The sequence below is a fragment of the Dama dama genome, chromosome 9, assembly GCF_033118175.1.
Source record: "Dama dama isolate Ldn47 chromosome 9, ASM3311817v1, whole genome shotgun sequence".
Classification (NCBI taxonomy): domain Eukaryota; kingdom Metazoa; phylum Chordata; class Mammalia; order Artiodactyla; family Cervidae; genus Dama; species Dama dama.
In genome coordinates, this window is record NC_083689.1 from 24,960,893 (window position 1) to 25,104,275 (window position 143,383).

Genomic DNA, 143,383 nt, shown 5'->3' on the forward strand with positions numbered 1-143,383 from the left:
CAGTGGTCATATATGGATGTGAGAGTTGGACTACAAAGAAAGCTGAGTGCCAAAGAATTGATGCCTTTGAACTGTGGTGTTGGAGAAGACTCTTGAGAGTCCCTTGGATTGCAAGGAGATCCAACCAGTCCATCCTAATGGAGATCAGTCCTGGGTGTTCATTGGTAGAACTGATGTTGAAGCTGAAACTCCAATACTTTGGCCAACTGATGCAAAGAGCTGACTCATTGGAAAAGACCCTGATGCTGGGAAAGATTGAGAGCAGGAGGAGAAGGGGACGACAGAGGATGAGATGGTTGGATGGCATCACCGACTCAATGGACATGGGTTTGGGTGGACTCCGGGAGTTGGTGATGGACAGGGAGGCCTGGCGTGCTGCGGTTCATGGGGTCACAAAGAGTCAGACATGACTGAGCGACTGAACTGAACTGAACTGAATTCCCACATTGCAGGCAAATTCTTTGCCAGCTAAGCCACCAGGGAAGCCCTAATTATTCTCAATTTTAGTATGAGGAAAGAGAGGCATAGGTAAGTAAATTGCCTAAAGTTAAAAAGATAGCAAGGGATAGAGTCAGGGTTCTAACGCCGGCAGTTTGCTGTAAGTCCAGCTTCCTTAACCACAGCTTTGCCCAGTTCTTGTAGATAACTACAACATAGCTTGTGAAACACCATGATAGGGAGGAGCAAAGTGAATACACTGACTCAGAAGGGACCAGCAGGATGTCGCTCACCTCAGTGAGTGTTTGCCCTGGAGAGAAGGGAGGGGAACGCCACTTCAGGGACAGGATCAACTGCCTGAAAGTCAGCAGATGGGACAGGGAGGGGCTCCTCTTAAAGTCAGGTGTGCCAAGTCCACATATGGTTTTTGGGCACCTTCAACCAGGACGATTTCCTGAGTCAGAGGGACAGGCTGGGTTGTTCCTCAGGAAACTGTTGGTGGGTGGGAGGGGTATGGAGGGTGGATATGTCTGAGATGAGGCCACTGGAGGAGCAGGAGGCAAGCCTTGCTATATATATTTCCAAAAGAAGAGAGCACAGAGAAAGGCAGAGAGAAGGGAAAGAAAAAGAATTTCAGAGGATTTAGAGATGGATTTGATATAGTCAGTGAAAAGGTCCAGAACCCCCTGAGGCCTCTGGCTTGGGCAAAGGTATTCGTTTTTCCAAGTTTTGTACAGGTTTTGAGCGGTGAGATTAGCAGAAAGAATGTGCATGCATAGGGAGTCGCAGTCCTTTCTGCACAGTGCCCAGATTCCATTAAGACATTTCCCCAAACCCTTGGGGGAAGGAAGGGTGACAGTCGCTTGCTATCTGATGTCCTCACTGTCCAGCTCGGCTTTTCTATTGCATGAGTCCTGAGACTGAACTGCGCATCCTGAGCATTCGTTGCGCAAGAAGCTGAAGGCTGGTCCCTGGCCCGGGAAGGCCGCCCGGCCGGACGCGCGGGTCCGCCCTGGCTAGGACCGGAGCATCAGGTGGGGCCCAGGGTACGGTCATTCGAGGCTGAGGCTCCTCTCCTGCACCCCACGGGTCGCAGGCAGTCCGTCGACACTCTGGCCGGTGGTCCCGATGCACTGCAGGCTCCGGCCGACCGGTTGGAGGCGGCTTGGTGGGGGAGACCCCTAGGGCGCACGCGGCACCCCAATCTCCTCCGCACGGAACGGACTTCCTAGCGCGTGGAAGCCGGGCACTCCCTCCGGGGCTCGGCCTCAGCCTCTCGGGGACACGCGGCAGGCCAGCAGACACCGGCCCCGGCCACCGGGGACTGCCCTCCCGGTCCCCCAACTTGGAGACTACAAGTCCCAGCAATCCCCGTAGCTGGCACCTCCCGCCTCGCAGCGGAGACCCCCGGCCATCCCCGCTGAGGGGCTTGGGCTGCGCTCGTGGCCGGACCGGGCCAAGCGGGGAGGCCGGTCCCGCGGGCGGGGGCGGGGGCGGCTCCGCGGCTTCTCCCGCCGCCGCCGCCAAGGGGAGTTTCCAGGAAGTGGCCATATTGGATCCATTCAGCCGCAGCCGCCCGGACGGAGCGCGTCCCGCAACCGGCTTGTCCCCGTCGCGGCCCGGGTGTAGCCCCGGCTCGCCCGCCCGGTGCGGAGCTCGCCATGGCGGCCACTGACCTGGAGCGCTTCTCGGTGAGGGCCCTGCTGGGCCGCGGCGCGCGCGGGAGGCGCGGGGCGCGGGGAGGGGGCCGCCCTGCTGCTGGCCGGGGGCGCGAGCCGGGCTGTCAGCGCCGCGCGGCCGGGCCTTGACGCCGGGCGGGCCGGGGGACCCTGGAGCGGGCTCTTCGCGGCGCTGGTCCCGGGTCCCGGGGCGTCGGGCGCGGGCGCCTTGTCGGGAGGCTGGCGGGGTCGCCCTCCTTGGGCGAAGAAAAACAGACCCCTTTCGCGAAAAGGAGCAGATAAATACCCGCCTGGTTGTGGCCCGGTGTGACGACAGACTGGGGCCCCGGGAATCAGAGGGAAGATCCAGGATACTCCGGAGCCCCCCTCGCCCTGAGTGTTCTTTGCACGGCTGGGGAGATTCCTGGCCGCGCAGGTGCTGCTGGATGGACACAGTCGGTGACGATGAAGCCCTAGGGATCCTAGGAAGTCCCTCGGATGAGCTCAGGGCAGTTGCAGACTTGGGTCCTGAAGACCTTGGCCTGCTGCTCCTTCCCGCTCCAACCCCCGCCCGCCACCCAAGCGCCAGGATCCAGGGTGCGATTCCAGTGGGTGCCTCAGTGGTCGGATCTGAGGCAGCCGTTCCCCAGGAACTGGAGCGATTCCACATTCAACCCAGTGGATGTTTGTTTGGGCCCCAGACCGGGTATGCCTTCTGCAGGGGTATCATCTCTGGTGGTCCCTGCAGAGGTCTCTTTGGGCTTGAGCCAGCCAATAACCAACTTCCCAAAGGTTTTTATAATCTGTCCCCCCACCCCACTCCCCCCGGGGAGAGAGGCCTTTTGGGGATTGTATCTGCATGTCCCCCAATGTCTAAGGCTGGATTTGGGTGTGTCTGGGAGGTTGAGCTGTGGCAGGGAAGGAAACTGTGTCCTCTTGCCAGCATGTGAGGCCCTGGTCGGTGCTAAGGGGGAGGGAGGAGGGCCCAGGGATGTTGTGGGTAGGGGGTAAATGCTAAATATGTGACTGATAAGGAATTGGTTCTGGGGCTAAATAAGGGATTCAGGACTTATGTAATTAATGCTATAAATATTGTCATCTGAATTTATATATGTAAATTTTCTCTTTAATCTGAAAATACATTGGTTGGTCTATTTTGGAAACATGCGTAACTAAAGCAGGAACTCTTGGTGTCATAATTTTAGACTTGAATGTTTTATGAGGGGGTTGCGAGTCAGAATAAATACAAGAGGAGCAGATTCAGAGGTTGGGCAAATCAGAGATTCACCCCAGCCCTGCACTCTGAACAAGAATTTATGTACCCCAGGAGGGCTGTGCCTGAATCCCAGCAGACCTGCTGGTTAGCTGGAGACCAGCAGACCTATGTGTGTTTGCACATCTCTGCCTGCATGCCTGTGTGCATTTTCTGTGCCCAGCTGACCAGAAAGTTATGTCTGGGGCTTGTCTTTCTGTGGCCAGAGGTTGCTCTAATAGTTGGTCTTGCAGGTGGGAGTGGTATGCGGAGTAACTGGAATCAGACTGCCTGACATGAATCCTAGATTACTACTTGTTGGCTGTGTGACCTTGGGCAACCCCTTGTTTAACCCCTCAGTATTCTCATCTGTATAATGGGATAAAAATACTACCTCCCTCATAAGGTTATAGGAAGGATTTAATGAGAGGGTCCAGATGAGGTACTTAGAACAGTGTCTGGCACATGATGAAGACACAGTAAATGATACATGATACTTAGTACCCATGTGGATGTGAAGACTGGCCCTCTGTGTAAGAAAGTAGCAGAGAATGAATTTGCTCTGTTCTGGGGCACCCTCCCTAGGGGCTCCCACCACTACCCACCCAGAGATTATCCTCAGAGGCTGAGCTGAGGGGTCTAGCTGCCGTGCCAGGCGATGGGCTGGAAAGGCTCTTCCCCTTAGATTCCTGTCTTTGCAAGGATTTCAGGTATTATCAACTTGGTAATAATGACTGAGGCACAGAGAGGGGACCGACTCAAGTAGGGATGTACAGCCTGAGTTCAGGATGGATACCTTCCACGCCCTTCACACTCTGAGCCATCAGCCTCCTGGGAGGACTTGGACATGGTTGAATTTGGGTGGAGACCTTGGGTTGGGTTTGGCCTGAGTCTCGGAGTCTGGACTCCATTCTCCTCTCCTATCTTGTCATCCTGGGAAAATGATTTCTTCCTTTCTCCTGCTGTAAAGTCGGAACAACCCTACTGATACTCTTCAAAGCATTTATGAAGATAATTGCAGTCTGTGACATGTTTGGAGATATGTTTAGCTGTCTTACCAGCTGCAGGTTGAACTGGGTGTTAATCAATGGCCATGAGGTTATAATTTGATTGAGCTGTGGCAGGTTGACACTGTTCCTCAGGCTCGCCTGGTGGTCAGGAGGACATGGGAATTGTCCCAACCTGGAGCTTAGATGAGCATATGGAATGATACTTTTTCTTGGGGGCGGGGGAGTCACATTGCATGAAATGTGTGATTTTAGCTCCCTGACCAGAGATCGAACCCACACCTTCTGCAGTGGAAGCATAAAATCCTAACCACTGGACTGCTAAGGAGGTGCCTGGAATGGTTCTTTGAGGTCAGTGTGTGCTGGGTTCCTATTGTCCACAGGCTGAGCGACCTTTACATTTTGACTGGGCCTTGCTCAATCCTAGATCAGCCCTGAGGTTATGATCAAAATCTCCTAGGATGTTCATGTCTGGGACAGCCCTCTGGGGAGTCTGTTGCCTCTTGCCCTCCTTGGGCAGCCAGATTCCTATCCACTCTTCCTCTGCCCTTCCTCCTTACTGGATCCCAGACTCTTTTTCTGTCCCAGGGGCCATCTCCTGTGCCTCTCCTGTCAGAATCTCATGGGGCAGGGTTCAAACTCCATGGTGGGGGAGGACCGAGGAGGGGCTGGAGAAAATGAAGATCTGAGGGAGAGAGGGAAGAAACGTGTGGCATGGCAGCCTGGAGCCTGGCACTCCTCCCAGCCAGTCACTCCCCTCCCACCCCCATCTCCACTTTATCCCCAGCACCATCTGTCACTTCCGTTGTCACCCCTGTAATCTTGACACTTTCCCAAGAAGCAGGCTATCCAGGGAATGCCTATTCTGTCCCCAAGACAAGAGCTGGTGGGAAGGAATGTAGAAAGCAACCCCTTACTCAAGTGGGGGTGTCACAGAGGGTGTCTCCCTATCCTATAAAAATGGCCAGAGACCTCTCTGCTGAGCTGTTCTGAAGGAGAAGTGAGAACTGAGCAAGGGACATCTGTGCAGCTCTCAGTGCCTGGTGGTGGGGAGGGGTCATACATGAGCACCACCTGCAGAGCTGAAGCCCCACCCCCTTCCCCTGGGAGGGTGGTCCACCCTGCTCTGCCCCCCTCGTCCATGGACATTGTCCCATGCTATGGGTGCTCACTTTAGAAAGGTCTGCCCAGGATCTGCATTGGAATGGACCAGAGCAGGCACACTGATGAGAAGGCGCTGGTGATCCAAGGGAGCACATGACAAGGGATTGGCCAGAGCAGGAGCAAAGAGGGTGGTAAGAGGGAGACCGGCCACAGTGCTAACAATGCGGGAGAACAAATGGAGGCTGGGAACCCAGGGCCCGATATTTATCAAAAGCTTGGATGGCAGGGAGGGTGCTGGGTGCTTTGTGTCCGTCATCTTGATGCCAGCAGCTCGCAGTTGGGTGAGATGCAGACTCTGGGGCCTGAGACCTACCCTCAGCCCCCAAGGACCCCTTGTGATGACAGAGAGGGTGGAGCCCTCTGAGTGTGGAACCCAAAGATGAGCTAGGTGGAGGTATGTATTGGGGGCAATAACCACCACGAAGGTTTCTGTGGCTCTGGTCCAGCTACCAGAAGGAAGCTGCTGCAGGATGACAGAGCAAAGGGCCTGAGGACTGGCTGGCCTCTGTGTGTCCCTTGCAGCCTCTCCGATCTTCCTGCCTCTCTGCTGCCAGGTTGGCTCTCTCTCAGGATCCCCAGTCCCGGCCCCCAAGGCACAGGCTTTGACAGACAACTAGGTATGGAGCTCTGCAGGCAGGAGGGAGACATGTGTGCCTGGGGAAAGGATGCCTCCCAAGGTCGACATGCCCTCATGATAGAGCTGGGGTGTTCTTCACTGGAGCTGTCTGCATCCTCAGGGCTCACGTGAGGAACTGTGGCTGGGAAGAGGTGGTGGACGACAAAGCACGGGGCGTGTGGGCTGTAAGATTCATCGCCCCTGATGGCATTGGGGCAAATTAGATATTCTCCTCCTCAGAACACAGGGCTTGCAGATGGTTCTTGGTCCTTCTCTTGGAAGCTGCATTAGAGGGACAGAACCAGGGGAGGAAGTAGTAAGAGCCTATTTCAGATCACAGGTGCTGGCTTCTTTCTGAAGGCTCTCCTGGGCTTGGGCCACCTGAGGGCTGTGGTTCGAGAGGGCCTGTGGGCCGTGGATCCAAGTCCACTCACCAGATCTGGCTGTGGGGCCTGGGTGTGAATGTGACGCTCTGCCTGGTGCTGGGGTGAATGGTGCAAGCAACAGAGAAGCATAGCCGTGCTGCCCTGAGCCCCTGCTGGCTCACGTCAGTGCTCATGTAGTTCTCTGCTTCTTCCTGGCACCGGCATCCGTCCTGGGGCAGGAGGGGGGCATGGTTACCTTTGCTGCCCGTATTCTTCTTTCCAAAGTTCACTGTGGAACAAAGGCCACCTCCGTCCCACGATGTCTCGACCCCTGTGGTCGTCCCTGCTGCGGGGAAGTCCCCAAGTCCCAAGTGGGAAGGTATGAACGCCTGGGCTTTCAGTGCCTTCCCCATCTGCTCTGTGGTGGGATGGACCATTCCCTCCCACGGGAGGCACAACACCACAAAGTCTAGGGGCATTTTTGTGTCCTGGCTCTGGGGAGGGCTGGGTGGGCCCAGAGGCCGATAACTGGGCTCTTGGCTTCTTGGAAACCTGATTCTGACATGAGAAGTGTGAAACAAACGATCCCAAATTACAGAGTGGCAGTCCTGGCTGGCTGTGTGTAGCAAGAGGGGAGGAACGTGCCCTCAGTGAAACAGGGAAGCAGGGAGACTGAAGTTTTGGGGTCAGGGCACTGGGTGGCTTTGGACTCCTAGGGATAGTTTTGCTTCCAAAGTCCCTTCGCTTCTCAGGCTGGGGGAGAGGATGACTGGCCTTGAGAGAGTGACTGGCAGCCTTCTCCTGGGGCCCAACTGCCATCTTGCCATTCTTACCTCTTCTGCTACTGTGCAGGCACCAAGAAGGCTGATCCTGGCTTGTGTCGTCTCCCCGGGTTTGTTGCCGCCATAGGAGACAGACACCAGAACTTTGGTTCTCTGGTGTCTTCTTGATTGGGGACAGGTATATCTTGCCTCTGTTCTTCCCTCCTGGTCCAGGGTGGCACTATTCTCCCCCTTCCCGCCACCCCCACCCAACACACATCCCTGTGGTTATTTCCCGTCACCTTTGACCTGGGTTTAGAGGCTTGCTATGGAATCCTGGGACTAGAGCCTAAGCCTTTCCTGGGAAAATTCCTAGGATTCCTCTCAGACTCAAGGACAGTTGTGCCGTGACCACGGGTTCTGGCCAGAGGCCTCTGCTCTGGCTATTTAAGGCCCAGGCTGCTGAGAGTGGTGAGAGCCGAGGGGAGGGTGGTTTGTGCCAGAACATGGGTGGAGGAGGTTCCCAATGGCACAGTGACCCTTGGGTCCACTGCACAAGGACTCTGTAGGGCCTCCCAGAGCTGACTGGCGGCCTCCTGGGGCCCAAGTGCCCAAGCCTTCTTCCTGCCTGCCTGTGGGGTGCTCAGGGTGGTGGGAACCTGAGGGGAGAGAAGTGTCCGAAGTCTAATGCACTTGGAGAGAACTCTGTGGAAGGCCTGGAGTGGGGGCTGCTCTTTGCCTAGGATTTAGGAGCCAAATACTTGAATGTTAGAGTGTCACCTCTACTCCCACCCCAACAACTAACCTCATTTGGGAGGTTTGTTCTCAAGGGGCTCTTTTCACCCATAGATTCTCTGGCTATGTTGGTTCAGACATTCAGCAGATTTCCACTTCCTTCTGGATGAAAGCCTGTTTCTGTGTGGGCAAGTGCAAGACATGGTTTTCCCCCAAATCCCACCTCTCTTCTTGGTAAAAGGGGCGGCTCCTTTTGGCTGGTGATTGGGGCTGCTCCAGAAGGCTCAGACAGCATTTCCTGGTCAGGAAAAGGACGTCCTATTTATCCACTGGGCTGCATAACAAAATGCCATTCTCTACTTTGTTCTGGATGACCGGGCATGGAGGAACGCAGTCGGCCTGAGCAGTTATTATTTTGGTTGTTGTCTTTGATGTGCCAAAGAAATGATGACATAGAAGCCCGGAGCCTGGCTCAGGAGCCAGAAGCTTGTTAGTGATTAGAATGGGGATAAAGGCCCTGTGGAGTTTCCCATTGTGTGTGTAGAGCTCAGAGCTGCCAACTCTCTATCCTGGAGCTTTGAGTACAGTTTGAGCCCCCTGAACTGGCCCCCTGGGAGCTGGGTATGTGGAAAGAGTCAGAAGCAGCTAGGTCTGCCTCTCATCAGAGTCCAGGTTAAGTTGTCCAGCCCAAAGGCTCCTCCCACAGAGCCTGTGGTCTCCTTGCCCCAAGGGTGCACCCTGGGTTTTGTTCTTCCAGGTCACCATCTTGCCAGTCCTGGGGTTGCAGACTGTCAGGCCATGGATCCGGTTCAGCCCTCAGACACGTTGAGCTGGGCCCTGATGGTTTTCTCCATTGGCAGTTGTTGCCAACCTTTGAAAACTAGTGGGTTTCCAATAAAAATCTAGATTTCTGGATTCTCTTTAAAAATTGGAAGGTTTGGCAATAGTAGGTCTGCATTCCCACAGTTGGCTGGAGTCACGGAACCATAGCCATCGTGGACTGAGCCCAGCCTCTGCAGTTGCCCACTGCTCCTGCCTTTCCCTGAGGGCCCCCATGCTCAGCCAAGTCACCGGGTCTTCCATCCAGCAGAGAGCGGAGTGATGTGGCTGGAGGGAGGTGTGGCTTGTGCTGTGACACCATCACCACTGAGATTCTGCCTTCACCCTCCTGGGCAGTGTGATCTTGGGAAAATTCCTTCATCTCTTGGTGCTGCAGTTGTCTATTTTGGTACAGTGGGCATAATATACAGCCTACCTCGCAGGGCTGATGTGTGGACTGGGTGAGATCAGAGTCACAGCTGGTCAGCAGTTGATAACTGTTCCGTGTGGTTGTTGTCATTTTTGTTACTATCCTTCACCCACGTACACGACCTGCCAAGACGCCACAGCCATTTGAGTCTAGACTGAATTAGACTGGGCCCCTGAGGTCAAGGATCTGGTGTCTTCGTCTTTGCATTGGCTGCCATTCCAGTACCGGACACCCAGTGGATGTGACCAGCGAGCCTGTGTTTTGTGGCTGAATGAGTGAGTTGGGAGCATAGTAAGAGTAGTGGGCAGTGTAGCTCCGTGTTCTGGCTTGGCTGCTCTCAAATCCCTACTCTACCCTGATTAGTTCTTTAGCGTAGGTGCACCTCAATGTCCTTACCTGTACAACGGGCATGATAATAGTGTCTGCCACTATTGGTGGTTAAGGGTGGCTAAGGGCTGTGTAGGAGGTGGTATAAGTCACTTGGCTTAGCCCATACAGGTGTCCTCGGTGGGGTGTTGGTGTCATCATTTGATGTTCATTCTTCCCTGTGTATGTAACTCCACTTTTTTCTTCCCTGTCTTTACTCTTGCTTTCTCTCTGTTCCTCTGTGTTCACAGTTTCAGTTTGGGGACTGTAGCAGTCAGGATATTTTCAGTTGCATGTAATAGATAGCCCCATTCAGCTAGCTTAAGCAGTGGAGGGGAGATGTGGCTGGGATAGAGGGAAAAGCTGGCGTGGGGCAGATGCCGGCTGTCTCTCCTCTGTGAGGTGCTTGGCTCTGTAGTCCTGGGTGAGTGGGCTTCTGTCTTAGACTGACTCCCCTGATGGTTACAGGATCGTCATGAAGGTTCAGTCAGGGTCGCTTGCCCCTGCCTGTGCCCATCGTGGGATCATGCTGATTGGCTCAGGACTAGTAGGACCCAGCCCTGGAGCTAAGGGCTTCCCTGACAAATTGCAGGTAACCAGTGGGAGATCTGACGTTCCTTCCTGAGCTGTGGTAGCTGGGTCAGAGGTGCTTTGTAGGCTCCTGGCTCCTCCTGGGCTGAGACCCCACACAAGTCAGCAGACACACCTGGGCAGGCACCTTGGAGAGAGTGGTGCACCTTGGGTCACATGTTGTTGATGCCACATGTAGGATCAGGGAAGCTGGCATTAGTCAGAGTCACACCTCAGTAGAGCTGGGAGGTTAGAGCAGTGTCTTGAGACCAGAGAAAAACAACTCTGTCCCCATGAGGACTAGCGGCCATTCTCTCTGTGCGTGTGTGCGCATGCTCTGGGGGTTGATGCTCCAGGGGTCCCTGAGGCTCCTGAGCAGGATCAGTTGCCCCAGGTCTGTGGCCCTTGGATTGACAGAGAGCAGCCTCGGCGACGGCTTGGGGATGGAGACTGCCTTGTACTCCACACACTTCTCCAGAGAGCCCGGCTGCGTGAGGAAGGCAGGTAGGGCTCACTGAACACAGGCAGGCAGACTTGTGTGAGACCCCCGAGTGCTGCGGTTAGACTCGGGGAAACTCAGGAATAGGATAGCTTCTGAATCTTTGCGAGGACTCTGTAACTGGGTGAGTGCGTGTGCGTGTGGCTTCCAGACACAGCCGACTTGGTGGGTTTTGGCGGCAGACTACAGGATGTTGGATTGCATCCTGATTGTGTCACCCTTGGAAGAAGAGGATGAATAAACACATAGCCTTCTCTGCAAGCACAGCACGCCTTAAATTTTGGAGATTTTCAGTCTCGCCCGAAAAGAAAAAAGCTCTAGACTAACAGCTCTGTCCTCTATTTGATCCTCAAGCTGCCATGAGCAGGTGGGACAGAGATGGAATAATGAAGCTCTGTGTAAGGTGGGCAGATGCGCCCGATGCTGTGGCAGTGAAGCCGTGCTCAGTGATTTATAAATGGTAGTGTTGTCTAGCACGTCGGCCATGGTGGTGGGAGGGTGGGAAGAATGGGAACACTGACCTCCCCCAGCCTGCGGCCCACTTTGAGGAGCTCATGGAAGAGTTGAAAGTCACGATGTGTATCACGACAGCTAATAGTGCGAGGAAATGGGGTCACAGCCAAGTGAGGGGTCTGCAGTGGGAGTACTTAGGGGCCAGGTCAGGGCAGGTGCCAGGGAAAAGGTAGTGAGCTCCAGAGCCCAGGGAGGGGGCCAAGTTTGAAAAGTATATCCAGAGATAACCAGCTGTGCAGGAACCGAGCCTGGGAAAAAGGCCTCAGATGGTAAAGACCTGGCATGCCATGCTAGGGAGTTTGGACCTGACCCAGCACATGCTATGCTCCATTTACTGGTTTTGCTGTAGCCACCAGTGAGAGGAAGCTGCCTTTGGGGCCTCTTTGTTGTTATGTTTGCAGCCCTGAGGGGTCTGGACTTGATTGGGAAGGTTGTGACTCAGTTCCCTGGGGATAGGGGACTCCAGCTTTGAGAGCGGAGACTCTGTGGAAGAGGGTCATTGGACAGAAGAGTTTAGGGGTAACTCTGACTTGTTTGACTGGGTAGCACGGCTTCCCCAAAGGGCCATGTGAGGTCTAGGCTGCCCATGTGCACACTTGGGAGTCTTTGATACAGGGATACATCATGACTGAGCTGGGGAAAGGGCTTGGGGAAAGGGCAGGGGGACTTAGTTAATGAAGAGGAGGGGGGTGGGTTTGAGTGTTGAGGGGCTCTGGTTGAGAGGAAAGAATGGTTGGAGGGTTCAGGCTGAGATAACAGGCTGTAGCTGCAGAGAGGCTGAGGGACCGCAGGTGCTCCAGAGACCCCTGTGCTGGAGGGCAGGCAGCCAGGGCCCTTCTGGCTGGTCCTCAGCCTCCTCTGCCCCCTGGGCCTGCACCCACATAAGGGCTGCCACTGTCCTGATCTGTGCCCCTGGGACTGTTTTCAGCCGGGCCTTTCCTCCCCTCTGAAGGTGTGGGCTGGATGGCAGGATGAGACTCAGATCCATCATCCTGTCCTGTCCTTGCTCTGTCTGGCTGGCAGTCAGGGCAGAAGGGCTAGGGGACAGAGGAGGTGTGTTTCTGCCCTACACAGAGCTGCCTGGGGTCTGCCCTCTAGGGGCCAGACCCGGGAATGCTGAGCCTGGGAACCTTCCCTCAGGACAGCATTCCACCCCCCATTCCCAGGGAAGCAGAGAATCCACACAACTTGGAGCCTGACCTTGACCCTGTGCTTAAGGTCATGCTGGGTCTTTTTATAGTGCTGTGGGCCGGCTCAGTGACCCCTGCTCACCCAGGACCTGCTGCCTGCCTCTCTGGGCAGGCCTCCACATTCTCACCCAGAATCCTCTGTCTAAGCAACCAGGACTGGGGCGGGGCTGGGAGGGGGACACGAGCCAGAGCCTGGGAGTCCCTAGAGAGTACCGCTGAGGCCTTGGACTCAGGATGCCCCAGAGACTGCTCCTGAGACCCAGTGGTGGGTCTGAGTGAGTGCTGGCTCCTTTAGCAGGGCTCATGTGTGCATTCCATGCTTGGGTGCATGAGAGGCAAGGGGTGCCCATGGAGGACTGTGAGCCCAACTGATGGGAGAGCCCCCCAACGGTGTGAGTGTGAGCGGGTCAAGCCAGACCTGCCCCGTCTGCGTCCTGCTTCAGCAGGAGAGGGCCACAGGAACATGCACATCCTCAAATCTTGGCCTTTTGAAATCTTTAAGATCTAGGGACCATCTGGGACCTCCTCCCAGGCAGGAAGGCAGGTAAGCCCTTGGGACAGCAGCCTTGGACCTGGGGCCTTCTGCCAGGAGACACCTCCGACTCAGGCATCCCTTGCCAGCCCAGTAGACGCAGAGCCCCACGTAGAGTCATGGGTCCTGAGGCCCATGGGGCTCCCTGTGTGGAAACTTGGCCTGAGTTGGAGCTCCAGTGCACTCACGATGTGTCCTGAGATTTGCTGAGAACTGAGACAAGTTTGAGGGGTGTATTGACTCAGGTTTAGCCTCCCCTCTTCTTAACCCCTCTTCCCCAGCGGGCTCACTGCATCTCTCTTTTCTCTTTGCAGAATGCAGAGCCGGAGCCCAGGAGCCTCTCCCTGGGTGGTCATGTGGGTTTCGATAGCCTCCCTGACCAGCTGGTCAGCAAGTCGGTCACTCAGGGCTTCAGCTTCAACATCCTCTGTGTGGGTGAGTGTCATGCCTGGCCAGGGAACAGCCTCCACTGAGGATGAATGAAGGCTTCCTGGTGGATGAGATGCCGCTGTCCTGACTACGCGTTGAGCTGCAAGGGGACCTCCCAGGCAGAGTGACACTTTGGGGGGTCAGGATGAGGCTTTGGTGTGTGTCTCTGCCAGGGTCAAGGATAGAGTTGGAGCCAGGGCCTGACTCAGTTGCCATGAAGAATAAACAGGATTAGGTACCTGAAAGTGCTTTGTAAACTAAGGATATTTATCACAGTGGTTGGGATCCATTTGTTTGTTTTCAAAACATATATTGTTGTTCTTACCATGTGTCAAGGACACTGGTAAACCAGACTCTCTCTCCATTAAGTTGTCATGTAGTAAAAGCTCCAGTACTCATCTAAACAAATACACCCCCAACAGGGAGGGTCTGGAAGGTTCCATGTGCCCCAGGGCACAAAGAGTTCTGCCAGACCCTCCACAGGTGCTCTGGGAACCCCTTGGAAAGCAACCTCTCCTGAACCTCCTCCCTCCCCATTTAAAGCTTCATGGAGTTGAGGCCACCCATGACAGGTGGGCTGAGTCACTCGTGGCCTTTAGACCTCGGTCCTGTTGGCCCCATGGCCCAGGAGGAATGGCCTGCAGAGCAGGTGACCAGGTCCCATTGAGGCCAGAAGAGGCCAGTGTCCACTGGTGTCTCCCAGCTGCCTGGCTCTGCTTCTTCCGCACTCCCGGCAAAAACATCTTACACAACCCACATAGCCACATCTTATGTCCAAGCCAGCCTTTTGGCTCTTCCTTCCACATGTTATTTCTGAGGCCACTAAGAAGGGATGGTTCTTGGGGTTAGGGACAGTGAGGGATGGAGTGGGAGGCCTGTCTCTCTCTTGTATAGAGACCAAGGGTGCCTGAGCCCCTCCTGGCCTAGCTAGGAGCCAGGACAGCTCCAGTTCCAGTCTGTGACAGTCCCTCTGCCCACTCCCCACTCCCCCAGGGGAGACTGGCATTGGCAAGTCCACACTGATGAACACGCTCTTCAACACGACCTTTGAGACCGAGGAGGCCAGTCACCATGAGGAGTGTGTGCGCCTGCGGCCCCAGACTTACGACCTCCAAGAGAGCAACGTGCAGCTCAAGCTGACCATCGTGGATGCCGTGGGCTTTGGAGATCAGATCAATAAGGATGAGAGGCAAGAGGCAGGAAGGGCGGTGTCTTCCCCGTCCCTCCATTCTGCCGTGGTTCTAACACTCTGCCCTAGTGCTCCGCACTCCTTGCTGCCCCCAGACAAGTAACCAGCCCGCACTCCATGAGGTCCATGGGAGGGCTGCCTGGAGAATATCTAAGGTCCTGAGGACCCCGTGGGGGACCAGGAGAAGGGGTCAGCCACCTGTACCCAGGCAGGAATCCCCAGGTAGAAGCTGTTTGTTCTCACAGAGAGAAGGCTGGTGGGCAGCTTGGCTGGGCTCTGGGCCCTGGGCCGTGGCCCGGCTGTCTGCCTCCCTGTGATGGAGCTGTCTGTAGTTACAGGCCCATAGTCGACTATATCGATGCGCAGTTTGAAAACTACCTGCAGGAGGAGCTGAAGATCCGCCGTTCGCTCTTCGACTACCATGACACGAGGATCCATGTCTGCCTCTACTTCATCACACCCACGGGGCACTCCCTCAAGTCCCTGGATCTGGTGACCATGAAGAAACTGGACAGCAAGGTGTGGCCCCCTTCCAGCTGATTCTGTGGGTGCCCTGTCCTCCACGGAGACGGGGCGCAGTGACTGCATGCGACTGTCCACTGCAGTCCCCAGGGGCTCCGCTGGTTGGGGGCTTGCAGACAGCTCCCTTGGCTTGGTTCTCTCGGTATCTTCTCTTGTGTCTGTCCCTATGGCTCCAGCCAGTCCCCGTTGATCTGACCTCTTCAGAGCTCTATCCTTGCCTCTGGCCCTGGGCACCTTCCCTCCAGTTGAGATGATTCTTATTCTCAGCCTGGTGGCTCCTGGCATCCTCCCCGTGCCCCTAGAGTTACCTCCCCACCTCGCCCCTGTCCCTCTGCCCCTCTAACCTCCACTCCCCAGAGCGTGCCAATTCTCTGTTCTTTTTCTCTCAATTCCTAGTTCCTCTGCTCCCTTTGCTTCCCCTGGCCTTCCTGCTGTGACTTTCCCTTGGGGTCCTCATGAGCACAGCAGAGAGAGGAGAGTTAAGCCCCAGAATTTCAGTAGGAATGAGGAGTGTGTATTAAAAAGGCAACTGCATGGGAATGACAGGAACGATGCGGGGTTGTGGAGGGTGTCCAGCCCCAGGGTCACCTGTCAGCTCTCATGTGACTATGCTCCCCATCTCAGGAGTTAATTTTCACTGTGAACAATGAGATAACTTTGGCCTGGGAGATACTGAGGTCTTCCTGTGGCTACTGCTAATGGGTCATCTAACTTGTGTAGGGGCACAGCCCCTTACTGCCACTCCTATCAGGCCCCATACTGGCTAAGACCTTCAGAACACTCTGGGTCAAAGCTGAGTGTGCCCACAGGACACATCTGGGGCTGGATGGAGGTTGAGCAGAGCAGGGAGGGGCTGTAAGAAGCCCGCAACCAATTGTCACGACCTGTCAGAATGGTCCCACCTGACTGGATTCAGGCTGGGACTCCACTGGGGAGCTTTGGGAACAGCTCCATCTCTTTGACTTCCTGCCCCTCTGCCCAGGGGCGTGTGACCTGAGATGGGCTATCCACAGTCGGGGAGCAACTCACCCCTGACCCTCTCCACAATCCTGGCAGGTGAACATTATTCCCATCATTGCCAAAGCTGACACCATCTCCAAGAGTGAGCTCCACAAGTTCAAGATCAAGATCATGGGTGAGCTGGTCAGCAATGGGGTCCAGATCTACCAGTTTCCCACGGATGACGAAGCTGTTGCTGAGATTAACGCAGTCATGAACGTGAGCATTGGGCAAGGGTCTGAGGGCTCTGGGGTTGGAGGGCTTGGAGCTAGCCCCCTGGCCACTGTCTTTTCCCTGGGTTCTAGCCTTAACTCTCCAGGAAAGATGGCTGGGCACCTGGAGCTGGCCAGTCCTGAATCCTCTGGACAGGGGATGGGAAGAATTGGGTATTGGGCTGGTCCTGGTGCTTCCCCAGGTTTAAGTACCCCAAGGTATGAACCCAAGGCAGGGACCTGAAACCTGCAAGATTGAGCAGGCAGGATGCCCGGACTTGGGAACCTAGAAGAGAGGCCCACAGGTCTTTTGAGGGAGCTTCTTTCTACTGGCTCCCGAGGAGCTCAGGGGCTGAAAGAATACCCTATAACAAGAGGAACAGGGTTGTGGGTTCAGCCCACTCCCTTGTTTGGAGGTCCCAGGATGATTCTCTAAAGGAGAGCCCGAAAGTGAGCATCTGGCCCTGCCTTGTTCAGGTCTGGGCAACCCCTCCCTGGGGCCCAGGGGCAGCGAGGGTGGGTCTGCCCATGGGCCCACGTCTGCTCAGTGCTCACATACGCTTGGGCCCCTTTCCAGGCACACCTGCCCTTTGCCGTGGTGGGCAGCACCGAGGAGGTGAAGGTGGGGAACAAACTGGTGCGAGCGCGGCAGTACCCTTGGGGAGTGGTGCAGGGTGAGTGTGGTGGTGAGAGCACAGCCCTGGCTGGGAGCCTGGCCTCGGCCCCCTGTCCTCTGTCCTCCCCGTGACCATCTGCTGCCTGTCTTCCCTCTGGGGTCGGCCTCTAACACCCACCGCTGCCTGCACCCTGTCCCCTCCGTGCTGGTGGCCGGGTCCCTGTCTGATGCCCGCGTGCCCTCCACTTCCAGTGGAGAACGAGAATCACTGCGACTTCGTGAAGCTCCGGGAGATGTTGATCCGGGTGAACATGGAGGACCTCCGCGAGCAGACACACAGTCGGCACTATGAGCTCTACCGGCGCTGCAAGTTGGAGGAGATGGGCTTCCAGGACAGTGATGGTGACAGCCAGCCTTTCAGGTGACAGCCTGTCTCCCCAGCCACAACCAGACTTGCCATGCCAGCATCTGTTTCTAGGGGCTTGTGAGCCAGGAGTGGGGAGAGGCTGTTGGAACAGTAGCATGAACCCCTGACCCCCATGCGTCCACATGATTCCACGCCTCTGGCTCTGCCCAACCCCATCCCACCATGATCCCCTCCTTGGCCTCTTCTCTCTGGGTCTCCACAGCCTCCAGGAAACATACGAGGCCAAGAGGAAGGAGTTCCTGAGCGAGCTCCAGAGGAAGGAGGAAGAGATGAGGCAGATGTTTGTCAACAAAGTGAAGGAGACGGAGCTGGAACTGAAGGAGAAGGAGAGAGAGGTGCGTGCTGGGCTCGGGGTTGTGTGTGGCCAGGCCAGGCTGGGGAGGGCCCAGGCTCCCTTGGGGCCCACACGGAGCCGGCCTCCCCACCTTCTGCTCCCAGCTCCACGAGAAATTCGAGCACCTCAAGCGGGTGCACCAGGAGGAGAAGCGCAAGGTGGAGGAGAAGCGCCGGGAACTGGAGGAGGAGACCAACGCCTTCAACCGCAGGAAGGCAGCAGTGGAGGCCCTGCAGACTCAGGCCCTGCACGCCACCTCGCAGCAGCCTCTGAGGAAGGACAAGGACAAGAAGAAGTAGGTGGTGGGCTCCCTGCCCCGCGCTGGCTCGCTCTCTCTCGCTCTTACTCATTCTTGCTGGCTCACCATTTTGCTGTCTCCTTTCACTCGCTCTCCCACCTCATTCTTGCTCACCTTTCTTCTTTCAGTGGTGATCTTCACATCTTCAGGCATCAAGAGTTCATGCCCACTCTTGTGTTTGTGCACGAGTGGCTCCTCTCCCCACTCTTCTACCCCACACCCTGTTTTTTCTCTATCTCTTTTTCTCTTTCTCCTGCAGCCCCCTCAAGAGCTGGGTGGAGAAGGCTGGGCCACACGGGCAGGGAGTGGCCCCTGAGAGGGTCCTAGGGTCTCAGGGAAGGTCCATCAGGCCAGGAGATGGTCAGGGCCTGGGAATGTCAGCATTTTCCAGACAGATTCCAAAAGCTCCTGTGGTTTCTGCTTAGACAGCTGTGGTTCCTCCCCCTCAGTCCTGAGGCTGTGGACGTGGGTTCCGTTTCGGCAGGTGGGTGGTGACTGAGGGCAGTGGAGACCTGAGCTCAGCCAGCACTGACCCCCAGACAGTGTGGTCACAGCCTGCTGAAGGAAGGACAGCAGCTCCCTGGAGGAGCTGTGTGAGTCCTGCTGAAGAGAGGAGCTGCCCCTCCAGTAGAGGCGGGAGCTGTTCCTCAGCCTCAGAGCGTAGCCTCAGAGGAGAGAGAGCGATGGGGGAGAGGAGGAGGCTTTTCCCAGCCTCCGGGAGTGCAGTTAACTTTGGCAAGGTGGGGGCTGGTCTAAGTCTCTTCTCCTTGACATAGCCTGTTTCCATGCTCACAGCTGGATCCCAGATGCCCTGGCTCTGGGTGGGGGTGGGGGGGTGCCTCCCTCCCCTGCCCCGCTTCATTCAGTGTCCCCCAGGGCATCTCTCCATGGGGATCCTGTCTGCCCCTGCTTCTCCCTGCCCCTGGTCTGTATCCAGTACCTTCTTTCTCTTGCCAGCCTGGAAACTAAGCAGGTATACGCACCTTGGCCCTCACTCTTATTCTCTTGGAATTCCATTTCCTCCTTGAATGTTTGGGAACGTGTGTGTTCAGGCTGTTCCTTCCTTGGTGGCAGTGGAGCCTCGTGGTTAGGGCCAGGCAGTGCATAGCTAACTCTGGCCCTGGGGTGCTGCTTGTGGCGTTGGCCCTCCCCCTGCCCCCCAGTATTGCGTTCCCTAATGCTGCACACGTGCATGACACATGTACACTGTCTCACTCTCTCTTTTCCCGTGACATACACAGATCCAGACATATCTCCACTAACACACACAGTCTCCGAGACACACAGGCACAGAGGTACAGACACATCGAAGTTTAAAAAGCTTCTCCCTGGGGAAGACCAGGGGCACAGAACCAGCCATTTAGGAACTGGATGCCAATTCTCGTTCCTGAGGCCTGTCTTCTGCTTTGGGACAGACCCTGTAGTTTCCTCCATCCTGCTGACTGCCCTGCCCCCGGCCGTTGGCCCTGCTGCAGCAGATAAGCCCCTGCTGGTCCCCAGCTCCACAGGCCCCTCAACCGTGTACATTTCCCTTCTGCTTTGCATTTGCTTCCGGCCCTGGTGCCTGTCTCGGTCTTGGTGAGCTTGGTGAGCATGCAGGCTCTGTGAATTGCAACCCATGTGGATTTTGAGCTGGTAGCTCAGAAATCTGGTTTCTCCTGGGAAGCGGTGTGCTATCCATGACCCAGTGCTGGCTCCCAAAGAAACTTTGCCTTGCTCCCTGCCAGCTTAGCCCAGGCCATTTTGTTTTTTTATTTGTTTTTCTTTAAAAAAAAAAAAGGGCAGGCAGAGTCCCCTAGGAAGTAAGCTATGGAGAAACCACTCAAAAGCAGCTCAAGGACCTGTGGCCAGGTCAAGGTGTTGAGGGCCAGTGGGGGTGGGGTGCAGGCTGGCTGCAGGGGAACCAGGCCAATTCAGGGTGGGGCTCATCACTGATGTCAGGCCTCCCTGCTTTTTTTCATGTGACGTGGGCCTGGAGAACAGGTCTTTTCTGTTTGCTGGACATTCCAGAAAGCTTCAGTCAGTTTGGCCTCTGGGAGAGAGCCCTCTCCTCCCATGCTGGCCTTGCGGAGGCCAGGAGTGGGGTGGGTGGGCTGGCTGGGAGCACCCCTTCCCTCTGCCCTGGCTGGGATGGGTCAGGAGTACATTTGCAGGGGGGATGTTGTTTTGTGACCATTTAGTTGAATGGCTTTGATTGATTGTACTTATTCTTCAAATTTTAATTCATTTTTACAAAATTAATTCCCAATCAGATCTTGACCCCTCAGCCTGGGATGCCATAAACTGAAGTGAATTCTCTGCTTTGCTCGTCACAAGTGCCAAACTGACTGTCCTTTCCCAGTGTTCATCTTGCTGTCTTTTGCTTCTGTTTGATTTGGTCGTCTGTGTATCTTTTAATGTGTCTGTTTTTGTTCTGTTTGTTTTATTTTTATTTTTCAGTTAACGCACGCACAGACTTACATGTCAAGAGCGGACTTTAGACTTTCATGTGTTAAGTTGCTTGAGTTACACCTTGTGACCCTTCTCCCATATCATGGTGTGAGGACGGACTGGGAGCCGGTACAGACTCCAGTGTTTACAGCCCTGCCTTGTCCCCCACCCCTGCCCCCTGGGCTGCCCAGGCCTGGCGGGCTACCCTCTCTATGCAAACTTGTTAAAGCCATGAATGCTGGAACCCAAAACTGATGAGGTTTATTTTTTTCAGAGCCAGTGGCTGGTCTTCCATTTACAGTGTCACTATTCCTTGACGGAGCAGTTTTGTGCCGCTCTAGCAGAGGCCCCAGCCGGCGATGCTCGGCCTAATTGTTCAGCGTCAAGATGGCAACTCATGCAGTGCCCTAGGTGTGGCCACATGGTGTGGTATACATGCTGCAGAATTCCCCCCACTCCCCTTCATTTTAATTTTTCTAACCTAGAGCTTAATTTCAATAATAACTTTTAAAGCACTTCTAAATTTTTATTTTGGCACGAGCGTAAAGACAAATAATACCCCCTCCCGTTATTTTCGTAAGTAACACAGATTCCCTGATTTTTAAAAACTAAAAATATCTCTAAACCTTTCTTATGTATAAAGTATCCCTATAAAATATAGGGAGAGGTGGGTAATAAACGTCCTGTAATGACAGTGTTTGGGATTTCTTTACGAATGAAAGTGGATCATGAAAAAGGCCACGTTCAGTGTTGTTACTGTGAATGTAAATGGAACAGCAGCCCGAAGCAGTTATCTCTGTGCCCCCCCTCCCCCCTGAGGTGCTACCTGTGAACAGGGACCAACCCCATGTGTGCATGTTAAGTGTTTGACTCTTAATTAACTAAGACCGCCACTACCCCCCCCCTCCCCCCCCAGCCCAACCCTGCATATTCTAAATGCAAAGAGTGCTCAGGGGGAACAGGTTTCTCTCTGGGTCATTCTTTCCTTTTTCCTTGCTAAGTTGCAGGGAAAGAGATGAAGGTGCCTGATGTATGTAAACAATTAAGAAAAAAGCTACCAGCAAAGGAGCTTTTTCCCTTTCAGCTGCATTCTTAAAAGAGAACCTTCTAAGAAAGTACAGCGTTCTATATTCCTGTTGGTTGGCAAGCCACTGAAACTATCAGGGTTGAAAGTATGGCCTGATAATATGGGACATAAAAAATTAATAGATGAAAGGAAGGATCCCACTTAATGCTGATCAAGCACTGTGCTGGGCACAGGCTACCCAGAGTACCGCACAGCTCTGCCCTCAAGGAGCTCAGTCTAGTGCACTCTCTAGTTGGAAGCCTTAGGAAGCTGTGCTGATACATTGTTGGATTGGCGGTTTGTGTTTTTATGTCCTTCATTTTCTTTCCCATTATCGTTTCCCTCTTTCTGCCTTGGCTTGCTTTACTGATTTCCAAGGCTAGAGTTCTGGCTCCCTCCTGACCTTCTCAGATCATGCTCCATTCAGAGAGGGGTGGAGGGTGAGCTGTATGTATCCACTGAGGTATGACCAGGAAAAGGTGGTCTTTTTCGCTTCACCTGGAGCAGAGCAGGTTTTGTTGAGACTCAAAGTGAAAATTCTCCAAAGTTATGCCATGACCACGGGTGGATACAGATTTTTGAGGGGCTCAGACTACTTGAGAAGCCTTCTTAAGAGAACATGAGTATAAAATCAGGTACAGGGCCTTGGAAGAGGCCCTGAGAATTAAGTTTTATTAGCTTTAGAGTAAACCCACTTGTGGTTGTAACTGGTAACTGATGCTTCAGTGTGGGTATCTAAAAAGGTGAATCAGCATATCTAAGGCAGATGTGGACTGCAAGTGACTTAACTCTAGGGTCATTATGTGTCTGAAAGTATATTCAGTTGGATGGAAGTATGACCTTTAAGATAGCCTCTGTCAGCTAGTGTATTTCTGAAGATGAGGCTCAATGACCCAGCAGGCTCGGTTATGTAAGAAATGAGGACTCCTGGCCAATCTGGGGACTCTTAGAGTGGTCAGATCCTGCTGCCCATCTACCCCCACCTGCACATGGGCTGCACCCAGGGCATACTTGGGTGGCCAGAATTGTGGCTGGTTACCTGCCTGCAGGCCCCAGGCTTCCAAGAATCTCGGGGCAGACCTGTTCTTGTTACATTTTCTGGGGTCTGGGCTGCCTCCACAGGACCCTCTGACTTTAGTGAGCCTCACTGCACTTTTCTCTCATGCTGTTTGTGTTTAGAATTTTGTCATTTTTAGCTGAGACCAAATTAATTTTTGGTGCACAAGGTGAGCTTAAAAACTTACCATTCATTGTTTAACAAGCTACCCACCTCATGGAATGTGACCCCTGTCTGCAGGATCTGATTTTCCCCTCATTTTCTGTCTCCGTATCATCTGTTGGCATTGTTAGGGCTGTCAGCGGGATCACTGGCATTTACTATCATGTCTTTCATGAACCAAGTTGATTTGGGGTAGGATCACCATATAATTTATTGCCCAAGCTGAGACTTTTGAGAGTGAAAGGAGATTTTGCCAAGTCAACGAGCATAAGCCATGATTGTCTCAGGCAAACTGGGAGATATGGTCACCCGAATTGTGGGTAACCTGAGTCTAGGTGGTCTGTACTTATGCAGACCGACTCCATACATGTTGTGTATGTCTTTGTGTGGGTTCCCTGTTAAATGGGGCTCCTGTTACTGGATAAGAGGCCCAAGGGAAGTGTGGCTTGCTAGTCTGTTACGTTAACATGCTTTTCTAAAACTGCTTCACTTGTTAATTCATTTATTCCTTCATTCATTGACTGTTTTTGTTCCTTTCCATTCACTTTGTACTCATTTTTTTCATTAAATTTTGCATTTATTTTGAGTTTTTGTGGTGTCTTTTTTGGGCAGTGGCTTTTCTGATTTAATGTTTCCTCTATTAATCTGCTACAGCTGTGGTAAAATACAGCTTGTTTTTTCTGTGAACTTTGTGGGGTTGATCAGCTTCTATAGGAGTTATGTTTTAACTCTTGAATGGGTGTGGGATGGAGGCAAGATAGGAAAGAGAAGTTGCAGCCTGTGGTCAAAGGATCCTTATCAGACAAGACACGAGAGAAGGCAGATCCTGCCCTTGAAAAGTTTACATCCTTGTGGAGGAGGCTTGTCATAGGACAACTAACAGTTGAGTTCTTACTGTGTGCTAGTCATTGTTCTAAAGTGCATTTACATGTATTAATTCCTCTAATCTTCACAATAATCCTATGATTAGGTACCAGTTTCTCCTTTTTATAGGCAAGGCACAGAGAGGTTAAGTAATTACCCAAGGTCACACAGCTCATAACTGGAGCAATTGAGGTTTAAGTATTGCTATCCTGTAGCCTTATTCCTGTGCAGTTTGACAGTGTAGGTTGGTGGACCTAAGAAGGTTTTGCTGAGGTGGGATGCTGTAGTAAGTAGGCAAATATTTGGTTGAGGAAGGGATGGCAATCTCCAGGGCCCATTTGTTGAGGAGCTTTCTCTGTTGGACACTAGGCTAATCTCCGGGAGGACCAAAATGAGGAGATGGAGGACTAAGCCCGGCAGGGAGACTGGCATGCTGGCCTCCCCAGTGAAGGTACAGCACCACTCTGCTCCTGGGCAGGCAGGTGCAGGGAGGCAGAGTCTTCACCAAGCTTTGAAGGATGAAGACTTTCCAGGAAGCCAGGGGAAATAGGGCCACCTTGGTGGAAGGAACTTGGCTCACCCAAACGAGGGAGCCAAGTAATATTTGGACAAGTTTAAGATGTGTCCGTGATACTCATCTACTGTGTTCTTCTCTTAGCCCACCCACCTCTGAGCCCTGTCCCATCTCTGTTTTCGGCAGTCACAGCCCTTTACCAATCTCTATGTGAATGGTGACAAATGGGAGATGGATCATGTCCTTATTTCTCCCTCCACAGTGAACCCCAGTCTCTAATCTGAAGTGGAACAGAAATTCCTAACTGCAGGGAAAAAATGTTAGAGGAGAGTAAGATAGAACTTAGGGCTCCAAGGCAAGCTTGAACAACATAAAAACTTAAAAACAAACAACAAAAACCCCTCACAAGTGGTACTTTGGCAATACGAAAGTTTGCTTCCCCAGAGAAGGTAATACTATTTACAGAAAGATGAAGCAGCAAGGCTGTCCCTTACCCCCATACTGTGGCTCACAGGTCTATCTTCTTCTTTTCCCAAGAGATGGAGAGTTGGTTTAGCTCTGGGGAATGAAGCTTACATCCAGAGCTACTTGGTTCAGGGGAGGGGAGGGGCCCAGGTAATTCTTACCTGTTTTCTGAAGTCAGAGACAGCCTGAGTTGGCGTGGGCCCTCAGGATTAGCCTCTGTTCCACCAATGACAGTGCTGCTTACAGTGGAAGGAAAGAGGCAGGGGAAGCTGAGGCCATGAGCAGCAGGCTGCCCCCCACCACGTTCATTTGTGCTGGACTAGAGGACAGTTAATGATAGGGTTTGAGAGATTGCATTTCACGTGTGTTTGACTCTATCAAATCTCAATGCATGGTATCTAATACATGTAAAATAAGACACAAAGGATTGAAAGGAAGTCAAGTGTATTTGAAAAAAAAGCTCCAACAAGCAAATCTGTCTTAACCAGAGGCAGAGATTTGTGCTGACTACAGTGTAGACACTAATATGGTAGAGCTAGTATTGCACCTCGTAGCAGATCACCCTCTACATTTACAGAAAACTGTTCACTGTGGAAGGACTTCACAGATGACCTCTAAATGTGTGGCCCAGTCATTCACATCCCCAGGACTACTTCCACAGTCCCAGCTGGCGTCACTGTCAGCTGGACTCCACTGCCTAGAGAATGGCTCATAGTGTCACCGCTCCCCAGGGGCAGCTGGCTTCTCCCTCACAGCGTGCTAGTGGTCTCTCCCTCCTCCCTGCAGTAGTGGGAGCTCAGCTTCAGGACCTGCTCATCTAAACCAAAACTCAGGGAGCTGTGCCTTCCCAACACAAGGATCACCTCGAAGTGTCATTATTTAAACACAAAAGTTCCCCTAGTTAAGCCTGTAAACTAAGAGTAACCAAGCAGAAATATGCCTAAAGCTTGATCTGGTTACTGTATATGAAATAAAGCACACTTTATGAATTGAGTTCTTACAAAGAAAAGACTTAGATGCTGGGTAATCAGGGTAAATCCCATTTCTGCAAAGGCAAGCAGAGCACTTGGGACTTGAAGCCTGCACATGTTGTTGGTGCAGGCCTGGGAAGCTGGAAAGACCCGGCCAGTTCTGGCAGGTGGAGCAGCAGAAACTTGTCTGTCAGCACCCGCCTGGCCCTTCTGCCCTGAGCAAGGCCTGCCTCTGACCTCATAGTCCAGCTGTCTTATAGGCTGATACAGCCGTTGATGAGGAAGAAAAAGCAAGCTGCACTATGAGCATTTATTCCCTCTCCCTGGTTTCAGGCCCAGGGTCATGAGGGAGGCAGGAGTCTGAGTTTGATTTATCAGACTACCTTTCCCTTTAGGGACCCTGACCTGTCTTTTTGCCTCCTTGTTTTTTTTTTCCCCCCCCTGAAGAATCAGGAGTGTTTTCTCAGTTGCTCTTTCAAGGCCTTCTTGCTTTCTTGTTGCAGGATCCATACAGCCTAGAATATAGAGGAGTCGAAGTCCAGCTTTGCCATTATGCTATAAAGGGCTCTGGGGTAGGGCACAGATGCTGGCAGGTGAGCCAGAAACTGTCTGTGCAGGAGGACGACTAAAGGCTTGCCAGTTGCTCCTTTACAAGTTCTTTGCAGCGGTTCCACTGCCTTATACCAACCTGTAATTAAAACAGAGTGGTCATCCTTGAGGCAGAACCATTTTACATTCTAAACAATGAGCAACCAAGTGCCAGAATGCTAGCATGGAGCACTTCCAGGAAGTTCCAACCACCCAACGTGAGAACATTAACCCCACCATCTCAGGGACACCCATCTTCAACCTCAGTAAAAACTCATTTTTCTAACTGCATTCCATCTTATGCTGTCCATCCTGAGTGGTTCTGACCTCCCACTACCTACTTCATAGTACCTTGGTGCCTGTCAAGGGTAAAGGGTCTGACATTTACACTCCCCAGTGTTAAGCTCAGTGTTGTTTTCTCCTGAGCTCAGCATGTCCCCACACCCTCTTGACTACCAGGGCTGCCACTGAGATACAGCTTCGCTCATTGTCAGAGAAGCCCACTGCGGTGAAGGGAACGTGTAGCTAATACTCAAGTCCAGAGGATAGGTCGTGTGTGGAAAGCCTAGCCCTTAGGAAGAGTCTTCAGAGTCATCACAGCCAAAGTATCTCCTGGAGCCCATAAGGGCTGAGAAGGGGCAATAGGTACCCTTTTGGGGGCAGAGTGCATCAGCTGAAGGGGCAAAACTGAGAGCCTGGTGTGGGGCAAAGTTGATGTCTACCTGTGCTTTCTTTAGCAGATCAGATATAGGAGTACAGCAGTCGGGCATGAGCCTCTCCAGCTCTAAGGTGATGATGACCAAGGCCAGTGTGGAGCCCTTGAACTGCAGCAGCTGGTGGCCCGCCATACAGTGCTGCAGCTGCCTGGTCAGGGACGCGACGTGGAGGGAAGGATTCCTCTGAGGCATCAGCTCCTTCACGTGGGGCCAGCCCAGGACCACCAGGGCGTGGAACTGGAGACCGTGGTTTTTATGTTAGAACAGAAAACCCCATACTTTTCATAGATCAATGACCAAAAGTGCAAAAAACAGTTTAAATTTTCATCAGGGAACATTAAATGTTGCCCAACCCTTTTCGTTCCCATCCGTGGCCCCAGAAGGGGGTTGAGGCTTAATACCCACTGTGCGGCCAAGCTAAGCTTCAACCCTGGTGAGAAAAAGACAGTCTGCTTTGTGACATGGTCCTTAAGAGCCTAACGTACCCACTTGACAGTGTTTCACTTCTGAAAAACAGAAGCAGACAGTTCAAGATTAAGGTAGCAGAGAAGTTACTTATATGTGCTCAACATGAGAAGAAACGCTGCCGCTTGGCCACAATGGTCAGTTTTTATAACGGTACAGCCCTTCATGATTTAATCGTCACACTTCATAACAGACCAAAACCCCATGACATTTCCATATGACATAATTTTGCCTTACTAACAGAATCCTATCCTTAAGGATGACCATCATTCTCTAACTAAAACAAATACAAACTAACATGACATTTTTAAGTGCCAGATCAATATGGTCTAAAGCCTCAGTAAGGATTGTGTGTAGGTGAATAAAGACAGCTAAGTGAATGTGTGTAAAGTGCAGCAAAAGCAGACAGATTTTTATGTACAGTATTCATAGAATGGAAAGTTAAATATTTTTGCAGTGTGTATTTAAAAGAGAAGCTCACCATAATAGTGCCGTCTAAATATCTTTGTAAAGGTAATGTCCTTTAGAAGCGGGAGTCTGGCGGAACCGTGTTGGATGTAAGATAATATTTTAACTCTGCCGTTATGTCGTGAGCCTTGTGGGTCACGTCACTGTGCTGCATGTGTAAGGACGTGTGCTTTGCCGTCCTATATTGTGAACAGCTGTTCCAAAGGCACAATGAGTCCAGGGTAGGCTCTGGAAGTTCCTCGTACTTACTGTGAACAGAAAGTCCAGCGGTGTCCCGATGTAGAGGTCCCAGTGCAGTTTGTCCAAAATAGCCAGCTCCATCCTGAGGAGCTCATTCGGGGAATAGCCAGAGCCATAATGCTTTATGAAGTCTTTTACGCGTGGAATTAACTGTAAAAAGAAAATAAAAGAGGCCAAAGCCCTACACTATGTCATAGTAGCTTTTGTTTTCTTGTTGCTGGGGACTGGGCATCCATGACCCTAGTAGAGTTGTCTTCCAGTGACCCACCACAGAAAACGCTTCTGAAAGAAAAACCAAACCAGATCTTGGCTATCTGTCAAGTCCCCAGGTAGTTGTGACAGTGTGTAGTAAATGTCACGTGGTCATCTGCTGCCAACAGGTCTTGATCCCCAACTGCACTCCAGCTCCTACTCAAAGGTGCTTTGGAGGCTGGGACTGTGCCATCTCCCACATTCAGCTGCAAGAACTCACTCAAAGCTTTCCAGCTCTGGACTCTACCCATTCCTGGTTCCAATCACTACCATGATTGTTAGTCATAGAGAGAAGTAGGCCTGTGAGCTTCCTGGTCTGCATCAGACAGACTCACTGATAAAACCTCCCAGAACCAGGTAACACCACAGCTGCAAACACATTCCTTTCAGCCTTTATTGAAGGCAGTTCAGTTCTGGAAAAACTATGACTTTTTCCCAGAGAAATTATAAGGCTTGTCTATGAGTGAACATTCAAGTACCAAGTGCATTGAAGACTTGGTCCTACTCTTTTAGATAAACAAAGTATTATATAACTTCTAGGAGTAGTTCTTTTAAAGGTTATTTACTTGGTTCTTAGTTGAACAAAAGCATTTTTGCGGGACACACATTACATTCTAACAAACAGGGTTAAAATAGTTTTTAATCCAAGTTTGGAACTGGACACACCATGCCTTTTTCTGGCCCCTTCGACCCTGAGATCAGCCAAGGGGACCTTGTATTAATGGCAGTGGTTCCACAAAGGGGGAGAGGTTGGAGGGAGGGAAGGAGGGAAGAAGGAAGTGAGGGAGGTTTGGGAAGGATACTGGGAGAGGATCTTCTCCTGAATAGAAGCCATAGCGAAACTGAGAAATTCAAGCAAGCCTGAAGCAATTACGGGGGCTTCTCTTCCACCCACTGCTTGTGGCCCTCATGGCCCTCCTGCCACTCCCAGACGAGGGTCCCAGACTCCCTGAAGACCAGTTTCTTTGACACAGGCAAGTCCTCAAGTCTCAAGCAGCTTTCTTAGATGTAGTTTCTGGGGGATGGCTATTAGGCCATATGGTCTGGGAGGCCACTTTCCTCTGCTTAGTGGGAGGTGGCATCTACCATCAACCAATGAGGCAAGATATATCTGCCAGGAGATCAGGCTTCTGGCTTTGGTGGGCCAGGACAATTCAGCTCTTCTGTTTTCCCATTTGTGGGGTACCAGAATTCCCATGGCCCAGATCGGTACAGAATCCTTCAGGAGGCCTAGGTTTGATCCCTGGGTTGGAAAGATCTCCTGGAGAAGGAAATGGCAGTCCACTCCAGTATCCTTGCCTAGGAAATTCCACAAAGGAGTGTGGCAGGCTATAGTCCATGGGGTCGGACTCAGCGACTAAACCACCACCACCAGCGTCTGACAAGCCTGAGGAACGGACAGCAGAGATCCTGGGAGGTGTGACTTTTCCAAAATGTCCATTCCCAAGATCACAGACCTTTCAGGAAACTTGTGTTTCCAATGTTATACACCCCTATACCTCAAAAGCAGCCATTAATGAGCTTCCAGGGATGCATACCTCCTCTTCTTCGTTAACTTTTGTAGCAAGTCTCAAGGAAGTAATTGTGACACAATGGAGTAAATGCTTTTTTATCTGCAGTATGGAAGAGACACATTTGCAAATATGAGTGCCAGAGACTGACCATAAAGCATCTGTGGGTTTTTTTTTTTTTAAAGAAATCGAGTTTTTTTTTTTTTTTTAATTTTTAAAAAGGACATTGTATTTATTCACAAAGAGTTTAGCCCATTTTTAGATGTGACCAGTGAAAACCTCCTGGTTTCAGAACCACAGATGACTAGTCAATAGCCCTTTGTTAGAAGACTGACTGGAGGTGGGAAATACAGCATCGTCTCAGGGAACACACAGGCCCCTCCTGGCCTCAGGCTGCGAGTACTGGTCCAGACAAGCACACCTGACCTCATAGCACATTGAGAGTCTCAGCTAGGTCCTCTCATGCTCCCCAAGTCCACCACTGATGGCCACACAACACTGAGCCAGACAGGTAAGGTGGTAGGATTTTCCAATTCCAGTTCTATTCTGGGAGTCACTGACTTAATTTATAATGTTGGGTTTGAGCACCTGGGGTGGCAACAGGAAACAAAGGTTAGTTTCCACACCCAACTATCTGTCACCATCCCTCATAACTCCTTTACCTTTACTGAAACAAGGAGGCGGCTGAAGATAGTGAGAGCCAGGCTAAAAGTGTTCTGAGAGAAGTCAAAGATGTTCTCCACTCTCAGGAGCCACAACACAACTTCTCTGAAGGCTTCGCAAATTTCCGCCTGCTGGAAGGAGGAGGTGGGGGATAGCAGGGAAGGTCGTTGGTCTCAGCCCATCAGTGGCTGGACCAGAGGTGTTGTAAGAAGCCCCTTCACCCGAAATAGCGGTCACATAAAAGTGTCTCTCTTGTCCAGATGTTCCCCCATTCAGACCCTCTCCTTCCTGCGCCCGTTTTTTGGGTCTTCAGCTGAATTCCCCAACTCAAACAAGCCCTCTTCCAAAACCCTCTAGTGAAGCACCGTTTCAGTGAGATAAGCGGAGGGGGACGCACCCGGGGAAGGTGCAGGCTCCAGGGTGCGGCTCACCTGGTCGCGGGTACACGTGGAGCCCGGCCTCGTCCCGTGCGCGCGTGAGGGAGGGGGATGACCGTGCTTCCGGGAGGGCCCCGCGAGGGTACCGGTACCTGGAGTTGGCCACCCCGCCACAGACGCGCCTCGCGGCCCTGGGCCTGCGTCAGGTAGGCGAGCAGCCGGCGCTGGTCCAGGAAGCCTCCCCGGGTTTTCTGCATGAGCCTGGGCGGGCTGGGGACTGGGGGCTGCGTAGATGGTGCGGGCGGCGGCCCCCCAGCTGCGGCGGGGTCGGGGCCTGCAGCTGGCCGAGCCCGCATTCCCGCCCGCACGGATCTGGTCCACGAAGGTGCAGGGAGCCGGAGCGCATCGCGCAGGCACGCCTCCGAGAAACTTTTCCGGATCGCGGCGGAGAGAGAGACGTTCCACGGCCGCGAGGGGAGAGAACGGCGAAGGGCCATTTCGCCTTGACTTTCGTCCGAACTCTTACCTGGACGTCGGGAGGATCTCACCTCCGAGGCCGAGTTCTGCGGCACATGCCGCCCTCCGGAAGCCATGGCTGCGTCAGATCCTGGGTCTGGGTCCCGGCTTGGCTCGGCGTTTTCTACCCCAGCGTCAGTGACTTGCAGCTGGGGAGGCCACGAGGCGGGGCGGGGCGGGGCGGGGCGGGCTCAGCTGGCCCACCCCCAACCCCTGGCCCTGGGACTGTCCTGGCGCGCGGGGGCCCGCTCTCCCAGCCCTTAGTTCCCGAAGTGAGGGGCGCGGGCCTGGGACGCGGCGGGAGGGAGAGCGCGCAGGTGGGTGAAGGATCCTCTGTATTCTTACTCCACCCCGCGCCCACCCACTGAGCCCCTCTTCCGCACCTAAAGCCCTAGCCCCAGGCGCAGAGTCCCCAGCCGGGCTGGGGCGGCTGGTGAGCAAGCCGCCCTGGAGGTTATCTATTGAAGGCTGCAATGTGTTAGGCGCTGGAACATAACAGTGAATAGAAGAGACGTGGAACTTGTATTCTAGTTAGGAAAGAGGAAAGCTTGAGTAGAACATATGAAAATCCCAGCAATTCCACTCCTAGATAGATGTCCAACAGAAATGCATATGTGAACCTACATGTTCATAGAAGCACTATTTGTAGTAGCCCTAAACTGGATACAACCCAAATGTCCATCAATAGTTGAATGGGATAAACAAATTGTGGTATAGTCACATGATATAGGGGATACTATACCACATTGAAAAAGAATGAACTGCTGCACTCGATAAGGAAGAATCTTAGAAACATAATATTGAATGTCAGAAGACAGATAAAAAAGGATTTATACTGTATGATTTCACTTATAAAAAGCATAAAGAAGGGATCTATAATGTTAGAGTCAAGATAGTGGTTACCCTTGGGGGATATGTGTGTATGCTACAGAAAACTACAGAACATTACTGAAAGAAATTAAAGAAGATCTAAATAAATGGAGAGACATTCCATGTTTATGGACTGGAAGATTTAAACTATTAAAATACCAATAGTTCCAGAACTGTATATCAATTCAACATAATCCCTGTTAAGTTTCTAGCTGTCTTTTTGATTCCTATAGCGTATCATATACAAAAATAACTGAAAATAGATCATAGATCTAAACTAACAAGGTGTTTTAAAAATTCCTATGAACAACCAAGGAATTCAGAATGACCAAAACTACCTTGAAAAAGCAGATATGTAGGCTTTGTAGTATCTAATTTCAAAACTTACTACAAGCCTATGGTAATCAAGACAATATAGTATTGGATGGACATATAGATTCATGGAATTGAAATGAGAATCTGGAAATCAACCCTCATATTTATGACCAATTGTTATTTGCCCAGGTTGCTACAATAATTCAATGGGGGAAAGAAGATTCTTTTTAGCAAATGGTGATAGGACAGATGAATATTCACGTGCAGAAGAATGAAACTGGATCCCAATAACATATCATATACAAAAATAACTCAAAATAGATCATAGATCTAAAGGTAAGAGCTAAAACTAGAAAACTGTTAAAAAAGAAAATCTTCATGTCTTGAGTTAGCAAGTGGTTTCCTAGATTTGCACCAAATGTACAAGAAAATAAACAACAAAAGAAAATTTTGGACTTGATCAAAATTTAAAACTTTTGTGCTTCAAAGGGCAGCATCCAGTAATTCAAAAGACAACACACATAATAAGAGAAAGCACATGTATATCATAAATCTGAAAAGAGACTTGTATTTAGAATATTTAAAGAATTCTTACAACTTAATAATGAAAAGGGCAAATAATTGATTAGATATGTCTCTGAAGGAGATATTCAGATGGTCAAAAAGCATGTGAAATCATGTTCAACATTACTAATCATCAAGGAAGTACAAATAGAAGCTACAATGTGATGCTATTTTACATCAGCAAGATGGCCATAATAAGCAACTCAAGACAACTGCAGGTGGTGGCGAGGATGTAGAGAAAATTGTAAACCTCATACACTGCTGGTGGGAATGGAAATCCTCTTACATTGCTGGTGGTGCAGCCACTTTGGAAAACAACTTGATAGTTCCTCAAAATGTTAAACATTAGTTACTAAACGATCCATCAATTCCACTTGTAGTATATACCCAAGAGAAATGAAACATGTTCACAAAAACTTATAGCAGCACTATCCATAGTACCAAAAAGTAGAGACAACCCAAATGTTCATCAATTGATAAATAGATAAAAATGTGGTATATTTATACAATAGAACATGATTCAGCCATAAAAAGTAAAGGATTATTGTTATGTGTTACAATAGGGATGATTTGGCTCAGAGGGTAAAGTGTATGCCTGCAATGCAGGAGACCTGGGTTCAATCCCTGGGTTGGGAAGATTCCCTGGAGAAGGAAATGGCAACCCACTCCAGTACTCTTGCCTGGAAAATCCCATGGAAGGAGAAGCCTGGTAGGCTACAGTCCATAGGGTCACAAAGAGTCAGACAAGACTGAGTGACTTCACTTGAAAATATTATTCTACGTGATAGACATCATTTCACAAAAGGTTACATATATATAATTCCATTTATATGATAAGTCCAAAATAGGCAAATCTGTAGATACAGAAAGTAGATTAGTGGTTGCCTAGGGCTGGGATGTTGCAAGGGGGAAGGGGGAGTGATAGCTATAAGTGTTTCTTTTGAGTGTGATGAAAATGTTTAAAATCGATTGTGGTTATGGTCACACAACTCTGTCTATAGTAAGAATCATTGAATTGTATAAATTGGTGAATCTCAATAAAGCAGATATATATTATATCTATCATATATCAGAGAGTGATAAGTACTATGGAGAAATATAAAGTAGGGAGGGAAGATAACAAGGCTGGGACTGAAGATTGGAATTTTGTTTCCTTTTTTAGTTTTTGGCTGTACCGTGTGGCATGTGGGATCTTAGTTCCCTGACCAGGGATGGAACCTGCATCCCCTGCATTGGACCGTGGAGTCCTAACCATTGGACCACAGGGAAAATCTCTGAAGGTTGGCATTTTAAGTAGAGAGATCATTGGTAGGGTTCACTAAGGAGGTGATATATGAACAAAGATATTCTGAAGGCAATGAGGGAGTCAGGCAATATTTAGTGAGGAGCTTTCTAGGCAGGGCCTGGCTTTGGATCTGAGCTTTGTCGCTGCCTATATGTATGACCTTGGACAAGTTACTTAATGGCTCATGCTTCAGTTTTTTAAATATGTGAAATAGTTCCTCATATTTTCTGTTAAAATGACTAATGGTACCTATTTCAAAAGGTTATTATGTGAACTAAATTAATAATTAAAAAGGAATTAAAGCACTTAGAACAGTATGCTCACACTAAGTATTTTTATTAGCTCCTACTGCAAGCATAAAAGGCCTTGTATTCTATCATGAAACCATGCCTGCAAGGTCATGCCTGCAATGAATCAAGGAGGCCAAGTGGAGCTGGTGCGAGAGGGATAGGTTACAATAATGAGTAAGAGGGAAGACTGCAGGAAACAGGGAGAGGGCCTGTGACTTTTATGCTGGGAGATGAGAAATCACTAGCAGGTTATAAATGAAGGCAGTGTTGTTTTAGTTGCTAAGCCATGTCAGAGTTTTTGCAACCCTATGCACTGTAGCCGCCAGGCCTTTCTATCCATGGAATTTCCCAGGCAAGAGTAGGTTGCCATTTCCTTCTCCAGGGGATCTTCCCCACCCAGGGATAGAACCTCCGTCTCCTGTATTGAAAGGCAGATTCTTTACCCTTGAGCCACCAACAGTATCTGACTCATTTTAACACCAGCACTCTGCGTCTTATGTTGAAAGTAGACTAGATGGGCAAGGATGCACTTCAAGGAAATCATAACCTGCAGGTGAGAGATGGTGGTACTCAAAGTGTTCAGATTCTGGTTCTACTTCTGAGATAGAGACGACTAATTCTAGTTCTATAGAAAGATTGGACATTAAGTATGAGAGAGAAAGACTGGTTTTAGTCTGATCAATTGTCAGAATCCAGCTTACATTATTGTGATGGATTTTTTAAATTGTTTATTTTATATTTAACAGGTGTGGCGTAGGTACTAGTAGGCGATAGGAAGTGGGAATCAACGTTTCAATTTTGGACATGATAAACTTGAACTGTCTATTGCACGTCCAACCAGAGCGGTGTTCAGGGGAGAGGATCGGACAGGAAAGAGGATAGATCATTCTTTCTTTCACAAATATTTATTGAAAACCCACCTTGTGCCAGCTTCTATTCTAGGCTCTGGAGGTAATTGTGAGAATGCTGACCAAGTTCCTCAGCTAATGGTGAGACAGGTCATAATCAAGTTGGCAATCAAGCACAATAACGTATGTAAAGTGGCTCTTCTGAGGAAACACAATGTATAATTGCTATTGTTGTTTATAATATTTAGAACACAGCAAGCGCTAGAAGATGGGAGGCGTTGCCAGTCTACGACTGCCTCTTTCCCCATCGGTAGTAGCCAGATATCCCACCTGCAAATCCGGCCAGATATCCAGAGGCAGCGGAATGGCAGCATTGCGCAAGCGCAGCCTCAGTCTGGCTTCCTAGGAGACGGACTCGGAAAGTTCTGGCGCAGGCGTAATACGAGAGGCGGAGGAAGCCTCGAGCCCGGGGATGGGGCGGGGCGAGCCCGGAGTGCGCCTGCGCACAGCGCGCTCTCGCCAGAGGAGCCGCAGTCTTGGGTGCGCCAAGGTGGTGTTTCAGTAGTCTTCTGACCCGCCTCTCCCGTGAACCCGGCGTCGTTGGACTGCACCCCGGGCGGGGACGTCCGCGGGGCACGGGAGGAAGCCGCAATGCCGGTTAGGAGAGTCACTCAGCCGCTGGGGTTCCTCCTCATCTCTGAGGCCTGGCCGGGTGGCGCGGCCGTTACCATGGAGGCGCGGAGCAGGCGGGCGGCCCGGGTGGGGTGGGGCGGGGCCGGGCCAGGCCAGGCCGGCCAAGCGGTGTGGGAGCCAGGCGGGTGGGCCCGGGCATGTGGGGGTCCACCCGACCCTGGGAGGGGCCCGGAGCAGGCTTTGCCACCTTGGTCGCTGCTGCATCCCGAAAGGCCTGGGGTGCTTGACATAAAGGCGCTGTGCCAGAGGATGCGCTCTCGCTCCCAGCCCTGTTCTCTGGGTAGGGCGTCTAGGAGCAGCCGCGGAGAGTTGGCTCTTGGATGCCGGGTGGGTCTCTGCGTCGCGGAGCCAAGCTCTGGAAGGCAGCAGAGCAGGGGTTGTCTGCCCCTGCTCCAGGCTCCTGACTCGAGCTGTCATTCCTCTCGTGGCGCTCTAGCTTACAGTGCAGAATGTGATCCGTAGGTGTCTTTGTGTGTGAGGGGGGCGAGTGGTGGGTGATGGTATGCTTGTAGGATTTCAGAGATTATTATCGTGTAACTTAATAAGGAGACGTCGTAAGTCCAGTACAGAGTCATGGGGAGCATTTCAGCTGTGGCCGGTTATTTACGTGCGGGGGTGAGTGGTGGGTGGTCGTATGTTCGTCTTGTAGGATTTCACAGATAATTATCGTTCACTTAATAAGCAGGCGTCGTAAGTCCGTTATAGGGTCATGGAGAACACCTGAGCAGTGGCCGGTTGCGAGGCCCTGGGTAATTTATCTTTCTGGGTTCTTCTTTCCTGCATAATTAAACTTTTCCTCATGGGGGAATCAGGATGAAATAAGATAATGCGCAGGAGGCTTGAAGGACAGTGCTTGACTTTTAGCATTAAATGCTTAGTATTTGTTCCTTGTTGCTTTCTATTTAATTATCAATTTATTCAACAATTTATTACTGGGCACCAGCCACACTGGTGGCTCAGTGGTAAAGAATCCCCCTGGTAATACAGGAGAAGCTGGTTTGGTCCCTGGTTGGGGAGGTTCCCCTACAGAAGGAAATGACAACTCACCCCAGTATTCTTGCCTGGAAAATCCCATGGACAGAAGAGTCTGGCAGTTACAGTCCATGGGGACGCAAGTTAGCTACCAAACAGCAACTACATACTAGGCACTGGAGATACAATATTGAGCAAAACCAGCCAGGTTCTTGAACTTGGGAAGAGAAAAGCTTGCTGTGTAGAGCAGAAGTGAAAACCACACATATTTACAGTGATAGAATACTTAGCTAAGTGAAGTGGATAGGTGGCATACAATAGATAGAAGTAGACTCTGGTGAATTGTTTAAATGTTGCCATGTAGGAATGCTGGCTTACAAATGTCAGATATGTATTTTTTTCAGAGAGTCTAGAGATTGTTATTTTAATGAAATTTCTAATTTTTAAATTTTAGTAACTAACTTAAAAGATTTTTAGATAATAGGAGCCAAACAAAAGACTTTTGTGGGCTGAATTTAGTCCCTTGACTGAGTACCTGTTTGGAACTTCTCATTTTAGATACAGACATGGACTTTAATAGAATAAGAACCCCCCCCCCCCCCCCCGCAAAAAAAAATAAATAAATAAAATTGTAACCAATGCAGAAGAAAGAATGGTGCTATCAGGACCTATATTAGGTCAACTCTAGTCAGGGAAGTCTTCCCAGGTGAAGGAGCTATTGAGCTGATCTCTACAAGGTAATTGAAGAGGGTGGAGTATGTTTTAGGCATAAGAAGCAGCACCTGGAAAGGAGTGTGGTGAGCGGAAGCATGAAGACAAGAAAAGGCCTAAAAGAAAGCCAGTGTGGCTATGACTAAGAAAGTCAAGCAGAGTAACTTGTGAAATAAAGCTGGAGAAGTGGACATGGGCCAGAACCAGATCTTACAGACCACTGTAAGGATTTTGACTTTTATCCTAAAATCTGTGGGAAACTATTGCAGAGAGTTCTGAGTAGGGGAGTGACATAATTAGATTTGTGTTGAAACCGACTGCCACCGTAGAGAACAGAAGACCATAGGGGAACCTAATTAGATGCAATAGTACAGTTGTAGGTGGTGGTGTTTAGTTGCTAAGTCATGTTCAACTCCTTGCCACCCAATGGACTGGAGCCTCCCAGGCTCCTCTTGACCTTGGCATTTCCCAGGCAGGAGTACTGGAGTGGGTTGTCATTTTCTTCTCCAGGGGAAGTTCCCAACTCAGGGATTGAACCTGAGACTCCTGAATTGCCAGGCAGATTGTTTATCGCTGAGCCACCAGGGAAGCCCAGCAGTACAGTTAGGAGCCTCTTAGAATTCGGGACAAGATGATAACCTGGAATAAGGTGGTGAAAGTAGAGATGGAAAGAAGTGTGTTGAATTGACACCGTCTATTCCTTGTGAATGACAGTGGCTCATGTTTGTTTCTCTGATGCTTAGAAGAGTATCTGAAAGAGTAGGAATTTAATATCTGTTCAACTAAACTGTTAAACTGGATAATAATTGGATTATATATAATAATTGGATTGAATTTTAATATAGATGCTTAATCATAGAATTTCAGAATTTGAAACTTTACGTATACAAATGTTCATAAGGGTAGAGTCATTTAAAAATTTTTTCCAAAACATTTTTTCTCTGCCATTAGGCTTTTTTTTCCTGTCTTTCACTAATATAGAAAAAGTAGACCTTATGTGGATATATTATTTGATTAATTTCTTTTTTTTTTTTTTTTTTTTACTAATGCATTGTAGAAAATTGAAAGTCTCAGAGGGCACAGAGGACCTACTACTGGATTCTTGATTAAAGTTATTAACCACATTCACATTTGTTTTTCTATAGGCAGGAAACTCAGAGGAAGTCAGGGACTTTGTGCAGAAGGACAGGTCGCTTATAGATTCTAATTTTTCTGCCTGAATAGCATTAACTATAAATGTAAATTAAATTACCTCTTCCATTATTTGTATTTATAAAAGAAACTTTTTATACCTTTTAATAAGTTTTTCTATGTATCTGTAAGGTCTTTAATTACATTCAACAAGTAATTATGGAGTGTTTAACGTGTGCAAGGCACTGAGGTGGCAAAGTAGCCTTTTCAGGTTTTAAATTTAATCTGTTGAAGGTAAAAGTAAATGTTCTTTTCATTATTTGTAAATATTTTCTCCACCAGATCAATAAATCAGAGAAGCCGGAAAGCTGCGATAACGTGAAGGTGGTGGTTAGGTGCCGGCCCCTCAATGAGAGAGAGAAATCTATGTGCTACAAACAGGCTGTCAGTGTGGATGAGATGAGGGGAACTATCACTGTGCACAAGACTGATTCTTCGAATGAACCTCCAAAGACATTTACTTTTGATACTGTTTTTGGACCAGAGAGTAAACAACTAGATGTTTATAACTTAACTGCCAGACCTATTATTGATTCTGTTCTCGAAGGTTACAATGGTGAGTACTTCAGTTTACTTTTAAACAACTTTTTATCAAGTTATTAATAATACCCAGTGAATTCACCCACTGTAATTGTATAGTTGAATTGTACAGTTTGAGTTGTAGCAAATACATACAGTTGTGAAACCATTAGTTTTATCATCCCCATAAGTTCTTCTGTGTCTGTTTGCAGTCCTACCCCCAGCAACCATGGACCTGCTTTCTGTCTAGTTTTGCCTTTCTTTAGAATTTCGTATAAATCAGGTTATACACTATTTTGCCTTTATCTGTTTTCTTTGAGTTGTTCAGTTGTGTTCGACTCTTTACCACCTCGTGGACTGCAGCATGCCAGGCTTCCGTGTCCTTCACTATCTCATCAAGTATGCTCAAACTCATGTCCATTGAGTTGGTGATATCATCCAACCATTGTGACTCAGACAGTGAAGAATCTGCCTGCAGTGCAGGAGACACGGGTTTGATCCCTGGGTTGGGAAGATTCTTTGGAAAAGAATTCTCCTGTATTCTTACCTGGAGAATTTCATGGACTGAGGAGCCTGGTGGGCTACAGTACATGGGTCCGAAAGAGTCAGACATTAGTGAGCGACTAACACTTTCTTTGATTTAGTGTAATATTTTTGAGGGTCATCCATGTTGTAGCATATATCAGTAGTTCCTTTTTTTTTTTTTTCCACTAGTTCCTTTTTATTGTTAAGTTTTATTCTATTATATGAAAATACCACCTTTTATGATCTTTGGGGATTTGAATGATTCTAGTTTTTTGGCTATTAAAAATGATGCTGTTAGGAACATTGTTTTGTTAAGTCTTTCTGCAGATAAGTTTCAAAATTTGTCTTGGATAGATACCTAGGAGCGAAATTGCTGTGTCTTGTGGTTTATGTATGTTTATCTTTTGAAGAAACTGCAAAACAGTTTTTTACAGTGTTGACTGTATTTCTTTTTTCCCAACAGCATGGTATGAAAGTTCTAGTTTCTTTATGTTCTCACCAACTCTTAAACTATCATTCTTCTTAATTATAGCTGTTCTAGAGGATATGTAGTGATATCTCATTGTATTTCCCTAATGATTAACAACATTAAACATCTGTGTACTTATTGGTCATTTATGTATCTTCTTGGTAAAATATCTCTTAAAATATTTTACCCATTTTAAACTTTGGTTGCCTGTGTTCTTATTATTCAATCATGCTCTTTATATATTAGATTCATATTCATGATCAGATACATGATTTGAAAATATTTCTCCCAGTCTGTGGCTTGTCTTTTCATTTTCCTAGTGACGTTTTTTGAAAAGTTTTATATTTTGTTGAAGTCTAGCTATCAGTTTTTCTTTTATCATATGCTTTTGGTGACATAGCTCAGAAATTTTTTCAAACCCAGGACCAGAAAGATTTTCTCCTGTGTTTTTATCTAGAAGTTGTAAACATTTAGATCTTACATTTCTTAAAAATAATTTCGTTTATTTTTTTGGCTGTGCTGGGTCTTCATTGCTACAGGGCTTTTCTCTAGTTGTGGCGAGCCAGGGCTGCTCTCGAGTTGCAGTGTGCAGGCTTCTCATTGCAGTGGCCTACTGACAAGGGTCAGTAGATGTGGCACATGGGCTTGGTTGCTCCACAGCATGTGGGATTCCTGGACCGGGGATTGAACCTGTGTCTCCTGCATTGGCAGGCAGATTCTTCACCACTGAGCCACTGGGAAAGCCCTCTGGCCCATTTTAATTTTTATATATGATGTGAAGTTAGGATTTGAGTTTTGTTTTTTTTTCTTCCTTTCTCTATCTCACTCCCTTTTTTCCTTATCTTGCTTGTGGATATCTAGTTCTGGCATTATTTATTGTGAAGACTACTCTTTCTCTATTGAATAACTTGGTGCTTTTGTCAAAATTCAACTGACCACAAATAGGTGGGCTTATTTCTGGATTGTCTGTTCTATTCCATGTCTGTCTTGTTTTAATTATTATAGCTTTGTAAAATGTTTTGAAATTAGGTAGTGTATGTTTTCTTATTTTGTTACTCGATCAAAGTTGTTTTAACTTTTCTAGGTCCTTTGCATTTTTGTGTAAGTTTTAGGAACACGTTGTCAATTTACATATACAACCTCCTAGGATTTTGGTAGGGATTGGGTTGAATTACTATTCTGACAGTATTGAATCTTCCAATACATGAACATGATATATCTATTTATATCTTAATTTCTCTCATCATTATTTTGTAGTTTTTAATTGCAGATCTTGTACTACTTTTGGTAAACTTTCTTAAGTATTTTTTGATGCTTATTGTGAACAGAATTGCTGTCATAATTTTCTTTGGGCAATTGCACATTGTTAATGTATAGAAATGTAATTGATTATTTTAGACTTTTTAAATTGAGATAAAATTTAAATAACATGAGTAAGTGGTAAAGCGTTAGTCATTTCAGTCATGTTTGACTCTTTGCGACCCCATGGACTGTATCCCATCAGATTCCTCTGTCCATGGAATTCTCCAGGGAAGAATACTGGATGGAGTGGGTTGCTGTTCCCTCTTCCAGAGGATCTTCATGACCTAGGGATCGAACCTGGCAGGTCTCCTGCATTGCAGGCAGATCCTCTACTGTCTAAGCCACCAGGGAAGCCTAATAAGTTCACTATTTTAACCATTTTACACTGTACAAATTAGGGTGTTTTAGTACCTTCATATATGCAACCATATATCTGTTTCTAGAACACTTCCATCACCCCTCAAAGAAACTCTGTACCCATTAGCAGTTACTGCCAATTCTCTCTCTCCTGCCCTGGCAATCACTTACTTTGTGTGTATGAGTTTGCCTTTTCTGGGCATTTCTAACATATAGAGTCATATACCATTTATTCTGGTGTGTCTGGCTTCTTAACATGATTTTAAAAATTTATTTACTCACTTAGCTTTTGGCTGCACTGGGTCTTCACTGCTGCTCTTGGTCTGTCTCTAGCTGCAGTGGGTGCTGTTGCAGAGCCTGGGCTCTAGGGCGCGGGTGTTTAGTTGCCCCATGGTGTGTGGAATCTCCCCAGTCCAGGGATTGAGCCTGTGTCCCTGGTATTGGCAGGCAAATTCTTAACAGCTGGACCATCAGGGGAGTCCTAGCATGATGTTTTTGACGTTCATCCATGTTGTTGTATATATCCATACTTCATTCTTTTTTAATGGCCAAATGATGTTCCGTTGTCTGGATGTACTATATAGTTTATTCATCAGTTGATGAACATTTGGGTTGTTTCCATTTCTTGGCTTTTATGAATAATGTTGCTATGAACATTGTTGTACAAGTTTTTATGTGAACATAAATCTTCAGTTTTCTTAGGTACCTAGGAATATAACTGCTGAGTCAAAATGCTACCTGCCTTCATGTTGATGTTTGGCAGAAACCAACAAAATTCTGTAAAGCAATTATCCTTCAATTAAAAAATAAAACAAAACAAAACAAAAAAAAGGGTAACTGGGTAACTGCCAGTCTGTTTTCCACAATGGCTATACCATTTTTACATTCCTACCAGCAATATGTGAAATTTCCAATGTCCGCATAACTTTGCCAAAACTTGTTATTTGTCTTTTTGATTATAGACAATGTAGTGGGTGTGATCTCTCATGTGGGAGCTCATGTTTTGCAACTGATTTTTGTATATTTTGTATACTGCAACCTTGCTAAACTTATTATTCCTAGTAGGCTTTTTTTGGGGGAAGGTAATCTCCCTAGGATTGTCTACACACAAGAACTCATCTGAAAATAATGACAGGACAGCTTCTTTCTTTCCAGTCTTTTTGTTACCTGAATTGCCCTGTGTAGAATAGAAATGGTAAGGGGGGACATTTTTGTATTGTTCCTAATCTTAGGGAGAAAGCATTCATACTTTTACCAGTGTGAAGTTCTCTGTAGATTTTTCATAGACACTCTTTACCAGATTGAGTGAGTTCCTGTTTGTTCTTTCTTTGCTGAGAGTTCTTTTCAGGAGTGTATATCAGATTTTGCCAAATGCAGTTTTTTGCACTTACATTATTTCTAAAAGTTTTTTAACATGGTCCATTACATTGATTGATTTTTAAATGTGAAATCAGCCATGCCCCTTGGTCGTGGGGTATTATCCTCTTGTATAATGTTAGATTTGATTAGCTAAAATGCTGTGTAACATTTTTGCAACTGTGGCCATGAGGGATGTAAATAATGTGGTTTTCTTGTAATGTCTTTGTCTGGTTTTGGTGTCAGAATAATGCTAGTTTCAAAGAAAGAGTTGAGAAGAATTCCCTCCTTTTTAATTATCTGGAAGAATTTGCCTAGGATTAGTATTATATCTTCTTTAAGTGTTTGGTAGGATTCACCAGTGAAGTCTACTAGGCCTGGAATTTTTTTCATGGAAAGGTTTTTAGCTACACATTGAATTTCTTTGATGGATAGAGGAATATTCAGGTTATTTTTTGTTTTTTTTTTTAGTGAGCTTTGACAGTTTGTCTTTAATGGAATTTGTCTGTTTCATCTAAGTTATGGTCTTTATTGGAGGAAAGTTGTGTGTGTCAATCCTCTATCCTTATGTTAGAATGTAGAGATGTAACCTTTTTCATTCCTGATATTGGTAATGTGTGTTCTCTTTTTCTCCTGATTAATCAGGCAAGAGGTTTATCAGTTTTATTGATCTTTTCTAATTTTCTCAGAGAACCAATTTTTGGTTTTACTAATTTTTCTTATTTTTATGATTTTCAATTTCATTGATTTCTTCTTTGATCTCTTTTTATTCTGTTACTTACTTCATCTTCTTTTTCTACTTTGTTAAGGTAGAAGCCAAGGTCATCATTTTGAGACCTTTCTTCCTTTATAATAGAGGAATTTAATGCTCTAAATTACCCCCTAAGTACTGCTTTAGTGACATCATACAGATTTTGACATAGTGTGTTTTCATTTTATGCAGTGCAAAATACTTTCTATTTTCCCTCTTGATTTCTGGGTTATTTAGACATGTCTTGGTTTCCAAATGTTTTGACATCTTTCTGTTACTGATTTCTAATGTAATTCCATTTTAGTTAAGAGAAGATACTCTATGTAACTTGCATCTTTTGTTTTATGACCCAGAATGTGGTTTATTATTATTCAGTGTTTTGTGTATATCTGAAAAGGATGTATATTTTTGCTGTTGTTGGAATTTTTATAAATGTCAATTAGGTCAATTTGTTTGGTAGTGTTCAAATCTTCTGTGTACTTAATTATTTTCTACTTGGTCTGTTATTGAGAAGGGGGTATTGAATTCTTTTATTCTTGTATTTCCCTATGTCATTAAATCTGTCAGTTTTTGCTTCATATATTTTGAAACTCTCTGAGTAGCTGCATAAATGCTTAGGGGTGTTAAGTTCTCTTGATGAACCTCTTTTTCAGTATTAAATGATTTTCTTCATCCTTGGTAATATTCTTTGCTCCAATATCTACTTTGTCTGATATTATTATAAACATTCTAGCTTTCTTTTGATTGGAATTAATGTGGTATATCTTTTTCCATCCTTTTGCTTTTAACCTATATGTGTTTTTATATTGAAAGTTCATTTCTAGTAGGTAGTTGTCCTGGAGGTCACTAAGATCACCCCAGGTTTATTGATTGCTAGGAGGATTCATGGGACTCAGCATATGGTTATACTTACGGCTTTGGTTACTAGAACAAAAAGGATACTGAAAAAAAGAATCAGCAAAGGGAAAAGGTGCATATTGTGAAGTCTGGAGGAAATCAGGTACAGACTTGTAAGAGTTGTCTCCTAGTGGACCCTCAGGATACACTTAATTCTCTTTGCATTGATTGTGAGAGTACTTGTGAATGTTGTCTGTCAGAAAGCTCTGCGGAGAGACAATGCCCAAGGTTTTTGTTGGAGGCTGCTCATGGAGGCACCCTCAGCTTGGTACATGCAAAGATCCCAGACTCTCATAAGTAAAGCAGATGTTTAGTATAAACCACCATGTTTATACAAACAGTTTGGGCATAGTGTTATTCTTAATAGTCAGGGGTTGGTGGGAACCCTTCCTAAATCTGAATTCCCAGATATCAGCCAAAGGCCAATTTTGAAAGCGGGACTTTGAAAGTATAGCTTTCTCAGGTCTGCTAAGTTAGCTGTTTTCTGCGCAGCAGCATGTGACTGGTCTTGGGTTTTAGTCCAGTCTTATCTCTGCTTCTTAATTAGGGTATTGAGACAGTTTCTATTTATTGTAATTACTTGCTTAGGTGTAAATCTGTCATCTTGCTGTTTGTTTTCTGTTTGTCCCATTTGTTCTTTGTTCCCTTTTTCTCTTTTTATGCTCTCTTTAAAATTAATCTAGTGTTTTTCTTATTCCATTCTATCTTTGTCGGTTTATAGCAGTGTATCTTTGTTGCATTTTAGTGGTTGCTTTAGGGTTTATAATATAAATATTAAATATATTATGGTTTTACAAGTGCTATTGTACCACTTTATGGATAGTATAAAAACTAACGCTATACTTCCATTTCTCTCCTCCTAAGCTTTGTGCCATTGTTGTCATACATTTTACTTGTGCATGTTATAAACTCCAAACCATATTGTTATTATTTTTGTTTAAACCATCAGTTATATTTTAAAGAAAAAAATTGTGTTTATTTACCTATGTAATTACCATTTCTAGTATTCTTTGTTCCTTTATGTAGATCCATATTTCCATCTAGTATCATTTTCCTTCTGCGTTGAAAATTTTTGTTTAAACATTCCTTAGAGTGCATGTCTACGGGTGATAAATTATTTTAGCTTTTGTAGTCTAAGAAAAGTTTTTTTTGCCTTTGTATTTGAAGGATATTTTCACTGGATATGGGATTCTAGATTGATGGTTTCTTCCTTTAGTATGAAAGACAGTGCTCTTCTTTCTTCTCATTTAAATTATTTTCTGATCAGAAATCTACTTTCATCCTTTTCTTCTTCTTCATGTAACATGTCTTTCTCTGGTTGCTTTTAAGATTTCCTCCTTTGTCACTGGCTTTGTCAGTTTGTTTATGATATGCCTTAATGTATTTTTTCTTCATGTTTTTGGGCCATAGTTCATTAATCGGCTTGGATCTGTGGGTTTCATCAAATTTGGAAAATTTTCAGTCATATTTCTTCGAATATTTTTTCTGTCCTCTCCACTTTGGGGGGGGCATATAATGACACATATGCTTAGCTGCTTGAAATTATCCCACAGCTCACTGATGCTGATTTTTTACTTTTAATTTTTTTCTATGTTTCATTTTAGATTGTTGGTATGTTTTCAGGTTTACAGATCTTTTCTTCTACAGTGCCTAATCTACTATTATCCCTGTGTGTTGTATTTTTCATCTCATACACTGTAGTTTTCATCTCTAGAAGTTTGATATGGGTTTTTGTTATATCTTCCATCCAAGTTCTTCCAAACTTCCATCCAGAGTTTCCACTTTATTGTATAAAGAGTACAGTTTTTATAACTGTTTTAAAATCATCTGCTAGTTCTAACATTGTGTTAGTTATAAACTAATTTTGATTGATTTCTTCATTATGAGTCATCATTTTGCCTTTTTTTTACAAGCTTGGCAATTTTTGGTTGGGTGTTCTGAATTTTACTTTGGGTCTTGGATTTTTTTTCATTCTATAAATATTCATGAGCTTTGTTCTGGGATGTGCTTACTTGAAAGCAGTTTCATTCTTTCAGGTCTTTTTTGTAAGATTTTTTGGTTAGGACTAGAGCAGTGCTCAGTGTAAGGTTATTATTCCCCACTACGGAGGCAAGGCCTTACTGTATACTATATGTTCCTAATGTCCTGTGAATTATGAGAGGCAACAAATACAGTTCTTGGCCTTTGTGAGTGCTGGGGACTTTTCCTTCCCATCTTTCCATATGATTCCTTCCCCTACCACCCATACTTAGATAGTTTCCTTATACTTTTGTGCTAACGAGTACCCAGCTGAATACTCGAGGAACTTCTGTAGATCTCTGGAGCTCTTTTTGTGCAGCTTTCTCTTCTCTGGGAATGTGTCCTCCAAATTTTAGCTATGTTGGCCTCTTTGGAGTCTCAGCTTCTTCTCAACTCAGGGAATCTGCTGACAGCTGCTTGGGTTCTTCCTCCTCCTCCATGACTTGGATTCTCTCTCATGACAGGAAGCTGGGCAATCATATGACCTACCTTACCTGTTTTTCATCTTTCAGGAACCACAGCCCTTTGTTGACTGATGTTCATTCTCTTGAAAACTATTGTTTTATATATTTGGTCTGCTTCTTGTTCCACCGGGAGAGTGAATTTGGTTCTTATTCCATCTTTGTTGGGAGCAGAAATGCCACAAGTTGAATTTTGAACTGTTATGTATATATAAAAAATAAACATTATAGAGAGTAATGTGTGAATGTCAAGGACTTTCTGCTCGTTTTCTAGTGTATTATGCTGACTGAAGATTGTTGATAGTAAAAAATAGAAAAACATTTTGAAAAAGGACAAAAATTAGGAATGCTATAATATATAATGCAGTTTACTCTGCATTATTCACATGTAGTTTAATTGTAACTATTTGGATTCTCAGTAGCAAGTACATAATCCTTCTACCATTTAAAAAAGATTTTTAAAATTAATAAGCTATTTTTAGAACATTTTATGTTTGCAGTAACATTGAACAAAGTAGTGAGAGTTCCCCCATGTCCCAAAATGCACAACCTTCCCTGCTGTCACCATCCTGCACCACAGTGATTACATTCGTTAAAATTGATGACCCTGAAAAAAAAAAAATAAATAAAATAAAATTGATGACCCTGTATTAGCATATCATTATCCTCCAAGCCCCATAGTGTGCATTAGTGTTCTCTCTAGATATTGTACATACTGTGAGTTTGGACAAATAGATAATGACAGTTATTCACCATTGTAATATCGTACACAGTTGTTTCACTCTGTACTCCACCTGTTCATCCCTCCCTCCCCCTTAAACCCTGGCAGCCACTAATCTTTTTACTGTCTCCATAGTTCTGCTTTTTCCAGAGTGTCATGTAGTTGGAGTTATATATATAGTATGTTGCCTTTTCCGATTGATAGTAACATGCACTTAAGTTTCCTCCATGCCTTTTCATGACTTATTAACTCATCTCTCTTTTTTTAATCAGTGAATAATATTCCATTGTCCTGATGTACAACAGTTTTATCTGCTTACTAAGGAAATCTTGGTTGCTTCCAAGTTTTGGCAGTTATATATAGCTGCTGTAAATATCCATGTGCAGTTTTTTGATGAACCTTCTGTCATTTTAAGTATTAGTGATCGTTAGAAACAAGGAGACTGGGTAAAATCTCAGGCCATTTTTAATTTTTAAAAACTAACATTTAAAAAGTTCATATGAAGGAAATGATAGCATTAGATTTGTTAAGAGTGACATTTAAAAAGTAGAAATTTGGATTCTCATTTCTGAAAATAAGATGAGATTCTTTAATTTTAGGAGGTTTGTGGTCCTTCTTTCTCACTTTTAATATTGTAAATTAGTATCCTTTTAAAATTTTTTAAAATTTAATTTTTATTTCATATTGGAGGATTTACAATGTTGTGTTAGTTTCAGGTATATAGCAAAGTGATTAGGTTATACGGATATCCATCTTTTTCGGATTCTTTTCCTGTATAGATTAGTACAAGTAATTGAGTTCCCTGTGCTGGACAGTATGTCCTGTTGATTATCTATTTTATATACAGTATGTGTGTATATTAATCCCAAACTCCTGACTTATCCCTGCCTACCAAGTTTCCCTTTGGTCACTCTAAGTTTGTTTCTGATGTCTGTAAGTCTGTTTCTGTTTTGTAAATAAGTTCATTTGCATAATTTTTTCAAGATTCCTCATATAAGTGATATCATGTGATAGCTGTCTTTCTCTGACTTCACTTGGTATGATAATCTCTAGATCCATCCACATTGCTTCAAATGGCATTGTTTTATTCTTTTTTATGGCCAACTAGTATTCCATTGTATATAGGTACCACATCTTTATCTGTTCTGTTGTTGATGGGCATTTAGGTTGCTTCCATGTCTTGAGTATTGTAAATAATGCTCTAATGAACATTGGGGTGCCTATATCTTTTTGAATTATGGTTTTCTCTGGATAAATGCCCAGGTGTGGGATTACTGGATCATATGGTAGTTCTAGTTTTAGTTTTTTAAGGAACCGCCATACTGTTCTCCATAATGGTTATACCAATTTACATTCCCACCAACAGTGTAGGAGGGTTCTCTTTTCTCCACACCCTCTCTAGCATTTATTATTTGTAGACTTTTTAATGATGGTCATTCTTACTGGTGTGAGATGATATGTCATTATAGTTTTGATTTGCATTTCTCTGATAATTACTGATGTTGAGCATCTTTCATGTGCTTCATGGCCATCTGTATGTCTTCTTTGGAGAAATGTCTATTTAGGTCTTCTGCCCATTTTTTGGTTGGGTTATTTGGTTCTTTCATATAGAACTTCATGAGCTGTTTGTATATTTTGCAGATTAATCTCTTATCAGTGGCATACTTTGCAAATGTTTTTTTCCCATTCCATTTAATTTTGTTTATGGTTTCCATTGTTGTACAAGAACTTTTAAATTTAATTAGATCTGATTATTATTTTTATTATCCTAGAAGGTGGATAGAAAACAGTCTTGTGATTTATGTCAAAGAATTCTGCCTATGTTTTCCTCCAAGAGTTTTGTAGTATCTGGTCTTACATTTAGATCGTTAATCCATTTTGAGTTAACTTTCATGTATGATGTTAGGGAGTGTTTTATTTCTTTCTTTCTTTTTTTTTTTTTTTAATATATAGCTGTCCAGTTTTCCCAGCACTGTGTATTGAAGAGATAGTCTTTTCTCCATTGTATAGTTTTGCCTCCTTTGTGATAGATTAATTGACAGTAGGGGTGTGGGTTTATCTCTGGACTTTTCTATCCTGTTACATTGATCTATATTTCTGTTTTTGTGCCAGTACCATGCTATTTTGATGACTGTAGATTTGTCGGATAGTCTCAATCAGGGAGCCTGTTTCCTCCAGCTCCTTTTTCTTTCTCAGGATTGCTTTGGCTATTCTGGGTCTTTTGTGTTACCATATATGTTAAAATTTTTTTTTGTTCTAGTTCTGTGAAAAACGCCATTGATCATTTAATAGAGATTGCATTGAATCTGTAGATTGCCTTGGGTAGTATAGTCATTTTGACAATATTGATTATTCCAATCCAAGAACATGGTATAACTTTCCGTCAGTTTGTGTCACCTTTGGTTTCTTTTATCAGTGTCTTACAGTTTTCAGAGTACAGGTCTTTTGCCTCTTTAGGTTTGTTTTAGGTACTTTATGCTTTTTGATGCAGTGTTAAATGGAATTGTTTAATTTCTCTGTCTGATCTTTTGTTGTTAGTATATATAGAATTGCAACGGATTTTTGTGTTTTGACTTTGTTTGCGACGTTACCAAATTCATTGAGCTCTAGTAGTATTCTGATAGCATCTTTAGGATTTTGGATGTATAGTATCATGTCATCTGCGATGGTGACAGTTTTACTTCTTTTCCAACATGGATTCCTTTTATTTCTTTTTCTTCTCTGATTGCTGTATCTAAGACTTGCAAAACTATGTTGAATAAAAGTGGCAAGAATGGACATCTTGTCTTGTTCCTGATTTTGGAGGAAATTCTTTTAGTTTTTCACTGTTGAGAATGATGTTAGCTGTGGGTTTGTCAAACATGGCCTTTGATTATGTTGAGGTAGGGTCCTTCTGTGCCCACTTTTTGGAGAGTTTTTATCATATATGGGTGTTGAATTTTGTCAAAAACTTTCTGCATCTATTGAGATGATCATACGGTTTTTATCTTTCAGTTTGTTAATATGGTTTATCACACTGATTGATTTGTGGGTATTGAAGAATCCTTATATCCCCAGAATAAATCCCTCTTGATCATGGTGTATTATTCTTTTAATGTATTGCTGGATTTGGTTTGCTAGTATTTTGTTGAAAATTTTTGTGTCTGTGCTCATCAGTGATATTGGAGCCTGCAATTTTCTTTTTTTGTAATGTGTGGCGTCTTTGTCTGGTTTAGGTGTCAGGACGATAGTGGCTTCATAGAATGAGTTTGGGAGTGTTCCTTCCTCTGCAATTTTTGGAAAGTTTCAGAGGTGTTAACTCTTCTCTAAATGTTTGATAGAATTTGCCTGTGAAGCCTTCTGGTCCTGGACTTTTGTTTGTTGGGAGTTTTAAAATCAATTTTAATTTTCAGTTCAGTCGCTCAGTCATGTTGACTCTTTGCGACCCCATGGACTGCAACACCCCAGGCTTCCCTGTCCATCATCAACTCCCAAAGTTTCCTCAAACTCATGTCCATCGAGTCAGTGATGCCCTCCAACCATCTCATCCCCTGTTATCTCCTTCTTCTCTTGCCTTCAGTCTTTTCCAGCATCAGGGTCTTTTCCAATGAGTCAGTTCTTCCCATCAGGTGGCCAAAATATTGGAGTTTCAGCTTCAGCATCAGTCCTTCCAGTGAATATTCACGACTAATTTCCTTTAGGATTGACTGGTTTGATCTTCTTGCAGCCCAGGGAACTCTCAAGAGTCTTCTCCAACACCACAGTACAAAGGCATCAGTTCTTTGGTGCTCAGCTTTCTTTATAGTCCAATTCTCACATCTATAAATGACTACTGGAAAAACCATAGCTCTGACTAGAAGGACCTTTGTTGGCAAAGCAGTGTCTCTGCTTTTGGTTGTCTAGGTTGGTCATAGCATTTCTTCCAAGGAGCAAGCGTCTTTTAATTCCATGGCTGCAGTCACCATCTGCAGTGATTTTGGAGCCCAAGAAAATAAAGTCTATCACTGTTTCCATTGTTTCCCCATCTGTTTGCCATGAAGTGATGGGACTGGATGCCATGATCTTAGTTTTTTGAATGTTGAGTTTTAAGCCAGCTTTTTCACTCTCCTCTTTGACTTTCATCAAGAGGTTCTTTAGTTCCTCTTTACTTTCTGCTGTAAGGGTGGTGTCATTTGCGTATCTGAGGTTACTGATATTTTTCCCGGCAATCTTGATCTTAGCTTGTGCTTCATCCAGCCTGGCATTTCACATGATGTACTCTGCATAGAAGTTAAATAAGCAGAGTGACAATATACAGCCTTGATGTACTCCTTTCCCAATTTGGAACCAGTCCATTGTTCCATGTCCAGTTCTAACTGTTGCTTCTTGACCTGCATACAGATTTCTCAGGAGTCAGGTCAGGTGGTCTGGTATTCCCATCTCTTGAAGAATTTTCCACAGTTTGTTGTGATCCACACAATCAAAGGCTTTGGTGTAATCAATAAAGCAGAAGTAGATGTTTTTCTATAACTCTCTTACTTTTCCTTTGATCCAACAGATGTTGGCAATTTAATCTCTGATTGCTCTGCCTTTTCTAAATCCAGTTTGGACATCTGGAAGTTCCTGGTTCACGTACTGTTGGAGCCTGATTTGGAGAATTTTAAGCAGGAAAATTGAGCATTTTAGGAATCAGTGAACATTTCAGGAATGTTTTGGGTTTTAGTTCTAGAAGGTCTTGTAGGTCTTCATAGAACCGTTCAACTTCAGCTTCTTTAGCATAACTGGAGACAGTGATCAAGACCATCCCTGTTGTACCTTGTAATTGGTCTGTTTGTATTTTCTATTTCTTCTTGGTTCAGTCTTGGAAGGTTGTATATTTCTAAGAATTTGTCCATTTCTCCTAGGCTGTCCATTTCATTGACATATAGTTGCTTGTAGTAGTCTCTTATGATTCTTTGTATTTCTGCAGTGTCCATTGTAACTTCCTTTTCATTTTTAATTTTATTGATGTGAGCCACCTTTTTCCTTAATGAGTCTGGTTGAAGATTTGTCAGTTTTGTTTATCTTTCAGAGAAGCAGCTTTTGATTTGATTGTTCTTTTCTGTTTTCTTTGTCTCTATTTCATTTATTTCTGCTTCTCCTCTGATCGTTTGATTTCTTTCCTTCTACTAATTTTGGGTTTTGTTTGTTCTTCTAGTTACTTAATATACTTTTAAAATTAGTAATGATCATGTATTTAATCCATTCATAGAAATTGCATTCATTTTATTTATGTATTTTTTGGCTGTGCTAGGTCTGTGTTGCTTTGCATAGGCTTTCTCTAGTTGTGGCAAGCAGGGGCTACTTTTTGCTGTGGTGTGTGGCCTCTTATTATTGCAGTGACTTCTCTTGTTGAAGAGCACAGGCTCCAGGCACACAGACGTCGTGCGTTGTGGCACAGGCTCAGTGGTTGGAACCCGTGGCCCCTGGTGTGTGCAGACTTGCAGAGTTGTGCCATGCAGCCTCAGCACTTGTGGCTTGCGGGCTCTAGAGTGTTGACTCAGAGGCACACAGGCTTCGTTGCTCCACAGCATGTGGAATCTTCCCAGACCAGGGATCCAACCTGTGTCCCCTGTGGTGGCAGGCAGATTCCTATCCACTGCACCACTAGGGAAGTCCTGCATTAAGTAGGTGTTAATTTTGAGTTAAAATTTTTTTTGGTTATTACATACTGGTAAAAATACATGGGCTGTGGAGCCAACTGGAGTGTGTCCAGATTTTGTTTAAAATGACATAGACCAAGTAATTCAACCTCTCTAAGCCTTTGTTTCCTCAGCTAAATTGTGGGGATATAAATATTGCCTAGCTCTTAGGATTGGGGTGAAAAATAGGAATGCATATAAAGTATATGACATAGCACATAGCAGATGGTCAGTAAATGATAGCTGTTGTGTCTTTTCTAAAATGCAGTATATGAATTCATGGTATTTTTAGCTCCTTTTAATGTAGTAAGTTATATTCTTAATGAAAGAGTTTGAAATACTTAGGGAGTTAGATAAAAATCTACTTTCTTAGCCTTTCTCGTTTCTGCTGGCACTTCCTGGGCTGTATCTGTTGTACTGTCTCCTGAGGAAGTCTCACCCAATGCCACAGCTTCAGCTGGCAAATGAGTCTTATCCATCTGCCTGCTTGCTGGGCACGTCCATGTGAGTGTATCATAGACTTAAAGCTTAGTACCTCCACACTCGTTGCATGATGTTCCCTTTCAAACTGTCCTTTCTTCCAGTGGTGTTCACCATCTCAGTACATAGCTAGCGTTACATTCCCTCAGTCAAGCCAGAAATTTGAAAGTCACCCTCAATTCTTCCTTTTCCCTGGTCTGCTTTTGACTAGTTCTTTCCCAGGCCTCTTGATTCTAACTGCTAAATATCTGTGAAATACTTTCCATCTTTTTCATCCCCTTCTATTGTCAGCACCATCTCTTACCTGGTTAACCGTGTCAGCCCTCTAACTGGTTTCTTCACTTCTTCCGTTGCTTTTTTCCAGTTCTTTGTATACAGTATAGCCAGTGACTGTGATGACAGTCTTCTTCACTTTGTTTTTTAGATAAGCTCTAGAACCTTAACATGTTCTTCATCACCCTGTATAATTAAGCCCCTCAATTTCTTTAGCTCTAACCGCATCCACTGTCCTTCTCCATCTCTGTCTTTCCCCTTCTGGTCTCCTTGCGTTTTTGCGGAATCTCCCTTCTCTTTTTTGCCTTTTGCTGTCCATCTGTTTCTAACTCAAGCTCATATATTATATGGACTCTTCTGGAAAGCTTTCTTTGACCTCTTCCCCTTTCCTTCTGCCTTAGTTTTCTTGCCTAGATTATGTTCCTGACTCTCATGTAGAACTCTGTGTTTCTCATTCCCAACACTCATCTTGCTTATAATTATTTGGCTAATATGTTCTCTCCAAGATGACACATACTATGACATTAAAGATTGTGTTTGTCATTGTGTCCCTGAGGCATAGCACCATGCCAGGCTCAGGTGTATAGTATTTGTTAAATGAATTAATTTGGATATTTAGAAAATTTAAATTGTATCTGTAATTTCTTATAATATATAGTCACTTCTTTTTGTTAATTCCCCCTATTCCTTGTAGCTGTTACTTAAAACTTTTATTTTGAAATAACATACTTATTTTAGGATTAGGCTATTTGCTCGGTGTCATGTTGGTTGCTTGAAGTAAATTGTTTCATGTGATTCTTGTTTCATGTGATCATTGCACAATAGTTATTCTTATCCTCATTTTACTATTGAGGAGATAATCTTTGGGTAGATAGTTTCTAAGGTCAAATGTCTGAAAAGTGGCAAATGTGTGGATTCACGTTGAGGTCTTTCTACTCTGGAACCTTTGTTCTTTTGCTGTAACTATACTACTTTCTCTAATGTCCGCATTAAGTAATTAACATAAACAAGAAATTTCTTAGGATTAGCTAAAATGCTCGATTTTGCATTTATCTCATTGGCTCTAGAACTTTAACAGTACTGTGCTCGTGTGGTACACAGTTCATGCTATAATTGCTGAAAATAAAGGAGAAATTTATATTAGAATAAACTTAAATCCAGGCTAGAAATTGCATCACTGTGTCAAAAGAATTAATTTTAAGAGCTATTGTTCTGTAGCATCAGACTGTAGAATCAGACTTGATTTTCTTCATTGTTTTCAGGGACTATTTTTGCATATGGACAAACTGGAACTGGCAAAACGTTTACCATGGAAGGTGTTCGAGCTGTTCCTGAACTTAGAGGAATCATTCCAAATTCCTTTGCTCACATATTTGGTCATATTGCAAAAGCAGAGGGTGATACGAGGTAAAATAACTATTTTCTAATATTGAGAAGTACAAACATAAGAAAGATGTACAACCTTTATAAACACATTTTTAAAACTGTCCTAATATTTCACTGCTTTTTTTTTAAATTTAAGAATGATGTTTTCTTTACAGATTTTTGGTTCGAGTGTCTTATTTGGAAATATATAATGAAGAAGTTCGTGACCTTTTGGGCAAGGATCAGACACAGAGGTTAGAGGTAAGGATAGTTGAAATTGGAGTACTTCCCAAAGCAAGAGAATGTGTACTGAATTAAGTTCTTTTTTGAACAAAATGTACTCTTAATATTTTATTATTTTTGACCAGGAAACTTGATAACATATTTCAAATATACAACTATTTTAAACACTTATGCACTGAAAAGTCTTGGTTCCTACCCTATTTCTCCCTACCCTAAGATAACCACTTTCGGTATCCTTTCAGTGTTTTTTATGTAAATACAAATATAATTTTATTTTTACTCCTATGTAGCACCCTATATACATTGATCTGCACCTTTTTTTTAAAATTAAAATTTTTATTGAGATTAAATTCACATGCAGTTGTAAGAAATAATACAGAGAGATTACCCTTTACCAGTTCTCCCCAGAGATAACATTTTACAAAGCTATAATGCAATATCATAATGATATTGATCTTGATGTAATCCACAGATATAATCCATTTGAATCCATTGTTCAAATGCCCCAGTTTTTCTTGTAGTCATTTGTGTTGTATACTATTTTATCACACATGTAGATTATTTTATCCACTGTTGCAACAAGGTACTTAAACTGTTCCATCTCAAAGATGCCTTAAGTTGCCCTTTTATAACCACACTCCACCTCTCTGGTGACCACTCTCCTCTGTCCCCATCCCTAACCCCTGACAACCCTAAACTGTTTTCCAGTTCTACGGTTTTGTCATTTCAGAAGTGTTATGTAAATGTAAATATACAATATGTAACTTTTTGGAATTGGCTTTTGTGACTTTGCATAACTCCCTAGAGATTCATCCAACTTGTTGCATGTATCAATTACTCATTCCTTTTTATGTCTGAGCAATAGTGCAGTGTATTTAACCATTCATCTGCTGAAGGACAACCATTCACCTGCTATGCATAATTTGAGGCTGTTATGAGTAAACCTGCTATGAACACCCACGCATAGATTTTTATGCAAACATAAGTTTTCATTCTCTGGTATGAATGCCCAAGAGTACTCCAGAATTTAAAGTTAGAAGTTTTTTAAAAAATTTAATTAATTAATTAATTTTTGGCTGCGCTAGGTCTTCATTGCTGTGCATGGACTTTCTCTGATTGTGGCAAATGGGGGCTACTCTCTAGTTGCTATGTGTGGGGTTCTCATTGTGGTGGCTTCTCCTGTTGCAGAGAATGGGTTCTGGGGTGCATGGGCTTCAGTAGTTGCGGCATGGGCTTAGTTGCTCTGTGGCATGTGGAATCTTCCTGGACCAGGGATCAAACCCATGTTCTCTGCATTGGCAGGCAGACTCTTTACCAAGTTTTTACAGTATCAGAAATGGCGGTATTAATACTAATTATGAATGTTGTCACAAGTATTTGTGTTTTTAATCTTTCTTTTACCTGAAGGAAAAACCAGACTTTCTGATCAAGAAACTGTAGTTTGTATACTTTTGGGTGATATATTGGCACTACTTTAATCTTACATTTTAGAAAAGAGGAATGTGAGATTATATGCATAACTATCAGATAATCACAAAAATTGTGGATTGGTTCATTATAGCTGATTCACATTGAATATTTTTTCTTTTTTTTTCCTTAAACTTTAAACTTTTATTTTGTTTTCGGGTATAGCCAATTAACAATGTTGTGGTAGCTTCAGGTAAACAGTGAAGGGACTCAGACTCCATTCTCCCTCAAATCGTTATTTTTTTAATTGAGATGTAACTTACATAGCATAATATTCTTCCTTTTAAAGTGTACAATTTAGTGATTCTTTGTATATTCAGAAAGTTATGCAACCATCACTACTATCTAGTTCTAGGACATTTTCATTATTCCTGAAGGAAACTCCATGCCCATTAGGTGTCACTCACCATTCCCCTTCTCCCTCCTGGCAACCAGTAATTTACTTTGTGTCTCTATGAATTTGCCTATTCTGGACATTTTATTTAAATGAAGTCATACAATTGTGGTCTTTTGTGTCTAGCTTCTTTCACTTTTTATGATGTTTTCAAGATCCATTCATGTTGTAGCATGAATCAGTATTTCATTTTTCCTTTTAACATCTTGTAAAAGTTTTTGTGTGAATACAAGCATACCTCACTTTATAGTGCTTCACTTTATTATATTTGTTGATACTGCTTTTTTTTTTCCCCAAACAAATGAAGGTTTGTGGCAACCCTGCATGGAACAAGTCTGTTCAGCTCTGTATTTCCAACAGTATTTGCTTAATTAATTCATGTGTCTGTGTCACATTTTGGTAATTCTTGCAGTATTTTAAACTTTCCACCAGCAAAAAGATTATGGCTGGCTGAAGGCTCAGATGATGGTTAACATTTAGCAATAAAGTATTTTTAAATTAAGGTACAAACATGTTTTAAACATAATGCTATTATACATGGATGTCTATGTATATATCTATGGATGGTATAGTGTAAACGTAACTTTTATATACACTGAGGAAATAAAAATTCATGGTACTCTTTATTGTGGTAGTCTGGAACTGAACCTTCAGTATCTTTGAACAGTATATTTTTAAAGTTCTCTTGGTTATGTATCAATGAATGCAGTCATTAGATAATGTGGTAATTCTACTTTTAGGTACTGCCAGACTGTTTCCCACAGTGGCTGTACCATTTTATGTTCCTATCAGTAATGTATGAGGAGTCCAGTTTTTCCATATCCTTATCAACACTTGTTATTGTCATTTATTACAGCCATTTTAGTGGATATAAAGTGGTATCTCATTTGTGGAGTCCAGTTTTTCCATATCCTCATCAACACTTGTTATTGTCTTTTTTTTTTGTTATTGTCATTTTTTATAGTGATTTTAGTGAGTATAAAGTGGTATCTCATTTGTGGGCTTGATTTCCATTTCCCTGATGGCCAGTGGCATTGAACATCTTTTTACACCATTTGTGTGTCTTCTTTGGAGAAATTTCAGTTCAGATCCATTGTTCATTTTTAATTGGGTCTTTATTTATTTAATTAAATATTAATAATTTTTTATATGCAGCTTCCCTGGTGACTCAGTGACAAAGAATCCACCTGCTAATGCAGGAGGTGTGGGTTCAGTTCTTGGGTCAGGAAGATCCCTTGGAGCAGGAAATGGCAACCCACCCCAGTATTGTTGCCTGGGAATTCCCATGGATAGAGGAGCCTGGAGGGCCATGGTCTGTGGGTCACGAAAGAGTTGGACATGACTTAGTGAATAAACAACAATTCTTTATATATTCTAAATGCAAGCTTGTTAACAGATAATAGGGATTTACAAAAATATTCTCTTATGGATCGTCTTTTTACTTTTTTGATGGTGTCCTTTTGGAGCATAAAAGTTTAAATTTTGATCACATTTACTTTATCTACATTTAGTTTCGTTTCTTGTGGTTTTTGGTGTTGTATCTAAGAAATCACTGCTTCATCCAAGGTCACAAAGATTTATGCCTTTGTTTTCTTCCAAAGAGTTTTATAGTTTTAGCTTTTATATTTAGGTCTTTGGTTCATTTTGAGTTAATTTTTTATATACCTTGTGAGTTAGAGGACCAACTTCACTGTTGGATACAGATATCTGGCTGTCTCAGCACCATTTTTATTTTTTTTTTGTAGTTGCGTGGCATGTGGGATCTTAGCTCCCCAATCAGGGATCGAACCCACCCTCCTGAGGTGGTAGTGTAGAATCTTAACCACTGGACCACCAGGGAAGTCCTTCAGCACCATTTATTGAAAAGACTTTTCCCCCTCATTGTACTTTACCTTTTTTTTTTTAACTGAGCAATGGATTGTGACAGTCTTAAGAGAAATGCTTCTACATTCTTTTTTTGTCTTTTTTTTTTCCTTTCTGCCTCATAGTATCCTTAGTATGGACACAACTTTTAGTTTGCCTAGCCACTCCGCTATTGATGAACAGTTGGGTTGTTTAAAATCTTTTGTTCTTACAAACAGTTATGTACTAAATAACCTTGTAATTACACCATTTCATACATGTGCAGGCTTGTCTGAGGATAAATTCCTGAAACAGGATTGCTGAATTGAGTGGTAGATGACTAGTAATTATTGCCAAATATATTAAGATTTTGGTGTATGAAACAAAAGGTTAGCCTTTAAAATATTAATATTGGAATTTTGATTGGAATTGTCAATAAAATAATTAGAGAATAATGTGTGTAGAATAACAGTAGAATAGAATATAGAATTGTGGTAGCCTCCATTGTAGAACAATGTAGAATATACTGAGAATAACAGTAGAATAATAGAATAACTATTATTAAGAAGCTCTTATAATGCAGCAACAGGCATTTAGTGTAATAAATGGTGGTAGTAGTACATATTTTATTTCATTTAACTTTTCAGCAATTCAGTTTTGTTAATGTAAAAAAATGAAACCTAGAGGAATTTTCCTGACTTGCTTGTGTAAGGTAAATGGGTTAAGGATTAAAGGGTGATTTCTGAGGTTTTAACATCTTAGCTTCAATATTGGCTCTGATCTCTTAAGCAGGTTACTTACCCTTTATGAGCCTTAGGTTTGCCACATGAACATGGAAATAATAATAGTATCTACTTTATAGGATTATTGCCAAAGATAACAAATTAATACAAGATTTTAAGATCATTGCTTGACACACAATATTTAATAAATTCTAGCTTTTTAAAAAATTTTTACTATATGAACTGAACTTTTGGAGCAATATGTTACAGGCTTAGGTGTTAATATTATTTGAATTTGTTGGACATTAATGAAGACTTAATCCATAGTGATAATGTGTAGACAACAAATATAGAGATGTTTCTTTTTTCTTGTCATCTTTGGTTTTTTTTTTTTTTTAAGCTACACAATTTTATTCTTAAATGAAAGTACATCCCAGATATTGTTAATATTCGACTGTTGGAGTATGCAAATTGGGAACACTTCTGAGGTTTAGGTAAAGCTGTGGTAAAAGCAGACCTTTTCAGCCTTATGATTGTATCTCACATGTAAGAAAAGTACATTGATGCTTTTAACCTGCCATGTACAATTTTTTAATGTATTGCCATTTAAAAAATCTGAGACAGCTAACATTTAAACACATCATTGCTGTTTGGGAATGATATTTGAATGAAAGATGCTATGCACATATTTCCTACTTTATACCATATTAAGATTTTAGATACTATAGTTATTGAATATATCTTATGTTGAATAAATGGTATTTGAAAATAAGTATATTTTTCTTTCTGAGTAGCCTTCTGGAAAGAGTTCACTGAATATGTTTCCAGTAATAGTTTACTTTCCTAACTTGTACTTATTTTAAAATCTCATCAGCAGGGAATTAAACCGTGCAAAACCCAGCAAATCTGACTTTCCCTTGCTTTGATTTGCATGTCCACTTATGGCCATCATTTTTGGGGAAACTTTCCACTTAGTGTATCAAAAATCAATGCTATGAAAGTTCTTTAAAAGGTTCAGCGGTTTTTTTGAGTCTCTGAATGATTACAGCATTCTGTAAATCAGCTTCTTTCAATGTGAGTGTTTCATCTAGCAATTTGAGGAAAGGAAGAGCAGTTGCCAGGGAAAAGAGAGGACTCCTCTGAGATCCCTGGTATTTTTCGATGAAGTCTTTGATGTGGCTTATCCTATGAGAAATGTAAAACTTCTGGACAGTCCTTTTCCCATTGGCTAACCAGATCTGTATATTAGTGATGGGTTCCAGATTGTTTAGTGGGACAGCAGACAACTTATTTTTATTCTCAACTTCAATATTCTTTGCTTTAGAAACAATTTTTGGTGTAGCACTTCCCAGTCTGTGACCTTGTCCTGAGAAGGGCTGGAACACAGGCTTTGTTGACATACATACTTCATTTTTCTTATCTTCAACTTTAACATCCATCTCCTCTTTATCAAAAACTCCCTGTAATTCTAAAGGTAATTCACCTTTTTTGATGGAGTTCAGAAACTGTTGACTTGCACCATCAGAAAAACTTCTGAAATCATCATTGACAGTGAATCCATTTTTCCATAATTTTATACTTAACATCTACCTGTTTCTTTTGTTCAGTGGGAGACAAACATTTGGCACCAACCTTCTGAGCTTCCTCAAAAAGGCTGTCAACAAAATATTCACAATTTGTTTGTTGACTATCACTAAGAGGTTGGTGGTCAGATCCTGTTTCACAAACCCATTCTTCCTTTATACTTTGAAAATTAGCTACTACTTTCATTCTCTTTGTTTTACCCCGGGCGCGCCTAGCGGCCTCGGTCTCAATCCGCTCCGGGGCCGCGGGCGCCGCCGCCGCCGGGCTGGAGCCCCTCCGACAGGCGCCGCCCCCAGGCCCAATCCGCGGCCGGGCCGCCAGAACCGCGCGCGACTCCCTCGGCCACCTCATCTTTGGTTTTGATGGATCCCTTAATTCTGTGCTTTTTACCTTTTAAAAGTTTGTTATTTGTACAGATTATTAGAATAAAAACCATTTGGAAGGAACATTTCCATTTTTATAATAGTAATTATAGATCAGATTTATTCTCAGAAGCAGTCTTGTTAGTGGTTTTCAAGTACATTACACCCAGTGCTCGTTTTTTATATCATATATTTTGTAATGCCCCTTTGATTATTCTGAAATAAAATTCATAGATGATAAAATCTATACACATAATTTTAAAGATATCAATGTACTGTCCAACTCTAATATTACTTTTAAAAAGTACTGGTATTTCAATGTATAATATAAATGCTTACATGTGATCATACTCAATGACATATATAAATAGAGGCATATTTAAATCATTATGACTGCAATACCTACAAATACAGACTATGACAAGTATGTTGAATTGGTAATCTTTTTTTTTCATTTTAATGAGTTTATTTATTTTTCATTTATTTTTATTAGTTGGAGGCTAATTACTTTACAGTATTGTAGTAGTTTTTGCCATACATTGACATGAATCAGCCATGGATTTACATGTGTTCCCCCTCCCGATCCCCCCTCCCGCCTCCCTCCCCATCCCATCCCTCTGGGTCTTCCCAGTGCACCAGCCCTGAGCACTTGTCTCATGTATCCAACCTGGGCTGGCGATCTGTTTCACCCTTGATGGTATACTTGTTTCAATGCTGTTCTCTCAGACATCCCACCCTCGCCTTCTCCCACAGAGTCCCAAAGTCTGTTCTGTACATCTGTGTCTCTTTTTCTGTTTTGCATATAGGGTTATCATTACCATCTTTCTAAATTCCATATATATGCATTAGTATACTGTATTGGTCTTTATCTTTCTGGCTTACTTCACTCTGTATAATGGGCTCCAGTTTCAAAAATATGGAATGCTTCACAAATTTGCTTGTCATCCTTGCGCAGGGGCCATGCTAATCTTCTCTGTATCGTTCCAATTTTAGTATATGTGGTGCTGAAGCGAGCACTGAATTGGTAATCTAAACACCTTGTTTGGTGTTACTCAATGACATGGTCCTTTACAATAGTATCTAGCTCTTGGTAGAGTTCTGAGGAAAATAAAGTAGTTCTTTGCTCAGTTCTCCTGTATTTCTATATTATTATTACCATGGGAAAGCATTTTGTCTTTATATGTAAAAGTAGAGTTAGGATCTAAATTCAGATAATGAAATTAATAAGTTGTTTTTTTCACCCATGTGAATATCTGGTAGGACATTCAAAGTTGCATGGGACCATTCATGATTGTGACCATCCCACCTACTTCAGGGTGTTTAGTATCCCAGTCTCCTGCCTACAAATACTAATAGCGTCCTTAACTGAACCAGAAACTCCCCCTTAAGTTTCTAAAACAGTCTGGTCAGGGGAGTAGCTGCCTTCATTGAGATCCATTGTTTTGGTGTCACAAGCTATTTGTTATACAAATTAAATTTTTTTGTTTTTATGATAATTCTTTGCTAAGATTACCATCCAATTTTTAAGAGCTTTCATTAACAAATAGTAGTCATAGACAGTAATATATAACACTCACATTCACATGCCTCACTTCTAGATTAACTTGGCCAGCTCTGACTCAGACTCATGACTGAATTTAAACTGTTAGTTTCTATGAATGTCTAGACCACATTTAAGTTACCAGGAGTCTAACAAAGGTAAAGACCAGGGTCCTCTAATGAGGATCAGTGTCAGGGGTGTCTCTGAGAATGATTAATCCTTTCATTTCCTTTCTCTCCTTATGGTGGGGTCTCCTCTCAAATCAGGTCCAGGATCCCCTAACGAGGGTTGAAACTAGAGAGGAAACAGAATTCACACTCATGTATTGAGACTCCCAAGATAAAAGTCAAGTTCATTTTGATGCAATACCATAAAACCTTTACATAAGGAATTTTATCCCATTTTCTTCCCTTTTTACAAAACAGTTCTAGTTGAATGTAGGTGTTATAGTCTACAGACAGTTGGGGGGGGGGTGGTCATCAGAGCCTAAAGAATATTGGGGCCATGTGGTGTTACAGTTAAATATCATTGTCTTTCTTTTCATGGGAGTACAGCTTAAGATCTTCCAGGTTTGCAAAATACACCTTAGGGAACTACAAGATGGAACATAGCTCTCATTACCCATTATTCTTTCACGTGAGTGATGTTACCAGAAACAGACTAGCAGATTAGTATCTGGAGTCTTCTCAGGGTCACAGTTACCTGGCATGAGAATGGGGGTGCAGATGAGCCTTGCTCTAACAGGGAGTTTCTCGATTACTGCTTAGGCAGTGCTGGACAACGAAGGGACTCTTTGTTCTGGAAAGGAAAGTCCAATTAAAGTGGTACTGTGCTCAAAACCAGATGACAGAGTCCTACACCTCCCCCCTTCCCAAAAGTAAAATTCCAGTCAAGGCAACCCACTAGGGAAGAATGCCCTGGACATGAGAGGTGGCACCACTTACTACAGATCTCTTACAGACCAGGACCAGAACCTTGTTTCCTTTACCAGGGAATGAAAACACCATGGGCCAGTGATGCCATTAGTGGTAAGCACTTGGGGTGTCCCTGAGACAGAAGTGCTCTGGCACCTGCTAGACAAGATCTGAGTGCCACTGGCAGTCAGGGGCTGATGTACAGTGGATGAGATGCCTCTCAAGATGGCTGTCCCTTCATGGTCCCCAAAATTGTTACTGAATCAAACTTAGGTCTGCTTGCCTGTCACACAGCAAGGCCAGTCTATTGACAGGAGTTTGTGTTGAGGGAAAGTACAGTGTTTTATTGCATGGTGCCAAGCAAGGAGAATCAGCAACCCTTGCTCAAAAGGCACAAACTCGCCAATGACTGTTTTTCAGGGAAGGTTTTTTGTTTTATTTTTTTTTAAATTTGGCTGCCTGGGGTCCTAGTTGTGGCTTGTGGGATTTTCATTGCAGCACATGGACTTTCTAGTTGCTGAGCTTGGGCTTAGCTGCCCCGTGGCATGTGGGATCTTAGTTCCCTTACCAGGGGTCAAACCCGTGTCACCTGCATTGCAGGGCATATTCGTAACCACTGGACCACCAGGGAAGTCCTTCAGGAAAGGGTTTTTAAAGGCAACATTTGTGTTGAGGGTTGCAGGGTGCTTGACTTTCTTCTGATTGGTTGGTGGTAAGTTAACAGGGTGATGTTTTAGGAGTCTTAAATCATTAACCTCCTAATTTAACCTCCAGTCTGGGGTCTAGTTCTTGTGATCCGCATGTAGTCGTCATCCTCAAGCTGGATAGGGGTCTTAGTTTCTGCAGAACAGTTCTAAGATATGCATGAGATTGTTGAATATATTTCTCCAGAAGGAACTAGGACTCTGATTATAGATAAACTATTCTCTCAACTACAAAGAGTAATTTCTTGACTTTTTCTTTGATTTTGTATTCCTTCCTTTCCTTAATTAGTGACTGCTTTACTCTGCTCTTTGGAATTCAGAAAAGGCCTAGCAGACTACATCCTTTCTTGTACAAACAAGAAACAGGGAACATGGAGTGGCTTTTGTACATGGGAGGGTCCTGCAGGGTCCTGTCTTTTTTTTTTTTTTTTTAACTTTTTAATTTTATACTGGAGTGTGGTTGGTTTACAGTGTTACGTTAGTTCCAGGTGTATAGCAAAGTAATTCAGTTGTACACATACGTGTATCTGTTCTTTTTCAAATTGTCTTTCCATTTAGCTTATTACAGAATGTTGAGTAGAGCTCCCTGGGTCCTTCCTTGTTGGTTATCTATTTTAAATATATTACTGTGTATGTGTCAGTCTGAAACATTTAATTTATCCTTTCCGCCCGCCCCCCCCCCCCCCCCCCCCCGCCAGCCTTTCCACTTTGGTAACCATAAGTTTGTTTTTGAAGTCTGAGAGTCTCTTTCTGTTTTGTAAATACATTCATTTGTACCTTTTTTTTTTTTTTTTTTTTAATATATGTATATACTTATTCTGCATGTAAGCAAATATATTTGTCTTTCTCTGACTTACTCAACTTAGCATGATAATCTTTGGGTTCATTCATGTTGCTGGAAATGGCGTTTCATTTTTTTTAATGGCTGAATAATTTTCCACAGTACAAGTGTACCACATCTTTTTTACTCCATTCCTCTGTTGATGGACATTCAGGTTGCTTCCATATCTTGGCTATTGTAAAAGTGCTGCAGTGAACAATGGAGTGCATGTGTCTTTTCAATTTAAGTTTTTCTCTTGAGTTTATGCCCAGGAGTGGGACTGCTAGATCATATGGTAGTTTTTTTTTTTTTTTTTTCTGTTTACTTACTTGGCTGTGCTGGGTCTTTATGGCTGTGTGCAGGCTTTCTCTAGTTGCAGTGAGCAGGGGTTACTCTGTAGTTGCAGTGGGCAGGCTTCTCATTGCAATGCTTTCTCTTGTTGTGGAGCATGGGCTATAGGGTACGTGGATTTCATTAGTTGTGGTACTCAGGCCTAGTTGCCCCACAGCATATGGATTCTTCCTGACCAGGGAGCAAACCTGTGTCCCCTCTGGGAGGTGGATTCTCAACCACTGGACCACCAAGAAGCCCCATATGGTAGTTCTGTATTAGTTCTTTAAGGAATCTCCATACTGTTCTCCATGGTGGCTGTACCAATTTACTTTCCCGCTAACAGTGTAGCAGGGGGTTGCCTTTTCTGCATGCCCTCTCCAGCATTTGTTATTTGTGGACTTTTTGATGATGGCCATTCTGAGGATGTGAGGTGATATCTCATTGTAGTTTTGATTTGCATTTCTTTAATGTTGGGTATCTTTTCATGTACCTCTTGGCCATCTGTGTGTCTTCTTTGGGAAAATATCTATTTAGGCCTTCTGCCCATTTTTTAATTAGATTGTTAATTTTTTTGTTATTGAGCTGCATGAGCTGTTTGTATATTTTGGAGGTTAATGCCTTGTTAGTGGCATACTTTGTAAATATCTTCTCCCTTTCTGTGGATAGTCTTATTTTTTCATTTATGGTTTCCTTTGCTATGCAAAAGCTTTTAAATTTAATTAGGTTCCATTTGTTTGTTTTTGTTTTCATTTTCATTACTCTGGGAGGTGGATTTGAAAAGATCTCTCTGATTTATGTCAGAGTGTTCTGCCTATGTTTTCCTCTAAGAGTTTTAAAATATTTAGCCTTAACATTTAGGTCTTTAATCCATTTGGGGTTTATATTTTTGTGTATAGTGATAGGGAGTGTTCTAGTTTTATTTATTTAATGTAGTTGTCCTGTTTTCCCAACATCACATATTGAAGAGGCTGTCTTTTCCCCTTTGTATATTTCTGCCTCTTTTGTCATAGATTACGTGACCATAGGTACATGGGTTTGGTCTGTTCCTGTTTTCTATTTCTTTCTGGTTCGGTTTTGGAAGGTCGTACCTTTCTAAGAGTTTGTCCACTTCTTCCAGGTTGTCCCATTTTATTGGCATATAGTTGCTTGTAGTGTAGTCTCTTATGATCCCTTTTATTTCTGTGGTGTCCATTGTAATTAATCCTTTCACTTCTAATTTTACTGATTTGAGCTCTCTTTTTCTTGATGAGTCCAGGTAAAGGTTTATCAATTTTGTTTACCTTCTCAAAGAAACAGCTTTTAGTTTTTATTGATCTATTCTATTGTTATCCTTGTCTCCATTTCATTTACTTCTGCTCTGATCTTTATGATTTCTTTCCTTCTACTGACTTTTGGTTTTGTTTTTTCTTCTTTTTCTAATTGCTTTAGGTGCAAGGTTAGGTTGTTTATTTGAGATTTTTCTTGTTTCCTGAGGTAAGATTGTATTGCTGTAAGCTTTGTATTAGAACTGCTTTCATTTCATGCCGTAGCTTTTGAATATTCTTGCTTTCGTGTTCATTTGTCTCTAGGTATTTTTTTATTTCCTCTTTGGTTTCTTCAGTGATCCATTGGTTGTTTAGTAGTAGCATATTGTTTAGTCTCCAAGTATTTGTGTTTTTTACAGTTTTTTGTTTTTTTTTTTTTCTTGTATTGATTTCTCATCTCATAGCATTTTGGTCAGAAAAATGCTTAATATGATTTCAGTTTTGTTAAATTTGCTGAGGCTTGCTTTGAGACCCAGTATGTGATCATTCCTAGAAAATGTTCCATGTACACTTGAGAAGAATGTATATTCTGCTGCTTTTGGATGAATGCTCTATAAAAATCAGTTGTCTGTCTGTTCCAATGTCATTTAAGACCTATTTTTCCTTATTGATTTTCTGCCTGGATGATCTGTCCATTGTTGAAAGTGGGGTGTTAAATCTTCTACAATTACTGTGTTACTGTCAGTTTCTCCCGGTCTTAGCATTTGCCTTATATATTGAGGTACTTCTGTGTTGGGTGCATGTATATTTACTATTGTTATATTTTCTTCTTGGATCAGTCCCTTAATCATTATGTTAGTGTCCTTTGTTTCTTGTAACAGTCTTTAAATTCTGTTTTGCCTGATGTGAGTATTGCTACTCCAGCTTTCTTTTGATTTCTATTTGCATGGAATACCTTTTTCCACCTCATCACTTTTAGTCTGTATGTGTCCCTAGAGCTCAAATGGATCTGTTGTAGACAGCATATATATGGGTCTTGTTTTTGTATACATTCAGCCAGTCTATGTGTTTTGGTTGGAGCATTTAATCCATTAACATTTAAGGTAATTACTGGTATGTGTGTTCACTGTGTTGGATTTGTTTTTGTAGGTCTTTTTGCTCCCCTTCTTTTATTCTCTTTTTTTGTGATTTGATAATTAATTTTAGTGTTGTGTCTGGAATCCTTTTCGATTTCTGTGTGTGTATCTATTGTAGATTTTTGATTTGCTGTTACCATGAGGTTTTGATGCAGTAGTTTATATGTAAATGAGATCGACTTACGCTGCTGGTCCTTTCCAGTACGCTGCTTTTGTGCTCTCCTCTCCTTACGATTATGATGTCATATTTGTGTGTGAGTATTTCCTACCTTTAATGTATGTTTGCCTTTACTGGTGAGTGCTTCCATTTGTAAATTTCTTTTTTCTATTTGTGTCCTTTTCCACCTAGGGATTTTCCTTCAGCATTTGTTGCACAGCTGGTCTCCCAGTGCTGAATTCTCTTAGGTTTTGCTTGTCTAGTAAGCTTTTGATTTCTCCATCAAATCTGAATGAGAGTCTTGCTGGGTAGAGTATTCTTGGTTGTAGGTTCTTCCCCTTCGTCTCTTTAAATATATTTTGCCACTCCCTCTGGCCTTCAGAGTCTCTGATGAAAAATCAGCTGATAATCCTGTGGAGATTCCCTTGTATATTATTTGTTGCTTGTTTCTTTTAATATTTTCTCTTTGTTTTTATTATTTGTCAGTTTGATTACTATTTTGTTTTGGCATGTTCCTTCTTCAGTTTACCCTGCATGGGGCTTTCTGTACTTCTGCCTTGGGTGACTGTTTCCTTTCCCATGTTAGGGGAATTTTCAGCTGTTATCTCTTCAAATATTTTTTCAGGTCCTCTTAGGACCCCTGATGCAAATGGCAGTGTGTTTAATGTTGTCCCAGAGGTGTCTGATACTGTTATCATTTCTTTTCTTTTTTTTCTGTTTTCTGTTCCACAGCAGTGATTTCCAGTATTCTGTTTTCCAACTTATTTACCTGTTTTTCTACCTCATTTACTCTGCTACTGATTCCTTCTATTGTGTTTTTCTTTTCAGTTGTTGTGTTGTTCATCTCTGTTTTTTAGATCTTCTAGCCCTTTTTAAAAATTTCCTGTATCTTTTTGGTCTGTGCCTCTATTATTTTTTGAGATGTTGGATCATCTTTACTCTCATTATTCTGAATTTTCTCAGAGTGCCTGTCTCCATTTCACTTAGTTGTTTTTTTATAGTTTTATCTTGTTTCTTTTGTCTGGGACATACTCTCCTGCCATCTCATTTTGTCTGCCTTTATGTGATTGCTGTTTCCATTCCACCAGCTGTAGGGTTATAGTTAGATTGCTTCTGCTGTCTGCTCACTGGTGGATGAGGCTGATCTAAGAGGCTTGTGCAGACTTCCTGGTGGGAGGGAGTGTTTCTTGCCCACTGGAGGGTAGAGCTGGACCATGTACCTCTGGTGGACAGTGCTGTGTCAAAGGGTGTGTTTAACAGGCAGCCTGTCTGCTGATGGGTGAGGCTGTGTTACTGCCCTGTTGGTCATTTGGCCTGAGGTGTCCCAGCACAGGAACCTATTGGCTGTTGGTTGGGGTTGGGTCTTGTGAGAAGATGATGGCCTCCAGGAGGGCTCACATCAGTGAGTACTTCCCAGAACTCTTGCTGCTAGTGTCTTCTCCACACAGTAATCCATAGCTGCCCCCCGACTCCCTAGGAGACTCTCCAAGACCCACAGGTGGGTCTGGCCCAGGCTTCTATAAGGTCGCTGCTTTTCCCCTAGATACTGTTCTCCATGAGACCTTGTGTGTGCCCTCCAAGAGTAGAGTTTCTCTTTCCCCTAGTTCTGTGCTCCACAGGCTCCTCTCGATGCCAGACCCCAGGATGGGGAGCCTGATATGGGGCTTAGAGCTTTCACTCTTGTGGCAGGACCTCTGTGATGTGATTATTCCCCAGTTTGTATGTTGCCCACCTGGCGCATATGGGATTTGATTGTATTGTGATTGCACCCCTTCTATGTCTTGTGGCTTCTCCTTTGTCTTTGAATGTAGGATATCTGTTTTGGTAAGTTTCAGTGTTTGTTTTTGTTGTTGGGGTGGTGGTTCACCAGTTAGTTGTGACTTTGGTGTTTTCTTGACATAGTGTGAGCTCACATGCTTCTGCTCCACCATCTTGTGTCAGGGTCCTGCTTTATTGCAGAATCATATTCAATTTTTTCATCTTTCATATATAATTTATGCTTAATAATTGAATATAGAATTAATAACTTGTGATTGGAAATGACCTTAGACTTTGCAGACTGATGCCGGTTTGAAGAATGTTTCCCATCTGCAGTAAGATAAGCATAGAAAGTGAAAGTACATGATTAAAAACTTTCATTGAAATCAGACATTTTCATGACATCCAAGTGCATGATTTTTTTCCAGAGATACCACTTTTCCACATTAGAAATATACACATTATCTTTTAACATAGATTTTCTGAGCATTGGTATAGACCAGTAATATTCACATAAAGATTTAAAGCATTTTAACACTTGAATCAAACCAGACCTTATGTGGAAGCCCAATCTAAAAAATAAATGAAAGTAAAGTTCTTTTTATAATTTGTCTGGGACTAAAAAACCCCAAACTCGAACTGTGGCCCCCTCATTGCCACCAATAGGCCATCTAGTGCTTGTCAGAGCACAGTCTGAAACCCACTGCTTTACGGAGATCAACACATTTATTTACTGCTACTAAAATTAGGAGTTAACATATATCCCATGACAGAGAAAAGGCAGTATTTGTAATGCATAAATATGTCTTATAAAAAAGACCTCAAACTCTAATTAGATTTAAAATCAACACCTAGAATTCAGAGTATATGCTGCTGTGACTTTGTCTCTGATATTGTTTTTTAAACTTTTGTCATCTTTGTCTGTGAGGTCTTAATACCTGTGGAAATGGCTTGTCCCACTGGCAGCCACAGACCTCTACCTCAGTTTCACGTTATTCTGTTGATTTTTGGAGGTGACTTCTAGTCCATGCAAAATGAGTTTTATATTTCTATGTATATTTTTCAATTAGTATTAAAATACTGTGTGTATTTTAGATACACATATCCTAAATACAGCCTTCAAGTTGGATCAAAGTTCTCATAAAGTTACTCACAGAAAGATAATATTTTTACATGGATACCATAGATCTGGTTATTTCACTCACCTGTGTGAAATATTCTAGTGATTTCAAATTGCTGTTAAGATAAAGACCAATAATTAGAAAAGTGCAAATCAAAACTACGGTGAGGTGTCACCTCACAGCAGTCAGAATGGCCATCATTAAAAAGTTTGTAAATGCTGGAGATGGTGTGCAGAAAAGGGAGCCCTCCTGCACTGTTGGTGGGCATGTAAATTGGTGCAGCCACTATGAAAAAACAGTGTGGCGATTCCTCAGAAAACTGAAAAATAGAGTTGCCAAGTGACCCAGCAATTCCATTCCTGTGTATATATCCAGTCAGAACTCTAATTTGAAAATATACATGCTCTCTTACCTCTTATGAACAGTCCCTCAGAGCCATCTGAGAGGCTGTCTCTTGGGCTTAAATCTTCAGTATGTCCACTGAATAAAAACACAGTTCGTAACTTTAGGTTGTGCACATTTTTTAAGTGGACACTTAATTTCTTGGTGAAGCAGAGAAGGATGTGGGTAGAGGGTCCAAGTCAGAATATGAACAGCAGCACTATTTATAGTAGCCAACACATGGAAGCAGCCTAAATGTTCATCGACAGATGAATGGATAAAGAAAATGTGGTATATGTGTGCAGTGGAATACGACTCAGTCATGAAAAGGAATGAAACAATGCCATTTGCAGCAGCATGGATGAACCTTGAGACTATCATACTTTAAGTGAAGCAAGTCAGACAAATACCACAGTGTTGGTTTTTTGTGGAATCTAAAATATGACTCAAAATTAACTTACTTGTGAAACAGAAACAGACTCACAGGTATAGGAAACAGACTTGTGGCTGCCAGGGTAGGGGGAGTGCAGGAAGGATGGATCAGGGGTTTGGGATTAGCAGGTGCAAGCTATTATATACAGAATAAAAAGCAGCAAGGTCCTACCGTGTGGTACAGGGAACTATATTCAATATCCTGTAATAACCATAATGGAAAAGAATATGAAAAAGAATGTGTGTGTATGTGTGTATATGTATGTAATCTGAGTCACCTTGCTGTATACCAGAAGCTAGCCCAACATTGTAAATCAACTATAGTTCAATAAAATCAAATTTGTCCAATAACTATGCTTAGTCTTATTTCTGCTTACCTCTTTAGCCAGATATCCCACCTGTTTCCCCTGTGCTGCCTGCTCTTTATTTGGCTTTTGTTTGTTTAGTTGGTTTTTGTTTTTTAAATTACCTAGTTTTTTCTCATTTCAGGCCTTTTGTACATACTCTTTCATCCTATTCTAATACAGATTGAACCTTCTATTTCTTCAGGTCTTAGCTTAAACATCATCTTGGGGAAACTTGTCCGGTTCCTGCTTCACTAGCTTGAGTCTCTCCATAATGTATTCTCCTGTAGTTTCCTGTATTTTTCTTTTTTCATGGCATTATCACAGTTAAAATAATTTTTATGTGTAATTATTTATTTGTATGTTCTCCCTGCAGATTTTTACTTCCGCCGTGTAGAAACTCTGCCTTGTTCATCACCCTGTCCTCACTATCTAGCAGTATCCAACATGTAGTAGATATTCGGTAAATAACTGTGGAAAAATTATGGATATATGTGTAAAATCTGTATTTCTTTTTTTTTAGGTTAAAGAAAGACCTGATGTGGGAGTTTATATCAAGGATTTATCAGCTTATGTGGTCAATAATGCTGATGATATGGATAGAATTATGACACTGGGCCACAAGAATCGTAAGTGTAGTGCTTAATTGTGATTAAACAGTTACGTGTCGAGTAGTCTGGTTTAGAAGCCAAGTTGGTATGGCACTTTGTACCATAAAGATTGGATTTTTAGGTTTCTTGTAAACCATTTCTCTTTGATTATGAAAGCATATATGCTTTGATATAAAGCATGTGAATGAAAGATATCACAGATTGCTTTCTATGCTGTCCAGAATTTTGTTGCTTATTGATAATGCTGTTATCTGAGACTCTCATATCACTGTCTTTTGTTAGCTGTAATAATATTGGTAACATTTATTGAGTACTTACCATGTGGCAAGTGCTTGTGCAAATGCTTTGTAAGAATGATCTCTTTTAATCCTCAGAATGGACTTTATTAAGGTATTAAATTCCTATGTTATAGCTGAGAAAACTGACATTTAAAGTAAATTATCTAAGGTCATATACTACTTAATAAGTGTCAGAGTGAGTATGTGAATCTACACTATTAGTCAGCAGTAACCACTCAGCCACAAAAAGGAATGAATGTGAGTCAGTTGAACTGAGGTGGATGAACCTAGAGCCTGTTATACAGAGTGAAGTAAGTCAGAAAGAGAAAAATATTGTATATTTACATACATATATAGAATCTAGAAAAATAGTACTGATGAACCTATTTGCAGGGCACCAGTAGAGACATAGATGTAGAGAACAACAGACTTGTAGGCCACAACAGGGGAAGGAGAAGGTGGGACGTATTGTGAAGGTAGCATTGACATATGTATACTACCATGTGTAAAATAGATAGCTAGTGGGAAGCTGCTCTATAACACAGAGAGCCCAGCCTGGTGCTCTGTGACAACCAAGAGGAGTGGAATTGGCGGGGGGAGGTTGGGAGGGAGGCTCAAGAGGGAGATGATACATATATATGGGCTTCCCTTGTGGCTGAGCTAGTAAAGAATCTGCCTGCAGTGCAGGAGACCTGGGTTTGATTCCTGGGTTGGGAAGATCACCTGGAGAAGGGAACTGGCTACTCACTCCAGTATTCTGGCCTGGAGAATTCCATGGACTGTATAGTCCATGGGGTTGGAAAGAGTCGGACATGACTGAGCGACTTGCACCTTACACTTCAGTTCATATATATATATGTGTGTACATGTGTGTGTATATATATAGTCATGGCTGATTCATGTTGTTGTAAGGCAGAAACCAACACAGCGTTGTAAAGCAAGTATCCTCCAATTAAAAAATTAAAAATATATATTCAGCTTAAAAAAATACCCTGGCTCTATAGTGCCTTCCTTTTATTGCTAAGAAAGCAAACAAAGTGGCATTCTTTTTAGTAAGTTTCAAGTTTTTTATAAAGAATAAAAAACTTTTGCAATATTGCTGATCCCTCTCTCCAGCCCCTCCTGGGCTCAGTACTAATGATGTTGCTAACAGCAATTAGAAGTTTGAGGTGAAAAATAAGAACATAGAAAGTAAACTTTGTTTTTTTTTTTTTTAACATGAAACTTTGTATTTTGTATTGGGGTATAGCCAGTTAACAATGTTGTGGTAGTTTCAAGTGAACAGCAAAGGTACTCAGCGGTAGATACACATGTATCCATTCTTCCTCAAACCCTCCTCCCATCTAGGCTGACACAACATTGAGCAGAGTCCCATGTGCTGTACAATAGGTCTTTGTTGGTTATCCATTTTAAATATAGCAGTATGTACATTACCTTCCCAAAGTCCCTAACTAAGTCCCCCCCCACCTCCCCCCAACCATAAGTTCATTTTCTAAGACTCTTGAGTCTGTTTCGTAAGTAAGTTCATTTGTATAATGTCTTTTTAGATTACACATATAAGGGATGTCATATGATATTTCTCCTCTGACTTACTCCACTCAGTATGACACTCTCAAGGTCTACCCAGATATCATCATTTCATTCTTTTTAATGGCTGAATAATATTCCATTGTATGTATGTACCACCTCTTTATCCATTTCTCTGTTGATGGATGTTTAGGTTGCTTCCATGTCTTGGCTATTGCATACAGTGCTGCAATGAACATTGCGGTGCATGTATCCTTTTGGATCATGTTTTTCTCTGGGTATATGCCCAGGAGTGGGATTGCAGGATCACATAGTAACTATTTTTAGTCTTTTAAGGAACCGTCATACTGTTCTCCATAGTGGCTGCACCAATTTACATTCCCACCAACAGTGCAGGAGGGTTCCCTTCCCTCCACACCCTCTTTAGCGTTTGTTGTTGGCGAATTTTTTGATGATAACCATTCTGACTGGTGTGAAGTGATATCTCATTGTAGTTTTGACTTGTATTTCTCTAGTAACTAGTGACACTGAACATCTTTTCATGTGCCTATTGGCCATCTGTATGTCCTCTTTGGAGAAATCCCTATTCAGGTCTTCTGCCCATTTTTTGAGTGGGTTCTTTGTTTTGATGCTATTAAGCATCATAAGCTGTTTGTAAATTTTAGAGACTAATCCCTTATTGGTCACATCATTTGCAAATATTTTCTCCCAATCTGTGGGTTATCTTTTCATTTTGTTTATTGTTTCCTTTGCTGTGCAAAAGCTTTTGAGTTTAAGTAGATCCCATTTGTTTATTTTTGCTTTTATTTCCATTATTCTAGAAGATGGATAAAAAAAGATGTTGCTGTGATTTATGTCTGAGAGTGTTCTGACTGTGTTTTCTTCTAGGAGTTTATTTTATTTTATTTTATTTTTTAATTTAATTAAGCCCAGACGGTGGCGGCGGCCGGTGCCTCCGAGGGCGGCGACCCCTGCTCCGCAGCCTCTCCCAGCCGCTCCGCCCGGTTCCGGGGAGTCGGTCGGGACAAAATGGCCTCCCCTCCCCCCTCAGGGTTGCTCGGCCGGGACGCTCCGACGGGCGAGCGAGCAGGCTCGGCCGTCGAGGGAGCGCGGTGGGCGTGAGGACAGTCTCTCTCTCCCGAGCAGCAGCTCACCGCTAGGACGCGGCGAAGTCAGCGAAGGAGGACCCGGAGCTGACGAGCTCAGCTACATAGCCACAGGAAACCGAGCCTCCCCGGCCCTCCAGAGCCACCTTTTCCCCGTGCCCTCTCACGCCGGCGTGCGTGCTGCCTGAGACGCACGCAAGGACGTACGCCGCCCTCCCCTCGCGCCCTCGCCCTGCGGTCCGCCCCTGCGCACGCGCGCCAGGGGGAGTGCGGGCCCGCGGGGGGCGGAGAGTGGAGCTCGCTCTGGGTCTCCCAGCCTCAGTCTAAGGCCAGGCGGAGATGAGAGAGGGGTGGGGCGAGAGAGGGCGAGGCCTAGGAGTTTATTTTATAGTGTCCCTTCTAGCATTTAGGTCTTTAATCCATTTTGAGCTTATTTTTGTGTATGGAGTTAAGGAATGATGTAATTTCATTTTTTGACATGTGGCTAGTCTTGACATGTGGCAGTTTTCTCAGCACCGTTTGTTGAAGAGACCCACTTCCAACATTGTGTAGTCTTGCCTCCTTTGTCATAGATTAATTGGTCATAGGTTCATGGGCTTATTTCTGGGTTTTCTGTCTTGTTCCATTGATCTATATTTCTGTTTTTGTGCCAGTATCATACTGTTTTGGTTATTGTGGCTTTGTAGTATAGTCTGAAGTCAGGGAGCCTGATTCCCCCAGCTCCGTTTTTCTTTTTCAAGGTTGCTTTGGTTATTTGGGGTCTTTTGTATCTCCATACGAATTCTGAGACTTTTTTTTGTTGTTGTTCTAGTTCTGTGAAAAATGTCGTTGGTAATTTGATAGGGATTGCATTGAATCTGTAGATTGCCTTAGGTAGTATAGTCATTTTGACAATATTGATTCTTCCAGTCCGTGAAAATGGTTTATCTTTCCATCTGTTTATATCTTCTTTGATTTCTTTCATCGGCATCCTACAGTTTTCAGAGTACATATCTTTTGTCTCCTTAGGTTTTATATTCCTTAGGTTTATTCCTGGGTATTTTATTCTTTTTGATACAGTGGTAAATGGAATTGCTTCTTGAATTTCTCTTTCTGATCTTTTGTTGTTAGTGTCTATAGAAGTGCAACAGGTTTCTGTATATTAATTTTGTAACCTGCAACTTTACCACATTCATGGATGAGTTCTAGTAGTTTCTGCAAACAGTGATGGTTTAACTTATTCTTTTCCAATTTGGATTCCCTTTATTTCTTTTTCTTCTCTGATTGCTGTAGCTAGGACTTTCAAAACTTTGTTGAATAAAAGTGGTGAGAGTGGACATCCTTGTTTTGTTTCTGATCTTAGAGGGAATGCTTTCAGCTTTTCACCATTGAGTATGATGCTAGCTGTAGGCTTGTCATATGTGGTCTTTTTTTATGTTGAGGTATATACCCTCTGTGCTCACTTTCTGGAGAGTTTTTATCATAAAAATGTGCTGAATTTTGTCAAAAGCTTTTTCTGCATCTATTGAGATGGTCATGTGGTTTTTATTCTTCAGTTTGTTGAGGTGGTATATTACAGTGATGAATTTGTGGATGTTGAAAAATCCTTGCATCCCTGTGATGAATCCCACTTGATCATGGTGTGTGATCTTTTTGATGTATTGTTGGATATAAATTGCTAGTATTTTGTTGAGGATTTTTACATCTATGTTCATCAGTGGTGTTGGCCTATGATTTTCTTTTTTTGTGGTATTTTTGTCTGGTTTTGATATCAGGGTGATGGTGGCCTCATAAAATGAGTTTGGAAGTTTTCCTTCCTATGCAACTTTTTGAAACAGTTTCAGAAGGATAGGTATTAACTCTTCTTTAAATGTTTGATAAAATTTGTCTGTGAAGCCATCAGGTCCTGGACTTTGGTTTATTGGGAGATCTTTAATCACAGTTTCAGTGCTTGGGATTGATCTGTTCATACTTTCTTGTTTCTTCCTGGTTCAGTCTGGGTAGCCTGTACCTTTCTAAGAATTTGTCCATTTCTTCCAGGTTGTCCATTTTATTGGCATACAGTTGTTCATAGTAGTCTGTTAAAATCCTTGGTATTTCTGTGGAGTCGGTTATAACTTCTACTTTTCCATTTCTAATTTTATTGATTTGAGTCCTCTCCCTTTTTTTCTTGATGAGTCTGGCTAAAGGTTTATCAATTTTGTTTATCTTTTCAAAGTATCAGCTTTTAGTTTCATTGATCTTTATGATTTTCTGTTTGTCTCTATTTCTTCTCTGATCTTTATGATTTCCTTCCTTCTACTAACTTACAGGTTTTGCTCGTTCCTCTTTCTCTAGTTGTTTTACGTGTAAAGTTTGGTTGTTTATTTGAGATTTTTCTTGTTTCTTGAGATAGGATTGTATTGCTGTCAACTTCCCTCTTAGAACTGCTTTTGCTGCATCCCATTATTTTTTGGACCGTTGTGCTTTCATTTTCATTTGTCTCTAAGTATTTTTTTTGCTTCTTTGCTTTTTTCAGTGATCCAGTGGTGGTTTAGTAGAATGTTATTTAGCTAAACACACGTTTGTGTTTCTTAGAGTTTTTTTCTTGTTTATTTCTAATCTTACAGCATTGTGATCAGAAAAGATGCTTGATACAATTTTGATTTTCTTAAATTTGCTGAAGCTCGCCTTGTGGCCCAGCATGTGGTCAGTCCTGGAGAATGTTCTGCGTGCCCTTGAGAAGAATGCATAGTCTGCTGCTTTTGGATGGAATATTCTATAGATATCAATTAAATCCAACTCATCTATAGTGTCATTTAAGGCCTGTGTTTCCTTAGTGATTTTCTGTCTGGATGATTTTCTGGATGAAAATCCAGACAGATTTTCTGTCTGTCCATTGATAGAAGTGGAGTGTTAAAGTACCCCACTGTTATTATGTTACTGTCTATTTCTTCCTTTATGTTTGTTAGTATTTGCCTTACATACTGAAGTGCTCCTGTGTTGGGTCCATATATATTTATAATTGTTATATCTTCTTGGATTAAACCCTGGATCATTATGTAGTGTCCTTTGTCTCTTATAACCATCTTTTTTTTGTTTGTTTGTTTTTTGTTTTTTTTTTCCCTTTATTTATTTATTTATTTATTTTTTCAGTGGGTTTTGTCATACATTGATATGGATCAGCCATAGATTTACACGTATTCCCCATCCTGATCCCCCCTCCCACCTCCCTCTCCACGCGATTCCTCTGGGTCTTCCCAGTGCACCAGGCCCGAGCACTTGTCTCATGCATCCCACCTGGGCTGGTGATCTGTTTCACCATAGATAATATACATGCTGTTCTTTCAAAACATCCCACCCTCACCTTCTCCCACAGAGTTCAAAAGTCTGTTGTGTACTTCTGTGTCTCTTTTTCTGTTTTGCATTCTTATAACCATCTTTGTTTTAAAGTTTATTTTCTCTGATATGAGTATTGCTGCTCCAGATTTCTTATGATTGATGTTTGCATGAAATACTTTCTCCCATCCTCTTACTTTCAATCTGTAAGTATCCGTAGGTCTGAGGTGGGCTCTTATAGACAACATATATATGGATGTTGTTTTTCTATCCACCAAGCCAGCCAGTCTATGTTGGTGCATTTAATCCATTTACATTTAGGATAATTATCAATATGTATGATCCTGTTACATTTTGTTAATTGTTTTAGGTTTATTTTTGTAGATCTTTTCCTTCTCTTGTGTTCCTGCCGAGAGAAGTTCCCTTAGCGTTTGCTGCACAGCTGGTCTCACGGTGCTGAATTCTCTTAGGCTTTGCTTGTCTGGTAAGCTTTTGATTTCTCCATCAAATCTGAATGAGAGTCTTGCTGGGTAGAGTATTCTTCGTTGAAGGTTCTTCTCTTTTATTACTTGGAATATATCATGCCATTCTTTTCTGGCTTGTAGAGTTTCTGTTGAGAAATTAGCTGATAACATTATGGGATTTCCTTTGAATGTTGCCTTTTTCCCCTTATTGGTTTTGTCTTTAGTTTTTGTCTGTTTGATTACTATATGCCTTGGTGTGTTCCTCCTTGGGTTTGTTCTGGCACTCCCTGTGTATCCTGGACTTGGTTGACTATTTCCTTTCCCACGTTAGGGAAGTTTACAGTTGTTATCTCTTCAGATATTTTCTCGGGTCCTTTCTCTCTCTCTTCTTCTAGCATCCCTACCGTGCGAAAATTGGTGCATTTAATGTTGTTCCAGGGGTCTCTTAGGCTGCCTTCTTTTATTTTCATTCTTTTTTCTATTTTCTGTTTTGCAGCAGTGATTTCCACCATTTTGTCTTCTGAATCATTTGTCCATTCTTCTGCCTTAGTTACTCTGCTGTAGTGTATTGTTCATCTCTATTTGCTTGTTCTTTAGTTCTTCTAGGTCTTTGGTAAACATTTCTTGCATCTTCTCCATTCTTTTCCTGAGATCCTGGACTGTTGTCACTGTCATTATTCTGAGTTCTTTTTCTAGGCGGTTATCTATCTCTACTTCATTTAGTTATTTTTCTGGGGATTTATTTTGTTCCTTCATCTGGGACATAATCCTATTTCTTTTCATTCTGGTTAGCTTTCTGTGATTATGATATTAATTCAGGATTATAGTTACTGCTTTTTCTGTCTGCCTTCTGGTGGATGAGGATAAGGGACTTGTGCAAGCTTCTGGATGGTAGAGATTGGCTTTGGGGAACACTGGGTCTTGCTCTGGTTGGCAGGGCCATACTCAGTAAAACTTTAATCCAGTTGTCTGCTGGTGAGGGGGCCGCACTCCCTCCATGTTAGTTGTTTGGCTTGAGGCAACCCAGTCCTAGAGTCTGTAGGTTCTGTGATAGGGCTCTTGGCCGCCTCCAAGAGGACTTAGGCTGAGACGCGTCTCCCAAGACTGCAGTTGTCAGTGCCCTTGTCCCTTTGTTGGGCCACCACCAACCAACACTTCTGAAGGAGACCCTCACACACTCACAGGTAGATCTGGCTCAGTCTCCTGTGGGCTCACTGTTTCTTTCCCCTGGGTCCTGGTACACACAAGGTTTTATTTGTGCCCTCCAAGAGTGGAGCCTCTGTTTCCCCACAGTCCTGTGGGAGTCCTGTAATCAAATCCTGATGGCCTTCAAGGACAGATTCCCTGGGGATTCCCAGTCCCTTTGTTGGGTCCCCAGGTTGGAAAGCCTGATGTGGGGCGTAGGTATTACTGTTCTCCAGTTTGTGGTTTGCCCACCTAGTGGGTTTAAGGTTTGATTTTTATCGTGATTGCACCCCTCCCACCGTCTCGTTGAGGCGTCTCCTCTGTCTTTGGATGTGAGGGTATCTTTTTTTTGGTGGGTTCCAGTGTCTTCCTGTTGTTGTTTGTTCAACAGCTAGTTGCAATTTTGGTGCTCTCTCAGGAAAAGATGAGTGCACGTCCTTCTACTCTACCATCTTGAACCAGTCTCAGGTAAACATTTATTTTTTTTTAATTTGTGACTAGACTAAAATCTAGCAAACTCAAGGAAATGAAGCAAAAATTTTTAAAAAATCAATTGCCTTCTTATAAGCCAAATAATAGAAAAATAGAAGACCAAAATTTTTACAGGAAAATGAGCAAAAGATATTTGTGAATATGTTGTTCACAGAAGAACTATCCTCAGCAGTAAGTATATGAAAGGATGTTCAACTTCACAAGTAATCAGGAAATGTATATTAAAACAACAATGGGAGATATTTTATTCATCAGTTTGGATGAAAGGATATTCAGGTTGGTGATACTCTGAAGAAATGGTCAGTGGTGATGGAAATATACAGCCTTTTTGAAGGGTAATATAAGTGTATCTGTTGAAATTTTAAGAATGCAGTCCTTTGACCCACTGTTTCTATTTCTAGATATATTGAATATATTCTAGAAAGATATTTTTTGATGTGAACAAAAAATACCTTATTGCAGCATTATTTGTAAGGGCAAGAAGTTTGATGCAATCTAATCATCAGTAGAATATTGGTTATGTAAATTATGGTGCAAAAATACTATGGACTATAATGAAGCTATAAAAAACAACACTGAGTTAAATCTACATGTAGAGACTCAAAAGACTTTACAGATGTTAAGTGAAAAAGAAAGCTAACCAGCAAAGTATGTACTGCATTATCCTATTTATATATGTGTTAAGAAAGCCAAATTATTAAACTTTATGTGTTTAGGTATTGTCTGTGTGTGTTCACATGTGTGTATGTGAAGTACAGAATGAAGACATTTAATAGTGGTTACATTTAGTGAAAGGGAAATAACATTGAAAGAAAGGGCTGTAAACCCTTTGCTCTTTGCTTTATGTATGTGTGTATTTTTAAATTTTTTGTATTAGGAATATGTTCATGTATTGCTTATTTAATTAAAAACTTGAACATAATTTATTCATAATAGTGACCAAAACCTTCCATTAACTACTTAAAAATTAATTTAACTTGATATGTGAGATTTGTCCAAGGAAAATGAAAAAATTCTAATGGGAGAAATAAAATGAAAGGAAGGTAAAGAGATTTGAAGACCTAAGAGCAGGAAGGAAAACAATCTTAATAAATAAATTGAGTTCAAGAATTAAATATTTAGGGTGGAGTGGCGGGGGAAAGGGAATCCTACACTATTGGTGACAATGTAAATTTGGTGCAGCCACTGTGGAAAATAGTATGGAGGTTCCTCAGAAAACTAGAGTTGGCCATATAGTTGAGCAGCTCCACTCCTGGGAATATATCCAGACAAAAGTATAATTTGAAAAGATACATGCGGAGAACAAGATGGTGGAGGAGTAGGTATATGTGGAGCACATCTCTCTCCACAGATACATCAGGAATATACCTTCTGACACAGAAGTGTGTGCAGAACAGCAGCTGAGAGTGGACAGGAGTACCTGACTGGCAGAAAAGAATGTATTGACTCACGCAAAACTCAGTAGGATGAAGGAACTAGGGGAAAAAACAGGAGTGTTAGTAGGACTGGACCTGCCTTTGGCAGGTGGGGGAGCTGAAGCAGGGGTCAGGTCCCCACATTGGGGCAGTTTTCTGAGTCAGAGGAGAAACATTTAAGGGTGAGAGTGAAACAGCTGATTTGTGGCAGCCTAAATGGCATGAGAATCAGTCCTTGCTGCAGCCATACATAGCCCAGACGATGCAGTGGCTGGGGGTTGGAGTTTAGGGTTTGTGGAGCAATCCCCCTGGTGAGGGCTGCTGTTGACTGCGGAGAGACGGAGGGGATGTGAGGGAGGAGATTATGGTGGGAAATGCCTGTGGAGGAAAGTGGGGCAGCTATGGAAGCAAGGCCATACTGCTGAGTCACGCGTAGGGGATGGAGCCATCACCATAGCCTCTCTCCCCCGACATGCCAGCATGTGCAGCTGAACAATAGAGAGGCCGGCCCCTCAAACGCCTGATGCACTGAACTACAGAGTAGGGCCCCAGCCAGGGGGGCCCCTCTATGTGCCTGATGTGCTGAACAACAGAGACCCCAGGCAAGGAAGCCTCTCAGCGCCTGATTGTGCGAACAGAGACCGGCCAAAGAGGCCTTCTGATCGCCAACTACAAGAGGCTAGAAAAAAGACTCTGATAGGGCCATAACTCTTGCGGCAGAGGCAGTCCGTGTCCCTGCACACTTGGCGCCACAAGGGTCTCTGCAAGCCAAGCAGCTGCACCACCTTCAAGCTCAACTCTCACTGGGGCACAGCTGCCACAGGCAAAAAAGTCTTGCGCCTGTGTGCACAGGGTCACTTCTGTAGTGTCTGACTCTTTGCGACCCTGTAGACGGTGGCCTACAAGGCTTCTCTGTCAGGGAAGGGGCTTCTCCAGGCAAGAAAACTGGAGCGTATTGGCCAATACTGGCATATTGGCCAAAGGATATTGTCATACCCTTCTAGAGCACTATATTTCCTGCTGCCCTAGCTGCCGACTCCCCTGAGTACCTGGTGCTGCCAGAACCCCTGCAACCCAAGCAGCTGCACCACCTCCACACTGGTCTTCACCGGTGCATCCAAGTCCTCCAGAGCAGCCTCAGGAGCAGACCCCAGTGGACGACCCACATGCAGAGGTGGAAATAAAACCACAGTTGAAACCCAGGGGCAGTGTAACTAAGGAAGGAGACCCAAAACCCTCCCACAGCTGTACAAGCTGCAGATTAAATCCACGTGATCAACTAGGCAGACTCTGTGTCTGTGGAATATATAAAGGGTCATTGAGAGCTCCCACAAAAAACGCACTAGTTCTGATAGCTGTGGACATTGGAGGCAAGAACACAGAGAGGAGTAGGACCAGATTAGGATCTGAGCTGCCCCCACAGCAGGTCCAGAGATCAGCACAGTGTTGCAGGGCATCCTAGGGAGGAGGGGTGGACTGTGACTCCCAGCGAGGGAAGGGACTCTGACAGCAGTGACTCAAGAAAAACCTTTCTTATTCTTATGTTTTGACTTGTTCTGTAGATTCTTTTGGGTTTTTTTCCTTCTTTTTTCTCCCTGCCCCATTGTAGTTGTTGATTTTATTGGCACTACGAAATCTAATTAAGCTTTTGAGCTTTTTTCTTTTCTTTTTTTTCTCAGTCACATTTTTTTATTGTTGTAAACCTCTGCCTCTACATTGGGCTTTTGCAGTTCTGGGGAGTTTTCCTTTTTTTTTTTCTTTTCTCTTTATTAATTTTAATTTTTAAAATCTATTATTATTTTTCTGCATTTTTTCCCATGTTTGCTTTTCCCACTGTTCTTTTCCCCTTGCTAATCTTTAATATATATAAATCTTCTTTATGTACTTCTGTTTAACTTTGCAAATCTATTCTTTCTTTCTTTTCTTTCTTTCCTTTCCTCTCAACATGTTTGTTAGTTTTATTTTCATTGCTTTATACCCCAATTGGCATCTTGCCTTAGTTTTGTTTTTCAGTTTGTGCTTTAGTTAGTTTTGTTCTGGTAGACATAATTTTTGGTTCCCTTTGTTCCATGGGTCAATCTATTGTACTGTATTTTTGTTGTACTGTTTTGATTTTGCTTATGAGTATATATGTAGATGTGTATATTCAGTCACACTTTTTATTGTTGTTATAAACTCCATTTGTATTGGGCTTTTGCAGTTCTGTGGAGTTTTCCTTTTATCTTTCTTCTGGTTTCCCCCCCCCCTTTTTTTTTATAATTTTAATTTTTAATTTTTTAAAACCTATTATATTTTTCTACATTTATTCCTTTGTTTGTTTTTCCTCCTGTTCTTTTCCCCTTGCAGTTAATCTTTAATGTATATAAATCTTCTTCATCTGCCTCTATTTAACTCGACATATCTATTCTTTCTTTTTTCCCTTTCCTCTCAACATTTTTGTTAGTTTTCTTTTCATTGCTTTATTCCCCACTTGCCACCTTGCCTTAGTTTTGTTTTCCAGTGTGTGCTTTAGTTAGTGTGTTCTTAACTGGTAAATACAATTTTTGATTTCCTTTGTTTGCTGGGTCAGTCTATTGTACTTGATTTTTGTTGGACTCTTTTGACTTTGCTCATGGGTGTATATGTATATATGTATATTCCATTATTTTAATTATTATTTGCCTGATTTTGTAACTGCCATTTGTCCGGGGCTCATCTTTGGTTTCTCATTTTTGGATATTTGTTTTAATCTCACTTAATGCCATAACAAACCACTTGTGGAATCTTCATTCCTGACCAGAAATCAAGCCCTGAGCCTTTGGAGTGGGAGCAGTGACTCCAAGACCCTAGACTACCAGAGAACTAACCCTTGGGGGTATCAAATAGTGAGAACTCACACAAAGGAAACCATTGGAATACAAGACCCGGCATCACCCAACCACCAGTAGCACCCTGTGCAGGAAGCCTCATCTAAACAACAAACCAAACAGAAATACAAACCCAGTCAGCAGCAGACAGGGTTACCACCTCACTCAGCCTTGCCATCAGAGGAAAAACAAACAAACAAACAAAAACTCAGAACAAATTTCACCTTATACAAAACTTACACAAACCACTGGACCAACCTTAGGAGGGCAGAAACCAAAAGAAAGAAAGAATTCAACCTTGAAGCCTGGGAAAAGGAGACCTCAGACACAATAAGTTAAAAAAAAATAATAATGAAAAGGCAGAGAGATACTACACAAATGAAGGAACAAACTAGAAACACAGAAGTCCAAATAAATGAAGAGGAAATAGGCAAACTACCTGAAAAAGAATTAAGAATAATGATAGTAAAGATGATCAAAAACCTTGAAAGAAAATGGAGAAGATGCAATTACAAAGACCTAGAATTAACGATTAACAAAGACCTAGAAGAATTAAAGAATAAACATGCAGAGACAAACAACACAATTACTGAAATTAAAAATGCTCTAGAAGGAATCAATAGCAGAATATCTGAAACAGAAGAACAAATCAGTGAGCTGGAAGATAAAATGGTGGAAATAACTTCTGAAGAGCAGAATAAAGTAAAAAGAACAAAAAGAACTGCAGATAGCCTCAGAGACCTCTGGGACAATATCAAATGTACCAACCTTTGAATTTTAGGGGTCCCAGAAGAAGAAGAGCAAAAGAAAGAATATGAAAAAATTTTTGAAGAGATTATAACTGAAAATTTCCCCAACATGGAAAAGGAAATAGCCAATCAAGTACAAGAGGCACAAAGAGTCCCGTACAGGATAAACCCAAGGAGAAACACCCCAAGACACATACCAATCAAACTAACGAAGACTAAACACAAGGAATATTATAAGCAGCAAGGGTGAAGCAACATGTGACATACAAGGGAAACCTCATACGCTTAACAGCTGATCTTTCAGCAGAAACTATAGGCCAGAAGGGAATGGCAGGATATATTTAAAGTACTGAAAGGAAAAAATCTACAACCAAGATTACTGTACCCAGCAAGGATCTCATTCAAAATTGACAGAGAAATCAGAAGCTTTTCAGACAAGCAAAAGTTAAGAGAATTCAATATCACCAAACCAGCTTTACAACAAATGCTAAATGGACTTATATAGTCAAGAAATAGAAGAAAAAAGAGCTACAAAATCAATCCTGAACAATTAAGAAAATGGCAATAGGGACATATATATCAATAATTATTTTAAATGGATTAAGTGCTCCAACCAAAAGACACAGACTGGCTGAATGGATAAAAAAAACAAGACCCATATATATGCTGTCTACAAGAAACTCACTTCAGACTTAAAGACACATATAGACTGAAAGTGAGAGGATGGTAAAATATATTCCATGCAAATGGGAAGCAAAAGAAAGCTGGAATAGCAGTCCTTTTATCAGACAAAATACACTTTAAAATTAAAAAGATTACAGGAGATAAGGAAGGACACCATGTAATGATAAAGGAATCAATCCAAGAGGAAGACATAGCAATTGTAAATATCTATGCACCCAACATAGGAGCACTTCAATACATAAGACATAAGACATGTTAACAAACCTAAAAACAGAAGTTGACTGTAACACAATAATAGTAGGAAACTTGAACACCCTACTCACACCAATGGACAGATCATCAAAATGGAAAATTAATAAGGAAATACAAGTCTTAAATGATGCATTAGATGAAGTGGATCTCATAGATATCTTCAGGACATTCCATCCAAATGCAGAAGAATACACCTTCTCAAGTGCACATGGAATATTCTCCAGGATAGTCCACATCTTGGGTCACAAATCAAACCTCAGTAAATTTAAGAAAATTGAAATCGTATCAAACATCTTCTCCAGCCACAATGCTATGAGACTAGATATCAATTACAAGAAAAAAACTGTAAGAAGCACAAACACATGGAGATTAAATAACACATTTCTAAATAACCAACAAGTTACTGAAGAAATCAAAAGGGAAATAAAAAAATTTCTAGAAACAAATGACAATGAAAACACAACAACTCAAAACCTGTGGGATGCAGCAAAAGCAGTCCTAAGAGGGAAGTTTATAGCAATACAATCCTACCTCAAGGAACAAGAAAAACATAGACTAGACAACCTACCTTTACACCTGAAACAACTGGAGAAAGAACACCTCCCCCCCCAGATTAGTAGAAGGAAAGAATTCATAAAGATCTGAGCAGAAATAAATGAAAAAGAAATGAAAAACACAATCGTAAAGATTAATAAAACTAAAAACTGGTTCTTTGAGAAGATAAACAAAATAGACAAACCTTTAGCCAGACTCATCAAGAAAAAAAGAAGAATCAAATCAACAAAATTAGAAATGAAAAAGGAGAGGTTACAATAGACAATGCAGAAATACAAAGGATTATACGAGACTGTTATGAACAACCATATGGCAATAAAATGGATAACCTGGAAGAAATGGACAGGTTCTTTGAAAAGTTCAATCTTTTAAGATTGAACCAGGAAGAAATAGAAATTATGAACAACCCAATTACAAGCATTGAAATTGAAGCTGTGATTAAAAAAAAATCTCCCAAAAAACAAAAGCCCAGGACCAGATGGCTTCACAGGAGAATTCTATCTAACATTTAGAGAAGAGCTAATGCCTATCCTTCTAAAACTCTTTGAAGAAATTGCAGAGGAAGGAACACTTCCAAACTCATTCTACAAGGCCACCATCACCCTGATACAGAAACCAGACACAGACAACACCAAAAAAGAAAGCTATAGGCCAATATCACTGATGAACATAGATGCAAAAATCCTCAACAGAATTTTAGCAAACAGAATTCAGCAACACATCAGAAAGCTCATACAGCATGATCAAGTTGGGTTTATTCCAGGAATCCAAAGATTCTTCATTATATGCAAATCAACCAATGTGATATATACCATATTAACAAATTGAAAGATAAAAACCATATGTTAATCTCAATAGATGCAGAAAAAGCCTTTGACAAAATTCACCACCCGTTTATGATTAAATCTTTTCAAAAAATGGTCATAGAAGGAACCTACCTCAGTGTAGTAAAGGGTGTATATGAGAAGCCTACAGCAAACATTATTCTCAATGGTGAAAAACTGAAAGCATTCCCCCAAAAATCAGGAACAAGACAAAGGTGTCCACTTTCACCACTGTTATTCAACATAGTTCTGGAAGTCCTAGCTACAGCAATCAGAGAAGAAAAAAAATAAAAGGAATCCAGATTGGAAAAGAAGTAAAGCTCTCACTGTGTGCAGATGACATGATACTGTACATAGAAAACCCTAAAGATAGTATCAGAAAATTACTAGATCTGATTAGTGAATTTAGCAAAGTTGCAAGATACAACATCAATACACAGAAATCACTTAAACGTTTCTATATACTACCAATGAAAAATCAGAGAAGTTAAGGAATCAATCCCATTCACAATTGCAACAAAAAGAATTAAATATGTGGGAATAAACTTACCCAAGGAGACAAAAGAATGTACACAGAAAATTATGAGACACTGATGAAAAAATCAAAGACAACATAAACAGATGGAGAGATATTCCATGTTCCTGAGTAGGAAGAATCAATATTATGAAAGTGGCTATACTGCCAAATGCAGTCTACAGACTCAGTGCAATCCCTATCAAATTACCATGGCATTTTTCACAGAACTAGAACAAAAAATTTCACAATTCATATGGAAACACAAAAGACCCCAAATAGCCAAAGCAGTCTTGAGAAAGAAGAGTGGAGCTGGAGGAACCAACCTTCTGACTTCAGATTATACTACAAAGCTATAGTCATCAAGACAGTATGGTACTGGCACAAAAACAGAAATATTGACCAGTGGAACAAGATAGAAAGCCCCAAAATAAACCCATGCACCTATTGGTACCTTATTTTTGACAAAAGAGGCAAGAATATACAATCAGACAAAGACAGCCTCTTTGATAAATGGTGCTGGGAAAACTGGACAGCTGCATGTCAAAGAATGAAATTAGAACACTTCCTAACATCATACACAAAGATAAACTGGAAATGGATTAAAGACCTAAATATAAGACCAGAAACTATAAAACTCTTAGAGGAAAATATAGGCAGAACACTCAATGACATAAAGCAAGATCCTCTGTGACCCGCTTCCTAGAGTAAGGGAAATAAAAACAAAAGTAAACAAGTGGGGCCTGATTAAACTTAAAAGCTTTTGCACAGCAGAGGAAAGTATAAGCAAGGTGAAAAGACAACCCTCAGAATGGGAGAAAATAATAGCACATGAAACAACTGACGAAGGGTTAATTTCCAAAATATACAAGCAGCTCATACAACTCAATGCTAGAAACTCAAACAACCCAGTCAAAAAGTGGGAAAAAAGACATAAAGAGCCATTTTTTCCGAAGAGGACATACAGATGGCTAACAAACACATGAAAAGATGCTCAACACTGCTCATTATTAGGAGAAATGCAGATCAAAACCACAATGAGATATCACCTCTCACCAGTCAGAATGGTCATCATCAAAAAATTGACAAACAATAAATGCTGGAGAGGGTGTGCAGAAAAGGAAACGCTCTTAACACTGTTGGTGGGAATGTAAATTGATACAGCCACTATGGAAGAATGTATGGAGATTCCTTAAAAAACTGGGAATAAAACCACAATCTGACCCAGCAATCCCACTCCTAGGCATATACCCTGAGGAAACCAGGGTTGAAAAAGACACATGTATCCCATTGTTCATTGCAGCACTATTTACAATAGCTAGAACATGGAAGCAACCTAGATGTCTAACAACAGATGAATGGATAAAGAAGTTGTGGTACATATACACAATGGAATATTACTCAGCCATAAAAAGGAATGCATTTGAGTCAGTTCTGATGAGGTGGATGAGCCTAGAACCTATTATACAGAGTGAAGTGAGTCAGAAAGAGAAAGATAAATATCATATTCTAATGCACATGTAAGGAATCTAGAAAAAATGGTACTGAAGAATTTATTTACAGGGCAGTAGTGGAGAAACAGATTTAGAGAATATACTTATGGACATGGGGAGAGGGGAAGAGAGGGTGAGATATATGGGAAGAGTAAGATGGAAACTTACACTACCATATGTAAAATATAGCAAATGGAAATTTGCTGTATGTCTCAGGAAACTCAAACAGGGGCTCTGTATCCATCTAGAGGGGTGGGATGGGGAGGGAGGTTCAAAAGGGAGGGGATATATATATATACCTGTGGCTGCTTCATGTTGAGGTTGACAGAAAACAACAAAATTGTGTAAAGCAATTATCTTTCAATTAAAAAAAATATGTATTGAACAACTTAAGAAAAAAAAGATACATGCAACCTAGTATTCGTGGCATTAATATTCACAATATCCAAGACTTGGAAACAACTTAAATATCCATTGACAGATAAATGGATAAAAAAGATGTGGTGTGTGTGTGTTTGTAAATTAATATATATGTGTATATACTAATATATAGATATATTTATGTGATATATAAAGTAATACATGTATATATATTAACATACACATGTACACATATTAATACATAATATATGTACACATTAATATGAATCAATATATATGTATATATACATGTACTGTGATATTGCGTATGTGCATGCTAAGTTGTTTCAGTCATGTCTGATTGCAACCTCGTGGACCACAGCCTGCCAGGCTCCTGTCCATGGGATTCTCTAGTTAGGAATACTGGAGTGGGTTGCCATGACCTCCTGACCCAGGGATTGAACCCGTGTCTCTTATATCTCCTGCATTGGCAGGCAAGTTCTTTACCACTAGCGCCATCTGGGAAACTCAGTTATTCATACCAAAAACGAATGAAATAATGCCATTTGCAGCAATATGGATGGACCTAGAGATTTTCATAGTAAGAAAGAAAAAGATAAACACCATGTAATATGACTTATATGTGGGATCCAAAATACAGCACAACGGGACATATCTATGAAACAGAACCAGACTCATAGATACAGAGAACAGACTAGTGATTGCCAAGGAGGAGGAGGGAGGGTGGTATGGAGGAGGATTGGCATCAGTTTTTCTGTACCCTCTTGTAAAACAAAAATAATTTAATTTTATATTCCAAAATAAATATTTTGACAAAAATTACAGCTATGAAAGTGTTTAGTTTTATTTCCATTATGTGATGTATCGTTAGGTTGGGTCATTGAATCTACTCAATTGCTGCAAGCTGTTCTCTCCTAGGCATTGTAAAATTTAATGTAGGTCACTTTTGATATAACGTCTGTCACATTGGTTTGTTTTCATGACTGAAAAGAGAGAAAAATCACAATCATAAGTAGCATGCTTTACTTATATTGCAAAAATAATAGGTATTAAAATATTAAATATGACTTTTTCAAATTAGACTTCCTCTCCAAATTAAAACACTGCTGTAGTTTGATTGGATAATCACATAGCTATAAAACTATTCCCGTCATTTCATAAGGTAGTTCCAGTTTAAAAAAATACATCCCACGGATATAATTCTAAAGAGAAAAAAAGTATCTGCTCAAGATACTCATATTAGTTTCCTTTATAAAATATAACTAAAATAGGAAACAATTCCAAATATCCCTCAGCAAGGCAATAACAAATCAATTTTAGTAAAAAATTTTAAGTTTGTTTTTAACATGGAAATATATGTAGAGATAATGTTAAGTGGGAAAAAAGTAAGATAAAATAAGCCCTATGCTGTGGAATCCTAAAATCCTAAAAGATGATGCTGTTAAAGTGCTGGACTCAATATGCCAGCAATTTTGGAATATTCAGCAGTGGCCACAGGACTAGAAAAAGTCAGTTTTCATTCCAATCCCAAAGAAAGGCAGTGCCAAAGAATGTTCAAACTACCTCACAATTGCACTCATCTCACATGCTAGCAAAGTAATGCTAAAAATTTTACAAGCAAGGCTTCAAGAGTACATGAACTGAGAATTTCCAGGTGTTCAGGCTGGATTTAGAAAAGGCAGAGGAACCAGAGATCAAATTGCCAACATCCGTTGGATCATAGAGGAGGCAAGAGAGTTCCAGAGAAACTTCTACTTCTGTTTTATTGACTACTTAAAGCCTCTGACTGTGTGGATCACAACAAACTGTAAAATTCTTCAAGAGATTGGAATACCAGACCACCTTACCTGCCTCCTGAGAAATCTGTATGCAGGTCAAGAAGCAACAGTTAGAACCAGATATGGAGCAACAGACTGGTTCCAAATTGGGAAAGGGTATATCAAGGCTGTATATTGTCACTCTGCTTACTTATCTTTGACGCAGACATCAATGTGAAATGCTGGGCTGGATGAAGCACAAGTTGGAATCAAGATTGGTGGGAGAGATGTAAAATAACTTCAGATACGCAGTGATACCGCCCTTATGGCAGAAAGTGAAGAGGAACTGAAGAACCTCTTGATGAAAGTGAAAGAGTTGACTTAAAAAATAGTGAAAAAGATGGTTTAAAACTCAACATTCAAAAAATGAAAATCATGGCATCCAGTCCCATCACTTCATGGCAAATAGATGGGGAAACAGTGAAAACAATGACAGACTTTATTTCTTGGGTTCCAGAATCATTGCAGATGGGGATTGCAGCCATGAAATTAAAAGACGCTTGCTCCTTGGAAGAAAAGCTATGACAAACCTAGACAGTGTCTTAAAAAGCAAGGCATTACTTTGCTGACAAAGGTCCGTCTAGTCAAAACTATGGTTTTTCCAGTAGTTTTGTATGGATGTGAGAGTTGGACCATAAAAAAAGCTGAGCGCTGAAGAATTGATGCTTTTGAACTGTGGTGTTGAAGACTCTTGAGTCCCCTGGACTGCAAGGAGATCACACCAGTTAATCCTAAAGGAAATCAGTCCTGAATATTCCTTGGAAGGACTGAAGCTGAAACTCCAATACTTTGGCTACCTAATGCGAAGAACTGAGTCATTGGAAAAGACCCTGATGCTGGGAAAGATTGAAGGCAGGAGGAGAAGGGGACGACAGAGGATGAGATGGTTGGATGGCATCGCCGACCTGATGGACATGAGTTTGAGCAAGCTCTGGGAGTTGGTGACGGACAGGGAAACCTGGCGAGCTGCATTCCATAGGGTCACAAAGAGTCGGACATGATTGAGCGACTGAACTGAACTGAATTGACGCTGTGGAAATATGTATAGTGTTTCTTCTGATAAGATGATTTGAAGTGATGTCAGATTTATCTGTTTTTTTATATCATGGGAAAATTCATAAATTTGATTTTTAAAAATTCATGATTTGAAAGAAAATAGAAAAGATTATGTATGAGGAGTCACAAATCCTTGCATTGTCCCTCACTGATTTCCATTTACCTTCTTTCATTGAGCTTTTCTCTTCCTTATCTATGCAATTTACATTCTAGTTATCTGACTTCTAATATAGCTATTTGCTGATAAAGAGTACCCTTTTAATGTTTAAATTCTAAAATTGCAGCTTGCCTGTACATGAATATATAGTAGGAAAATAGTTTTGGTGTTGGATGAAATTAACATATTGCTTTTCAAGTACTTTGGAATTTAAGGAAAAAACCCATACATGCCCATTGTGAAAAACAAAGCATATTTTTATGTGCACAATATATTCATGTAAAACATTTATACACACTCAAATTCTTAGCATATTTTGAATGGATCCTTTTGTTTTACAGAAATGGGATTATACTCTATACTCCTGTCTAACTTTTTTCTCTCTAGTTCTTATGTTTTGGGTATCTTTCCATGTCATTAAGATCTACCTTATTTTTTTAAGAGACTGCTTCGTAATCCATAGTGTGACTATTCTATTAATATAATTGATTAACTGCTGCCCTATTGGTTGTTTTTGATGTCTTGCTGTTGTAAATGGTTTTACCCTGAAGATTTTTGTTATCATCTAACGTATATGTGAAAGTATTCCTGTGATTGTTTCCCAGAATATAATACCTTTTAGAGACAGCTGAAACAGAAGTTTATTTTTTGAACTATTTAACATATATTTTAAAGTCAGTTAGTTAATTTTTTAAGTCAGTAATACTTGAAATTAAGTATTTTGTCCTAAAAGTACCTCTTTAATATAAAAAAATTAGTTTTTTATTACCAACATAAATGTCAGAAATTTCATAGCTAAATACACCTAAGCTTTTGTGTTTTAACCATGTTCTCTGGCTTTTGGCTGTGATGAAATTCAGTATTTTGGATATTATTTTTAGAGGCATTCCCTGTTGTTAGTAGTTTTCAAGAGTTTCCTTCTTTTATTCAAGGTTCTGTTGGTGCAACTAATATGAATGAACATAGTTCCCGTTCGCATGCCATCTTTACAATTACTATAGAATGCAGTGAAAAAGGTGTTGATGGTAACATGCATGTCAGGATGGGGAAGCTTCATCTTGTAGATCTTGCTGTAAGTAATAGGATGCTGGTTAAGAATAACTCTTGTAGTTTCTTTTTATTTTATAAATGAGTAATAACTCAAGTGAATTTATATGTGTGTTTAACTTACTATTAATTAAGAACTGTTTCTAACATATACGAACAAAGAATAGTATAATTTTCCAAGTACTCACCACTCAACTTTAATAGTTATCAGTTCATGTTCAGTTCTATTTCATCTCTACCCTCAGCCACTTCTTCCCTTCCAGTATTATTTTGAAGTGAATTCCAGATACCATACTAGTTTTTACTGTTAAAATATATATATTTTTTAACTTTGGGAAGAATATTCTGTATTTTTTTGTTATAGCTTTACTTCTGTCTCTGTTTATTGCTAGGGTTCAGAAAGACAAGCAAAGACTGGAGCTACTGGACAGCGCCTGAAAGAAGCTACAAAAATCAATCTTTCGCTTTCCACCCTTGGCAATGTTATTTCTGCCTTGGTTGATGGAAAAAGCACTCATGTGCCTTATCGTAACTCTAAATTGACTCGTCTTCTTCAGGATTCTTTAGGAGGAAATTCAAAAACCATGATGGTAAGACTTAATTGGTGGTTTAGTTACTATCAGGAAAATTTTAAGATTCTGATTTATGCCAGCAGTTGATATTCATAACATTTTAAAAGCTATTGATTATTTTACATTTTAAAATTTGTGGTTATTTTTTCCAGCACACTATGTGTGCTAACCTATAATTGGATTGTTTGGAAACCCATGGGGTGATGCCCTCTTTTTCATGGCCAGAGTGGAAATATGTTCCAGAATTCTTTGATATATTCATAATTGTAGTATTAATTTTAAGTATGTTGGGACTTCCCTGGTAGTCCAGTGAGTGATTAAGACTTCATGCTTCCACTTCAAGGGATGCTGCAGTTTCCATCCCTGGTCAGGGAACTAAGATCATGCATGCCATGCAGCGTGGCCAAAATATAAATAAATTTTAAAAATTAAAATGTAATAATAAAAATAATATTATAAATATTATTTATAAAAATAAATTAAAAATTTTTAACTGTATCACATGTACAGTGAAATGTTTTGTGTTCCTCATTCAACAGTGTGCAAATATTGGGCCAGCAGATTACAATTATGATGAAACCATCAGTACATTGCGGTATGCTAATCGTGCTAAGAATATTAAAAACAAAGCTAGAATTAATGAAGATCCAAAGGATGCTTTGCTTCGTCAGTTTCAGAAGGAAATAGAAGAACTGAAAAAAAAGCTTGAAGAAGGTAACGTTTTCTTGAAAATATTAATCTTCAGTTCAAATCACTCAGCAGTGTCTGACTCTGCGACCCCATGAATTGCAGCACACCAGGCCTCCCTGTCCGTCACCAACTCCCGGAGTTTACTCGTACTCATGTCCATCGAGTCGGTGATCCCATCCAGCCATCTCATCCTCTGTCGTCCCCTTCTCCTCCTGTCCCCAGTCCCTCCCAGCATCAGGGTCTTTTACAATGAGTCAACTCTTCTCATGAGGTGGCCAAAGTATTGGAGTTTCAGCTTCAGCATCAGTCCTTCCAGTGAACACCCAGGACTGACCTTCTTTAGGATGGACGGGTTGGATCTCCTTGCAGTCCAAGGGACTCTCAAGAGTCTTCTCCAGCACCACAGTTCAAAAGCATCAATTCTTCAGCACTCAGCTTTCTTCACAGTCCAACTCTCACATCCATACATGACCACTGGAAAAACCATAGCCTTGACTAGATGGACCTTTGTTGGCAAAGTAATGTCTCTGCTTTTTAATATGCTGTCTAGGTTGGTCATAACTTTCCTTCTAAGGAGTAAGCGTCTTTTAATTTCATGGCTGCAATCACTATCTGTAGTGATTTTGGAGCCCAGAAATATTCAGCCACTGTTTCCACTGTTTCCCTATCTATTTGCCATAAAGTGATGGGACCAGATGCCATGATCTTAGTTTTCTGAATGTTGAGCTTTAAGCCAACTTTTTCACTCTCCTGTTTCACTTTCATTAAGAGGCTTTTTAGTTCCTCTTCACTTTCTGCCATAAGGGTGGTGTCATCTGCATATCTGAGTTTATTGATATTTCTCCCAGCAATCTTGATTCCAGTTTGTGCTTCTTCCAGCCCAGTGTTTCTCATGATGTACTCTGCATATAAGTTAAATAAGCAGGGTGACAGTAGACAGCCTTGACATACTTCTTTTCCTATTTGGAACCAGTCTGTTGTTCTATGTACAGTTCTAACTGTTGCTTCCTGACTTGCATATAGGTTCCTCAAGAGGCCTAAAAATGTGTTGTTTAACCAATAAGTGTTCTAACAAAACCACATATTAAAAATTCTCTGAATGTCTGACATTGATGTTTAAGGGAATATTTTTGCAAAGTAACTTGCTACTTATATTATTAAGAATTTTCACATTAAGTTCAAGTAAAATTATGTAATATTTGTGTAGTGATTTAAAAATTCATTTGATTTAAACCTCCATCTCAGTCTTCATGATCTTTTGTAAAGATTTCATATGACCATTTACTAAACAAGGAAGTTTTGTTTCTCTCTATATGAGTGAGTTCTGCCGTACATGTAATTAGTTATTATGACCAGAGTTCTTTGTAATAAATATCAGGCACTATTATTTGAAGTAAATAAAGCAATCACAGAGTTATGGGTGAACCTAGTTTGTTTGTTGTTGTTCAGTTGCCCAGTTGCATTCCACTCCTTGCAACCCCATGAACTGCAGCACACCAGGCTTCCCTGTCCACTATCTCCTGGAGTCTCCTCAAATTCATGTCCACTGAGTCGTGATGCTATCTAACCATCTCATCCTCTGCTGCCCCCTTCAGTCTTTCCCAGCATCAGGGTCTTTTCCAATGAGTTGGCTCTTTACGTCAGGTGGCCAAAATATTGGAACTTCAGCATCAGTCCTTCAATGAGTATTCAGGGTTTGTTTCCTTTAAGATTGACTGGTTTGATCTCCTTGCATTCCAAGGTCCTCTCAAGAGTCTTCTCCAGCACCACAGTTCAGAAGCATCAATTCTTTGGCACTCAGCCTTCTTTATGGTCCAACTCTCCATACATGGTCCAGAATCCATACATGGCTACTGGAAAAACCATAGCTTTGACTATGTGGAACTTGGTTGGCAAAGTGATACCTCTGCTTTTGTATCTCTGCTTTTTATATGCTGTCTAGATTTGTCATAGCTTTCCTTCCAAGGAGCAAGTGTCTTTTAATTTCATGGCTATAGTCACCATCTACAGTGATTTTGGAATCCAAAAAAATAAAATTTGTCACTGTTTCCACTTTCTCCCCTTGTAGTTGTCATAAAGTGATGGGACCAGATGCCATGATCTTAGTTCTTTTATTGCTGAGTTTTAAGGCAGCTTTTTCACTCTCCTCTTTCACCATCATCAACAAGCTTTTTAGTTCCTCTTCACTTTGTGCCATTAGAGTGGTATCATCTTCATATCTGAGGTTGTTGATAACTTCTTCCAGCAATCTTGATTCCAGCTTGTGATTCATCCAGCCCAGCATTTCACATGATATACTCTGCATAGAAGTTAAATAAGCAGAGTGACAATATACAGCCTTGTTGTACTTCCTTTCCAGTTTTGAACCAGTCAGTTGTTCTGGTTCTAACTGTTCCTTCTTGACCTGCATACAAGTTTCTCAGGAGGCAGGTAAGGTAGTCTGGTATTCCCATCTCTCTAAGAATTTTCCACAGTTTGTTGTGATCCACACAAACAAAGGCTCTAACATAATCAGTGCGTTGACTGCTCATGTAAACCAAGTTTACTATAAGTAAAAATTGATTGCATGGCCTTGAAAATATGCTTTCATATTTAAATTTGAACTCGAGATTCTATTTTGGAAATCCTTTTCTAACAAGATATAATGTTAGACATTTAGAAAATTTGAAGACCTTGTCATGAGGGTGAGAAATTTACCAACCATCGTTAGTTGGTCAGTAACTCCTTGAATCTTCGTGCTATGAACTAACTGGCACAGGGCTCCTTTACATACCTGGTGAATAAAGGGCTTTGAAATTGCTTCTCTCCAGTCTACGGGGAAACTGGTTAAATCAGATGTAAAATCCAGATCCAGACATCACAAACATTTGAAGAAGGTGCTGATTCAATAAATTTGAGTAAGATTGTTGAGGAAGAGCTATAATTTAGCTGCCTCTTAGATAATGGAATTTGGTATTTTAACTGTGACCACTAGGTGGTATTTATAGTCAGTATGTTTCAAAGATGTAAAATTTCTTAGATTTGTTAGTGTTGAGTTCATACCTTTATATTGCTGATCCATTTTTTGCATTTTTAAAATTGTGGTAAAATATATAATACATAACATAAAATTTACCATTTTAACTATTTTTTGTGTTAAGTTCTATGGTATTAAATACATTCGCATTGTTCTACAACTGTCACCAGCTTCCGTCTCCAGGACTTCTTAATAATCCCAAAATGAACCTCTCTCTGTACCCATTAAATGCTAATTCCCCATCCCTCTCTCCCCCTCAATCCCTGGTAACCATTATTCTACTTTCTATCTCTCTGAATTTGAGTATTCTAAGTACCCCATATAAGTAGAATCATATAATATGTCTCCTTTTGTGTCTGGCTTATTTTACTTGGCGTAAGGTCCTCAGTAGTCATCCATATTGTAGCATGTGTCAGAATTTTCTTGCATTTTTTTTTTTTTTTATCCTTTTATCTGTTGATGTATACTTGGGTTGCTTCTACCTTTTGACTATTGGGAATAATGCTGTTATGAATGTCAGTGTACAAATACCTGTTCGAGTCCTTGCTTTCAGTTCTTTTGGATATATATCCAGAGGTGAAGTTGCTAGATATATGGTAATGCTAACTTTATTTTTAATAAACTTCATTTTATTTACACTCTTAGGACATTTCTTATAATCCAGTTAATAGAGTTGATCATAGGCGTAATCTAAAAATAGGCAAAAATATTAAAAGAATAACTTTTTAACTTTGAAGTAATTTTAGGTTTATAGAAAACTCACAAGTATAGCAAGGAGAGTTCTATGTACCTGTTACCCGGCTTCCCCTGAGGTCAGCATCTTACATAATCATGTAAGATGATTATCACACCAGGAAGTTTACAATCATACAACTTTTTAACTAATCCATAGATTCTTACTAGAATTTTGACAGTTTTCTCTTTAATGCCCTTTTTTTGTAGTTCAAGATTCAGTTATAGATCATAGATTGCATTTATTGATAGTTGTCATGTCTGTTTAATTTCCTTCAGTCTCTTAATTCCTCAGTCTTTGTAATCATGACATTTTTGAAGAGTACTGGTCATATATTTGTAGAATGTTCCTCAATTTGAATTTATCTGTAGTTTTCTCATAATTATTCTGCAAATTTTCACCACTGAAAGATCGCCTGGAGAAGGGAAGGGCTACACATTCCAGTATTCTGGCCTGGACTGAATAGTCCATAGGGTTGCAAAGAGTCAGACACAACTGAGTGACTTTCACGTCTCATAATTATTCTGCAAACTTTCTCCACTGTAAATTTATTTTATTATTTCCTTTGTATTTAATTTGTATCTTGTGGAGATATACTGTGACACTATACAAAACTACTGTTTCTCATCATACTTTTTTCTCACTAATTTTGGCATCCAACAGTAGTCCTGTGGATTTGCTCAATGATAACGTTTTCTTCCCATTTTTCTTTCTGATGTTTAGTGTTCTGAATTTTAGTGTAAGGAAGATTGGTCTCCTCTCCCCTATTTGTTTGAGTATTTTTTAATGTCAGTATGGACTCATGGATATTTATTTTAGTCTGTGGGTTTATGATACAATAATATTATTTATTTTATTGTTCAAATTGTTCCAGCTTTGGCCATTAGGAGATCTTTCAGGGTAGTTCCTGTATCCTTTCAGCATGCTGTCATTAGTTTGTTTGCTTATTTTTTGAGCACTTCCTGATTTTCTGGCACCACAGGTGTTTGAGGCTCATTTTTATATTTTTCTTACCCTGTTCTTAAAAATCATCTGTTTCTTCCTGGTTCCTTTCATTGGAGAATGGTATTTAGAAACCAAGATGTAGGCATTACGTGTACTCATTGCTGCCAAGGTGTCATTGTTTCTAGACATGAAGAAATATATGTTTAATGAATTTCTTTTCCCAAGACTCTGAATTCTTTCCATTTTTTGTTTTTTAGGTTCACTATTATGATTAGTGTATGTTTTACTCCCTCCTACCCAGTTATCTTTATTTTCCTAGATATTTCTTATGTGGACAGTGGTAATTTTAAATAACTACTTTGAAGGTGCAATAGTACTGATTTGCATTAATATTAGCTTTATAATTTCCTTTTAAAAAATTTTTTTTAAGTTAACATATTTGTTGTACAAATAAGCCCTTCTTCTATTACTTCATGAGATATAGTCCTAAAAGTGGGATCATGTGTTAGATGACAGTTTTATGGCTCTTAAAATATAAAAAGGTTGAATAAATTATTTAAAATCTTATAGGTTTTCCTGGTGGTCCAGTGGATAAGAGCCCATGCTCTCAATTCAGGGGGCCCAAGTTCGATACCTGATCAGGGAACTAAGATCCCACGGACTCCAGCTGAGCCTGTGTGCCATAACTACAGAGCCCACGTGCTCTAGAGCCTGCCAGCTGCAACTGGAGAAGCCTGCTCATGGTAACGAAGACCCAGTGCAGCCAAAAACTAAAGAAGCAAAAGAAATGAGCCAGTGAGATGTGGCATTTATAAAAATAAATAAAATCTTAAACAGGAAACTGAGGAAAAAATGCTTCCCAAAGCATCATATTTTTCAAACACTGAAATAATATCTCTAACGTGTAACATTTAAAACTGTAAACTAATCATTTGAAAGTTGAAATAGGTCAAAGTCTAACTTCTCTTTAGGAACTTTAAAAATAGAACCTCTGTGTATATCTGTTTCTGAGGTTAACATATCTGATATACTCTCTAGGAATATTAAAATAAGGTTTGTTTAGGGCACAAAAACTTAATGAAGAAAGTTGATATAGGCATTTCCTGAATAGGCAGTGATCTGGTACAGAATAAATATCATTGTATTAAATTTCTGTTCAAGGGGAAGAAATATCAGGCTCTGATATCAGCGGGTCAGAGGAAGAGGATGATGAAGAGGGTGAGATTGGAGAAGATGGAGAGAAAAGGAAAAAAAGAAGGAGTAAGTTCATTTCAGTGTTCTAAAAATTAAATGAGATTGCTGCCTAATGATGGTTTAACATTCCTAAGGCTGTTGAGTACATGCTTTTTATTTTGCCATTTTTTTTATTGTGGTAGCAATTTGAACAGAGGATTTGCCATATACCTGGTTAACTTTGCATTATTTTTTCCTCCTATACTGATCTGTTATTTCTAGATGAATCAGCATACAGTATGTTCTAGTTTTTTATACTACTTAGAATTATAAAAATCTGTGATAGTGGGTATTCCATTTTTAAATTTCATGTGGGATTTTAATGTGAGGACCTTTATCTATGTTAGGAATCTGAATATTTTAGGAAGTTAAGATAATGTGATTTTTTTCAAATATGATTAAGCTTTAGAAGTCATTGAATTTTTAAGTAATAAATTTGTAGAAGGATTCTATTATATAATAGCAGGTAAAATGTATTTTCTTTATAAAATGTACTGATCTGTTAACATGGGGCATTCGTTTCCAAGTATCTATTAAAACTGTATATTGTGATAAAGACATAGGTGACAGTGCGAAAGAGAGACACACATTATAATGGCCTACATTTCAGATCTTTTTATTGGAGTATTTATTTCAGAACTCTCTTCCATTAATGTGGATCATTGTTTTCAAGCTGGTGCATATTTTGCTTGTCTTATTAAAATGTTCTTGCTGAAAATAACTCATCAATGTTTGATCAGGTGTCCCAAGTTTAAAAGCCATAGAGAGTCCTTCAAAAGACAGGAAAAATATAATTTAGAGCGAGAGTTGGCTAGTAGTCTGCTGGCCAAAATCAGCCCACCATCTGTTTTTGTAAATATAGTTTATTAAGCAGCCATGTTCATTTGTTTGCATACAGTCTACAGCTGTCTTCACATGTGTCTATGGCCTGTGAAGCCTAAAGCACTTATCTTCTGTCCCTTTACAGCAAGTGTTTGCTGACCCCTGATTTAGAGAAATGGTTTTGTGTCCATACCTATTTTTTTCAGAGTAAGCTATTCAAAGCTAAAGCAGAAAATTTGTTAAAAAAATGAAGTTTTGAATTTAGAAAAATGCCACTGCTTACTTACTGTATTAAAATATTTAATAGTAACATCTTCCTTCCAGGCTTAGAAATTTTCACAATTTCAGTAAGCCTTTTAAAGATTTGCTGTGAAACCTTAAACATATATATCTGATAGTTTGATGTTTTGGAGATGAAAGAGTGAAATTGGAGACATACCCAAACTGTTTGTATTAAAGGGTAATTTATCATTCCTATAACTTTAATTGTGCATGACTTTAAAGCTCAGTTCTTTTAGTTTATCAACAGAAACGGTTTAAATAGACTTATGTGTCACCAAGTGACTTATTTTTTATTCTTGTCATTCCAAACCTCTGAATTACTGTACTTTAAGTGAACAGTGAGGTTTGCCTACAGTGGATACTTAAATACAGTTTCTAATTCCCCTATATGGCTTTGTAATTAGAGAATACTACATAGACTGCCAAGACTGATTTTAAGGGAAAGTAAGTTTTGGTTCTTTAATACAAAACTTGATTGTCCTTTAAAATTCTTTCTCTGTGTATGTGTTCATTTTCTTGTTTCCTCTTTCTTTGGTTCCCGTTGGGCTCATTTCTTTGTCTTCCAGGCAGTAGCAGCAGCAGTAGTTCAGACTCCACATGTTCTGTCATAGAGAAACCTCTGGATAAGTTCTTGCCTAGTGAGTGGTAGCTCTTAAATTCTCTAACAGAGCTTTGGCTTTTCCATAACTCATGGGCTTCATTTGAGAAATGCTGCACCGCTCCCTGTCATGACTTAAAGAATACATGTTGGACTTCTCAGTAAAACAAAGCATGTGGTGATTTTTCCTTCCCTCTTCATTGCTTCCAGTTAACCATAATTGTTAAAACATATGCTTAAGCTTATGTTTGAGACAATGGAAGAGAGATTCATGCTTTTGCAGTTGAGATAATGTAAAGAGAGCTAGTAAGCTGTATAAGAGACTAACTCTTATGGTTCCTTTTCATGTTTCATCATACACCCTAGTCAGTGTAAGGGAGCTATCTATAATAACAAAATTCTGAATTTCATGAGGTACACATTTTATTTGGAAGTATAGTGGTGCCCATTACAACATATTGTAGTTGAAAAGATTTTATGCTTTGGTGTCCTATTCTTAGGGGTAACTTAAGACCAAAAGCTCCCAAATAAAGAAAAATGTAAAGTTTGAAGCAAGTAAGATAAATTGAATGGTATTTTATATCAAATGACCATTTATTTCTATTTCTAAATGACCTGATTGATTTTAAGAAACTTTCTGTGTTATGATTAGAGAATTCAGATCCACCAGAAATTGTGCAGGATCTGTCTTGACTTATTTCAAACCTAAAGCTTTTTCTTAAACCATAATTTGATTGATTATTTTGAAAAGTATCTTTAATTTTATTTATATTTTAGTTTCAGAAGAAAAGAGAATTGATGCCTTCTTGTACTAGCTTGCAGCTTACTGCTTTTTAAAGCATTATCTATATATTCTTACCTTTCCAAAACTAATAAAAAAAACATTTGGTTGTTGTTCTCATGCTTTTAGCTTTCTAGAGGAAGAGTTCTCAGAATATTAGGAATTATTTTCTCTATTGTCAGTTCCTATATTTTTCCAAGACAATTAATTTCATAAGCTAACTCATAAAAGACATGACATTGCTTTAGAAACCATATAGAAGTCTCGTTTTGTATTATAAATTGCTAAATGTAAGAAAATATCTGAGTGGGAGGTATTATAATTTAATTTTCTGTTTTAAAATTTTACATTAATTCTTAAAAAGCAGTTACATGAAAATTTGTTATGAAATGAGTTGTACCTTGTTCCATTCAAGCAGTTTTAGCTACTTTGTGTATACCTAGTGTGTAATGTTAAGTTCTTTTGTTGCACTGTGGGTATGTTGATGACTTGGAAAGATGGTTGCCCCAGCATGTGGTTGCTGTGTGTAACTTGTATGTACCTTCCTTTTTAAAAATATGAATGGCCCTTTTTTAGGTGTTGTTTGCTTGAATCATCAATTGATCATTTACTTATATAGAATCATTATAATTACCCTTAACAGTCTACTAATAGATTGAATGCAAGTTTGTTACTGTACAGGTGTACTTCACTTTATGCAATAAGCATTTCTTGAAAATGCTTATAAATCAAGTTGGGAAATCAGTTGTATTGGGAGAATTGCTGTCTTTAAAAATTCTTTATTAAGTGCTTTTGTTAGTCATATGATCACTGCAAATTTCTCTAGTTTATCTGTTTGGTTGAAGTTGGTTGAAGGTTTTGTGTTTGATTTTCTTAAAGGGGGGCACACCTGTAATGTATCCTTATTAGAGGTCATTGAATTGGGAAATTTTGAAAATGGACAGTGTGACTTCTGCTACTTTTAGCTTACTAATTTTAAAAATTGGCTTTATTTCCTGTTTTGCTCTTTTAGATTACTTGCCAGGTCTTAGCAGGTTCCCAATTCCATGTCCCTCATTTGTTGCTCAACTGTTATATTTGCAAGTTTGGGAGTCAAGGTTGATTTGAAATATAATCTTTGACTAAATTAATCTTACTATCCTTGCTTAAATTATCATCTCTGATTATGTTGAATATACTTTTCTTTTTGCATAAAACTGCTCTATTTCAGTTTGTATAATGATTTTACTCCTATACTTATACTATAAATAAATGCTATAATACATTTTTCTTTGTTTTACAAAAGAAATAATGTTTTTTTCTTTTTTTCCTGTTCATCTCTGTGCATATGCTTCCTGTCTCCGATTTGCTTACTACTTCTTGTTGAAAGATCAAGCAGGTTGGTGTGATTGATTTGCACTCCACATGGTACAATTATTTAAACTATAGAGAACTTTGTTATTTAACCACATTACATTTTTTTAATTCATTTTTTTACAAGGTAAGTATCTCTTTCATATTTTAAAGTATCTTTCAGCTTTAGCTTTTTTTTAAATTCATTTTTATTAAATTCTTTTTTAAAAAGCTTATTTCACTTTTTATTAATGAAGGTATTAGGAACATTTTAGTTTCCAAATTATCTTCTTAAGGAAATAATTCTGAACTACTAGCTTGACAGTGACAAACACATTGTATATTCTAGACCTAATTAACAAAATAAACAATAAAAATAAATATGTCACCAGAACCACATGGCATAATCATTTCTTTAAATTCTTAAAGACCTAGTAAGCCAAATTTTAGAAATATAAATGAATACATATACAAGCATTTTTCTCCTTTTTTTTTTAAAGCGAGGACTCAAATGCCTGTTTACGTACGGCCATGGATGCTCATGTAATGAAAATGAAGTTAATCCAGTTAACACCTCCTAAAATTCTTCCTTTTAACTTTACCTTGCCAAAGTTCACCTTCTCAGTTTTGGTTAGAGGATGTGGTAGATGGGAATTAAAATATTATCAATCCTCTTTGGCTCAGTTAAATATTCTGTGGCATTACATTCTTTTTTTTTTTTTTTTTTGCATTACATTCTTTTTAGATTTTTTTTACCTGAAACTTTGTGTTAAATTTTTACAATTTTAGGAGGGTTTTTTTTTTTTTTTTTTTTGGTTGGTTGATTGGTTTGATTCATTAATAATTTTTTTTTATTCATTAATAATTTTTTAAAAATCTTTAAAAAAAAATCTGAAAGTGACTTTTCATAGTATCATGTTTTTAAATGCCTTGTTAGAGTTGGCACATATCCACATTTAGCTTACAATAAATACAATTCATCAGACTAATTCTGGCTAAAATAATATATTACTTAAATATCAGACTTTTGAAACTGAAACTAACTATGTATGTATGGTCATTTTTATGAAAATGCTGTGAGAGCACAGTAAGGTTTTTGCTGCTAAAGCATCAGTTTGCAAATATTACCTGAATGATTTTGAGTAAGTGATGCAGTTCAGGCAGAGTAGTAATTCATCAGTAGGCACGTGCTTTTGTATCTCTACATATATATATATATATATATACACACACATATTTTTTTTATTTAGCTGCTTTTTAATGTGTTTGGAAACTATGTATTTTTAACTAACGACACAGTTGCAACCCCAGATGCCTAAAAAATGAATGTACTTGTGTTGACAGGACCATTTCCTCTATACACATAAGAGTTTTCACACATACAGTTTTTCACATATTTGCCATTTTTTCTTTACGATAATTTTAGAGTCTAAAGGAAGTCAATTATTTTAGTGCATACACTTACTTTATACCTGAACTTAACACTTTCCCCCCTCAAATTTCTAAGAAATAGTTACTACTGATGGGAACTCCTTTCTAGGAATTCATTGGGAATAAGAGTTAAATTACTTTTTAATATTACTTTTCAGCAGTATATAGTTCAGAGTGTTTAATACAGGTGATTGTGCCAGAAAACCAATAGAGTCAGGTCTATATCCTGACTTTGGGATGCAATGAATCACACCACACCAAAGCATGAATTTGGATCAGTGCTTTTGTTTACTCTCTTATTTAATTATTCATCTTGTGGCTTTAGTTTGCTTTGGACTTATATTTCTGAAGAAGTGAAGGGTAATGTATTTTAAACCTTTGGGGGTTTTATATGATTTTAACCCAAAGAATTAAAGCCTGTGAATGATTCATTGTCTTGTGGTTCCTGAAAGAGTTTATTTAGATATATATCTCCATCATCTTTATTTTTCAGTTCTCTTTCCTTGTCAGCATGTGGGGTTAGTTTTTGGGTGGAGACATTAACAGTTTATAAACTCTTCTACACTCTTCTGTGGTCCTTTGGGAAGGAAGTTAAGAATGACAGAAAGCTTTCAGGAGAGCCTCAGACCAGTTCTACGAAAAATTTGATTGTTTTTTCTGAAGGAAAGTACATTTCAAAGAAATTGTATTACCAGAAATGAATTATCTTTAATTCGGTTTCATAACGAGTTTAATAAACTGGTTTTTCTTTTTTTATTTTTCATTTTAATTTCATGATTTTGAAATTCATTAAATCTTTAATGAACATTTATATATATATATATAAAACATTGTGTTAGGCATTATAATCAAAACAATCATTTGGAAATTTTTAGCTGTATCATTTGATAATATTTCTACTTATATTTCACACTTGAAATGTTTAATCTGACTTAGGGAGATTTAGGATCCTGAATTTGACAAAATAAGTTATTTTAGTTCATTTAAGATTTGTTGATATGTCATGACAGCTCAGCAACTAAAAAATGCCTGGTTAATTACTATGTAACTGTTACATAATTAGTATAGCATTACTTCCTTTAAAAGTAAGCTATGAAATAAAATACTTTCAAGTAATTTTATCAAGTAAAATTTTTAAAAACCTCTGAAGATATATTTAGCGTTAAAAACTACTTAATAAAAAAAATAAAAAACTACTTAATATAAATTCTGTCTGATCTGTGACTTTTACTTATTCATTTATTTTAATAAATTTTGTGGGAAAGTGTTTTGAGAAGCAACTTGATTTTGTACCTGGTTATCAGAAAAAAGTAACTAAATAATTATATTGCTTTTTTGATGAAATATGTTATTTGGGGATACAGAGATCTTTGCTTTTTTGTTTATTTGGTTTTCCTGTTAATCTCTCTCTCTTATTTTTTCCTACTCATCTCATGTTTCTCTTTTATTTACTTTTGTTCTTAGTTATCATTGCACAGTTCGACAACAGTTTGAAGTTAGTTAAAAAATCTTCTAGGAACATAAGAAGTAGAATTAAAAAATACTGTTCAGTTGATTTCCTTAAAATGTTGAGATTTGATTTTGTATTCTTGAGGAGTGTATCTTTTGAAGGTAATGTGTATGTCTGAAACACTGACTCTGAAGTGATTGTTGCAATTAAATGACTCAAACAGGTAAAAAGAAAGTTTCCCCAGATAAGATGGTTGAAATGCAAGCAAAAATTGATGAAGAGAGAAAAGCACTTGAAACAAAGCTTGACATGGAAGAAGAAGAAAGAAACAAGGCTAGAGCTGAGTTAGAGAAACGGGAAAAAGATCTTCTTAAGGCCCAGTGAGTGTTACTGAATTGAGATGAATTTGTGATTTAAATTTTTTTCTTATAGTATGCATAAGCAAGAAAATTGAATTGTAATTAAAAGTAATACTACCCAGTTGTATAATTTGAGAGAGATGTACTTACATTCCTCTTTTGAAATTTTATATCTAAATTTTTGTTACATTTGGGTAAATTTGGTAGAATAGTAGATATTTGATGGATATTGTGTATTCTCATTTTAATTAACAGACAGGAGCATCAGTCTTTGCTAGAGAAATTATCTGCACTGGAGAAGAAGGTAATTGTTGGTGGTGTTGATTTGTTGGCAAAAGCTGAGGAACAAGAGAAACTTCTTGAAGAATCCAACATGGAACTGGAAGAAAGGAGAAAAAGAGCAGAGCAACTTCGTAGAGAACTTGAGGAAAAAGAGGTAATGTGAATTTTTATTATTGGTTGATGTTTCATCTGAGGTATTTACTTTTATAGTGAAAAGCTGAGCATCTATAATCTTAATAAAATTTTGAAGCATATCTGTGGATTGCTTTGAAAGATAATACTTGCTAAACATTTATATCATTTATTAAATAATTAAGCTTTAATGAAGAAAATTATTCTGAAGTTCACCACTTTTTGTCATAGCAAGAACGCTTGGATATTGAAGAAAAGTATACCAGTTTGCAAGAAGAAGCACAAGGAAAGACCAAGAAATTAAAGAAAGTTTGGACTATGCTGATGGCTGCAAAGTCAGAGGTTGATCTCTTAGAAATTACCTATTATTGTTGTTTGAATTTTTTAGCTTTGCTTAAGTATGATTAAGAATCCTAAAGGAGTCATAAAGTGTGCTTACAATTTTAAAGAAGTAAAATTTTCACCTTTATGTGATAATTTTAAATTTCATCTGTTAAGCTAGTAAAAATAGTTTATTTCAGCCTTAACTACTAATGTGGTAGAGTAGACAGTGATAGTATTATATTATTCTGTCCATTGTTTTTGTGAAAGAACTGGGTAAGCTTTTACAAGGTTTCCTAGACTACTGCCCTGTCAGATGAAATTGTTTTGTATTTAAAATCTTTATTTGTCCTTAGTACTTTCATTGATTCTGATAGATGGCTGATCTCCAACAAGAACATCAGAGGGAAATTGAAGGCCTCTTGGAGAATATTCGACAACTTAGCCGGGAACTGAGACTTCAGATGCTTATTATTGATAACTTTATACCTCAGGATTATCAAGTAAGTGGGAAGTTCTCTGACTTAAATATTAGGTCACTTGGCTGGGGTTAAGGACTGAAGAAATGCAATTTCTAATTTAATTAACAGTAAATATTTACATTTCAGTTGTTGCTGATAAAATTTTCTTTAATTCCATCACATTTTACTCCAGCTGTTAACTTTTCTTTCTTTCTTTTTTTTTTTTTAGAATATATTCACTGTGGCTCTCTTCTTTATTTATTTTCATTTATTTTTATTAGTTGGAGGCTAATTACTTTATAGTATTGTAGTGGTTCTTGCCATACATTGACATGAATCAGCCATGGATTTACATGTGTTCCCCATATTGAACCCACCTCCCTCCCCATCCCATCCCTCTAGGTCATCCCAGTGCATCAGCCCTGAGCACTTGTTTCATGCATCCAACCTGGACTGGCGATCTGTTTCACACTTGATAATATACATGTTTCGATGCTATTCTCTCAGATCATCCCACCCTCGCCTTCTCCCATAGAGTCCAGAAGTCTGCTCTATATATCTGTGTCTCTTTTTCTGTCTTGCATCTAGGGTCATCATTACCATCTTTCTAAATTCCGTATATATGCGTTAGTATACTGTATTGGTGTTTATCTTTCTGGCTTACTTCACTCTGTATAATGGGCTCCAGTTTCATCCATCTCATTAGAACTGATTCAAATGTATTCTTCTTAATGACTGAGTAATACTCCATTGTGTGTATGCCATAGCTTTCTTATCCATCCGTCTGCTGATGGGCATCTAGGTTGCTTCCATGTCCTGGCTATTATAAACAGTGCTGCGATGAACATTGGGGTGCACGTGTCTCTTTCAGTTCTGGTTTCCTCAGTGTGTATGCCCAGGAGTGGGATTGCTGGGTCATATGGCACTTAACTTTTCTTAATATATTATTCTCCATTTGAGTAACTAAGTATCTGAATAAGAATTTCTCAGTCCTTAGGAGGAAGGCCAGATTCATGTAATTCATGTAAAGGCATAGGTCCTATTTATTTTTTCAACATTCTTTATCCTGTGAATAGGATAAACAGAATTCCTGTGCCAACTTTTTTTTCCTGTTTATGGATGCTAATTCCGTGTGTTTGAGGTGGAGTGGTAAAATAGACGTAATATGAAATTTACCATTTTAACTTTTTAAGAATACATTTCATTAAGTACATTCACAATATTATGCAATGACCACTACCATCCATCTCTAGATAGATGCTAACTCTAAATACTAGTATAATTTTAAAATCAGAGCCTCTATTATTCTTTTCACCAAATATCTCTTTCCAATACATTTTAGTAGACTTTAAGATTGATTTTTAAATTTTATTTTAAATCTATGTACAGTTTTAAGAAGTTTGTCTAAACATAAGCTTTAATTTTTTTTTCTTTTCCTTTTCTTTCTTTTAAATTTTAAATCTGTGTACAGTTTTAAGAAATTTGTCTAAATATAAGCTTTAATTTTTTTTTTTCTCTTTAATTTTCTTTTCTTTCTTTTTTTTCTTTTCTTTCTTTCTTTCAGAGTTAATATTTGGTTCACAGTACACTGTCCTTGATGGTCCTTGGATGGCCTTCTTTTATTTACTTAATTTGTAGTTAACTTGTCACCCAGAACAAAATCTAGGACCATTATAGTGACCTATTTCTAACCAAATGGTTTCTCTCTCCCCTCTTCCATCACTTTACCTCTTCAAACTCAAGGTATCCACCATCCTGAATCCTAAATTCTTTATTTCCTTGCTTTTTATTTTTATATAGTTTAATTGCATCTACTTATATTCCTTGAAGGTATATATTTTTAAATTTATAAAAGGGGCATCACATGTGCTTGCTCAATTGCTCAGTCATGTCCAACTCCTTGCAAACCCATAGACTGTCGCCTGGCAGTCTCCTCTTTTCATGGGATTTTCCAGGCAAGAATATTGCAATGGGCTGCCATTTCCTTCTCCAGAGGATCTTCCCAACTCAGGGATTGAACACTCATTCTCCTGTGTCTCCTGCGTTGGCAGGCAGATTCTTTACCACTGAGCCGTCTGAGAAGCCCAAAAGGGCATCATGCAGTACATAATGTTTTGAAACTTAACTTTTTTCACTTAATATATTAAGATTTTAGTTCCGTGTTTTGTTTTGTTTTTTCCCCAATGCCTCCTTCTGACCCTGGTATTTACTTACTGAAAAGCCTTGCTGACTCCTTTTCTGACTAAACAGAAACTAAATCCTACAGTGTGTTACACAAAACTTTTGGTAAACTGCCCCTCATCTGTCTTTTCCAGCATGATTTCCAACAACTTCATAAATCAGTCCTTTGCTTCAATCTGTTCTATCCAAATAATTTGATGCTTCTCAGTCCCTTGATTTTTCTGTTGCTCTTCTGTTTTCAAGCCCTGCTTCCCTGTTCTGCCTTGTAACCTGCTCTAATCTTCCCTCCTGAGTTAAAAAAGTAAATGCATCCTCCCCCAAACTTCTATATCACTTCCTATCTTGTTACTTTTACCTCTCGCTTATATTTTCATATAAATGCACACATTTGGCTGATTTTTCATAACAAAGTACATAATATAGTGAGACCTTACATATACATCCTTGTATTAGTCTTTCATCCAATGATTTGAAATGTTTATCGAGCATCGCACATGTGCTAGGTGATGCAGATAAGCAATGACCAAGAGGCATTTGTCTGTACTCTTTTGGGGCTTAGTTTACAAATGCTAAACTTATTGGTAAATAAGTGGTGAATCAATAGTTGATAAATTAGGATGATGATAAATACTAAAAATAAAAAGTATACAGTGCAGTACCAGTATATAGAATGTGAACATATGATACTGTTTCTACAATCCAAAACACCCTTTCTTCAAAATGGAGCCGTATTCAGTCTAGCCTAAAAGTATGTGCTAGTCTGTGTGTGTGTGTGTGTGTGTGAAGTCAGTCAGTCGTGTCCGACTCTTTGCGATCCCATGGACTGTAGCCTCCCAGGCTCCTCTGTCCATGGGATTTTCCAGGCAAGAGTACTGGAGTGGGGTGCCATTGCCTTCTCCATAGTTCCATGTTTAAGTCAGTGTTTTAAATGTTACTAAATATTAAATGTAGATCATCTTTGACTCTTTTAAAAGGAAATGATTGAAAACTATGTCCATTGGAATGAAGACATAGGAGAATGGCAGCTAGTGAGTATTAACCTTCATCCTTTTATGAAATAGTTAATGGAGTACTTCCTATAGACAGGAGTGTGCTGGCTACAGTGGGGAGGATGGTCCAGAGGATGAATCAAATGATAATCCACTAGGATGGATAAGATGTTTAAAAGGTTGTAACACACGGAATATTCAGTAGAGATGGTATTATTGGTTGGTGTGTAGGACTGAATGACTCTGGGTCTCTCTTTCTGTCCCAGCATTCAAGTCATGTTTTGTTTTTTAAAAAAAAAAAACATTTATTTACCTATTTGGCTGTGTTGGGTCTTAGTTGCCCTGTGGTGTGTGGGGGGTCTTAGTTTCCTGACCAGGGATTGAATCCACGTCCCCTGCATTGGCAGGTGGATTCTTAACCACTGGACCACCAGGGAAATCCCTCAAATCATGTTTTATGAGTGTACTGTCAGAATATCTCATAGTAATTTGCTTCATTCATAGTGTTAATTGCTAATTAAGATAATTCTCCTCCCCCTCTTTTTTCCTTTTTTGAGAAATGTGTTGCCTACACAGGAAATAACATGAGAAAGCAGACTCCAGTTCCAGATAAAAAGGAGAAAGATGTAAGAGTGCTTCTTTTTAAAAAAAAAACAACAAAAGAAAACTACAGTTGGTTCTTTATAGGAATGTGGTCACTAAATTGTGTTATCATGATATCTGTTAATCAGCTCTGCTGAAAAATAGGCTAATCTTTTGAGAGTAGAGGCCCTAGAATCAGGTGATCATCAGGACAGTTCTGCTTACCTGCAGTCCTGGGAGCAGCGTATCATCTCTATATCATAAGAAGGGCATGGAGTCCTCTTCAGAAACTCTTTCACCACCTCTCTGGGTCTTGGGGATTTGTTTAGAGACTAGAGTGTGTCTGTCCCTCTCAAAACTGGTCCTAATCTTAGGTTAACAAGAGAAAGCAGCAGCTTTAGGGAAAAACCAACAGTTTTTCTTTACTACTGAGTAATTTATAGTGCGTCAGGGCTTCTTCACCAATGATTGGAATATACATTTGAGATACATGGAATTAGAAAAATATATCTGTAGATATTTATTTGGTTTTGTCTCTGGCTTTTTTCTAGGCGTTTATTCAGCATTTTAAATCTTCCCTCAAATCTGTGTGTTAGAATGTCTTATTCCTTTACTTTATATAGCCCTTTGAAGTGGACCTTTCCCATGTGTATCTTGCCTATACTGAGGAGAGCCTACGGCAGTCCTTGATGAAATTAGAGAGGCCACGGACTTCAAAGGGAAAAGCACGGCCAAAGACTGGGAGAAGGTAAGAACTATCTTTGGGTCCCATGAGCCAAAGGCAATGAGATTTTCAAATTAGGTAACATTTAAGGGAAATTTAACGTGATAGTGAAAGTCACTCGGTTGTGTCCAACTCTTTGCTACCCCGTGGACTGTACAGTCCATGGAATTCTCCAGGCCAGAGTACTGGAGTAGGTGATCTTCCCAACCCAGGGATCGAACCCAGGTCTCCCTCAATGCAGGCGGATTCTTTACCAGCTGAGTCATGAGGGAAGCCCAGTTAACATGATAACTATTTAACTAAATAATTCAAGTCCTTATGTAGTTTGGATTCTTCTTTAGCCCTCCTGAGTAGTAGAATTTATTTCTAATTTACTTTGTTCTTTCCAAATGTGTAATAAGGCAAATTCCTTGATCTTTGTATTAATTTTTCTAGTGAGATACCAATTAATTTGCCTAGATAGACTCTCAAGGTTTTGCATTCAACTGATTCATTTTTCTGTCATGAATATTGCCTCAGGAACCTTGATTTTCCTCAGTTACCAGTTAAAGAAAACTTCTCTGACTATCTTTCCCTCTGCTTTGTGGTCTAGTTTTGACTGTTGAGTAGTTTAAATGTATTGTAATGTAGCCCAGGGAAACCAGGATACGAAAGTCCTGGGCTGGAGCTTGTTTATTCTCTCCCTTCCTTACATCAAATACTGTTCAGCTTATTTAAACTGACTGTAAGACTTTGGGGCTCCTAAAATGATAGGAAATAATAAACTTGTATTTTTCCCTACTTTGAGTACATAGCCTTCACCGTACATGTAACTCAAAAGTCTTAAGTTTTAACATTTTTGTGTTACATAATCTTATAGGCATAACCTAACTTTTATAAATTTTGGAAGGAGAAATCAGCATATTAAAAGTGTACAAATTTTTACATTCTCCAGCATTTAGATGTCAGACATGAAAAGCTTTTCATATGCCAAAGGAAGTCATGCATGATTAATGAATGAAGCAAATTGGTTCAAAGAAATACAAATTCCTCTAGATCGTTAAGTTTTCCACTTTTAATGGAGGTATTTTCCTCCTAACTTTGCAGTTAGTAAAAAAAAAAAAGTAACAAGGCAAGTGTGATGATAAATGCTAAGACAGTTGGCCTCAATGTAGGAGAAAAATAGGCATTGATGTGCTGGGGTAAACGAGCAGAGCATGGTCTGAGTAGCTGCTACCCTGTTTCTAGTGAGTTTGGGGAAAGAGGACCCATTGGTTCTGGTCCTATATCAAAGGAGAAACCAGAAATGAGGATTATTTATATGGAGTCTCTGTTTTTAGTTACTTTTAAGAAACTATGTGGACCTAAAACAGTCAAGCAAATAATTTAATACGGTATTTGGATAGTTTTCAGAATGCTCATTTTAAAATAATGTACTTTTTTGTTAATCTAAAAAAAAAAAACATGTGAGTGAACATTAGATGAGCCAAACCCAGCACCTCTGTGTACCAGAATTAGCCTGCTATATTGTGAAAACAGTAGATGGCCATAAATACAGACAAATGTGCACATTACATGGTTTTTTGATACTAGGTTACATTACTTGATAATGTTCAATGTGATGTTCCTCATTAGAAACACATAGTTCAGTGTACTAAGCAAAACTACAATAAACATGATACATTAATGGAGCATTTCCATCAGTTCATACACAGTCATCTATGAGGTGTTGCTTCAGGTGATCTGTGGCTCTGATTTTCACTGAATAAGCTGGAACCCTTAGCATACTCCAGAAGAGATAATCAAGGAGTTCAAATCTGGCAGGCATGCAGACCACTCGGCCTGTCCACGTTGTCTAGTCTGATTTATCACTCACTCATTCCCTCATCACTGTGGGTGGTGGGGTGCAGTGCCTCGCTCTTGGGCTCACTCTAAGCGACTTTTCCCTAGCCTGAAAAGGCAGGCATTAATTGATCTCTTAACATAGCATGTCAAACCTTGACTGGTTTCTAGATTCTCTGGCTGCTTGATATTATCTACTACATAATGTAAAGTGTTTGTACTTCTGTCTTTTAGGGAAGCATTCATGTTTTCTTTTTCTCTTCTCCAAACAGAAAGCGTTCTGCAAAGCCTGAAACTGTAATTGACTCTTTACTTCAGTAAACGTTACAGACTTAAAGTCAAAATAAAAATTAGTGATATTCTCATGCCTGGATAAAATATTTAATTAAAACATTGAAGACTTTTGTGTAATTTCCAGTAATTCAACTTGTAAATCATGGAGTAAGTCTGGAATTAATACTTTGCCTAATAACTTTTAGTCCATATATATTAAGTTAATATAACATGAAAATTGTACCACTGGTAATTGTTCAAATTGTCAATTCCTTTTTCAACTTATACTGTGCAGGGAAGTTGAAGGAGCAGTCCATACTATAGAGAGTTGCAGTTTAAATGTGTACGTAAGTCTACCAGTGATTTCCTCAACTACTATCTATTTAGATAACTGGACAGATATTCAAAATAGAAAAAAAAAAAAACCCAGTAAGTCCTGTTTTGCACATAGAAAGTTGCAGGTCTAGTTGTCCTATGATTTCCTGTTATATATGAATGTATGGGTTGCATATCTAAGAAATGATGGAATCCTAACACTCACCTGGCCTTTTAAAATATATTCTAATTTTTATACTCACATTGATTTCATTTAATGTGTGAAATGGGTGATCTTATTAATCTATAGAACACTTTTATGATTTGATAGTCTAGAAGTATACATGTTTAAGAAACAAAAGCTGAAAATATGTTTCATCTGGACCTCTCTTGATCTTTTCTGCCACTTTAACTTCAGGTCAAAAATTTTGTTTGATTTCATGTTTCTTGAAACATTGAATTTGTACCTAAATATAAAGGAGTCACCCAGTTACAGAAAATTAAGAAGCTAAATATTTGTCACTAGGTATTATTTTTTAAATTCACTTTGAAGCTTGATTAATGGACACTTTCCTGTGTCTGACTTCTAAATTTTGATGGAAATTGCTCTGTCTCTCCCAATTGAGAAAGATCTCCATTTTCTGAAAAATAGAACCAAAGCAGGAAAAATACCTTTTAATTCTTTGTCTTTAAAACACTTTGTTTGTCTTTCTTCTTATTTTATAAAGAAAATAGTCTTCCCTGAATTTCTTCCATTGACAATTCCAATTAGAACACACCTCTAAAATAAAAATTATGTTTATTTTATAGTAAAAAGGAAAAGTTTTCATAGATAGAATTATTGTTTTTTTTGTTGGCTGCTTGTAAAATTTTTATTTTTTTAAGTTATGCTACTCTAAAACCACTATATATATATATATATTTATCTTTTATGAGTTTTAAAATTATGTAATCACCCCTGAAACACATTGGCTACATGTTTTAAGACTGCATAAATTAATAAGTTTGGTTAAATATTGTTTTACAATTACAAAGCTATGTATAGAATGGAAGTGAAGGTAGCATACTTGTGAATTGTGTAAAAATATGTCCATAAATTTAAAGTACATTTCAAAGGTGATGTACTAAATATCTTGTGTATGGTGAATTTTTTCTAGGTAAGAAGAATTGGATTTAACTAACAGCATTTTCTTTGTGATGTGCAAGAGAGTTAGACATTTATCACTTTGTGGGGCATTGTTTAGATACTGTGAAGACTTGAGGTGAACTTATGTCTTGTAAAAACTGTGTAAGCAGAATATCTTGGCAGTTATAGATGCACATTTAACTCTATTAGTAATTACTCTAGAGAAATCTTAATTTTACCAGTAGAAAAAAAGAAATGACTGTGTCTTCTTTTTAAAAGTCCACAGGTCTAGCCTTTAACCATCAATTTAATAGAAAAGGGATAACTTTTGCATTAAGCTTTAAAACATTAAGGAAAATTTAAGTCATTATCTTAGATTTTTTTCTTTACCGTGTCACCGCAGTAACAAAAAGAAAGCTATAAAAAGTCAAAACATTGAGAAATTTTAAAAATAGGCTGCTTTAGCGTTTACATTAGAACTGATATCAAGATTAGATATTGGAGCCAGGCCTGAGTATCCATGTGAAAGCATGGGAACCTAACGTTAAAGCTGTTCACTTAGCTCCAATCATAGCAGTTCTGTGGTTTCTTCACATTTACTTTGCATCATCATCCAAAAATGAAATATTTTGTAACTTCAGTGTTAGTTTCATGAAAAGATATAGATAAATTTGCTCATTATTTGAAATAAGAAACATTTAAAATGAGTGTCACATATAAGTAGGTTATTGAATGTGAGTGGCTATTTTTTCTCTTTAATTTAAAAAAGTAGTATTTATTAAGAGGAGCCTTGGTAGAATGTTGTTTGTGGTATGTTCTTTAGTAAACCTTGCAAATATATGTAGTAATAATTGGGATATTAAAATATGATAGTATTCCCTATTTTTGTTTAGATTCTTGTGAAGTGTAGGGGTAATTAAGGTGGGAGGTTTACATCCATGTGTTCATCCCACAGGTAGAATCAGTTTGACATGCCATGTCATCTACTTTTTGAGAAGAGGGGGCCTTTTTTTTGCTGCAAGAAATTTAAGGTTTCTTTGGGGGAGAGGGTGGTGCTACTTCAACTGTAACATATTTTTTTAAATTATAGCTTTAGTTTGTTGTGTTTCTTTTTCATCTTTTAATAACATTTTCCCCTTAACTGTTACCATAAGGAAAGTCCCTCCTTTTCCTGCAGGGCTGTAAATTAAAGGATGGGTAGAGTTTACATTTAAGTACGTCAGTGTCTGCCCAGTTTGTTAATGTATGCATCTGTGTTCCTCTTTAGTTACTTTTTGATGTAAATGCTAGAAGAAAACATAGATCTTCCTAGTGCCTTTGAACTTCTACTGTAGTCTAATTTAAATCATCAGTAACTTCAATAGCATTACTACAATACTGTATACTGGCCAGAATTACAAATTGTATGATGAGTTTGTTGCATTAATTTCAAAAGCCACACTTTCACTGTATTTTATGTATAAATTGTATTTGTTCAAGTTGTATATATTGATATTGTATGTATACATACAGCATGCTTAAGTAAGAAATAAAAATCTTTAGCCTAACGCCTATAAATGTGGTCTGCTTCTTTACTCGACCATTTTTGTGTTTGTGTCCATCTTGATCTTAATAATTAATAAGCAGGTTCTTTGTGCTTGGCATGTCAATTTCATGAGCTTAAGAGAAGCCTGTGTAGTTTTGTACCAGAAACTCTTAATGTTGCGGGTCTTTAAACAGAAGTCATCATGATACAGAAACCTGGGAGAGATGTTTTTAAAAATGCTTCTCATTGATAAAAGTTTATTTTCACCAAAAAAAAAATGTAATCTAAGTTTTTTTATTATCCTTATCATTTGGTATTTGAGAACAGAAACTTTAAAGAAGTCTGTATGGAAAATGTATCTCACTAAAAGGTAAAAGACGTATCTTAGTGGTAATGGTATCATGATCTCTTTCAAAAACTATATTTGCTTAAAATATCTCAAACCATAATATTGCTTGAATTATTGTTAATCATGCATTCTTTTCACAAACACTTATTGATTATTAGGCAGCCACAAGAAGTTCACAGCGGACATTACGAAGTTTTGATTTGTCGGCAAGTTTCAGAGGATTTCCGTGTGCTTTTTGTATAGAGAGGGGACTCTGGCCATTTCAGATCTTGCTGTCTCGGTCTTCCAAACTGCTTGCTGGTGTAAACTGCTACACATGTGTAGAATATGAAAATAAGATTAGAGGCCTGCCATAGTGTAAGCAAGAGAATCAGTAGTGCACTCCCTGCCCCTCCTCCCCAGTTGAATTCTGGAGCTGTGATGCTCACTTTCACTAAGGCACACCCCTCAGGGAGCCTGTTGCTGCTTGTGTTGTCAGGATGCTGCTGGGGTCATTGTTCATCCCACCTTCTTGTGAAGACCCTTGAGAGTCTGTTTTAAAGTCGAGTACTAAAAACAGAACAAAATAAAAATTCTAAGGTACCTCATTTCGCATGTGCCTACAGGAACTGTTAACACAGTTCTGAAGCTGCAGCCTAAACTTAAAGTGAGCCTTCTAAACAAGCTGTAAGATTGTCTGAATGTCTCATTCTTAAGCTGTTTCATTTGCAAAGCAAATCAAGTATTCAGTCCTCCTTCGGAAGTTGAACACATGTGTGGGAAAATGATTATGAAGAGGCTACTTCAAAAAGAACCTGTTTCCTCTCAGCATTTATCTTGGGCTTCCTGTGACCCAATCTTAAAGTTACTTTTATCAACGTTATCAGAACATCACTTTGTCTTACCCAAACACTTTTATGGCTCTGACTAAAGAATATGACAGATCAGACATTCTTCTACACCTGCTCCCCTCCCCCACCCCTTTTTAGAGGCCTGGGGAAATTTTAGTTTTTAATCAAAGACTTTATTTCTCCAGCTTTACAAAGGAATTTAACTGGGACTTTACAACTGAATAAAATATTTCTCAGAGTTGATACCAATCTTAACAAGAGGATATTGCCTAACCTAACCTAAACTGCTAGAGTCATTACAGAAATACTATGTTGACCTTGATTTCTGTTCCATCATGTGTTAGGGCGCTCGGTCACCAGGCGTCTTCTGTATTTACTCTGGACCCATGCATGGCTCATGGCCATATGAGTGGAGAATGACATGTCGAAGGCTGTAGTGAAGGAGGGTGAATGGTGAGCTGCCAGGCACAGCATTCCTCCCTAGCAGCTGACCCAATGCCTAGCACGTGTTTGTCTGACTGGAGGGTCAGAAAAGGTTCATCCCAGGAGAAGTGCTGTTCAAGGTGTTAAAAGCATTTGAATGGTGCAGCAAGGCATTCCAGGCAGAAGGAGTAATGTGAATGTCATGTGCATTGGTGGCCTGCTTGAAGTAAGGCAAAAGAGGTGGGGACTGATGATCCTGAAGAGGAAAGAGACAGGCCAGGATCCAGAGTTTTCTTTAAGCAGTGAGAAGCCACAGAAGGATCTTAAGGGGGTGACTCATACATTATTTGTGTTTTAGAAAAAACAACTGCTAAAAAGATTGTGAATGATTAGATTAGGAGGAGCTGTGAGAGCAGATGATGTACACACCTGTGCCCTGGAGGCTGGGACAGTCATGGGCCAGAGGAGCCAACCTCCTCCTCTCCTTGCTGGCTGTCTTGCCCTCAAGACTGGTACCCAGGCTGAGGGAACCTATGTATCTTTTACTTTTTAAAAATTTTTTTGTTACTGATGTTGTATAACATGTACCCAGGTATGCAGTCAGCACCTAAAATGTCTGAACATGTTTGTGTTTGGTTTAATGCTGGCTAATAGGAAGCAAGCAAGGAAGAGACATCCTAGAGACTAAACATTGAACAAGGAAGAAGTTGACATGAAGGATGGATCAAAAGAAACACTAGAGCTGAGGAGAAAATTTCTTGAGTGCTCAAGGGCAAAGGCAGCTAACTGGGAGGTTTGAAAACTCCACCTGGGAATGGAGCTCCAACTGCACTGATCACTTGAATCAGGACATCAGCTCCGAGACTAGGGAAAGTGCTTGCTTTGTCCTCAATGGAATGTGGTAGGAATTGCAAGGCTAACCTTGTGTGCTGAGAGGCCAGGCCACGAGAAAACTGTGCCCTGCACTTTGCCCCGAAATTCTGCATTCTCAGATGATACGGGCACCCTAAGAAGCTGACCAAGAGGACCTGCCGAGAAGGGTGGAAAAAAGTCAGGGCACTGGCTAATAGCAACAAGAGAGCCCTTGGTGCACTTTTATCAGAGGCTGGCATTTCTAACTTGTGTTTCAATGAAGATCATTCAGCTGTAGATTTGGGCAATGTGTTTTTTCTTTCATTTGCTTATTCAGTAAGTATTTATTGTCTACAAATGCCAGTTAGAGATAGACTGTGCTCATAGGTGAGAGGTGGAGGTAGGTGAGACCAGGGAGGGAGGAGACCAGCCCGTGCCGTCGTCACACGTTCCATGTGTGGACGAGAGGCACGTCCCATGGAGGAGGTGTGGGCTGTGGCTGAGTTTCCTAAGTGAGCGTGCTTAAGTGATTAGCATCTCAACTTTCACTTAATCCTGATGTTTCTCTGCTCGCCCTTCTGGTGAGTGTCCTCGGTTCATGTTCTCTCACTCCCTTGGTAAACCCCAGCGCTTACTGTTGGATATTTCCATCCATGACAGACAGATCTGCCTGGAGCCTACGTACGACCCTTCCATGGCCTGTTCTAACTCTTTGTTCCGATTGCCTTTCTTTTTACCATCCTGGCCTCATACACAAACTGTAACCCACAAGTCATATCCTGTGGCAGACTACAGCTCACATTAGCCATTGAATGCAAATGAATTAAAAGTGTTCATTGTGGCCTTAGAAGGCTCCATGACTCTCTTAGTTACTTGTTGCCCTTGGCATGCTGGTATTTTATGTGGGCAGGGTGAAACTGGCTGTGGTCAGGGTGAGACTTTAAGCTTTTGATTTGTTCCCTTATTTTGAAAGGGTTAAAAAGATGTTATATGTTTTGGTATACTAGTATTAATTTTTGTCATATGTGTGTGAGCAAGAATGAAAAGAGAATGCTCATTCACTGTTACTAGATCCATATTCTTGCAGACATGTCTTTAAAGACAAATTTCAATGACTTGACATTTGTTTTTTGCCCTTTAATTTCTTAAAATAGCAACGTTATTGAGATATGTCACATAGTGTAAAATTCATCCTTTTAAGTATATAATTTAGTGGGTTTTAGTAGTTTCACAGAGTTGTACAGCCATTATGACTATCTAATATCAAAGCATTTTCATTACTCTCAAAAGAAGGCCTGTATCTATTTGCAGTCACTTGGTCTTCCTTCATCCCCTCACCCTCTAGCAACCAATATTCTACTTTTTGCCTCTGTGGACTTGCCTCTTCTGGGCATTTCTTGTAAATGAAGTCATACCATATGTGGCGTTTGTGTCTGGCTCCTTTGAGTTAGCATAGTGTTTCCAGGCTTCATCCATATTGTAGCATATGCCAGTACTTTTCTTTTTACTGCCGAGTAATATTTGTATGGCTCTACCACATTTCGTTTATCCATTCATCAGTTGATTGACAGTTGTGGTGTTCCTGCTTTTTTGCTGTAAATGAATAATGCTGCTGTGAACATTTGTGTAGAGATTTTTGTGTGGGCATGTTTTCAATTCTCTTGATGGAGATACCTAGGATTAGAATTACTGGAGTATATGGTAACTGTTTAATCTTTTGAAGAATTGACATACTGTTTTCCAGAGTGGCTGCACCATTTTCTGATCATACCAGCAATGTGTGATAGTTCCGTTTTTTCACATCTGCACCAATGTGTGTTACTGTCTGTCTGTAATTTTAGTGCTTTAACTTTTAAACTTTCATGTAATTTGTTTTAATCTTTTGGCTGCACCTCACGGCATGTGGGATCTTAGTTCCCTGACCAAACTCACACTCCATGTGCTGGCAGTGCAGGATCTTAACCATTGGACTGCCAGGGAAGTCTCCTAACTTTTAAACTTTCAAAAGCATTTTCTCACTTGTGCACATGGTCATACACACAGACTTCAAGTAGAAAGTCAAAAATCTCCTGCCCTTTCACTGTTCCTTATTCCAAGTCCCATCCTCAACAATCCACCTTCCTTTTTTTTTTTTTTTAGTTTCTCTGGTGGTTCCCATTGTAATTCCAAGGATTTCTTGATTTACTCACTATTGTTCTTTTTTCCCCCCATTTTTCATTGTAAAAACTTGCAAACAAGTAAAAGCAGAGTAATGCAACCAAACTTCACGTACCCCTCTCCAACTACAATGTTCAATTCGTGACCACCACGCCAACTGTTTTTATCACACTTTAGATATTTTGTGTTGGTTTCTCCATTGAAAAGTGAGAGTCTGCCTTATTTATATTGCCCTTTCCAAATTTTTGTAGTAAGCTGTTTTTAGATCTTCTCTTACTTTTGCAGTTTTGAATAAATATTTGATTTGTTCATGTTCCATCAACCTTTGACAATATTGCTGACCTCTCCCTGAGTGAGCTGGGGTGTATTGGTGCCCCCACCTCTTTCTCTTCTTTTGCTCTTTACCTCTTAATCATTTTCAGCTTATTTTTATGTTGTCAGTTTGATAGCATTTACAGTCTGTTCTGTAAGCATAATTAAGTCTTCTTTGCTTTGTCTATTGGTTGGTTCTAAGACTTGAGTATCAAAAGGATTTACATTATTAGGACTTTAACTCTTGTTTACTGTAGTGCCGTGTAGTGTGCTAGAATTATTCCTCCCACCCCCCATGCTTATGGACTAAATATAACAACCCTTGTGCCAATAGGAGAAGAATGTTCTAAGCATCCAGTTGACACGTTTTCAATTCAGAATTTTTCGATAATCAATGTGACTTATGGACTTAATCTGCAAGCTCTTTTAATTATCATTTATATCTTATGTGGCCTTGTATTCTTTAATCATACCATGCATTATGTCCCCAGTGAGAAAGCTTGAGAGGGAAGTAGTTTTTCCCTTTTGACTCTCACACCAATTTTATTCTCTTCAGTAAATTGGTTTTCCCAATAGTTGGCAAGCAAATATAGCCTGTGCCATTAAAGTGACATCATGCATCAGATTCTACATATACTTTATTTTATGATGAATTATAAATATATAAATATGTTTAAAATAAGGCTATTAAAAACTCATAAATTAAAATAATCAGCTTCAACACTTTGAGTATTTCTCCTTCATAATCGTCTTTAGCCTTTCCAAGAGGTCTTTCAGCGTACTTGTACTCGTCTTGGCTTCATTCACAGAACAGGTCTACAAAAAAAAATATTTCATTAGTTTGCATTGCTAAGTATTTGAATCTTGCTTGTGCCAGTCTACCCGGGTCAAGCCTGCATTTGCACTTGCCACTTGAACAGTGATCAAACCAAGGCTGCCAGTCTGGCTTGACTCTGCTGCTAGGCTAACAGGGTTTAGCTGTTTTTTGTGCATGCTACTTACATTCCAGAAACGGCCACTGTAAATCCGTAACTGTCTGCCTTCAGGGTGTGGCCATCCCTGGACAGGTGTGTCACAGCTAGGTGCTGCTCAGGGCGTAACAGGGACGGAGGCTCAGACCTGCCCACTGCCGTCTTGGGCCTTCTGTGTGGCCACCTGGACTACTGAGAGACAGATTCAGTCCATTTGCCATCCTGCCCATTAAACAGCAACCTAACAGGTTGGCAGCACTTCAGTTGGGAAGGATTCCTGCTGCCTACCACCTGGCCACAGCTTCAGTTTGAATCTCAGCTCTACCAATTTATTAATTGCATTGCTTAAGATAAACTACTTAGTTTGTAAAAGCTTCAGTTTCCTCCTTTGTATAAAATGGGAACAATAGTGCCTGCTTACTAAGATCATTAAGAGGGTCCAAAGAGACAATGAGTGTAATATCTGCTCCCTGTTCTGTTACCTTCTAAATAAAGCAGCATGCCCAGAGAGAGGATGAACATTCCCAGGTCCTCTGCTTGGTATTAGGTAACATCCACTCTTGGCTCTGCCACTTCTCCTACATCATCAGTTCTCCCCTCTTACTAGGTCATTCCCACCCAATATACGGAGTATATTGACATGCTCCGTATAGACCTCATCTTAAAAGCACTTCACTTCATACCTGCCTTCAGCTATTGTTCTGTTTCTCTGCAACCCTATAGAAAAATACCCTAAAGGAGTTTTTCATACTCAGTATATCTTTCTTTTCACTCCTCCCCACACCTGTTCTCTATGGAACCTACTCTCCTCAGACTTTCATTCCCACGTCTCCATCTGTGTCAGCACCATCAGTAACCTCCATCATGCTGAGTTCAATGACCATTCTTAGTGTTCATCTTACTTGACCTTTCAGTACATTTGACACACTCCCTCCTTAAAAGAGTTTCTTCGCTTGCCTTCTGGGATACCGCACACTCTTTGATTTCCTCCTACTTCACTGGCTACTACTCGGTTTCTCTTGCTGGTCCCTCCTCTTCCTGACTTCTATATGAGTGCCTCTGGGCTCAGTCCTTGGATCTTGTCCTTTCTCTGTGTCATTCAGGTCTGTGACTTAAAGATCTTTCTGAGAACGCTTCACTTAATACCACAAGTTCTGACCTCTCCCTTTAAGCTTCAGACTTTTTCAACAGTCCTATCAGTGTCTTCACAACCTCCAGCCTTGATCACCCCCAGTCTTCCACATCTGTAAACAGCACCAACCATCCACCAAGGGGCCCAGGTTAGGAACCGGGAGGCCATCTTCCACCCTTCCCATTACCCCGCACCGTAGATCTGTCAGCAAGTCCTTCTGGCTCTATTTTCGATCATAGCCAGAATCCAACAGTGTCTGCCACTGTTACTCTGCAATACCCACCATCATCTGCAGCTGGAGTACTGTGGTAGCCTCCCGACAAACCGTCTCACTTCTGTGCTTACCCTACTCATTCTGTTTACCACACAGTAGCCAGAATGATCATTTAAAGTCACATAAATCAGGTGGCAGTCTCTGCCGTGCTCCAAACCCTGTGGGACTTCCCCACCATGCTTGGGGCAGAATCCATAGGCCCTGTGTGGTCTCCTGCTAAAAGCCCCTCACTTACTCAGATCCAGCCACATTGGCCCTCCTGTTGATCTTTGAACACATGAAGTTCATTTCTACCTTAAGGCCTTTGTACAGCTGTTCCCTCTGCCTGGAATATTCCTTCCAAGTTAGTGATGTGGCCAAACTCTCTTGCTTAATTCAAATACCTGCTTAGATGATGTCGCCAACTACTAAATCGGCCCTCTCCCTCTTGACCTCTATGTTCTTTACTCCTGTATTTTTCTTCATAGCACTTATCACTGCTGGACGTCATGCTATATGCTTGTTTGCTTTTCTCACTGACCCATTACAACATTCTGTGAGAGCAGGAAATGTATCCCCAGTGCCTAGAACAGTACCTATAAGCAACACTCACAGAGTCTCAACAAATAAAATTTGTTGAATGAATGAACAGGCTGATTAAAAGTGTACTGCTAGTCATGAGGAGGAATATTTTAAGAAGTCGTACTGCCATCCATTGGATGGCAGGCTGTTGTCATAGCAGAGCTTACCTTGCTTGCCAAGCCGCTGAGATTCCTGTCAAGTCTGCTCAGGAATCTGTTCAAGCACGTGTGGCTCCTGTAGATACGCCTAAGCTCAATTCCAGCCCTGCAGAAGGTTTCCTTCTCAGTTGTGTTCTAGAAAGAGAAATGCTACAGATAGCCACTGGCCAGCTGGATTTTGAACACAGGAGAGAGAGATTTCCTTTTGATTTCTTCTTTCCAGGGGGACAGGTGGAGAAGGTGAGTTTGCTCACCTGTGGTCCAGCTATTCAGGTATTCCTGCCATGTGAATGGAGGCTGCTCATCACAGTAAATAGCCTTTCCCAGTTACTTGCAAATACAGTAGCCTCTTACCGAAACCTCCCAATTTCTTTTCCATTGGAGAGTTTTATTGAAAGGGTACCTGAAGCAAGTCACTCAACTAAGTTAATGAGAGAGTGGGGTTTGAATGCAGGGTTACCTGTCTACAGCCCATGTCTGTTTCTTTACCCCATGCAAGTTCTTCTGTCTGTGGAGGGAGTCGTAGGTACATGAGCTCATAATCAGAGTCTGCTCTCTCTTACTCCTATACTTTATAGTTTTTGAATCTAGGTTTCCCTGGAAGTCCCACATGCTTATTGAGAAAATGAATATCCATCCTTTGGCCTGGACAGTGCTGCTTTAGCCCCAGTACTCTCCCATTTAGCCCTCCTCCTGGAAGGTAGCAGCATGAGGAGGCGTGTCCCCACACAGCTGGACGCGAGTTCCGGGGTCAGGGCCAGGTGCCCCAGGAGGTGGGCCTGGGAAGATGAGGGGCAGCTTCTGAGAGAGTGCTGGGCCTTGGACGGAGTTTCTCTAAGAGGCCTTTGGCCTTGAGTGTGCAGGGTCAGAACCTCTTTGGAATACTGGCAGCTCTGATGTGAGTCTGGCCACATGGTTCTCTTTTTTATGAACCTGGGAGAGGGAATATGTCTCGGGCCAGGTCAGGCCTGGTATGTTCTCTCATTCTACTCTAGGACAGGGTCATGGAGCCTGGAGGGTATGTCTTAAGCTTGAGCCCAATCCAACTCAGATAAACCTGTCTTCAGCCTCTGCCAGGACCTTTTCTCATCCCTTGCCACTCAAAGTGAGGTCCGTGAAGCAGCAGCATGGACATCACCTGGGAACCTGTTAGAGATGCAGAATCTCAGGCCTCCCTCTGGATCCACTAAATCAGTCTGTGTTTACAGGATCTCCAGGGGATTTCCATGAGGAGCTCTGTCCAAGCAGCTTTTTTGGTTCTCCCATATTTTTTTCTGATTAACAAGGCTTTTTACTATAAAAATTATATGCATTCAACAAGAATGGATTTTTTTTTTCATCAACCATCAGCCAGAGAGAACTACTATTACAATTTTGGTAACTATATTCCCAGATTCTTTTTAATACTTTTTTTTTTCAATAGGGACCAACTAGTGATATTCTTTTCTAAGCTCTTAATGCTTAACATATAGTACTAGCAATTCCTTAAATCATTCAATAGTATTTTAGAACATGAGATTGAGAACTGTGGAGGAACGTAGGGCATATTTGTGCCACAGCTGATCAATCCCCTACCTTTGCATTGTTTTTGTTGATATCAGTACAGTAGCAGCAAGTCATCTGTATAGATCTTTGAATTCATCTCTTATTTCTTCAGGCTGAATTCTAGAAGTGCTGTTGATTTTTTTAGGATATTTCCAGGAAAACCTTCACCCAGACCGAGGCACCAGAATCCTAGACTACAAAGCTTCCTCTGCACTGTGGAGTTTGATGGCCCATAGTCCTTTAGAAGGACATGTATATAATGAACAGCCATGAACCCACCTGGGTCCTGACTCTAATTGGAAGTTTAAGAGTAGCACCAGTGTCTCTGGGCTCTGGGAGTCAAGAAACCTCCCATAAGTCACTGTATCTCTGGGGGGCGTTGTGGGTGAGCAGAGGTGCTGAGACTAAGATGACAGATGCTAGCTGTGTATGAGGATGGAGGCAGATGCCTGTGTTGCTGGGGACAGAACAGTGAGGTCCAAGAATGTCAGAGGGAGAAGAGATCCTTTGCTTGTTTTTCCATCAGAATCTAATGAGACTTTTCTAAAATTTTGACTACTTTGACTAGGGACTTAGAACTTACACTGCCTCAATTTTGAGAAAACATCTTCTAAAGAATTTTCAAAAGATTTCTAAAAATGATTAGGATAAGTATAGAAAAGAGTTTGAATCAAATGGAAAACCTTTAAAAGAAGAAATTCTAAAGGCAGTTTTAGTTAAAGGCCTTAATGTTTTAGTTCCATTGGGATTGTGGCAATAGGATGACCCTCTGTACCGCCTGCTTTTTCATCTGCTTGTCCAGCTTTCACTGCCTTGAGTGTATCTTACGTAGCTCAGGGGGCTCGCTTTCAGGAGCCATGTGGACTCTGCAGTTCAAAACTGCTCAGGAAAGAGGCTCAAAAGGGAGACCTGGTTTCCTGCCAGAAAGAAGCCTGCCCCTCCTGGGAGTGCAACAGTGGCGGCACACCATTCCTGAGACTTCAGTGCAGGGTTTCTGCTAGAGCTCTAACGAGGGTCTTGCCTAGCTTCTCTTTGGGACAAACAGATCTATCCTATATGTATTGTATCCATGATCTCCACTTATGCCCAGATTTAATCAGCCAGTGCTATATGTGAAAAAAGTCGTCTGCTTTCACTTTTAAAAAAAGATTTCAGGTTTGGCATAGAGCTCTCTGAAAACTTACGGACTTTTGCACCTTTTGGTAGTAGAAAATGCCTCCAACTAATAGTCCACCAGAGAAGTCCTTCCTAGGCCTGCCAGCTTGCTAGCTTTCTACCTCGCTCACCTTACTTCAGAGACACTGGGAGCACTGCCTGCAGAACCCAGCATTTAGATCAGCACATTTTCATTGTTCCAGCGTGTGCCAAGAGCAGGATGCCACCCAACTTGAGCGTAATGGGCCTCTGGATCTCAAAAAAGCACTAAAATCAATATGCTTGATTTTTGGAAAGATATTCTTGAGAACACAAGAAAGTAACTTTTCCTCCCATATAGCAACCTTGTGGGTTTTGAAAATAACAGCCTTTTTTTGTTCTGAAGTATCTTTAAAGGTAAGCAAGCAGTGCTGAGTCTTTGAGGAAAAGAGAATGGAAAAGTGAGATTGTTAATCCAGGAGGAATAGAAAGCAGTTCAGGAGAAGGCGTGAGATAGGTAAGAGTGCAGGAAGGTAGTGGGAACTGACCTGCACCTTGGCTGGGGAGGGGGTTGGCTGTCTTCTAGAGCAGCCCAGAGTGGGGTCGCCCTGGGCTCGCAGTCATGGAGGGTTGATGATTTCAAACCCCTGGCCCCTCTCTCTCAGAATGATTGCTTCTCTACAACCAGTTTTTGCCTTTAATCAAGAGTTATATGGTAACATTTTCCACTAACTCAAGAGTTGCATTCCAGCCAACTTTCAAAATTGCTTTCATATCTTCAGATGTAGAAACTGAGGCACAGAGAGGTGTAGAGGCTTGTCAAAGGCCACATAGTTAATAGCAGAACTGGGGGTAAAGCCACCACTGTCTCACTTCCAGCCCCACAGTGCTTCTGCTGGGCTTTGCCCTTGGCTTTGATAGCACCCTGTCAGCAGTGACCCACCCCCTGGAGAACCCAGAGCATGACTCAGTGATGCTTGGCTGTTTTATTTCTCTATATATAAAATATTAAGATAGATAAAGTATTATATATAAGGTATCTATATAAAATATTAATAAATGAAATATATAAAGTATTATACACTAGATATGATATTTTATATATATATATATATATATAAAATCCTTCCAACCTGCTGTTAGATAGTCTGATACAGGATGAGATTCTGAAGGATAAAATTATATAATATGTATTATACAGTACATATGTTTATATTATATGCTATTATATTAAAATATTTCATATTATTGTATTTCCGACTCCTGGAATAATCTTTAATGAAAAATGAGATAGTCTGGATAAAGGCCTGAAGAATAGTTTTGCTCACAAGCAGGACAGGCCTGCGCTGTGGCCCTGGCCAAGTTACCCTCTGGTACACATGGAAAGCAGGTGGTTAGGAGACCACTGGTAAATTGAAGCTTTGGGTTTTTCATTCTCACTTGTGTGTTTCCATGAAAACAGGAACTGATGTGCTGAAAGCTATTGATATGGCTGTAGTCATGTGTTTGTCAGAGAAAATGCACTATCAGCTGTCAAATCTATCTCCTCCCACTGCAGATCGGGAGGCGGGGGTGAGGCGCAGGAGGAGGAAAGGTGAGATGCCCTGGCAGGAGCAGCCGGAGGCAGGGATATGCTGGCCCCTGTCTGATAGGATGGTTCTGGACCGGCCAGAGGGGGGTTTGCAGGACAGAGAAAGCTGAGGGTCTCTGGACAGCCATGCCCGGAGCTGGTGGGCTGTTAGGTGACCGGGCTGCGGAAGAGGAGGGGCTCTGGCGATACGTTTTCTGTTGCCATAGGAAGTCTCTTAGACAAAATGAAAGCTCTCTCAACCTGTAATCTCAATATCTGTTTTTGTGAGAGTATTTGGTTTTTCAGAAATGTATGGGCCAGAAAAATTCTCTCCTTCAGCAGCATTAATTGAGTGCCTCCTATATTCCAGGTACTAGATCTGGGTTGGGTAAAATCTTAACGAGCTTTTCCTTGATTGAGGTCTAAATTATGACTACAAAACCCAAGCTTTCTACTATGTATCTTCTAAGTCAAGTGAAACCAGAAACACCAAAATGCATTTGAGAATAAAGATCAGAAATTCTCAGTCTTTGAAAACATTTCATACATTATAGTTAGTTTGAGCCTGTTTGCTTTCTGTTAAAGAAATTTGTTTAAACACTTGTGGATGGCTCTCTTCACCAAGTCACCCATCAGCCAAAGCAGACCCAGGACAGTTCTTACCTTTGGGGCAGCAAAGACGTCTGCTACAGGCAGCTCCATGCATGAATTCTTGGCCCAGGCAGGAACGAGAGAACAAGAGACTGAGTTACCTTCAACTGCACAGGGTAAGCCTTCCTGAGCAGCCCTGACTCTCTTAAACTAAGAAAACTTCCTATAGTCCCTCAGGAGGAAAAAAAACCAAAAAACACCAGGAGAAAAATCTCCACACCATCCTACCACCAACCACCAAGTCTCTAGGAGCTGTTATCTTCTTTTCACAGTCTAAGAAATAGGCACAGCATCACCAGAACATCTGGAGAGATGGTGCCAGATAGCTTACTCACCTTTCTCGCTGTGAGGATGTTCAGCGTTTTGATGATCTCTTCTAAGGTAATATCGCACTTGTGTCCGTGGACGAAGTGGCTGGTACATGCCAGTAAGCAGACCAGCACTGGGATCAGCTGGGAGGTAAGCCCCATTAATAGTATCTCTATTTGCACTGACAATGTGAGACAATTAGTTTACCAGGAGAAGCTAACAATGCAATTCTGATAAAGATATCTCTATATATAGATTTAAAAATTGCTGAAACTGAGGGAAAATAAGTTTACATTGGAAATTTTCATTACACCAGGTTGTCAGTCATTTGGGGCCAATCAGCACCTCTCTTCCAGGAGAAAAAATGCCTCACAAAAACAGGTAAAATGTTCCTGTGAAATCAGACCAGTAGGAAAATGAAACCTTTTTTTAAAATTAACTACAAAGTATCAGCATAGGAAATTACACCATAATTTGCTCTTTAGATTAATCTTATCAGCTTGGGGTTGCTGCTGGCTTTTTACTTTGCATAGAAGGAAGAGGCCACAGGTGTCCGAGTTTGTTTTAGTGCAGGCCTCCTGGGGAAAGATAGAGTAATATCAAGAAAGTTTGACTTGATTAGTATTTCACCTTGGCTTCTTCCAAGTATGGGTGGCATCTGGGAAACTCTCCTTTTGTGGAAAAGCTGATCTGTGGTTCTTATCTCTGGGTAGAAGGAAAGTAATGGGCACAGATTCTCTCCTGTTGTAGCACTCAAACGTGCCTTTCTTCCACATTTAGGATTTTGGCCAAGGACATGTAATATGTGGTAGAGCTTCATTAGGACCATGTCAGGTCCATAGGTCTTTAACAGTAAGGAGGCTCTAGGCAAAGTACGCCTATCCCGAGGTTTCAGGAATGACTCTTTTGAGCGGTTTTGCTGGCAGTCCAGTGGTTAAAACTCTGCACTTCCACTGCAGAGGACATGGGTTCGATCCCTGGTCAGGGAACCTAAGATCCCACATACTGTGCAGCAAAAAAACAAATAAAAAATAGAAGTAATTTTTAAAAAAGGAATGATCACTTTGAAAATGGATTTGAAATACAACCTGAGCTAATTAGGGGAAAAGAGTGATAATTTCACAGATTTGCAAATCAATTGTCCTGGTCAAGGTGCCACCACTTGCCCTGGCACCTCAGTCTAATTCCTGTGGGTGCTGCACACCCCTACCACTGACTCAGATGCCTGCGTCCCAGCATACCACTGGTTATTCCTCTCTGAGCCCTTCCTTCTCTTTCCTCTCTACTTCCTTTCTGTTGGTTTCTGACCTTCCTCTCCAATAATTTCCTCTGGAAGGTCATACAGAAACCATGACTGCTAAGGTTATTCCTGCACTTTGGCTCTTATTTACGTGACTTGTAGTCCATGAAAGAATCTGGACAATTGTAACAGGAAGGTCCTTGGACCATATTTAGGATCCTTCCATTGGGACTGTGCAGCGAATTTGCCGGGCTCAGCGCAGTGATGTCTGACACCAGCTGCATGACGTCGGGCCACACTTCCAGGTTAAGGGCACAGCTTCCACAGTACTGTCCTCACTTCATACACTGGCTGATCATTCAGGGATCCCCATTCCACCTTCACTTCTGTCCAGCTGGCTGCAAAATTGAGTCCCCACTATCCTCTCGGATTCATAATTTGCTAGAATGACTCACAGAAATCAGAGAAGCACTATATGTAAGGTTATAGTTTTATTACAGCAAAAGGATACCAGTCAGACTCAGCCAAAAGAAGGGACATGGAGGTTGAGGTCTAGGAGTGTCACAGGTATGAAGCTTCCTCTGTTCTCTCCCTGGAGTCAGAGCACATCGCTTCCTCAGCACTTTGCTGTGTGACTCCATACGCAACATGCCAAGCGAGGCAGCTCATCAGAGCTTCGGTGTCCAGCTTTACTGGGGTGTCATTCAGTAGATGTGACTGATTGAATCCATGGCCTCTTGGTTGACCTCATCCTCCAGCCTCCTCCCTGGAGGATGGGCTGATGACACAACAGCTTAATAGTGTAACTGGTCTCCAACTTGAGTGGCCTTACTAGCATGAACTGTTAGGTTCTGCCACAAATAGCAAAGACACTCCTGTAACTTGGAAGATCCCAAGGATTTACGGGCTACCTCCAGGAACTGGTGACAAAGGACCTGTCAATTCTTTATTCAAAGGTTTTAGAGGTTACCTCCCAAGAGCCAGGGCAAAGGTCAAACTTCTCTGGGTAAGTTCTTTTTTTATTTTTTATAATACTTCTTTTTTTCCCCCAGTTTTATTGAGATACAATTAACATGTCATTGAATAACATAATGATTTAAATTATATTTATCAATATATTGGAGAAGGGAATGGCAACCCACTCCAGTATTCTTGCCTGGAGAATCCCAGGGATGGAGGAGCCTGGTGGGCTGCCGTCAATTGGGTCGCACAGTCTCGGACACGACTGAAGTGACTTAGCAGCAGCAGCAGCAGCATTGTGAAATGATTACAGTAACTTAACATGAGTTCTCTCATATAGATATAAAAAAAGAAAAAATATTTTCCCTCATGATGAGAACTCTTAGGATTTATCCTCTCAACAACTTTCAAATACTCCATACTAGAGTATTAACTATAGTCATCATGTTTTATGTTATACCCCCCAGTTCTTATTTACAGCTGTAAGTTTGTACCTTTTAAAAAAATTTTTTTGTTTTTATTTCTTTCTTTCTTTGGACTTCTCTGGGTATTAGTTTTGGCATGTGGGATCTAGTTCCCTGACCAGGAATAGAACCCAGCCCCTTGCATGGGAACTTGGAGTCTTAGCCACTGGACCACCAGGGAAGTCTCTAGTTTTTACTTTTTGATTGGCTTCATCCAGTTCCCCACCTATGGTAACTAAAAATCTGATCCCTTTTTCTATGAGTTTCGTTTTTTTTTTTAGATTCATATATAAGTGAGATTATACAGCATTTGAGTTTTCACTTCAGTGTCTATCTCTGTTATCATATATGGCAGGATTTCCTTTTTATGGGTGAATAATATTCCATGGTATATGTACTGCAACTTTTAAAATTCATTTGTCCGTGATGAACACAGGATGTTTCCATACCTTGGCTGTTGTAAATAATGCTGCTTTGAATATGGGAATGCAGGTATCTTTTTGAGTTAATGATTTTGTTTCCTTTGGATACATTTCCAGAAGTGAAATTGCTGGATTATGTGGTACTTCTTATCTTTTAATTCTTTGAGGAACCTGTATAACTGTTTTTCGAATGGCTTTGCCAGTTTGTGTTCCTACCAACAGTGCATGAGGGTTCCCTTTTCTCCACATCCTTGCCAATGTTCTCATCTTGTTGATGCTATTCTAATAGATGTGAGGTATTATCTTATTGTGGTTTTGATTTGCATTTCCCTGATGATCAGTGTTGTTGAATACCTTTTCCTGAACTTGTTGGTCATTCATATACCTTCTTTGGAAAAGTGTCTATGCAAGTTTTAGACATTTTAAAATTTGATTATTTGTGTTTTTTGCTAGGGTATGTTTATTTTTTGCTACACCAATAGGGGGAGTTAATGAGAAGGGCAAACTTCCTTCTAGGATAGATAGAGACTTCAAATCCAGATTAGCTATCATTTGGAGTAAAATGGAGCCTAGTTCTTTTTTAAGAAAAGGTTCAAGGGGTGTAGAGCACACCTCTAAAGCCTTGAGGTTTGAGGCAGAGCTGGAGAGGAGGAGAGTTCACCAGAATCCCAGCATGTGTGGGAGGCAATAGAAAAGCTGTCTACATATTGAACAGTTGTTTGTTTTTTTAACCTTTGCTGAGGGCCACACCTTGGGCTTGGGGTTCTGGGGTTAAAGATGTGAGTCAGAAAAGGAATATAATTTGGTATCCATAGCCCCGAAGCAGAATACAGCTTCTTTTTTGCTGTTTCAGTGGTTGGATGAGGCCAGAGAAAAAAGGATAAACTCTCCAACCTATCAGGAGTGACCAGAAGTTCCCCTCAAAGAGTAGCAGTTAAAAATGGTCACCCTGCCTGCAGGGTGGAACCATGCATGTGACCGGGTGTTCAGAAGCTGGGAAGGTGGGGACCTGCATGTCAGGGACAGCAGCCAGCACCTAGCCATGTGAGACAAAGGAACCTTTCCCAGCCTGCGGGAGCTGTGGGGCAGGATGGCGAGGCAGGTGGGGCACCACTGAAGTGTTATGTTCCAAAGGACAGCATTTGAATCTGCACAGGCTGGGGAATTCGTCTGCCTCCCCCAGTGTTGGGGGGAGCCATAATGCTGTGAGTGGACAGAGGTTATGCCTTGCAGGCCTCAAAAAGAAAACAAAGTCGAGATCGAGAGAAAGAAAGCAAGAGTGAAAGTTAGTTGCCTCAAGCCAGAACTGGGCGAAGCCTGCAGGTTACCTTGACTTCCTGAATTCCTAGGTTTCGGCACTAAATATGATCTCAGGTGGCATCGGCTTGCAGCAGCTTGAAGCCAGGCTTCGATTTCCCACCAGATTGAGGTCCAGTCTTAGCAGTGAAAACGCCAAATCCTAGCCGCTAGACCAGTGGTCAGTGACCAGGCCCTGACCATTTGACTTTTCAGAAAAAGAATTCTCACAAAGATGGAAAGAAGTGAAACAAGTATTAAGTCCTTATTAGGAGGAAAAGAAGTCTAGTATGTGCAGATAGACACACAGCGGACTCAGAGAGAGAGTCGCTGAGTCTTGCCCTTGTGGTGAAATAATTTACCTCAGATTCGTACTTGAACCCATGTGCTGGAACTCAAACCCAGCCAAAACCCAGTTTGGGACTTGAATCCACATGACTGAGACTCAAACCTGGCCACAACCCACAATCTTCCAACGAAGGTCACACACCTGGTTTCTGGATTTAATGAAGCTCAGGTTCTTTGTGTCTTAGTGCATGAAAAATTTAACTAGAGGCAAAGTGATAGGCAAGAAGTACATTTATTAATATAGGATGCTTGTAAGAGATGCAATGGGGCAGGCAAGGGAGCTATGCCCTGAGGATTTAGTGAGCTACAATTTTATGTGCGTGCTTAATCCTCAGTCCTGTCCAACTCTTTGCAACCCTTTGGACTGTAGCTTGCCAGGCTTTTCTGTTCATGGGATTTTTCAGGAAAGAATACTGGAGTGAGTTGCCATTTTTTTCCTCCAGGGGATCTTCCCAATCCAGGAATAAATTTTATAGTCAGAGGAAAGTGGGAGAAGGGAAAAGATCATCTTCTTTGAGTAGACGTGAGGCTTAAATTGTTAGCTTCTTCATATCAGGCAGGAGAGTATCTGACCCTATGAGATCAAACTAGGATTTTCATAGCATTTATTTGAATCAGTAAAGAGATGGTGACATTTTTCTTTCACTTAATGGCCTGAGGCATATCTCATGCTTTTATTTATAAGCAGTCTTTATAGTTAAGCCTGCTTCATGGTGGGATGTGACTTTTTTTCTTTCACTTAATGACCTGGGGCATAGCTCATGCTTTTGTTTATAAGCAGGCTTTACAGTTCAGCAAGGCTGCTTCATTCAATGACATTCCAATAGATCATTAACTTACAGTGGTCTCCCAAAGTTTCTTAGGTTTCCCTCTATCTACAGTCCCCTACTGGGACTTCTACAGCTACCTGTGTAACTGTCCAATCCCTGTCAGAGACGGTTTGAATTACTTTTATGGGGCATTTCTTTCAGGTTTTCTTTGGCCAATCATTTTGATTTGTCTGGTTAAGAGTCCGTATTTGGCATATCTCAGGATCCTCCCACCTGTGCACACACATCAGTTATCCAAAGAGGCCTGTGTGTAGCTTGGCATCAGTTAGCATCACTCCTCTTCTGATCTCCAAGGAGGCTTTCTGCTGGTGTGTAGTTGGAGAGGTCTCTTGACTTCGAGTGAGAAAAGTGTTTTTGGAAGGGCCCAGCCTCCTCTCTCAGTTGTCCTGCTATTCTCATCTTGGAGTTTTGGTCCATGGGGGATGAATCTACTATCAGTGTACCCAGGTGAGAGGGGGTGCCCATCTTCCTGCCTCTGAATAGTTAGATTAGAGAAGCAAGGGATTAAGATCAGTAAAAGACTTATAATCAGAGGCTCAAGCACGGGTGGGAATCTGGTTGTACAAGGTCAGCATATCTTTGTTATTTTCAGGTTTTAAACTTTAGCATCTTTCTCTATTTCTGTAATGGAAGATCTGAACCTATTGGTCCCAGACCTCATTCTTGGATTGAAAGGTCTTGGTTGCAGATGCCTGAGAAAAGGGGGGTTATAAGAGAATGGAAACCTCCTCTTAGAAAGTTTTTAATACCTTGTGGGATCCAGGAAAACAAGTTAGAGAAACCATTTTCAATTTCCCCACCCACATTGATTGGGTGGATTGGTGGTGAATTGTCTGTTGAAGCCAGGTAGCTTGCTGTCAATTTTTTTCCATGTTGATCTCTACCTGGGAAGGAGTGTTAACGTATGTGCAACAAGAAGTGTTGACAACTGCACATACTCCTCCTCATTCTGTCAACAGATAATCCAGGGCCAGACGGTTGTCAGGTACCACCTTGACCAGCGAATCTAGAGACTTCTGTAAACTAGTAAGAGAACTAGTTGTGGCAGTAAGAGATAAGTTTTGAAGAACATGTTGGTGGGCGTCTGCTCCCCACCATGGTAATGAGGTGTACCCACAGAGATAGGCATGTCCATCTGGGATACCAACAGGTAAATCTCGAGTTAGTTGAGTAAACAGTTTAATGAACTTTCCCAGTGCTTGGATTCATTTAAGGAGTGGATTGAGAAAGGAGTAATCAAGGCTCCCAGCATACACTGTGTGGACATGGAGTTATTGTGTAGACAATTGTGTAGACAGGTCCATGGTTTCTTATCTATTTGGCATATGTTTGCTGGCAGGGCACAGCAGACTAACAGGCTTAAGAATTTAAGACCTAGCCATCTAACTGGACCTAGCCAACTCATTGGAAAAGACCCTGATACTGGGAAAGATTGAGGGCAAGAGAAGGGAGCGACAGAGAATGAGATGGTTGGATGGCATCGCTGAATCAACGGACATGAATTCAAGCAAACTCTGGGATATAATGAAGGACAGGGAAGCCTGGCACGCTGCAGTCCATGGGGTTGCAAGCAGCTAGACATGACTTAGAGACGGAGCAACATCCAGTTCTATTGTTATGGGATGTTTTCCAATCATATACTCAATGTATTCCATCCATGTCCATCCCAATACCTGTTCCTGTGAGGTGGATCCTTCTTCCTTTCTTCAGGTAGCAAGTTAGAATTTGAGCTCACAGAGGTAGCTGGAATTCTGACTTAGGAGGATCCTTTATAAAGTGCTGGGGTGCTTTAATGCCAATTCATCCTCCCAGTTTGAGTTCATGTTCTCCTTCTGTTGCTAAGGGGAGGATTAGGGAAGAGGCATTAGAATTTTCTTTAGTAGGAAAATGAACAGTTCTAATCCTGTACATTACTGCTCCGAGCCTTGGGTCTCTGGTAGAACCAATTTCCATCAGGAACTTGGCTAAAATTCGTCACGGGATAGACAGGTTGCCATGGCCCATGATGAACTTAACTCGGGATAAACAAGTCCAGCAGTCAACCAAGTGGAGGAAGCATGAGTTCATGCAATGGGGAGTTGAGAGTTGTATGTCCATCCTACAGGTTAAGGGAAATAGGCATAGAGATGCTAAGGCAGTTAGTAGTTTCACAGTACCATCAGTCAGGGTCAGTCAGTCAGATAGTAGCTATGGGTACTTAGCCTAGGGTATCAGAAGTATTTTTTATCCTTTTTGAATAGCAGCTTCAAGTCTTGTGGTGGCCCACTCATCTGCCTGGAACTTTCAGGCTCTTCTGGGTCCTCTGGATCCTGTAGAGACTTGGAGGGAGGGCTGGATTCCCAGGGATGGCTGGAATGTGGGCCTTGAGGTTCCTGTAACATATCAATGGAGATAGGTTTGATCCTGGATGGATGAACCCGGTTGGTGACCCCCTGGAGTTTGACTACCGTAGGGGTGCTCAGCAGGACTTGGTAAAGACCCTTCCATTTTGGGAGTCGCTGGTCACCTGGGGACTCATTTTTCCAGGTCTTTAAAAGTGCCCAGTCTCCAGGTTTTACAGCAGGGTAACTGGGACTGTCATCTGAAAAGGGCCTTATTACCCTTCTGCCATATTCTTATATAGCCTTCTGGACCTGGCCTAGGTTTATAATGTATTTAAGATGAGCCTTGGTTTCTGGGTTAGCATATCCAGAGTAAGGAATGGTCATCTGTATGTCATTTTGAAAGGGGTTAATTTAGTGGTTATTTTAGGAGCTGCCCTGACCCTTAAGAGAGCTGTTGGCAGTAGGCAATACCACGACCCTGAGGCAGGAGGTAGATGGGCCCCCATTCCGTGGAAAAATGATAGGATGTTCATCTCCTGTGGACTGAAATTCCTCAATGAGAATAGCAGGACAGTTGAAAGAGGAGGCTGGGTCCTGCCCAGGTCACATATTTATTACTCTTGGAGTCAGGAGACCTCCCACACCACACATGGGCAGAAAGGCTCCTTGGAGGTCAAAAGGGGAGTGATGCTCAGGCTACTCATAGGCCTCTTTGGTCAAATCCATCTTGGCTAAGAGATGCATACGCACTCACAGGAGGATCCTGAGATATGCCAAATATGGACTGTGACCCAGGCAAATCAAAATAATTGGCCAAAGGAAGCCTGGAAGAAATGCCCCATAAAAGTAATTCAAACTGCCTCAAGGGCACGACTCGGCGACGCTCTCTCTGAGCCCACCTGTGTTCT

At 41.2% G+C, this 143,383-nt stretch overlaps 4 protein-coding genes, 1 non-coding gene and 1 pseudogene across 13 annotated transcripts; 2 read left to right on the forward strand and 4 right to left on the reverse strand.

Moving 5' to 3' along the window:
* The first annotated feature begins 1,454 nt into the window (after positions 1-1,454).
* On the forward strand, positions 1,455-28,146 carry SEPTIN8 (septin 8). 6 transcript variants are annotated; one of them, XM_061150780.1, is made up of 11 exons: positions 2,004-2,129; positions 10,080-10,203; positions 13,230-13,350; positions 14,338-14,533; positions 14,866-15,052; positions 16,112-16,273; positions 16,844-16,940; positions 17,135-17,303; positions 17,512-17,644; positions 17,748-17,938; positions 26,796-28,146. In XM_061150780.1, the coding sequence occupies exons 2-11, from the start codon at positions 10,087-10,089 to the stop codon at positions 26,959-26,961; spliced, it is 1,539 nt and encodes a 512-aa protein (XP_061006763.1). In that variant the 5' UTR covers positions 2,004-2,129; positions 10,080-10,086; the 3' UTR covers positions 26,962-28,146. The 6 variants fall into 6 exon arrangements, with proteins under 6 accessions (XP_061006768.1, XP_061006766.1, XP_061006763.1 ...); XM_061150781.1 differs by having other exon boundaries at positions 26,799-28,146; XM_061150782.1 differs by having other exon boundaries at positions 14,872-15,052.
* CCNI2 (cyclin I family member 2) lies at positions 27,843-31,343 on the reverse strand. The gene is made up of 5 exons (XM_061152171.1): positions 31,299-31,343; positions 30,805-31,257; positions 30,373-30,504; positions 29,738-29,812; positions 27,843-28,097 (listed from the first exon to the last, which is right to left on the reverse strand). The coding sequence occupies exons 1-5, from the start codon at positions 31,341-31,343 to the stop codon at positions 27,843-27,845; spliced, it is 960 nt and encodes a 319-aa protein (XP_061008154.1).
* Positions 31,344-35,953: 4,610 nt separating this feature from the next.
* On the forward strand, positions 35,954-121,385 carry KIF3A (kinesin family member 3A). 4 transcript variants are annotated; one of them, XM_061150790.1, is made up of 17 exons: positions 35,954-36,095; positions 39,288-39,561; positions 56,037-56,181; positions 56,316-56,400; positions 74,161-74,266; positions 96,273-96,412; positions 96,780-96,977; positions 97,499-97,673; positions 103,505-103,603; positions 110,496-110,652; positions 110,887-111,067; positions 111,277-111,387; positions 111,744-111,869; positions 114,983-115,036; positions 115,555-115,623; positions 116,203-116,327; positions 118,397-121,385. In XM_061150790.1, exons 1-17 carry the CDS (start codon positions 36,090-36,092, stop codon positions 118,443-118,445), a joined length of 2,100 nt encoding a protein of 699 aa, XP_061006773.1. In that variant the 5' UTR covers positions 35,954-36,089; the 3' UTR covers positions 118,446-121,385. The 4 variants fall into 4 exon arrangements, with proteins under 4 accessions (XP_061006773.1, XP_061006769.1, XP_061006771.1 ...); XM_061150786.1 differs by lacking the exon at positions 35,954-36,095 and adding an exon at positions 36,366-36,458; XM_061150787.1 differs by lacking the exon at positions 35,954-36,095 and adding an exon at positions 37,992-38,036.
* LOC133061307 (UBX domain-containing protein 2A-like) lies at positions 61,416-62,577 on the reverse strand (annotated as a pseudogene).
* LOC133062950 (U6 spliceosomal RNA) lies at positions 63,664-63,770 on the reverse strand. The gene has a single exon (XR_009694269.1). It is a non-coding gene; the product is annotated as a U6 spliceosomal RNA (small nuclear RNA).
* Positions 121,386-126,948: 5,563 nt separating the features above from the next.
* Positions 126,949-134,787, reverse strand: IL4 (interleukin 4). The gene is made up of 4 exons (XM_061149322.1): positions 134,618-134,787; positions 134,295-134,342; positions 129,392-129,517; positions 126,949-127,102 (listed from the first exon to the last, which is right to left on the reverse strand). Exons 1-4 carry the CDS (start codon positions 134,750-134,752, stop codon positions 127,004-127,006), a joined length of 408 nt encoding a protein of 135 aa, XP_061005305.1. The 5' UTR covers positions 134,753-134,787; the 3' UTR covers positions 126,949-127,003.
* Positions 134,788-143,383: the final 8,596 nt, after the last annotated feature.

Coding starts and splice junctions, on each gene's coding strand:
- SEPTIN8 (XM_061150780.1), top strand. CDS start 10,087: ATGAAGGTTCAGTCAGGGTCGCTTGCCCCTGCCTGTGCCCATCGTGGG. Junction 10,204..13,229: donor GCTTCCCTGACAAATTGCAG/GTAACCAGTGGG, acceptor TTCTCTTTGCAG/AATGCAGAGCCGGAGCCCAG. Junction 16,274..16,843: donor AGATTAACGCAGTCATGAAC/GTGAGCATTGGG, acceptor GCCCCTTTCCAG/GCACACCTGCCCTTTGCCGT.
- CCNI2 (XM_061152171.1), bottom strand. CDS start 31,343: ATGGCTTCCGGAGGGCGGCATGTGCCGCAGAACTCGGCCTCGGAG. Junction 31,258..31,298: donor CGCAGAACTCGGCCTCGGAG/GTGAGATCCTCC, acceptor TTCGGACGAAAG/TCAAGGCGAAATGGCCCTTC. Junction 30,505..30,804: donor CCACGTGTACCCGCGACCAG/GTGAGCCGCACC, acceptor TCCTCCTTCCAG/CAGGCGGAAATTTGCGAAGC.
- IL4 (XM_061149322.1), bottom strand. CDS start 134,752: ATGGGGCTTACCTCCCAGCTGATCCCAGTGCTGGTCTGCTTACTGGCA. Junction 134,343..134,617: donor ACATCCTCACAGCGAGAAAG/GTGAGTAAGCTA, acceptor GCCTGGGCCAAG/AATTCATGCATGGAGCTGCC. Junction 127,103..129,391: donor TCAGCGGCTTGGCAAGCAAG/GTAAGCTCTGCT, acceptor TTTTTTTTGTAG/ACCTGTTCTGTGAATGAAGC.
- KIF3A (XM_061150786.1), top strand. CDS start 36,381: ATGCGCTCTCGCTCCCAGCCCTGTTCTCTGGGTAGGGCGTCTAGGAGC. Junction 97,674..103,504: donor GAAAAAAAAGCTTGAAGAAG/GTAACGTTTTCT, acceptor TTTCTGTTCAAG/GGGAAGAAATATCAGGCTCT. Junction 111,388..111,743: donor TGATGGCTGCAAAGTCAGAG/GTTGATCTCTTA, acceptor TGATTCTGATAG/ATGGCTGATCTCCAACAAGA.